The 143136-nt window shown below is 34.6% G+C and overlaps 12 protein-coding genes and 1 long non-coding RNA gene across 15 annotated transcripts; 8 read left to right on the forward strand and 5 right to left on the reverse strand.

Annotated features, from left to right (window-relative positions):
• Nucleotides 1–6895: 6895 nt before the first annotated feature.
• On the forward strand, nt 6896–24528 carry LOC132055781 (agamous-like MADS-box protein AGL8 homolog). The gene is made up of 8 exons (XM_059447765.1): nt 6896–7215; nt 22279–22357; nt 22449–22513; nt 22593–22692; nt 22829–22870; nt 23319–23360; nt 23454–23569; nt 24072–24528. Exons 1-8 carry the CDS (start codon nt 7031–7033, stop codon nt 24181–24183), a joined length of 741 nt encoding a protein of 246 aa, XP_059303748.1. The 5' UTR covers nt 6896–7030; the 3' UTR covers nt 24184–24528.
• A 4767-nt stretch (nt 24529–29295) lies between these two features.
• On the forward strand, nt 29296–31058 carry LOC132055783 (uncharacterized). Its single transcript, XM_059447769.1, has 3 exons — nt 29296–29694; nt 29915–30000; nt 30615–31058. Exons 1-3 carry the CDS (start codon nt 29358–29360, stop codon nt 30894–30896), a joined length of 705 nt encoding a protein of 234 aa, XP_059303752.1. The 5' UTR covers nt 29296–29357; the 3' UTR covers nt 30897–31058.
• A 6832-nt stretch (nt 31059–37890) lies between these two features.
• LOC132055784 (hexosyltransferase GAUT11-like) lies at nt 37891–41768 on the forward strand. Its single transcript, XM_059447770.1, has 2 exons — nt 37891–38072; nt 39872–41768. Exons 1-2 carry the CDS (start codon nt 37914–37916, stop codon nt 41327–41329), a joined length of 1617 nt encoding a protein of 538 aa, XP_059303753.1. The 5' UTR covers nt 37891–37913; the 3' UTR covers nt 41330–41768.
• Nucleotides 41769–42512: 744 nt separating this feature from the next.
• LOC132055785 (flavonol 3-sulfotransferase-like) lies at nt 42513–43987 on the forward strand. The gene has a single exon (XM_059447771.1). The coding sequence runs from the start codon at nt 42783–42785 to the stop codon at nt 43845–43847; it is 1065 nt and encodes a 354-aa protein (XP_059303754.1). The 5' UTR covers nt 42513–42782; the 3' UTR covers nt 43848–43987.
• A 3854-nt stretch (nt 43988–47841) lies between these two features.
• LOC132055786 (isoaspartyl peptidase/L-asparaginase-like) lies at nt 47842–55421 on the reverse strand. The gene is made up of 4 exons (XM_059447772.1): nt 55236–55421; nt 49463–49696; nt 48862–48948; nt 47842–48470 (listed from the first exon to the last, which is right to left on the reverse strand). The coding sequence occupies exons 1-4, from the start codon at nt 55395–55397 to the stop codon at nt 48006–48008; spliced, it is 948 nt and encodes a 315-aa protein (XP_059303755.1). The 5' UTR covers nt 55398–55421; the 3' UTR covers nt 47842–48005.
• A 1020-nt stretch (nt 55422–56441) lies between these two features.
• LOC132055787 (uncharacterized) lies at nt 56442–71545 on the reverse strand. Its single transcript, XM_059447773.1, has 27 exons — nt 71358–71545; nt 70040–70780; nt 69110–69206; nt 68923–69020; nt 67659–67790; nt 66944–67012; nt 66558–66680; nt 66328–66477; nt 66006–66137; nt 65796–65875; nt 65538–65632; nt 65362–65429; nt 64067–64168; nt 63912–63982; nt 62611–62718; nt 62443–62518; nt 61020–61156; nt 60778–60937; nt 60482–60661; nt 60274–60390; nt 59880–60035; nt 58471–58638; nt 58246–58358; nt 58036–58159; nt 57031–57126; nt 56882–56944; nt 56442–56796 (listed from the first exon to the last, which is right to left on the reverse strand). Exons 1-27 carry the CDS (start codon nt 71514–71516, stop codon nt 56743–56745), a joined length of 3669 nt encoding a protein of 1222 aa, XP_059303756.1. The 5' UTR covers nt 71517–71545; the 3' UTR covers nt 56442–56742.
• Nucleotides 71546–75041: 3496 nt separating this feature from the next.
• LOC132055790 (protein BREAKING OF ASYMMETRY IN THE STOMATAL LINEAGE) lies at nt 75042–76973 on the forward strand. Its single transcript, XM_059447775.1, has 5 exons — nt 75042–75424; nt 75656–75984; nt 76181–76300; nt 76528–76691; nt 76822–76973. The coding sequence occupies exons 1-5, from the start codon at nt 75337–75339 to the stop codon at nt 76940–76942; spliced, it is 822 nt and encodes a 273-aa protein (XP_059303758.1). The 5' UTR covers nt 75042–75336; the 3' UTR covers nt 76943–76973.
• Nucleotides 76974–77087: 114 nt separating this feature from the next.
• LOC132055789 (protein MICROTUBULE BINDING PROTEIN 2C-like) lies at nt 77088–81695 on the reverse strand. The gene is made up of 5 exons (XM_059447774.1): nt 81392–81695; nt 81208–81291; nt 78212–78559; nt 77646–77864; nt 77088–77525 (listed from the first exon to the last, which is right to left on the reverse strand). Exons 1-5 carry the CDS (start codon nt 81566–81568, stop codon nt 77370–77372), a joined length of 984 nt encoding a protein of 327 aa, XP_059303757.1. The 5' UTR covers nt 81569–81695; the 3' UTR covers nt 77088–77369.
• A 3412-nt stretch (nt 81696–85107) lies between these two features.
• Nucleotides 85108–88287, forward strand: LOC132055791 (uncharacterized). 2 transcript variants are annotated; one of them, XM_059447778.1, is made up of 5 exons: nt 85108–85278; nt 85393–86011; nt 86692–87076; nt 87741–88051; nt 88130–88287. In XM_059447778.1, exons 3-5 carry the CDS (start codon nt 86966–86968, stop codon nt 88236–88238), a joined length of 531 nt encoding a protein of 176 aa, XP_059303761.1. In that variant the 5' UTR covers nt 85108–85278; nt 85393–86011; nt 86692–86965; the 3' UTR covers nt 88239–88287. The 2 variants fall into 2 exon arrangements, with proteins under 2 accessions (XP_059303761.1, XP_059303759.1); XM_059447776.1 differs by lacking the exon at nt 85393–86011.
• LOC132055792 (uncharacterized) lies at nt 86919–90238 on the reverse strand. The gene is made up of 3 exons (XR_009414650.1): nt 89117–90238; nt 87729–88924; nt 86919–87052 (listed from the first exon to the last, which is right to left on the reverse strand). It is a non-coding gene; the product is annotated as an uncharacterized LOC132055792 (long non-coding RNA).
• A 3875-nt stretch (nt 90239–94113) lies between these two features.
• On the forward strand, nt 94114–100942 carry LOC132055793 (uncharacterized). Its single transcript, XM_059447779.1, has 5 exons — nt 94114–94548; nt 97161–97261; nt 97948–98045; nt 99220–99425; nt 100609–100942. The coding sequence occupies exons 1-5, from the start codon at nt 94152–94154 to the stop codon at nt 100650–100652; spliced, it is 846 nt and encodes a 281-aa protein (XP_059303762.1). The 5' UTR covers nt 94114–94151; the 3' UTR covers nt 100653–100942.
• Nucleotides 100943–111852: 10910 nt separating this feature from the next.
• LOC132055794 (rhamnogalacturonan I rhamnosyltransferase 1-like) lies at nt 111853–115832 on the forward strand. The gene is made up of 8 exons (XM_059447780.1): nt 111853–112736; nt 113347–113414; nt 113541–113629; nt 113735–113900; nt 113993–114282; nt 114361–114565; nt 114653–114810; nt 115064–115832. Exons 1-8 carry the CDS (start codon nt 112439–112441, stop codon nt 115317–115319), a joined length of 1530 nt encoding a protein of 509 aa, XP_059303763.1. The 5' UTR covers nt 111853–112438; the 3' UTR covers nt 115320–115832.
• Nucleotides 115833–124083: 8251 nt separating this feature from the next.
• Nucleotides 124084–130854, reverse strand: LOC132055795 (transcription factor BIM1). Of its 2 annotated transcripts, none has more exons than XM_059447782.1 (12): nt 130537–130854; nt 130092–130371; nt 129905–129973; nt 127649–128020; nt 127267–127381; nt 127040–127167; nt 126845–126953; nt 126447–126516; nt 126274–126366; nt 125374–125822; nt 124716–124845; nt 124084–124601 (listed from the first exon to the last, which is right to left on the reverse strand). In XM_059447782.1, the coding sequence occupies exons 2-12, from the start codon at nt 130126–130128 to the stop codon at nt 124500–124502; spliced, it is 1674 nt and encodes a 557-aa protein (XP_059303765.1). In that variant the 5' UTR covers nt 130129–130371; nt 130537–130854; the 3' UTR covers nt 124084–124499. The 2 variants fall into 2 exon arrangements, with proteins under 2 accessions (XP_059303765.1, XP_059303764.1); XM_059447781.1 differs by having other exon boundaries at nt 127649–128023.
• Between the last annotated feature and the right edge of the window lie 12282 nt (nt 130855–143136).

Here is a 143136-nt window from a genome sequence, read left to right on the forward strand (position 1 = left end):
ATATGGAGATTAGTTTGCAGATGACAGTATCAAGGTTGTCAATGGATGCTTCGGGCTATTGTTACTCATGATAGTATGTGGATTATCACAAAATTCCACCCACGTCACACTTGTGATATGGAAGAGAATCGAATAAATCATTTTAATTTAGATACACATATGATTGCTCAAGCGTTACTTGTTGACGTTGCCGAAACCCTAAGGTAACCTATTCGACCAAGTTCATTATAATTTTGACATCAATTAAATTATCATTGCTAAATGTTGTCTGTTTAAACTTGTCCAGGATCCCTATCAAAGATTGCATTAGAAACGTTGAGAGAGTATATCATAAACGATAAGCAAGAGAAAGGGATAGTGGGCGCACTTTTGAAATGATTTATGGTACATGGGAGGGCTCTTTCCAGCAGTTGCCGAGGTATATGGCAGCTTTACAAAAATTCAATCCTGGTACTATTATAGAGGGAAAGCTCGACACCCAACCTTGTGTGGCCAGTAATATTTTTAATTTTGTCTTTTGGACATTCAGAGCATGCGTTGATGGTTTCGCTCATTGCCGGCTAGTCATATCCATAAATGGCATGCATGTGTAGGGGATATACGACATCAAGCTACTGATTGCCGTAGGAATGGATGTCAATGGGTCGATATTCCCTCTTGCTTTCGCTAGTGCCGCTAACGAGAGTAACTAGACATGGGAGATGTTTTTGACACATTTGAGGCGATATGTTATTATGGATCGTATAGGCATATGCGTGCTATCTGATCGAGATCACGACATATTGAACAATATGTTTCATTTGGCGGGGTGGCAGGCCCCTTTGCTTACCATCGCTTTTGTTTAAGGCACATAAAAGCAAATTTTCAAACGGCCTTTAAAAACAGCACACTAAACAAATTGATGTGGGCGGCTACAATAGAGCCCAAAGAAAAAAGGTTTCTTGTGCGGATGGAGATGATCAAGGCAGTGAAGCCAAAAGCATATGATTGGTTGCACAATATAAGTGTCTCATATAAAGCGGTCAAAAGCGAGCATAGTGTTGTCAAATCAAGGATGCCATTCCGAAAACTCATATTTTGCGCATTTAAATGTTGCGCAATATAAGTGCGTCATACAAAGCGGTCAAAAGCGAGCATATTGTTGTCAAATCAAGGAGTAGTATATAATATGAATGACGAACAACTAGCATTCACATTAAAACGAGTTACTATGTCAATTTGGAATCAATTTTCTGATCTTAGTTCTATTACATGTTTTACCCCAGCAAACATATTCAAAGCAATGGGTAGGATATGAGAACTACATGAGGATGATTTTAAATACTCAAATAATCCTAACTATAGATGCAATCAAGAATATAATAATACAATGAGAGCTGAGTGGAATTGGCGTGTTAGAGAGGCTGAAATGCTAGAACAAAACTTAAGGGCACTCGGACTCCAAAGTCCAAAAAGTCGTGCTACGTCAATGCCTTGTGGTACACCACAAGAGTTCAATTTTGCTCTTAACCGTTTTCGCGAAGAGAACAATCGGATGAAAATATGATGCCTCAGGGTAGAATTTGGTCAACATGGTTACATCAAATTCAGATCCAAGTGGGATTCGAACTGTGATATGTTCGATGAAGATGAATCCCCGTGATCCTATTAATATTTTTTTATAATAAAGTAAATGGGTAGGGTCATAATGACGACCCTAAGGGTACTTGGGGGTTTGCAACTATATAAGTAGCCTTTCATTTGTTATTAAACTACAACATATTCAATGTCGAGCAGTAGAAATGTAGATTGGTCGGTATTCCTTCCAAATTATTCGAATAATTCGAATAACAGTGGTGATGAAAGCTCAAATCATAGCAGCTATTCCGGTGAATAGAGTTATCTTGATAAAAATGAATCCAAGATAGACAATTTTACACCCCACATTCTTATAGAGTGTAATGATGATTTTTGCAATGTGAAATATTCAGATCCGCGAGAATATTATTGCGGGTTACGCTGAGAATGGGCATATCGGCATGCCGAATCAGAACATCTTGTTCGTAACTTGGAAAATCTTAACGCTCAAATCCCAACAAGGTTCTCAATGACCATGCCTCAATCTGATCCACATTCTTGCGAGGTTGCCGTACAAAGGATTAGAAAAGAACACAACAGAATGCTAGCAAGAAGTTGTAGATTTTACATGCTAAAGTTGACCGAAGAACAAGCATCATCAACGGGTAGAGAACTAACATCTACAAAAAGAAGATATGTCTTAAGAAACTCAAAATATTATTCTGATGACGATATTGAGGACTTCTATTCTAAAGATGATTAGGGGTTACTTTGGTTCACTTGCTTAGTTTTTGGGTCATTTAAGTTTCGGACTCATGATTTAGTTTGTATTTTTAATTTATGATGAAGTCATCAATTTGAAGAAAATTAGTATGATTTTAATTTGTCTTTGATTGTTATAGTCTATTATTAATTTATATAAGCTTCTTGGAGTTAATAATACATAAAAAGTTCAACAATTCATAATTTTTAACAAAAACACAAATAAATTAGTACATAAAAGGTGCCGATTACATAATACATGAAAACGCACAACTAGTAAAAACAAATTACATAAAAATAACAAAAAATAATAAACTTAAAAAAAAAATACATAGAAATAATAAACAACAGGAAGATAGCACAAATAATCTTCCAAAATTTCAGTTTTTCTTTCAAAGCATTTTTCTCGTGTTGAGTGTCTTTAAGGTTAGCCTTGAAAAAACTTTATTTTTCTTTGGATTCTTTTAGAGAGACCTCTAAAATGTCGATTTTTTCTTGAGCTTCCATAAGCTTAAACTGTGAGTCAAACTTCGCGGTATATCTAGTGATACGTGAAGTCGCGGTATGTCTATCAACAGGAGGATTTTTAAACATCGTTGCCATCGTTTTGTCCACGGGATTGCTATCTTCCCATAAAAAATGTTTGCAATCATTCATATCCTATGAACATTACAAGAAAATCAGTTTTTGAAAGTAAATTATGTGAAAAAAAATCTAAACCCTAAAAATTTGTAAAAACACTTACTTCGGGCACTTTACAGCGCCAAAAACGACGAACCGGATTATCTTGGGTCCTTGATGTTCTTAGCTTACAATAATAACCACATTCATAAACTTCGGGTTTTATAACAAAGTTTGACGTTTCAGAGCTTTGAGACATGATTTTCTGGGGGCTAAAATATGTTGAAAGAGTAAAAATGGAGGAGGTGAAGAGTGACTTGAAAATTGGTCAAATGTTAGGGTTTATATTAACCCCTATTCCGCAGGAATTTCCTGCACAAAAGGACTTAACAACGCCGTTAACTGTTAAGTCCTTTTGTGCAGGAAACTCATGCGCAAAAGGTAGTATTGTAACTTCTTTTTTTTTTAGTGGGTATTTATGTTCAAATCCCACAAAGTGGGTTATTTAAGTTGCGGACTCGTGATAGTACATGTAACGTAAAAACAAATGGACAGATCATAATTAGATCACGCCAATATCTTACGCATACATAATTACATATCAGATTTATGTAATATACTAATATCCCGGCCAAAATTCCAGTTCAATTTTTCCATTCCGTATTTCAATATAATATATGATGATTAAAAGGCATGTTTATAAAGTGTACTTCGGAGATTACAAAAAGTATTTGAGATAAAAAAGTGAAAAGTTTGATCAAAACAAAAGTGTTTATAAGTTGTATACTCATAAGAGGTGACAGACTTTTAACTTTAATGTTTACCAAACATATAGATAAACTAAAAATACTTATAAACTCCGTCAAATACTCTTTAAGGCCATTGATTAGTGAAGCGGTATGGAGTATGTGCTCTCTGTACGACTGTACCTAAGTGAAAAATGCCTTTAGTCCACTATCGCTTTAAATTGTGTATGTAAAATTATAGCGTTTTAGTGGAGGAAATAAGATCTCTTCGCCTTTTGTAATTTGAGTAGAAGATTTTTTTTTTTTCATATCTCTTATGTGTAAAAAATGAAGATCTTTTGTAAAAAAGTTATAAAACTAAAAAAAAATTTGTAAAGGATCAAAAATCCATTTATCCCGTTCTAGTGTGAGCAGAAAGAAAATTAAAAATTAAGATTTAAAAGTTGGTCTGCAATGAAGCTAGCCATATGAAAGTTCAACTTTTGAATAGTTTAATCGATTTAATTAGGTGAAGCTGTGAACTAGTACCATAAGAATTGGAATGGAAGGAGTACAAAAATTCCTCTTATGAGTTTAACTAGTTGCATGAGGGTCCGTGCTAAGTTTGGGTTCAAACTCATGCTAGAAAGATATTAATTTCTTTTTGTTTTAATTATAACTTATATTACATTTTTCTATTGCATAATTAGTTTAATTTCTTGGCAAGTGTATCATTATTTTGTTGGTAAGTCTTTATAATTATTAAAGTTTTTCACTCACATAATTGAATAATTTATAAAGAAGAAATTATTTATGAGGAAGGAAGTGTGGAAGGAGACTTAGCAAATACAAAGGAACACAAGATTCGTTATTCACTAAAGAAGCAAAACTTTAGAGGTTTAAAACAAATAGTGAGTTCGGTATGGCGGAAAACATTTTCAGAAAACGTTTTCTCAACTTTTCCATTATTGACTGGTCAAAATTTTTGATAAATAATATTTTGTAGGAAAATCATTTTCTTAAAAATGAAGAAAATAGCTTCCCTAATGAAAATAAAAAAACCGGCAATTTGAACATTTTACGCACGAACGGGTCAACCTTTGCTTTTGATGAAAAGGACATAGGAAGAAGTACATGTATGTCTTACTTTCCTTTTTAGTCTGTTTAAAAAAGAATGTATCTTTTCTTTTTTAGCAACTCTTTAATTTCAACTTTCCACATGGTATGTTTAAGACCATAAAATTAAATGGCATTTTGGTACATTTTACATATGTTTAGCTAACAACCACAAGATTAAAAAGTCTTATTTACTTTCTTAAACTCCGTGCCAAGTAAAAACCAGACAAACACTTTAAAACGAAGAAATAATTCTCTTAGTCTAATACACGTGTTTATTTAGAAGCTAATGGTGATATAGAAAATAAGACCAAGTACAAGGTACCATTTACATAGCTCGTTGTACAAATCTTCACCGCCAAAGCTATCCTTTTTAAGATAAGATCAATAAGCATGGGAGATACATAAAACGGCAAGCTTTGGGATAAGTTCGGAATATCACCAAGGAAGCCCCACCCCAAAGCTTATGAGGACGACAAAAAGCAAGAGATTCCCTCTTATATTAAGGCCCCGTTTGGACATGGTTTGAAACCATGGTTTGAAAAGTGTTTGGACATACAATTTGAATATTTTAAATTGTATTTTCTCTTATAGATATAAAAACCCCACAAATTGTGAAAACTATCAAAACATTCTCAATTCTTATACAATCTTACCAAATGAGCAAATCGTAGTTTATAACAAAATTAGTACACTACTAGAAGGCTTTTCTAAAAAATGCAACATCAATTAATCAAATTTTACTTCAATAAAATCGAAAATTTAACATGAATAGTAATGTAACTACTATTTAATATAATTTTCCCACATAAATTAAAGATTGGTAGACATAAATAAAGGTTGGTGGAAGTTAATGAGATTGGTAAATGATTGATGGGGGTAATTATTAAAAATATTTACCAACTTATGGATTTTTTTAATAAAATATTAACTTATGGGTTAAATTTTGTATTTAAAAAAGTTGAAACCAGGGTTTCAAATCCAAACCATGCTTTTTTGGATGATTTGGATTCAAACCATGGTTTCAAACCACGACTTATTATAAAAATTGATGGTCAAACGCTGGTTTGAAACCATGGTTTCAAAATTGCTGGCCAAACGCCTACTAAGTACTAGTATTTAAGAAAGAATAAACATAGAAAAAAGCTATTTGTTCTTAACTTTTAACAAAAAACAAATGAAGACATTGCATCTTAGGGTGAAATTGAGGAGTGAAAGAAAATCCCGTCTTAACATGTCATAGTGCGTTAATTACTAGTATTTCTATGAAGATATTAATTGATATTTATCAAGAGAATTATATCAACTACCTAATAACTAATTTAACTCTACTTAAATTCTAATTAAAATAAACATGATAGACATATCACTCCTTATGTCCCAATTTTTGTGTCGCAACTCAGATTCAAGAGTCAAACTTCTTAATTTTGACAGTAAATTTGGACATAAAATTTTTAAATTTTTTCAAACAAATTTATATATTTGAAAACTACGTAAAAAACATTACAAGTTACTAACAATTAACAATTCATAACATTTAAAAGTCATTTGAAAAAATTGCGATACACGAAGCTCGTTTAACTCTTGGAATTTGAACAATGAACACACCACATAAATTGGGAGATAGGGAGTATTTCGGCTTGTTCCACAAACTCATTTAGTCTTAACAAATCCGTCCGATTTATGTAATAACTTTTTTAATCAATTTAAAAAAGAGTGACATATTTCCATATTATTTAGTAACAATTTTATTTTAAACTATCCATTTATCTTAATGAGCTGATTTATATATTCACATAATTATAACAATTTTTAAACTGCAAGCTTAAAAAAACTCTATTTAGTTCTTAAATTTATTATTTAGTCAAACACGACTGGGGGAATAATACTTAAGCTTTATTAAACCAGCCTTAGCATCATCGGAATATGATCTGATGTTAGATCCCTTTGGTCCGTACAGTTACTCACAACCCCACACGCACGGTATTAACTTGTGGTCTCAGACACACTTAACAACTAAACAGTACCCTCAACCAATCAAAACACGACAGATCTTTTGACGAAACCACTCTGGTATTTACCAAAACCAGCTCCATCCACTCTCTGTCTATCTGGGGGATCCTTCCACTTCCCAATACGATATAATTTTCTTTACATCTGGCACAACCATTTCACTTCCAAACAGAGAAATATATTATACTCATGCTATAAAAAAACACCCTTAGCATTTTTCTGTCTCCAATTAAAAAATGGGGAGAGGAAAAGTGCAACTGAAGAGGATTGAGAATAAAATAAATCGGCAAGTGACGTTCTCTAAGAGGCGATCTGGGTTGCTTAAGAAAGCTCAGGAGATCTCTGTGCTTTGTGATGCTGAAGTTGGGTTGATTGTTTTTTCAACTAAAGGCAAACTCTTTGAGTATTCCACTGATTCTTGGTAAGTACACTAACTTGTTCATTTTTTTTTTTGTTACGTTACGTTCTAGTATATATCCACATCTTCAAATCCCACAATTAATATCTTTTGTATGCTTTATATTCAGTTTTCAGTTCTTCATCTCTACTTGTTTACCCTTTTTTTTCCTTGACATTGGAATAGTTTTCTCGTTTATTGTTTTTCTTGTCTGTTTTTTTTTTCCTGCACCCTGTTCTATTGTCTGTTTTATTTTTTCCAGCACCCTGTTCTATTGAATTTTCAGGTCTTCGCTTCTTGATTTTCCTCCAATTCTCTTTATTTGAATGGTTAAAGTTTATGTTTTATAATTAAACCTGCTACACTGCTCAAGACCAAAGTTATACATACTTTCTTATTATCCCTTTTCTACTATTTTCTTCTCTTTTTTTGTTTTTGTTTTTGCCTTGTTAAGATCATGGTATTAAAATGCCATTTTGTTTACATAACTTCATGCAAATAAGCCTATTAAAGGTTTCGAGGGTTCAATCTTCATAGAACGTACAACCTGTTCATCTTTCCTCGTTTTGTTTATGAAAATAGCCTAGCCATAAAATCAAATAGATCTTCATGAAAACAAGAGAAGTTCAGCATAATAAGCTGAATGTTTGTGCTTTTTAACCCTTTTTTGCGGATTAATTTCTGTAGGATCTAAAGAAAACTTGCTTTGACCAGACTTACCTTACAGCAGCAAATCTCCTACTCAAAAAAATGTTTAAAAAGTAACTTAAACAATTAATTGGCCAAAGAGTAGAACAAAAATGGACGTACGTAGAACTAGAAAAAGGTCAGTTCAGTTACAGAAGGCAACCATGATTATAATGCAAGACTAATCAGTGTTTTGTTTCTCTTTTAAATTAAAACCCAGTACTACAATCTTGTCATTGCAACCATTTTTTCAAAAAGCCTCTAAATTAAAGTCTCTAATAATATACTGACCAAACTTTAGCGGACTTATGGTCCACATCAATGGTTCAGCCTTTTATCCTCAATGGCGTTTTTGTATGTTGGGTAACATCACTAACATGTGCCAAGCTAAAAGCCTACAAGGGTGGACGTAGATGAACTAAAAGTACTTTAGCAAGTTAATTTCATGGAGAGTATTTAAGAAGCGGAGTAGAGTTTACTAAGTAATTTATAAGGTAAATCAATCGAAGTTGTATACTAGTTGAGTACAAGTAAAAGTTTAGAAGTTCTACAATCTACTTATGCCAACAAACTCTGATCTACTAGTAATTGATAAAATGCGATAAGATGATTGGAAGTAAACTTTTTATCAAGAAAATTTGACAGTCTTTTCTTTTAATTTTTTTTTATATATTTAACAATTTAACTGTTAATCTCTCCTTCTCAAATTATCTGTCGTGGTTATTAAAAATAGTCGCCTCATGTCATTTGTCATTTTAGAAGTTTAAGGCACAATTAATTATTTTTTCCCATTTTTCCCTTAGTAGAATTTTGTCATAATTAACGGACATGACACACAAGTAGAGTAAACATTTAATGGAGATGGATGGATTGACGTGGCAAATTCAAGGTGAGGTGTCATGGTGTATGTTATTTGCGGATGACATAGTCCTAATTGACGAGTCTCGCAGTGGAGTTAACGCTAAGCTGGAGGTTTGGAGACAAACTCTGGAGTCTAAAGGGTTCAAGTTGAGTAGGACCGAGACGAGTGCTTGGGGTGCAAGTTCGGTGATATAGTGCATGAGGCGGACGTGGAAATGAAGCTTGGCACCCGGGTCATACGAGGGAAGAAAGATAGTTTCAAGTATCTTGGGTCTATTATACAAGAAATGGGGAGATTGATGATGACATCACATGGCCGTATTGGTGCGGGGTGGATGAAATGGAGGCTTGCCTCGAGTGTTGTGTGAAGGTGCCACGGAACTTAAAGGCAAGTTCTACAAAGTGGTGGTTAGACTGACTATGTTGTATGAGGCGGAGTGTTGGCCAATCGAGAAATCTCGTATTCGAGAAGATGAAAGTGGCGGAAATGAGAATGCTGCGATGGATGTGTAGGCGCACTAGGAGCGATAGGATTAGGAATGAAGTCATCCGAGACAAAGTTGGGGTAGCCTTAGTGGAAGACAAGATGCGGGAAGCGAGGTTGAGATGGTTTGGGCATGTGATGCGGAGAGATGCAAATGCCCGGGTGCGGAGGTGCGAGAGGCTGGCTAGCGACGGTTTCAGAAGAGGTAGAGGTAGGCCGAAGAAGTATTGGGGAGAGGTGATTAGACAGGACATGGCGCATTTATTGCTTACCGAGGACATGACCTTAGATAGGAGGGTTTGGAGGACTTATATTAGGGTAGAAGGCTAGTAGGTAGCCGCGTTTATCCTTTCTTACGAATAGTTATATTGCTACATAGTTTTTTGTCTCTTGATTTGCGAGTATCGTTGGTTTATAATGGCTTATTTACTTTCATTGTTTTCATTTTCATAATTACTTTTTGATTTGTTTGCCCGCATCGACCTTTCATATGCCTTTTCTTGGCTACCGAGGTCTTCAAAGCTTGACCTCCCACCTAAGGTAGGGGTAAGGTCTCTTGTCATTCCTACCCTCCCGGACCCCACGTTGTGGGATTCACTGGGTATGTTGTTGTTGTTGTTGTAAAGTATAAATTTAACTGTTACTCTATCCGTCTCACATTTGTGGATTGTGGGGGATAGAAATATACATAAGCAAGTTTTAAGAAGGGTCTGAACATTAACTTAGGAATGCATACTAGATGTATTATTTTGTTTGAGCATGATTTATATCATAATACTATCGAATTTATTGTTCATACAGTTACATGATGAACAACTGATTGAGGAAATAAAATCTCTTGCCCTCTTACAATTTGAATAAATGAAAATTACCTTTTCAAAACTCTTATGTGTAAAAAAATGAAGATCTATTGTAAAAAGGTCATAAAACTATTTTTTTATTTTATTTTATTTTATAAAGAACTAAAAATCTATTTCTCCCGAACTGACTGCAAAGTGTAAATAATGTTACAACCTTTTTTTTGGAGAATTTAGATCATAAAAGGGGTCCCCTCATAACACTTTAATTTTAATAATTAAATGTTTTAAAAAAAAATGAATTGTGTATGAAATAGTAGCAACTTTTGGATTTTTCCAAAAAGAAAGATAACACGCTTCAGTCGACTATAGTACATACTATAGCACTAACATGGCAACATGCTTCAGTCGACCTTTTTGTATGTCTATATTGAATCTTGTTAGTATGATGCCTGAATTATGTATTTATTTCCTAGTTTACTATTCCCTCCGGATTAAAAAAAAGAGTTTTTCTTGGGTCAAAAAAAGTGTCCACTTATCAAATCAAGAAAGAATTAACATTGTTTTTCCAGATTTGCCCCTATTGAGTATTATATGATCAAATCTCAATGCCTATTTAATTAGGGGTAGTTTAGTTAAATTACCTATTTTTGTCTAGGAGTTAGTATTTTTTTAAGAAGTGTGCAAATGGCTAAGTGAACACTTTTTTTTAATCCGGAGGGAGTAATAACTATACGTACTTTAAATTTATTCGCTTGTTTCTCTTTCATCATCTCTCTTCATTTTTTTTTCTCCTCTTTCCTTGAAACCCTAGGCACGTGCTGTAATGATGCATGAGGTTATTGTTAAACGGGAATAAACGAAACTGAATAGATTTGAATGACTAGTGTGGGATTGAAATGGAGTAGAATGATTGTGTGCGTCAATGATTGAAGTCATTGACTTTGGAACTAAGGAGGAGGAAGAGGCTAGGCGTTTTTCTCACTTTAGATATACCATGTTGTAATTTGAGCTTGATAATATCCCTACGCAAATTGATTTTTTTTTTTTTAATTCTGTTGGTGAATATACTGATAAATTACAGTTCAAAATTACAATAAAATGAACCAAAAAAAAAAAATCTTCTAGATGAGGCGCAGATATCATCTTCTAGATGAGGCGCAGATATCTTACTGTCTTTAAAGAGATTCAAGCCCACTGCTGCGTAATCTTTATCGGTTCAGCAGTAAAACTCTGACTTGTCCCCTCCAGGATGCAACAACCCATCAACGTCGTGTGACTCAACCAACTTCGAACTAATTGAAGAGTCCAAGCTCCACCATAAGAACACATTCCTTCAACATAAAAGTACTCTCTTTTGTAGTGAATTAGTTGGAGACTTAGAATATTTTTCTTTGTCTCAACTCTCTCTTTCTCTACTCTAACCTCAAAATATAAATACAACATAATATTTTCTTCCACTCCTCATCTACTTTTTTTTTTCTTTTCCCATACAACACAAGAATGAAAGCATCATGTATATAGGTTTAAGATTTCTTCCACAAGTAAATGTCAAGAAAGTGCGTAGTAAATTAAGGTTTCGTGGGGTAATTAGTAGGAGATAATGTTTTTGTGGTTACAAGAGTTACAAAAATAATGACCCCACTTTCTCTACTAACATGTCATGATATAATGCACTTTAATATTTTAATTTTAATATTAAAATGCATATATTACCCCAACATATTCAAATGAAATTGCAAATAGATTTAAGCTTTTAAACAATTTATATACTTGTTAGGGTAAAGAGGGTCTCACAAAAACCTTTTTATTAACGGACTATTCAGAAGCATATACTGTATATGAAATAAGCTTGCCGTGACTATCGAGTTTGAGTAGTTAATCTCCACCATTCCCGTAGTACGTGTACATTCATGGGTACTTGACAAGATATTTATACTTTTGTCTCATTTTATATTACTATTTTTTTAAAATTTATTTTAAAAATAATGAGATATATTTTTATATTCTAAACTTTAAACCTATTCATCTCTAATGAGAAGACTTATAATTATACAAATGTCTATTGTTTATTTTAGATTACAAGTTTCAAAAATTCTATATATTTTTTAAAACTTCATATCCAGCCAAACATTATCACATAAAAGGGGATAGCCAGAGTACTTCAATTGGTGTTTTTTATCATATTTTCCTTAGACCTTCATCCTATATAGTTTCTCTACCATTTTATCTTCTACAACTACAAACTTCTGTCGATCAAATTGGGTAACTAATGGCTATTTTGCCAAAATCTATTTGTCGCCTAAAATTAGAATAATATAGATTCATTCAATAACTTTTACAACTATCAGAATTTGACTTCCCGTTCCTATGAATTAAAGGAAGGAGGTCTTCATAAATCATGAACTCCCATTAAATAAGGTAGAAATGTTATTTACCTTAAGTAGCGAACCTCATTTCTGCGCAATTTTAAAATCTCTCTGAACTCCCGCTTAACATATAAAAATTAGTTGATGGAAGTGATTTTTGTTACGTTTCTAACTAGTGGTGACTAAAACGAAGCTAAATAGAGTAAAGGACACACAACCTGCCCTATAAGATTTAGCCTCAACTCCACCAAAGACAAAAGAGCAAAATTTAAACTATGGACTATGGTTCGGGACCTAAGAGATTAACTCTAATTCAATCACTCGATTATTGGGAATAAGCATTCAGTTGGTATCTTTGTACGTTCCTTCCTCTTACTCTCGGGACTGATCGCTCACAATTGCTCTCATCAACATGCTCCGAACAATCTCTAGAAGTGCGTTCCCTGCCTACAACTGAAATACATCAAGTATTTACAGGTAGGTTACGTAGCAGTCAAACAACAATAATATACCTAGTGAGATCTCGAAAAGTGGAGTCTGGAGAGGGTAGAGTGTACGCAGACCTTACCCTTAATTATCTTGGGAGGTAGAGAGACTGTTTTCGGTAGACTCTTGGCACCAGGACAAGCAGTTCAAATCAGTATAAAAGACATGACAAAATACTGTAAAAAGCAAGATAAAACTGGAAAAAAGAAGTCATAACTACCACAAAATAATACTTTTTTTTTTTTATATAATAAGACATCCCCTTTAGGTAGAGCCTAAGATGTGGGGGTTTTTGTTGATACTTAGTTTCGTTCATATAGTTTGGCTCGGTTTATACTTAAGTCCATCTAGTTTACTCTTTGTACTCATGTACACATACGTGTGTGTGTATATATATATATATATATATATATATATATATATATATATATATATATATATATAGTGAAGTGTAATTGTAAAGACTTGGTTGGTTTATTCTTACACAAAGGAAATAAAAGATTTTCTCTCTCTACTTTTCCCTAATTTCTCCAACCCCGTTTTATGAACATTGATTTGATTCATATTTTCCTTCAATGAATTTAACGCAATGTAACATGGTATCAAAGCTTAACTCGTACAGATTTGGAATGAACTTCATCGTCTCTACTGATTGATGCTGGTTTCGTTAGCGTTTTCTTTACAAATCAAATTCGCGAAGTTAGGGTTTTTAGTTTCCATTGTTGTGGCGATTTCGAGCAAGGACTGGTAAATTTCAACTCGATTACTGTCACACCCATACGAGGAGTATGACGGGCTCTGACCCGTCGGCCGGGAACCACCTGACTTATCTGTCACTTTGAACATTATAAACCATAACCCAAAGAACACCTGCACGCAGAAAAGACCCAACATAGAAATATCCGATTATTCAGCACATATGTTCATATGCGGACCGACAAGGTCGCCATAACATAACGTATATCATAAAGCCGGCAAGGCTAACAGTAAAGTATCAAGAGCTCAAAATAAGGCCGACAAGGCCACCCATATATTATACAACAATATGAACCGGTGGAGCTATAAAACATCTAACTGTACACACACGTCTACGAGCCTCTACATAGAATACAAATGATCATAAGGACAATACCAAATAGGCTAACGACTCCGAAGTAAGTGGAGTGCTTCCGAGAATCTGGCCGATAGAACACCCACGGAACGATCCGTCTCCCCGCCACTGCGGGCATGAGCGCGAGCGTCCACGGAAGGAACGTCGGTACGAAAAATGTCCGAGTATGTAAGGCATGAATAACAACGTAATATAGATATGGAAGGTAACATGGAATAAGAGAGATAACTCGTAATACGGTGGATGCCTCGTCGCGGATGTCATGCGTGCTCACTTTTAAAAAAAACTTTTTCTTACATACATATATATAATATCATCATCATAACGTACCCGGCCTTTTCGGGACTCGGTGTGTAACGTACCGACCTTTCGGGACTCGATGTGTAACGTACCCGACCTTTCGGGACTCGTGTGTGTAACCAACCGATCGATGGTTGCACTGTGTGTGTCGTACCCAGCCGGCTATAGCGCGGCTCGATGTAGTAATATATATATATATATATATATATATATATATATATATATATATTGTATATATATGTATACATATATATATGCACATATATATACATATATATATGCACATATATATATATATATAAAGCATGCATGAGAGCCAAATAAAAGCTATAACTACTTCGGATCGACGTAAGGTCGGTAACCTCCGATTTTCATTATGGAATTATCATCATCGCTATATCTCACCTTGAAGGAACAATTATTATAAGGTGAGATCAACAACAATGAATAAAATCGAGAAAATCATGAAATAATCTCAATAATCTCATAATAGTATTAACATCATAAGCTTTGGAATTTCTAGAATTAAAATCATCATCATCATAATCATCATAGAAACATTCTCATCTTTAACATCATTATTCATATTGTAAAAACATGTCCGTTGTTGTTGTCATAAAAGCTTATAGAATCATAAATCTTTGACTCAGAAAATAGGGACATTTTGGAAAATATTTATGGATTATCAAGAAAGAAGTCATGCCTTTGAATCATGAACTCTATGAATTATGAATTTCTAGCTTTTGAGAATAAGAATATTCTTGGAATACATTTATGGATTCACATAAAGGGATCATGGGACATTTGAAAAACACCTATTGGATTCATAAGAAAGAAATCATGCCTTTAGAAGAAAGGGACTAGCCTTAACATACCTGTTCAGCCTCCAATTATCTACACTTATTCGTCCGAGCTCGCAAGTCTACATTTAAGAGGATTCACACAATCGTTAGACTCATCGTAGTATATTTGTGCTAAGCTTTCAAGTCAAACTATTCTATATCCTGCCGAAAATCGGGCAACATTTCCCCTGTTTATATGCCTAGCCCGAAATCTCAATTCAGCAACCAACAACAACAACAACAATACCAACATTAATAACATCATCTCCAACACCAATATGTACCATAAAACAGCCCACACGCTGTTTTTCCAACTTCCATAACTAACCAACTTAATTACTATACAATTATTTAACGACTTTGTCTCCGTACATAAGCCTTAAATAATACCAAAAGAGAAAGATTCATACCTTTTTTCTTGTTAAGACGGCAATATCCTCAATATCCACGCTAAAATCCACCGCAAAACAATACTAGAATCACAACCATGAGTTACCCGGACATAAACCACTACCCCGCGACTTAAAAATTGCTCACTTTTGATTCCTCCACTTTCTCTCTTCCAATTTCTGGAATTTTCCAGGAAAATCTGATGAAAAAAGGGGGTTATTACCCTTTTTATAGGGGTCAAATTCGGGTCGGGTTCATCGTAGCGCATCGTAGCAAGGCGGTTACACGTAGCAGATCTTGTAGCACGTTTCTGCTCTGTCAGCTGAACTTGTAACGTCCATAATTCTCTACTCCGATGTCCTATTGACGAGCAGTTTATTGTGTTGGAAACTAGACTCGACGAACTTCATTTTAGGATTTTAAAACACCTTAAAACTCCTCATATACCTGGAGATATACTCCTCCAAAGTTGACCCAAAATTTTGTCCTTAATTCTTCCAACTTGTTCCAAATTTTCGACAAACTTATTTTCGTTGATTTGCTTGGTCCTGGAATCTTCCACAACTCCCCCTGCATGATATTTATCATTTATTATACTTGATAATGGCCATGTTCTTGTGTTTCGAAATAGTCTTTTCCGATTACGATTTACGAGATCGTAATTCATTCTTTACTTTATTGTTACATACTTCCCATGGCTTGTACCTTCCAAAACATCATGGACGTCCCCGACACTCCATTACTACGGTGATGTACATGGCATACTCATGCTCTGAAAGTGCGGGGTGTAACAATTACTCCTGTTGATTGGTATTTTCTCCTCTTCGTGCACTCGATTTGATTGTTTGTGCCTTAATTTCGATTCATTTTTTACATCGACATATGCGATTTGCATTTGGTTGTTGTGTTAAGTTATTGTATACAAAATGGTTACTCCAGTAGTTAATACACCTATTAGTGCTGCTAATAATGCAACAAATGCAAATAATTCCACATCCTATGCGAATGATGGAACATCTAGTGACGGTTTTACCCCTTTCACAGTTGAATCATCTCATCCATATTATTTGCAACCATCTGATAGTCCAGGAACTGTTCTAGTCACCTCTAAGTTCAATGGAAATGGTTATGGAGGTTGGAGAAGGAGTATGTTGATAGGTTTGTCATGTAAGAACAAACTAGGACTAGTCAATGGAACCTTAAGGCACCAGAAGAAAATTCCCCCTATTTCGAGCCTTGGTGTAGAGCAAATAACATAGTGCTTGCTTGGATATTGAATGGGCTGGAACTTGAGATTAGGGAGAGTGTAATGTACACAGAAATTGCAGAAAAACTGTGAAAGGATATTGAGAGGAGGTATGGGCAAGCTAATGGTACTAAAGTACATCAAATCAGAAAAGAAATTGCATCTATTTCTCAAGGGTCCTCAAGTATTGCCTCCTACTTCTCCAAAATAAAGAAGTTGTGGGATGAACTTGCATGCTCTATTACATATCCTGATTGCTCTTGTTGTTATAAAGAGGGTTTTCAGAATAGAAGAAGAACAAAGGTTGCATCAATTTTTGATGGGGTTCAATGAAGCCTATTCAGGAGTTAGGAGGAATATTTTGATGAGTAAACCACTTCCTGATGTTGACACAGCATACTCCATGCTGATAAATGATGAGATTCAACTAGAGGCACACACTTCTAGTCCTTCATTTCATTCAGATGCTGCATCCTTCTCTACAGGGGTGCAAAGGCCCTATTCAAGCCAATATCCTCCAAAGCAACAAAATAATTACTCACAGAAGGTGAATTTTGATAATAGGAGACCAAATCAAAATTCAAACAACTCAAACAGCTTGTTTTGTAGATATTGTAAGAAGCATGGTCACGTGATTGCAAATTGTAGAAAGCGTCAGTGCATCAATAGTTTGAACTACAACAATGACAATAATACCAACACTCATCACTCTCCTACAAACACATCCTCAAACCAATATAGGAGGACTGCTGCTTGTGTTCAAGGTCTAGACACTCAAGTTGAAATGAGATCTGAGGTTTTAATCAAATTTGTTCAAATTGATGGGAAAGCAACACAGTTCTCACCTGAACAATTGACTCAAATGATAAGTATGTTGCAACACCTCAAGAGTGCATGTCCTGATCAAGCTTCATCTGACACAATTTATGCAGGTCTAGTAAGCACTTCTAATTTTAGTAATTGTAGCTCTTTTGCATGTCATATGTCTAGAGTAGTTGATAATCCTTGGATCATAGACTCAGGTGCCAACAATCACATGACCCCTATTAAATCTTTCCTTACACCTATCACTCCTCTTCCTGTCCCATATCTTATTACTTTACCTAATGGATATATGGTTAAAGTTACCTGCACTGATACACTTACACTATCTTCAGAGTTGATTCTACAAGATGTCCTGTTTGTACCTCCTTTAGATATAATTTGATTTCTTAAATAAACTACTATGCCAGTTTAAATGTGGAGCTTATTTTACTGCCTTTAACTGTGTTCTACAATGCCTTTCTCTGAAGAGGCCACTGGAGCTTGGTAAGGTGTCAAAAGGGCTCTACACACTTGATCCTATGTCTCTTACTCCTACTTTCACTCCCTCTGTAAAATGCCATTGCAGCTACTGATTGCTATTCCAATACTAATAAAGCTGCTTTACACTCTGTTGTTTCTCAAGTTGATTCAAAATCTGTTTCTCTTGTTTGTTATTCTGCTACCACTAATGTAGATTTACTTTGGCATTTAAGACTAGGCCACATGCCTTACCATAGAATGAAATTCATCAATGCTTTACATGATAAATTGTCCAAGAAACAAGATTTTATATGCAAAATTTGCCCCATGGCAAGAGAACAGAGATTAGCTTTCCAGGCTAGTTCTATTAAATCTACAACACCTTTTCAACTCATTCACATAGATTTATGGGATCCTTATCACACCCAAACATATAATGGATATAAACACTTTTTAACCATAGTAGATGACTATTCTAGGGCCACTTGGACTCATTTACTTTCTACTAAGTCAAATGTTTTTCCTCTCATTAAATCCTTCATTTACATGGTCCAAAATCAATTTCATACTTCAGTCAAGGTCATAAGATCTGACAATACTTTTGAATTGGGTTCTAGTTCAGTAGCAACTAGTTTATTTTCCTCCCAAGGCATAGTCCATCAAACATCCACCCCTCACACTCCACAAAAAAATGGGGTTGTGGAGAGGAAGCTAAACACCTTTTGGAGGCAGCTAGATCTCTTTTATTCCAGTCCAATCTCCCTGTCAAATATTGGGGTGAGTGTGTACTCACTGCAACATACCTTATAAATAGGTACCCTTCTCCTCTTTTGAATAATTTTATTGCTTACACTCTTCTTTACAAAACTGATCCTTTTTGTTCCCACTTCAAACCATTTGGTTGTGTTGCATTTGCTACAATTCCTAAACCATATAGAGATAAGTTTAAGTCCAGGTCCCAGACTTGTGTCTTTCTTGGTTATAGCATAACCAAGAAAGCATACAAATTACTTGATTTGGACAAACATGTTGTTTTCTTCTCCAGAGATGTACAATTTAGGAAACCATTTTTCTTCCTCCATCACTTGATGTTACTGAACCTCCTCCTTCCCAATCTAATACTCCTACTCCTCCTCACTCCAATGCTCATGTTCCTACTTCTCCTGATTTTTCCATCCATGGTACACCTGCTTCTGCCTCATCTACCACTCTCTTGCCTCTTAGTCCTGCTTCCTCCCATAGTCTTACATCTGGTTCTTCTTCAACTACCCCATCACCTCCTATTGCTTTGAGGAAACCCTCCAAAGCCCATGTACAACCATCTTACTTAAGTCAATATGTTTGTTATAAAGCTTCTGCATCCAAGGATACAATTGCTTTTACTGACTATGCTTTAATTGAGCCTCAGTTCTATCATCAAGCTGCTTCTAACCCTGCTTGGTAGGAAGCTATGCTTAAAGAATTTCAGGCCTTGGAAGCTAATAACACATGGACCCTTGTTCCACTTCCCTCTAGAAGGAAAGTCATTTCCTCCAAGTGGGTGTACAAAATAAAACTAAAAGCTGATGGCACAATTGTGAGATACAAGACCAGGTTAGTTATCGGTGGTGATTCACAACATGAAGGAATTGACTTTACTGTAACTTTTTCCCCAGTAGTTAAACTCACCATCATAAAGTGTTTGTTGTCTGTGGCTGTTAAAAATGGTTGGGACATTCATCAATTAGATGTTAATAATGCATTCTTGCATGGTGATCTAGATGAAGAGGTGTACATGAAAGTTCCCCTTGGGCTGCAAGTTCAGAATTCTTTTTCTTCTATTGTTCCTTCCTCTTCTCCCCTAGTTTGTAAGCTCAATAAGTCACTATGGACTTAGACAAGCCTCAAGGAAATGGTATGCTAAACTTTCATCTGCCTTACTGTCTAGGGATTACTATTCCAGTAAAAATGACTATTCTTTGTTCCTTAAGTCAGTAGGTTCTTCCTTCACTATTGTGGTTGTATATGTAGATGACATTCTGTTAACTGGGAACGATATACAGGAGATAAAGTCCCTCAAGTCTTACTTAGATGCTCAGTTCAAAATAAAAGATTTGGGACTAACTCACTATTTTTTGGGTTTACAGATACTTAGATTCCCTCAAGGTTTTCTTGTGAGTTAGCAAAAGTTTCTTACAGAACTTTTGCATGAGTTCCATTATTCTGTTGTGTCCTCAGTAGTTTCCCCTTTGGACATTCACATCAAACTTGCTGCTGACCCAGGGAATTTCCTCCTTGACCCTTCTCTGTATAGGAAATTGATTGGAAAATTGAATTTTCTTCAGCACACTAGGCCTGATATTTCTTTTAGTGTTCAACAATTGAGTCAATTTATGTCCCAACCTAGAGTTCCACATTTTGAAGTTGCTTTACATTTTCTCAATTACTTATCTGGCACTACTGATTTGGGCTTGTTCTTTAATAATTCACCTGGTTTCTCTCTAGTTGGTTATTGTGATTTAAATTGGGCCAGTTGCTCTACTAGTAAAAGGTCTGTTAGTGGTTATGTGCTTTTTCTTGGTGGTTGTCCTGTTTCTTGGAAATCAAAGAAACAAGCTACTATAGCTCTTTCTTCAGCAGAGGCTGAGTATAGAACACTCGGGCAGTTGGTTGCTGAAATTGTTTGGCTTGTGAGATTATTAGATGAGTTGACTGTTTCCTCAGTTGCACCTGTCTCTGACAATACCTCTGCTGCTCACATTGCTAAGAACCCTGTTTCCATGAACGTACCAAACATATTGAGGTGGATTGTCACTTTGTTAGAGATGTTCTTCAATCTGGTCTCATTGCTCTTCATAGTATGCCTACTGCTTCTCAAACTGCTGATGTCTTGACCAAGGCTCTTCCAGGTGTTCATCATGGTGTTTTTCTCTCCAAACTTGGCCTGGTGTCCCATCCTAGCTTCCTGGGGGGGGGGAGGGGACGGGGGGACGTTGATACTTAGTTTCGTTCATATAGTTTAGCTCAGTTTATACTTAAGTCTATCTAGTTTACTCTTTGTACTCATATACACATGTATATATATAGTGAAGTGTAATTGTAAAGACTTGGTTGGTTTATTTTTACACAAAGGAAATAAAAGATTTTCTCTCTCTACTTTTTCCCAATTTCTCCAACCCCGTTTTATGAACATTGATTTGATTCATATTTTCCTTCAATGAATTCCGCAATGTAACAGTTTTGGCTTGACCCCTACCGTGTTAATTAAGTAATAAGATTACAATGATTAGAGGGGGACATGGAACCTTGCCTCTAATCTTCAAAAGGAGATTCATAAAACAATCTTAAATGGAAAGAGGTAGCCTATACAATACTCTTTCCACATTACTAAAGCAAATTAGCTAACAAAGAAATTGCATTTCTCAAATCTTCTCCTGAAAGTAGGAAGTTGCTACTTATCAAGTTGAATTAGTCCCTTTACTTCTCTAATACGATAATCGAAGTACAAGAAACAACATGTAGAAATTGAAGAACAAGAAAATAAGAGGGTAATATTACGATTACTAGTATGAAAGGATAATAAGTAGGACAAAGCTTAACTACCTACTAACCTTCTACCCTAATCCGTGTCCTCCATAACTTTCTATCTAATTAAGGTCATGTCCTCGTAAGCTGGACCTGTGCTATCCTGTCTAATCACTTCTCTCCAATACTTCTTCGGTCTGCCTCTGCCTCCTAAAACCGTCCATAGCCAACCTCTCACACTTCGGTACTGAAGCATCCGTGCATTTCGTTGCACATTCTCACCTCGGTAGCGGTCAAAGACTGTCAAACAATACCAAAAATACCACGCGGCTTTTCCAATTTTAATTTTGGTTAAGTCAATCACTTTCTCCAGATGGAAAATAAATTAATAGTCCTTTTTTTATTATACTTAGATTTCTACGAGGACATTATAAAACCAATTAAGACGTGTAAACACAAACTTTAAACTGATTAGGAGTTCACAGTAAACTACCAAATTTTCCATGACAGACACACATAGTACACCTGGTTCTCCGCTTGTTCCTCTCATTACCTCAAAAATACGTTTATTTGTTAATTATCAAAACTCAAAATACATATAGCTCTACAGTACAGCTAATCATCCTATTTTTAAAATGAGACCGGTAGTTTACTCTCCATTACGCTTTGATATGTGAAAATCCGTTAAATATTTTACTGATAACCTCTCTTGTAATATGGGATCAGCATGGAAAGGATTCTTGAAAGGTATGAAAGGTACTCATATGCTGAGAGGCAGCATAATCCTACTGATCAGGAAACCCCGGTATGCCAAATTAACGTATTGTTAAATCTAATTATAATTTGCTCCCCAGTGGACTTAGTTATCAAATTTTGGGAACTTAATATATATGCAGGGGAGCTGGACTCTGGAATATGCTAAGCTTAAGGCCAGACTTGAAGTTTTGCAAAGAAACCAAAGGTATACCTATACTCACAGTAGTCAAGTAGTACTTATATCTAATTTCAATTTTCCATACTCCCATTTGATTATAATACAGGCATTATGTGGGAGAAGACTTGGAGTCGTTAAGTATGAAGGAGCTTCAGAATCTGGAGCACCAGCTTGATTCGGCTCTGAAGCACATCCGATCAAGAAAGGTATAGAGGAGTTCAAGAATCATATAGCTCTATCTATATCTAGAGTTTCTTAGAAATTTATGCATCATATAGATCTATATATATATATTGGGGTTTATGTCAGAAACATTTTGAACTGATGAGTTTTTTCATGTAGAACCAATTGATGCATGAATCCATTTCTGAGCTGCAAAAGAAGGTGAGAATAAGCTTATCCTTCACTGATTGCAAGTGACACCAGCCTAGCCCTCATATTGACTTTTTAAATACTCCCTCCGCTCACTTTTACTTTTCCACAATTGACTTTGCACTTCCCTCGAGAAAATAATAAATGAGATTTATATTTTACTATAATGACTATTATAATTTCAAAGAATCTTGGGAAATAATTTGGAAATTAGTAGTTAATGCTAAGGGTATAAACACAAAAAACGGTTGTCTTTCTTTTGATATGTTAAAGTGAATAAGTAAAAGTGAAAATCTATTTTTAATATGTTGGACAAGTCAAAGTGAACAAAGAGAATAATTTCCCCTTTGGTCTCAAACTTAGTGTTGTGATCAATAATCCAATTTCAATAAAAGAAAAATAGGGAAAATTTGTTGCATGATCAAGTTGGTTTTTATAACTTTCTTTTTGCATGGCACAGGACAAGGCATTGCAAGAGCAAAACAACAATCTCTCAAAGCAGGTAATACTTAATTTTCTTTAAAATGTCTACATCTCACTCCAAAATTCAGGCGTAAGAACAACATTTATAAGTTTTGAGATGTTGGTTGAACAGGTGAAGGAAAGGGAGAAAGAGATAGCCCAGCAGAGTCAGTGGGAGCAACAGAGCCATGATCATCTCAACTCATCTTCATTCGTTTTTTCACACCCCTTGAACAACCTTCACCTAGGGTAATCTCTTCATTCCTCTCTATTCAACTTTTGCCTTTTTTTTAAACCCCTCTATTATAAAATATTTTACTCAATATTACTCTCTGTTATTGTTTGATTTCATTCGTACCCTTATCATTAGCAAGTTCTCTCATTATTCTCGACCCTACTGAGTGCAACCTGAAGTATACAATTTCCCAAGTATTTTGACGTGCGGAATCCATATAATCCATGTGGCAGCTTAGTTAAAGTCAAAGATAAATACGGGACAATTTACTAATGATAAAAGTATGACTGATCCCAAAGTATAACAAAGGATTAAATTAGGATTGTGTGGTATAATGAATTTGACCTTTTCCCTAATAAGAATGCAAGTGCCCGAAAATCACATATCCCTAGCCATTACATCAATTTTGTCAAATATCAAAAACCCTTACTGTATGATCTTTCTATTTCTAATGTTGAGAAATGCTTTGATGGAGAGATCACTAAGGCATTTGATTGGATGTGAAAAAAAATGCAGGGAAGCATACCCGGATGCAGGAAACCATGGAGAAGTTGAAGGATCATCGCGGCACCAACCACAAAACACTTCTGTCATGCCGCCATGGATGCTTCGCCATCTCAACGGCTAAAACTAATTACTAAGTATAAGCAAGCAGACAACATTATGCTATGTTTTGTTATCTACTACTAGTTAAATCGAATATGTACATACATATTACGTGTCAGGCAAACACAACTTTTATATCTAATTAATCGTGAATATATATGGCTGCTGTATAACAATATGCATGCAAAATATAATGTAGTAGTACTACTGTATAATCCTCACCTTGGATATTTAGTCTTTAACTTTTTACTGCTAGCTACTTGTATTTATTGCTTATATTTGTTCCATGCATTACCGAGACGAGAATGTGATAGCAGGTCAATTAGATTCTTACGTATATATTGAATAGTACTGATTATTTGATTTCCTTGCCATCGTTAAAGGTATACATAGCAGTTCTTGTCAGATTGATTCTTAATAATTGAAGTATAGATTTTCGACAGCAATGTCCACAAAGCGAGTACTGATTTTGTTTTTAAATATAGACTATCAAAGGTTCATCAAACATCGAAGGAATAAAGATATTAATTGAGCATATGTGCGTGCACGTCGATAGTAAGCACAAATTAAAAAAAGGCTTTGATAGATTCCACAAAATGGCCACATGGCTACATCAGATGTTGGACAGGTGGACCTTAATTTAAGAAGATTTTTTTGTTGTACCAGGAACATGAATTAGAAATTGCTTTCCGGATGAGAAAGTAGTTGTCATATTACTACTATATATATATATATATATATATATATATATATATATATATATATATATGGGAGAATAATAATTTTTTGCAGTCCTCACATGAATTTTTTGTCTCTTTTTACCCCTAATTAAATTTTTTATTACTTTGTGAACTCTTACAAATTTTGATAAATTTTGAGAACCTTAAGGGCTTTTTTTATGCTACTAAAGATGATGATGTCATGAAAAAGATTAGTGGTCCCCACAAAACATTCTTATATACATATTTGAGTCTTTGCTAAGAAATAAATTAAATTTGTTTAAAGCTATATATTTCCTTAAGAATTTATTATCGACACTTAAAGAATATAATCATCATGTCAATCAAATTCTATAATATAGGCTTAATTATTGAATTAAAATATTATTTATTATTTGTTGATGTTAATTACCAATTATCATTTGCTATTTAAAAATTTCTTCGTCCGATTATAGATAAAGTTTTTTAATTTCTCCTGTAATTTTGTGTCGTACATGCTGGCAAAAATAAGTAATTAACAAAGATTTCACTTAAGGTAAGATTAGGTTTAAAATCAAAAGAAGAAATACAAATAGACTATCATTGTTAAATATCCTTAAAAATGAATCGAAATTGTAAATTATAGTCCGAAGTAAGTTAGTTAATTATGAAAATTTTATGTATGCACGCTTTCAACATAAAATTTATCTAATAAATTACTATATTAAAAGAAGAGCTATAAAGATACTATAGTTATAAAAACACTGTAGTTAAAGAAACCAAGCAACAATTATACAAAACAATTGCAAAAAGTGGAGTATATTTTTTACCTTTTTAATATTAAAATATTTTACAAAATATCGTATAATCAAAGACAAAATAGTTAAATTCAACATGAAAATGTTATTACAATGTGAATTTCATAAAATGATTTACTAAATTAAGAAAAAGATGTTATTTTTTAACATGCGTTTTTTGGAAGGAAAATGAAAGCTTAAAGTAAGAACAATTTAATTTTATGGACTTTTCAATATTTTTTTCGCGTGTTTAATTTGCGAAAACATCTACAAAATTTCTTGTAATATCAAGGGTCTTAATTATTTATATTTATTTATAAGTTAACTTTATTGATTTCATCATATAATAATATTTTTTTGCAAGAATATTTTTGACATTATTTTTTGGTAAAAAATAAGTAAGTTTAATTCAAAAAACAAATGAAATTAATTTAACATATGAAAAGTCGAATCTGGATCATCGGAGATTTTAGTTTAAAAATAGTTATGTAAAATAGCAATTAGAAAAGCCAATGTTTGATTTGTTTTTTAACAAAAAAAAATTAATATATAAACTAAAAAAATGTTTTTCCTTAACTTTCATATAGAAGTCTATTGAAAGTATCAAATTGATGTTAGAAAAACAAAGGAACAATAGCAGAAAAAATTTACAAAATATCTACAAATTGAATTTTGTAAGATCGGTAATGACACTAGTATAAAATGCTCTAATTTTCTATTTTATCATATAAGCCCGGACAAATTTTTTCAAGAAAGAAAATGGCCCTTATTTGTCCGACGTGGTAGCAGAGCGTGAATACACCGCCCGTGGCGCGGCGCGTGCTCTTTAAAAATCACGTATCCGACCGTTTTGGACGCCAACTAAGCTGCCACATATGATGCCAAGTAGATAAAATTTGAACTCCCTCCATTTTTAAGCTACTTCATCTTCATCTTCATCTTCATCTTCACCCTATTTAATATCCATCCCCATTTTTTGTTGTCAAAATAATATCCATTATAAACGAAAATCTCAACGAAGAAAATCCACATATGATTCCGAACAACTTGTTAAAGAACAACTTTCCACCATAAACGAAAATCAAGAAAAAAATGAAAAAATCAAGAAAGAAAAAAGGAAAAATCTGAAAAAAAATAAGGATGAAAAATCTAATCTTGTTAAAGAAAATCGATTGGAAGTTGCTTGTTTGGAGTTGCTACTTGTTGCTTGGTTGGAGTTATTTAAGCACTAATTCTTTGAGTTGATTTGGGGAGAAAATTAAACTCCATGCTAAGAATTTGGAGAAAGCTATGAAGAACACCAAATGGGTTTCTCTAAATTCTTGATTGTTTAATCAAATTAATGGATGAACTTTGTTCTATTTGGTGTTAGGAAGCTTCCTTTCACATTTGGGTTTGTTTGGATTAGATTTGAGCAAGTTGGTGTGATTTTTTTTTTTCAACTCCTAGTGAAGATGATGATGATAATGTTGATGAAGATGAAGGAGAATTGGGTATGGGTTTTCAGATCCTTAATAAAAATGGAGTATGGAAAATTGAGAGATTTTTTTTTTTGAAGAAGAAGAGTAGATGGATGGAGGAAGGGGGGAAATTAATAAAAAAAAGGCAAAATTAAACACGTGGCACGTGGGCCGGCGCGCGTGTGGACAACCGCCATTTAATATTTGGGGGTTGGCAGATTGATCGCCACATCGAAAGCGGCCATTTTGCTATTGAAAAAATTTGTCCAGGGGGGTAATAGGACCCCCGCAAAGGTTCGGTGTGTAGTTGGCATTTTGGTCAAACGTTGGGGGGTGTTTTGACTATTATCTCGCCATTGACTCCTACGCAGTATTTTGTGGAAATGGTCAGGGGCAAGTCACGTCTCCTTTTTAGTCCTAAATCCACTTAGGCTTGAATCTCCCCTTTGGTTCCCATATGAAAAATTGACTCCAGCAATGGAGAAAAAAGTTAATTACATCTTTGTCCAATTTATCACATCTTTGTTGGGACAAAATCATTCTTTTAGCATAGTTTACCAGGTTATTCAAATGATATCTACACGTAAGTCTCTTTAAATGTGTGATTTGAAATCATAAAAATAGCATATGTTACATGTTATAATGGGTAAAGATGACTTGATGATGTTAAATTTATTTACAGGGTCGGACCGACGGTGCATATTACTTTAACTCATCATTTGCATATAGCATTCCCAACAGCTATTCTCTTTCAGTATATTGCATTTCAACTTTGATATCAGAACATTCCACTAGCCAAATGGAGAGTCTAATTTTACAATTGTCTACAATGATTGGTGGGTGGGGGTTGGGGCATTTAGGTATTGGACACAAACAAGACAATGAGAAATGCTTGCAAGTCATCATTGAAACAGTAGATGATGGAATTTTGCCGAACTACAAGCACTACATTTCCTAATCCAAAGAAAGAACACGATCAATTTAGGCTTATGTGGTCCGGTAGACGTGAGAGTTAAAGGTTGACATTGTTGGAATTAAGACTCCAATTTCTTGGAAAATGAGAATGAACACTATTTAATACTCCTTAACTACAGCTTGCAAATAAAGTTGACTTTCTTCTGCCTCCTCTTGGTTTTTCTTTTCTTTTCTTTGTGATAATTTCAACAGATTGATAAAGTATCTTACATAGGGTGGGGGCTCTACAAAATCTAATAGGATTATGTGGCATTACAATTAAGCTCAAAATAGTTCAGTATAATTATGGAGGAAGGGAAAATGAACAGAATTGTCGTAATGCTCCTTCATCGACACCTTTAATTATGTTCTTAAATTAAATCAGCATCCACAGATTTGTACCAATAAAGAATAGAGAAAAAACAATGAATTGTAATCTTGTGATTCCAACCACAACATCTTGCCCACGTTTAGATCTTAAGGTAAACATCCCTCACGCCTTTGCCAGATAACCCAATAATAAGATAATCCGTACCTTCCTACACCTAACGCTACAAAAGATTCATCAAAATTCGAACACCATTAAATTTAATAATTTGAAAAAGACATTAAGTTTTCATTTTAATTAAATATGAAAAAGTTATTCCCTGTGTCAAACGAACATTACAATTGTTTACAATTTCATCATTCCAATAATTTGCTTTGTGATAGTGACATTTTTACCCCATAAATTGTCCTACCCACTAAGCATCATATGTCATATCAGTATAACCTTCTCTATGCTTCATAAAAAGGAAGAATTCTTTTCCCATTTGAAGATCATTTTGTTTAAGTGACATTATGTCCACCTATGAATGGATCTCTATTTCTGGAATAGGTGGTTAACAAAGATGTTAAGTCTTCACTTTCATAATTTTGGAGTAAATGGTTAACAAAAATGCTAGGTCTTCACTAACAAAAATGCTAGGTCTTCACTTTCATATTTTTGGAATAAATGGCTAACAAAAATGTTAGTCAGTATGGGTCTACAAAAACATCATGCTAAGCACGTCAAAAGACCAAGAGCCCCACATCCACGGCTTTAGAAAATCCTACATAAAAACAAATTCAAGAAAATGTTTGGAATGACCTTTAAGCCACTTTCTCACTACACTCACAACATATAGTATAAATTTAGAGCCTTCCCTCCCACGGACCCTTCAACATATTGCAAAACTAGACACCTTCCACAAACACCACAAATTTACCCTGTTTCTTGGCCAATTTTGGAACAAAGTACTATCAAAGATGGTGCGTGTCCGTGTAAAATTACCAGGATTCTGCATGAATCGAACTGTAGTCCATGTTCGAGCCCGTAATTCGCCTTCTCAAATATATAAGAAGACACTTAATTTGATCAAATCTGATGACAACAAGTCTGAATTTTCCAGCAAAAACAGCATTGAGATGAACTACAACACCGATGAATCTAGGACGGATTCTGAAAATGGGATTAACAATAGAGTCATGGTTGTGGTTGATCCTAGTCAAGAAGCCAAAAATGCTCTGCAATGGGCACTTACACATACTGTTCAAAACCATGATACCATTGTTCTTCTCTCTGTGACCAAGCCCTCTCAACATGGTAGGATTATTTTTGGTACTCTTTCTTTTAGTCATAAGCACAAGGCTCGTTTGGCCAAACTCAACAATTTTTCTTCAAACTCTATATTTGTCTTAAAATATTTATTGAATATGTACAAACTAAAATTCTGAACTCATAAGTTTCAAATCCTGACTCTGCCTCTGCATAAAGAACACATTTCTTGAAGTACTAATATCCAAGTTTTTCCTTCCTTGTGTAGGTGAAAATACCAATGGTGAATTCAATCAGAGGGCCTATGAACTTCTTTACTCCATGAAAAATATGTGCCAAACAAAGAGACCAGGGGTAAGTTCTGAAATTGCTTTGCATCTGAATTTGATTGATTGGTCAATGAAGCTACTATTATTTTCACCTAAGAATGCTCTAGAAAGTCCAAATTGCCAAGTTAGATAATCGAATTGAATGGGAGAAAAAGTTAAATGCAGAGTGTAGTGTCGGTCCAAATATTGTCCGTACCAAATCACATGGAAAGTTACAAAAAGACCTAACTAAAGAGTGCTGTAAAGTATTTCTGGTTGGCCTAATTAAACCAACTGGCCAAGGCTTAGTAGGAAAAGCAATCTTCTTCTCTAGTCAACACTTCAACACGACAAGTAAATTAACACTCCTACTTTCTTGGCTTCATGCTAGCATGTGCTTACTTGCAGCTAAGCAATTTGTCTCATTATTTAGTCATTCAATTCTTTTTTTGTGTGTGTGTGTGAGAAAGAGATGTCATGAACAAGATGCATGTTATTTTAATTGTAATGTTAATTAGAGGCGAATTCATAATCTAAAGTCTTTTTTTTTTTTTTGGGTCTGTATAGCTAATTCAGAGTCAAAAGCAACGAGTTTAGTTTAACTCACAAAACCAACTTCTCCCTGTCTTTTAATTTTGATGATTTGTACGTTATTAACAGGTGCAAGTAGAGATAGCAGTGCAAGAAGGGAAAGAAAAAGGTCCTGTAATTGTGGAAGCAGCTAAGCAGAGAGAAGTGTCATTACTGGTGTTGGGACAAAGAAAAAGATCCATAATGTGGCGACTACGCAAGATATGGTCAGAGAAAAAATCGAAAAACAGAGTAGTGGAACACTGTATTCAGAATGCCAAGTGCTTGACAATTGCTGTGAGAAGGAAGAGGAAGTTTGGAGGATATCTCATTACTACTAAGCGTCACAAGAATTTTTGGCTTTTAGCTTAATCCAATTGTTTTTACTGTGATTTGATTCACTTTGGAATTATGGGTAACAAAATCTATGTACCTTGGATTGGGTGAATCTTTCGGTTTTCATTCTGTTGTGCTGTGCAGAAGGCAAATTGTTGCCTTTTACATTAGGAATCAATTGTACAAAACATAAAATGAGATGAACTTTCTAATACTTTCTCTAACTTTTGTAAAATGTATGTGGTGCAAACGCGTTAGAAAAGCATTTGTAGTGTTTGATCACTTTTACAGAAAAACAAGGGAAAAGGGTAAAAATACGCCCTCTGCTTTGGGAGCGGGGTTAAAATAATCCTCTATTATAAATTGGGGTCAAAAATACTCCTCACGTCATTAAAGTAGTCAAATATACGACTGTCTTAACGGAAATCCTCAAAATAACCTGATTTCATTTTTAAACCCACTTCATTTAAACTCGACCCAACTAAATAAAAAAAACATATGGGTTACCCACTCCTGTGCCTAGTGGCTCCAACTATAGGACTCGGGAATAAGTTGGTCGCATATGGGTTTTTTATGTAGTTGAGTCAGGTTTAAATGAAGCGGGTTTATAAATGAAATCGGGTTATTTTGGGAGATTTGGGATTTTCATTAAGATAGGGATATATTTGAAAACTTTAATGGTGGGAGGGTATTTTTTATCCAAATTTGCAACGGAAGATATTTTTAGCCCTTTTCTCAAAGTAGAGGGGCATTTTTGACCCACTTCCCGAAAAACAATGAGTCTATGATATAATAGAAGTATCAAGAATCTAGAAAAAGGAACTTATAATGCTTTAATTTAAATCCAAAGAGAATAGTTTTAGCATGATTATCAGTAATTTGATAAGAAAATCAGGTAGACAATTTGGGTTTAGTTTTATCGAAGGTGAGATCTGATAAGCAGATAAGGAAGAAAGTTGTATTAGGTTGACAAGTAGCATAGAAATAGTCAAATTGTAACGACCCTAGATTATGATGTGATTTGTACCGGAATATGAATCCTTTTTCTTAATGATTGAATGATTCAAACCCCAGCGGAATGATAACAGAGGATTCATAATTAACCAATCTCTAGTACTGGTTTGGAAGTAATAATTAGGTACATGTCCAAGTTAAGTTGCTATTTGCTATCAAAATTCAAAACAACAAAATGAATGTGCATGTATCAATATAAAAAAAGAGGACACTCTTATCTCATTTGTTCTGCCTTGTTACTCTTAGAATTGGAGCTTTACATATCCATCCTTCTCTTTTGAACATCCAAATATGCTTTTGAATTAACCTTTGAATGCAATGTTGGAAGCCTATGAATGAAACGATTATGAAAACTCAGCAATAAGTGGCATGAGACTTGAGATATTGAAGAACAGAATTATTTAGCAGAAACATTTTTAAGGGAATTGCTTTCAGAATTTTCTAAATTAAGATTTAAGTAGACACATTGAGATCATTCATTTGAAACTAATCTTCCTATGAGTCCGAAACCAAAATGCCCCCCAAAAAAAATCACTTTCAACCAAAATATCCCAACAAAAAAAAAGTTACAAAACTACCTTTATTACTACGCTAAAGCAGTTCACGGAGACGGAGCCGTTAATTGCTTTAGCGCAGTATTTTATTGCGTTATAGAAGCAGTTAAAAAAAAAAAATCTATAACGCAGTAAAATACTGCGTTATAGAAACAGTACCAAAAAAAAAAAAAAATTGGCCAACTTTAATTTTTGCAACACTTAGTGTTTTTTTCCATACTTTGACCGAAACGTCAATATTTTATATAGAACCTAATATTTTTTTCTGTGTACAATAATGTAGGCTCAATACATCAAGGATACGTAAACGTTCGGATCGTCATTTTAGGGTTGAAAAGGTTCGAAGTAAGTTTTATTTGTAAACTTTAGGTTTAAGTGTTCTATATACATAGACGTCCATTTTTGTTTGAAGACTTGTTGTCATTAGCTTAAAGTTTTTTATTTTTAAGGTTTAGATTTAAGTGTGTTATTTTTTAAAGCGTAACTTTATTTCGAATATACGCAGTTTTTTGCGCTCGGACGTCCGATTTACGCGATTTTTTTTTTTTTGCAACATATTCGAAAGAAAATTACGCATTAAAAAATAACGCACTTAAGGAACTTAGTGTTTTTTTCCATAAAAAGATCGAAAATCTTATTTTAATAAATCTTTTCTTTACAGCGCTTAGTGTTTTTTCCATACTTTGACCAACGATTAGGCGTGTGTCAAGACTCCGAAACGTCAATTTTTATATAGAACCTGATATTTTTTCTGTGTACTATAATGTAGGCTCAATACATCAAGGATACGTGAACGTTCGGATCGTCGTTTTAGGGGTTGAAAAGGTACCCGAAGTAAGTTTTGTTTAAGGTTTAAGTGTTTTATTTTTTAAGGTTTTGATTTAAGCGTGTCATTTTTTAATCAAGACATAACTTTATTTTGAATATAAATATAATTCTAAAAAATATAGAGAGAAAAACTAGTTGTAAAGTGGTCAAACTTTAGATGGTCATAACTTTGCGCTCGGACGTCCGTTTTACGCGTTTATTTTTTTGAACTTGTGTATTTTTTCGAGATCTATGCGGACAAACCGCCACATAGCAGTATGGCCGAGCCGATTTTTAAAAAAACACCTTTTATCCCATTCAATTTGAATTTTTCCCAAATTGGCCTGAAATTTTCAGTTTTATTTATTTATAAGATGATGATACGCAATAGATTTCAACGTAAAAATCCCGAGGTAATGTAGCTGTGAATGTCAATTTCACTTCTGCGGTTTCAATTTTTGAAAATAAAGTTGACTAATTTTCTCGACATATAAAGTTGACTAAAATAACCTTACACTCAAACACTAAGTTTTTCCAAACAAAACTTACTTCGGGCACCTTTTCAACCGCTAAAATGACGATCCGAACGTATACGTATCCTTGATGTATTGAGCCTACATTATTGTACGCAGAAAAAATATCGTGTTCTATATAAAATATTGACGTTTTCGGAGTCTTGACACACGACTAATCGTTGGTCAAAGTATGAAAAAACACACTAAGTGTTGCAAAAAAAAAAAAATTGCCAAATTTTTTTTTTTAGTGCTCGCTATTTTACTGCGCTATACAAACAAAAAAATATATTCTTTAGCGCAGTAAATACTGCGCTAAAGCAGTTAAAAACCTTTTGGCAACGGCTTTATTTTCAATAAATCTAAACCCTAAAAATAAAAAAACCTTAAGCTAATGACAACAAGTCTTCAAACAAAAATAGACGTCTATGTATATAGAACACTTAAACCTAAAGTTTACAAATAAAACTTACTTCGGGCACTTTTTCAACCCCTAAAATGACGATCCGAACGTTTACGTATCCTTGATGTATTGAGCTTACATTATTGTACGAGAAAAAATATCGTGTTCTATGTAAAATATTGACGTTTCGGAGTCTTGACACACGACTAATCATTGGTCAAAGTATGGAAAAAAAACACTAAGTATTGCAAAAAATAAAGTTGGCCAATTTCTTTTTTTTTTTTGGCAATCAAGTTTTCTATAACGCAAAGATTTTTTCGCTTTATAGATTTTTTTTTAACTGCTTCTATAACACAGTAAAATACTGCGCTAAAGCAGTTAACGGCTCCGTCTCCGTGAACTGCTTTAACGCAGTAAATTACTGCGCTAAAGGTGTAACATCTTTTTTTGTTGGGATATTTTGGTTCAAAGTGGTTTTTTGAGGGCATTTTGGTTCCGGACTCTCATCCTATCGTGCACTTGGCCGTAAAATGTGATTAAAGAGTACTTGCTGCCATGCCAGGCACTGCTGGCAGGTGAAACAAACCATAGAAAACAAGTTTGTTTAGTCTGCCTCCTGAATCTTTTGAACTGCTCCCTCTATATTAGAAATTTAGCCAGTCCATGCTTGTTCAGGTTTGCATCAGTGATGGTGCCAACACTGAACAACAACAATACAAAGAGCTCTATGCATAATTCACAATAGAATCACGAACCTTATAATATGGAATTGCAGAGAAGCTTGTATAGGCGTAATCGTGGAGCTATATTTGAAGTTGAATAAGCATGTGCCCGTGGACTGTGCTAGATCATAGTGGCATGCTAGAGGATTTTTGGTTTCACTAAAGCTTAATACATTAGTTTATTTCTCAGCTTGTAGTCAGATTTCTTTTATACATCCCTACTTTGCGTGGAACATCTCAAATCATTTTCATTTTCTTATTATTTTAGCATATCTAGGTGTATCACAATGTCATGGAACACAACAGAGATCCATCTTGACAAACCTAGAATCAACATAATTACCGCACATGAAGACCGAAGTTAAGGCAATGCTTGAATTCTCTAATGCATAAATATGAGATGGAACCTAACGGAAGGGCCAACTGGAATAGCAAACTCTACTAGCTAAGGATGAAGACAGCTTATAGTATTTTGGGAAAATTATTGGTACGTACAATTTTTATCATACTCATACCTTCTTATGTGTTCTATTTTATAATGTTTTGTTTACAATGTTTATGTTGTAATGTTTGTTTTGTTATGAGCGTATGAGGATGGGCACCTTTGTACCAACACACATTCAATTGCGGAAGTGAATTTTCATCGGGCGGTTCAATATCTACTATTTCTTTCGTCTCAATTTATTTGACGATGTTTGAATTTCGAGAGTCAAACAGATTATTTTATTGCAATTTTTCGTATGCCTTTTAAATATTGTGAATGATCAATTATTGTATTATAATACTGTACTTTTTACGTAGTTTCTGAAATTAAATTTTATTTCAAAAAATTAAAAGAATCCGGTCAAAATTAAAATCTTGAATCTTCAAAAGCTAAAAGTATCACGTAAATTGGGACAAAGTATATACATAAAGAGAATTTTAACCTTATACATATCTTGACTTTTCAGCAAAGGAGGTTCGAATGATCTTTTTCATCTCGTTGGGATCTAGTAGCTCAGTTGGCGGGTTACCTGAACTTTCATCTTATTTATGAGGGTTCGAATGCCCACGTTGTAATCCCCTTCCCCTGACCCCTATGTAATTAAAAAGAAAAAGATCTCTTTCATCTCGAGTATTATATACTATCCTTATTACCAAAAAAAAAAAGGAGAGACCAACAACCAATATATATAGTAATTCCTCTGTCTCAATTTATGTAATGGTATTTGATTGGACATGTAATTTAAAAATAAAATGAAGATTTTTGAAATTTGTGATCTAAAATAAGTCGTAGGCATTTATGTGACTATAAATCATCTTATTAAGAGCCCCTTTGGCTTAGCTGATTTAAAATAGCTGATAAGCATTTTTAGGTACTTATGCTGATTTAATATAAACAGTTACGTGTTTGGATAAAAGTGCTGAAACTTATAATAAGCAGCTGAAGTGTTTGATAGAAAAAGTCAGCATAAGCAGGATTTCTGTTAAAATAACTTAATTGTCCTTAAAGTTGTTTACACTAATAAAAAGGTGATTTTCACGTGATTTTCAATGTCATGTTGATTCAAATATAAAATTATTTATGTCTCATTATCTTTAATATAAAATTTAGGTTATCTTTTATATATATATATCATTTTTATGATAATTTAAAAGATAATCAAAATCTATGATATACCAAATAATAATTTGAATCGTGCTAAACACACTTAAAACTTACAAAAATATTTGTATAGAATGAACAAATGCCTAATCAAATTTTGGTTGTTGCTAATTTATTAAAACATTCAACTATAATAAACACTCTCAGCAATCAAATCACGAAACTGTTTAGGGGTTTTATTTCAGCAAGGATGTTTGAGAGATTGCAAAATAATATTAGGAATAGAATACTAAAAAAATTTGTCAAACTAAAGTGCTTATAAGCTGAAAAACATTAAGTTAGGGATGACCAACTTATGACTTATTGCTGATTTTGGCTTATAAGCATTTTTATTTTTTACCAAATGCGTAGATGAGCTGAAAAGTGCTTATAAGCTGGTCAAAAACTTAGCCCAACACCCCTCTAAGAGTAATAAAAAATTTAAAGTTAAATTGTCACTAACAAAGGATTGACTAATAAGAAAAGAGCGTTGGAAAGAGGGAATGACAATATTTTCATTTGGGTGTTGGAAGTTTCAAAATATTTGATGTTATTCTATTTTTATACTTCATGCATACATTTTTACTTATCCAATATTTTAAAAATAGATTTTCATTTTTATTTATCACTTTTAGCTTATCAAGATAAGATAATTTATTTTTCCTGTTTTATCCATAGTATTAATTATTCACTTCAAATTATTTTTGAATTCCAATAAAAATATGCACTAATTAATATGAATATATTGGTAAATTATGCACAACGTGAAAAGTCTAAAGTGGACAAATAATAGTGAACGGAGGGACTAGTACAATTTTCACATATTCCAAGAATCTTAAAGTCCTTAAACAATTCTCATTTTCAACTTTGATGTGATATTAGTACTTGTGATTTTAATTGTTATTTTAATATTTTGTTCCATCTGTTGACAAAAAGTCTCTAACTCTGAGCACAAGGATGATCGTGGAGATGTTGTTGAAAAGGTTTTCACTACAGGGGCACATGCTGTTTCATGTGGCTGGCCTTTATTAGATTTGTTCACTTGCCTCCTACGCGAACGAATATAGACCCTCCTAAAATAAACTTGTCCTCTTCAGATTCAACCCAATCTTCTATACTATATACTCTTTTAGTTGCTTCCACTTAGAATCCCCTTTACCCATTTGTATCAAGATTTACATTTTGAATCCCATTAAGGCTTCATTTTTACGCCTTGGCCAAGGCCATTTTGCCACCTGTCATTGTTTAAGCTCATTCTACATTCCATCGCCTTGATTGATTGAATCTGACCAATAGAGTTTGCTGCAATATTCGTGATTCTCGATTGAATTCTTGATTTAGGGGGTCTGAGATTTGGGTTTTATTGTTGTATTGAATTCTCGGTTTCTTGATTTGGCGGTGAAGATAAAGGTATAAGATGCGGCGGCGGGCTGCCGATTATCGGCGCCCGGTTAGAAGGAGGGTATCATGTTGGATCTGGTCACTTCTTGCTTTATTCTCAATTGCAGGTTTCGTTTTGTTTGTATTTCATCATCACCATAATGACCACCTGGATCATGTTGAACAACCTATTCTGGTAAGCCTACAAAACACGACCCACCCACATCATTCAATAATCTTAATGAGCTTGCTTTTTGATAAAGTAGAAATCCTTGTTTTTCTGATCTGAGCATGTTTGACATTACTCGTTGATAGTTTTTTCTAGGATGGTAAATCTGCTCTTTCATTTTTAAATGTATTAACAAGAATTAGTTCATGTTTAGATTCTTCTGAAAGTTTTATGTTGCAGTGATTTTCTCTTAACTTGAGCTCCTAATAATGAACTTTTGTGGGGTTCCATTTTGCTTTTCGGTTTGTATCTCATGTACCCTAAGCCAGAACATGTGGATCACTTCTATATTGTCGATTTTGACTCAGATTGCGTAGGAGGGAATAAATAGAGGTGTTCAACCTATGCTTGTTGAGTTTTGTAGTTATCATGAGCTAAATTTAACATCTTCTAGGATTGGGTAATCAATCAAATTTTATGAGCAGTCTGTACTTTCCTTAAATACTCAGAACTGTGTCCTATCGAACGCTATATATTTTGTATTTAGATGTGCCTGTAGGGGACTGAAAGTTATGTTTCTCAATCTTGTTTGTCAATAATTTACTTGTTGTCTCTTCTGATCTTTTTGGCTGGAGGTGTGCTTGTGGCCATGGTAACTTTGATCTTTTTGACTGTGCTTAATTATTTTGAGGAAATGGTAAGTGTATATATGGTTGACATGCTTGCTATGACAGTCTATCTGATAAAACCAACACAGAAATTTGACGGTAGATGTGTTCTAGATTTATAGTTCAATGAAGATTTTTTGGTGTGACTTGTTTATATTACTCTACCTAAATTATAGTCCAATTTTTCACTTGGTGCACTTTATTGAGGAAAAGGTTCAACACAGGAAACTATATCTTGGCTTTTCCATTTTTGAGGAATAAACATGGGAAAAATGTGTATACAGAAAAGTAAATGGGTTCCACGAGAAGCATGTACAATGCATTAATATTATTTTCTGAGTAAATCGTCACCATTTCATAATTAACTAAGGGTGAAAATATGACCTGTTTTGGTCAGAGGAAGTAAATAAAGTGTCAACCCCGTTCAGTAATTTTGATGGTCTCTCATTACTACCTCTACCTTTGTCATACATCATTCATGAAATTTAGCCCATGTTCCTATTACTATCTTCTGTAAATGATAAAGCTAAACTGATCTTTCCACTTCACTCCACTTGCTACTTTCTAGCCATAGCCATTTTCAGCCATTGCTATTTTTAATTCTTTTCGATAATTTCTAAGGCAAATGTTTATTGTCCGCTTGTTAGCAGTTGCTGAAAGAATAAACAATTAAGTTCTTTTAATGTTTTTTTTTTTTTTTTTAACATGTTAAGTTCTTTTAATGTTAAAATACGCACAAGCATAGAATGTGCCATGAGTCCTTGTAGGTGGCACATCTGATTGAGTTAACAGGTTCTTCTAAGTCCTGTACCGAGAATCTTTTCAAGCACAGTAATTTCCATCTAATTCATTACATGGTTTAAGAGCAAGGGCTTAACATATGCAAAAGTAACTCAAACTATTTTAACATCTTTTTGAAGTTGCATTCTGTAAATTAAAAGGAATTGCAATTATGGATTAGTATGTTAACTGTGTAATTGTTGACTGACACCATTTTTTAGTGATCTGACTTAGTGAGAATTGCTATCTCATATTTATTTTTACTTTTGTAAGGTTGGTTGTACTATACAGATAAATTGGCTGAGTTCCATCTTAATTTATTTTACATCTAAAGTACTTTGATAATCACAACTGGCTTAATTTTTTTGGTTGTTCCAGGAAAGAGAGTCTAGGGGTGAGCAGGTTGTTCATGAGCAGCGTATGAATCTCACACAAGAGATGTTAAGTGTTAATTCATATGCCAGACAATTAGCAGAGCAAACGACACTAGCCAAAGCTTACATCATTATAGCAAAAGAGCACAACAACCTTCATCTTGCGTGGGAGCTAAGTACAAAGATAAGAAGTTGTCAACTTTTACTCTCAAAGGCTGCAATGAGAGATGAGCCGATTTCTCTAGATGAAGCTGAGCCAATCATAAGAAGTCTATCTTCTCTCATCCTTAAGGCACAGGATGCCCATTATGATATTGCTACCACTATGATGACAATGAAATCACATATTCAAGCTCTTGAAGAGCGTGCCAGTGCTGCATCTGTTCAAAGTATGATGTTCGGACAGTTAACAGCTGAGTCTCTGCCAAAGAACCTGCACTGCCTAGAAATCAAGCTCATGGCTGATTGGCTTACAAAAAAGTCGCTGCAGGATTTTGCTGATGAGAGGAGAAACTCACCTCGTCTAGTAGACAATAACTTGTATCACTTCTGTATATTTTCAGATAATCTGTTGGCAGTTTCAGTAGTTATCAACTCAACCGTGGCCAATGCTGATCACCCTAAGCAGCTAGTTTTCCATATCGTAACGGATTCAATACACTATGGAGTGATGCTGGCTTGGTTCCTGAACAATGACTTTAAAGGTTCTACAGTAGAAGTACAGAATATTGACAACTTCACTTGGTTGAATTCGTCTTATTCTCCTGCTGTAAAGCAGCTAATGGCGACAGACTCCAGAAAGTATTATTTTGACGGATCTCAAGATACAGCTGTCGAGCCAAAGTTCCGGAATCCTAAGTATATATATTTGTTGAATCACCTTCGCTTTTACATCCCTGAGATTTATCCCCAGTTGGAGAAGATTGTCTTCCTTGATGATGATGTTGTAGTTCAGAAGGATCTGACACCTCTCTTTTCACTGGATTTGCATGGAAATGTGAATGGAGCAGTGGAAACTTGTCTTGAAGCTTTTCATCGTTATTACAAGTATCTCAATTTTTCAAATCCACTCATCAGCTCTAAGTTTGATCCCCAGGCGTGTGGATGGGCATTTGGTATGAATGTTTTCGATTTGATTGCCTGGAGGAAAGCAAATGTTACTGCCCGATATCATTATTGGATTGAACAAAATGCTGATAGGACGATTTGGAAGCTAGGAACCCTTCCACCTGGACTATTAGCTTTTTATGGAATGACAGAGCCACTTGATCGGAGGTGGCATGTGTTGGGATTAGGTTATGACGTGAATGTTGACAATCGCCTGATAGAGAGTGCAGCAGTGATTCACTTCAATGGAAATATGAAGCCATGGCTTAAGTTGCGCATTAACAGGTATAGGCCTTTGTGGGAACGATATGTAAATCAGACTCACCCACACCTTCACGATTGCGCTACACATTGAAACGCTATACTTTTCAAGTACGATTACATACTCGATCCTCATTCTTAAAGTTTTAGGAATGTATTTTACATCATTGTAGAGTTAGAAATAGACAATTTTGCCCTTGTAAGGATTCTTCCCTAGTCTGCTTATCAGTTTAGTAGTGTGAAAAGGAAAATGATATTACACACTAGAGCAAGCATGCATTAAGATATAGGGTTTAGGGGAATCACTTTTGGTTGAGAGGTTTTCTCTGTCTCTACAAATGATAGAACAAATTTTTCTAGCAATTTTTGTAATAATCTTGTTCGTTTGATCACATCTAGGTAGATTTTATCTTCATATTTTTGTTGTTCTGTACGCAGATCCAATTATTTTGGTTGCTGTAACATATAAATATTGCAACATATGTAAGTGATTTTAATTGATGATATGATGCATCAGGGCGACTAGACTACTATGTTTTTCTTGACGTTAATTTTTTTCTCCTTTCGTAACCAGTGTCAACTAATTTCGTATTTTTGTTACTTCATTACTTCAATTTTAGCATAGAAGCTAAAACGTTCACTGGCAAGACTTTGCAGGAAATTTCATTGATGCTTCTGTAGTCCATATGTTTCAGACAGTTTCAGCATTAGGTGATTATAGTTTCATACATTGAGGCGTTTGAACAGTATGTAACAATCCCTGATTTGAGATGTATGTCAATTCATGCCAACATTAGAGCACAAAGTGAAAGCTATGAAATTGAAAACGAAGCCTCGCTTTTCTAGTAGGAAATATTCAGATCTAGGTCCACTCATGTCAATGATTAGATTGTATCCTTGTTTGTCTACTTGTTAAGAAAATTAGCAGGAAATTGTAGGATAGTACCAGATCTGATCATATCCATTCCAATAATGTTGAAATAAGAATATGATAGACATTGATTAAATATATTAAAATGGACAATCAATCTGAATCTAATGTCTGAAAATATTTGATATACCATATAGACTAGTACTGTAGTTCACATGTTAAAGGGAGCAGAGACAATCCACTTGCCACTCAGAGGGACAGACTGACAGTCTCAGTACCATCAACCGCGATAGAGAAGAGACAGAAGTTGAAAAAGACTACAATAAAAAAATCCACTATACACCAAGTATCATGCTCAAAGTCCCTCATTTTCCACGAATATGCTACAATGGTTATAACCACTAACCATTCCATAGGTAAAGAAACCTTTATGTCTACTTCAGTGGGGATCACCGTATATGTATAATATACGTATATATGTGTGCAGCCGTGTATAATTAGCGACGCTTGGGGTTGTTAAATTTTTTGGTTCAGTGTGCAAGTGTATAACTTCCGCACTTTACTTTGTATACCGGGTCCTGGCCAAGATCAACAATTAATTGCTGTTGTATTCTTGTTCTTTAATAAGGCTTATAAATGTAGCAAGAGTTTCTACTCCCTTTGCTCCATTAACTCAATGACAAGCTTCATCTCTACCCAAAACTCCCCCTTACCCACAAATGGTGCCACTAAAGAAGAACAAAGCCACAAAAATCACCAAGAATTTCCTGATATAATACTCTCTGAGCTTCCAAAAGAAAGAGGCTGGCTGAGTGATCAGCATGTACACCAATGTAATGGCTTTTGGTATCCCACTGGAATTCTCCAAGGTCTTATAGCACTTCAGCAACACCACTATAAACCAAAACCAAATGATGTCTTACTAGCCAGTTACCCAAAATCTGGCACCACATGGCTCAAGGCCCTTCTTTTTTCCATTACAAACAGAGCAAAATACACTTTTAACACACATCCTTTGCTCTCTTCAAACCCACATGTGTTAGTACCTCAATTAGAGGCCTATGCATTTAAGCACCCAACAAATCCAACACCAAACTCTTCTCTAATGCATTCTCATCTTGCTTTCAATTCTTTACCAGAGTCCAACTGCAAAATAGTGTACGTTTTTCGCGACCCGAAAGATGTGTTAGCTTCTTGCTGGCATTTTGTGCAGAAATTAAGACCCAAAGACCTGCCACCAATTTCTCTACGAGAAGCATTTGACCAGTTTACTAAAGGGTGCTCCCCTTTTGGTCCATTTTGGGATCATGTAATGGGATATTATAAGGCCAGCTTAGAATTTCCAAAGAGGGTCTTTTTCTTGAAATATGAGGATTTGAAGAAAGATCCAATCTTTCATGCAAAGAGATTAGCAGAGTTCTTGGGGCAGCCTTTTTCCTTGGAGGAAGAAAGTGAAGGTATTGCTGAGAGAATAACACAGCTTTGCAGCTTTGAAAAACTGAGCAATTTGGAGGTGAATAAAGGTGGTACACACACTGGCTTTTTTATTCCTACTATTGCAAACAACACATTTTTCAGGCAAGGCAAAGTGGGTGATTCCAAGAACCTTCTTTCAAAGGAAATGATTGAGGTTCTTGATGAAATCACAAAGCAAAAGTTAGGTTTTGATTTGATGACCACCTCCATCGCAGTGCAGCAAAATGGGAAAAGGATTGAGTCAGACAAGAATCATAGCAACTAGCATGATTTTCTTCCTGAGGAAATTGTCCAATAAATTGAATTTTCCTTTAATCTCCTCTTTTCTTCAATTGTTTTGGTTACCACGTGTAGTTCATGTCGCACCTCTGGTTCTTGATTACAATAAATGTGTGTTTTTGTCAATTTCTGATGCCTTGCAATCCTTTATTTCCTTTGATACAATCTGAGTGGCATCAAGGCCTTTTACAAGGAGCCAAGCGAGGGAACTTCAAATTATGCAAGCATTGTTCATGAGGAGGGGCATACTTGAATACATTCTAGAGCCTTCCTGGAGATTCCAAGTATTCATGATAGCATGGGAGGACGGTTCGGAGAAGAGTGTTGAAAATGGCCATGCTTGCAATGTGGCTATTACTTGAAGATTTGCAATTTCAAGTTCCAATTCTAAGTATTCATGATAGCATGGGAGGACGGTTTGGAGAAGGGTAGAAGTGTAATAACTTAGTTGTCTTCTTTATATTTCTAGTATAAATACGAGTTTATTTCATTTTGGAAGACTTAACTATTTTGAGTATTGATATCAATATTGTAAGACTGTTGAGAGTGAGAGCTTGATTTGGCTATTGACTGTGAACATTGTGAGAGGATTGGTTATTTGACTAATCAAACCCCTTGGCCATTCTAAATAGTTTGGTATTTTTGGCTCTAAATTTAAGTCTTAGTTATTTAAAAAACTTTGGTTGCTAATTTGGGTCTTTAGTTGTGTCAAATTAACTATCCTTTACTTTCTTGTCATTTTCTCTTCTTTTCGTTTTGAATATTGCATCATCCTTCGCAGTGAATCATTTTGGTCTAAGTAGTTTAGCTCGTATATAGTCTTAAGCAGAAAGTAGAGTGTGACTACCATTTATCTATTTGAACTCAGAAAATTACTAAATTTTGTATTTATTTTAAAAATTAATTGAATATGTATAAATTATTGATTTAGAACTCAATAACTTAAAAGTTTAGAATTCAAAATTCATAAACTTCAAATCTCGGCTTGCCTCTGTATAAATAATGTTTGAGGTTGAGGAATGTGATTTAGCTCAAAATTGTAAAAATATGTTTTAGTACTTTCCTGTCACCGGTTGTATTTTAACGAACATGTTTTAGAAACCTTGAACAGTAAATACAACGGACGAGAATTGAATATACTATCACCGACGAGAACACGACTCAAGTTGAATGATTGCTCCTCGTGAATATTGGGGATGTTACTTTAAACGAAAACACTTAAAAAGTATTAAAGATAAAGGAATTTATAAAAACATTTTCTGTCACACCATATGTAAAGTTAACTTCTTGTCCTGAAATGTGTGCCCACATAATGAGGGCGTTACCCTTGAAGAAGTCTACAAATCATTTACAAAATCAAAGATTTAATAAAATTGCAAAGCACATATGTCCAATAAACTTTGCAAAAGACGACTTTGAGCTTTCTAATGTGAATTGATGTGTGAGTGGCTACACCTTGCACCACAGGAAATTTTGTAATAAATGTTAGTACTAGTTCTTTCTGCTGTTACAGCTAGAACGATTGAGACCCCTCCCTCTCCACCAACTCCCACTTAAAAAAAGAATTGAAAATAATGAACATCGATAATTAGTCAATTGTAGATCTCGTGGGCACTATTCAGAGGCATCAACTGGTGCCTAGTCCGTCGATATTTCTGTTTTAATAATTCTCATCGTCCTTGTGGCCATTTTTGCCAACCAACTATTTTCACTGTGGATATCACAACACACAAAAAGTTCGCTGGATAGATTAATTGTTCTTTATTCAATTATTACTCCATGGTCTTGTGCAACGTACTAAGTCTTCTTCGACACGTGTGTACGAATACATTCAAATTGGCAAGCATTTAAAAGGAATTGTACATCTTCAATAATTTGAAAGAAATTTAAAACAGAATTTAATGTCCACATTTGCTTACATTTATTCTACTTAGCTTAAAATACAAAATACAATGGAATTCAAATTGGTCGAGAAAAAGAACTGCGTAAGTCAGAATTTGGGGAGAGATAGAGAGCTCTCTAGGTTCACCTGATCAAATTGAGAGTTCGTTCCTGTTTTATAGCAATTATTGCTCCGGTCCCAAAGGTATAGCTCTCGCTTCAGTTTATTTAAAAAAAAAAAAAAAAAAAAAAAAATGGAGATTGTTCCAAATTCATATTGAGATAGACAAGTGGAGGGAGAACTAGATGTTCATACTGAGATAGACAAGTGGAGGCAGAACTAGATGTATTTTGCTAGGCAAAAACTGACTAGAGTAGATAGATTATATATATATATATATATATATATATATAGACTAATATGCGTAAGTACATAACTGATGGCCCTATTATTAAAGCAATAGGGTACTACAGTTGCACATGATTCTGAACTCACTTTATCACGGGTCACATTTTTTTTGCAGGGGAATCAAAATGACTCAATAAAAAATCAAGTGAATCAAAATATCCTAATAAAAAAAAAAAGTTACAAAACTACCTTTACAAGATGAAAATCTTGCGCTTAAAGCGATTCACTTGAGACAGTAGCCATTAATCGCTTTAGCACGGATTTTCTTGCGCTAAAGATTTTTTTTTTTTGTATAGCGCAGTAAAATACTGCGCTATAGCGAGCACTAAAAAAAAATTTGGTAAACTTTTTTTTTTTTTTGGCAACACTTAGTGTGTTTTTTCATACTTTGACCAACGATTAATAGTGTGTTAAGACTTCGAAACGTCAATATTTTATATAGAACTTGATATTTTTTTATTTACAATAATATAGCTCAATAAACAAGGATACGTAGACGTTCGGATCGTCATTTTAGGGGTTGAAAAGGTGCCGAAGTAAGTTTCTTGAAAAACTTGTTGTTTATTTGTAAGGTTATTTTTAGTCAACTTTATATGTCGAGAAAATTAGTCAGCTTTATTTTCAAAAATTGAAATCACAGAAGTGAAATTGACATTCACAGCTACATTACCCCGGGATTTTTTCGTTGAAATCTATTACGTATCATCATATTATAAGTAAATAAAACTGAAAATTTCACGCCAATTTGGGGGAAAACTGAAATTAAATGGGATAAAAGGTGTTTTTTTTAAAATCCGCTCGGCCAAACAGGCTTGTGGCTATTTGTCCGCATAGATCTCAAAAAAATACGCAAGTTCAAAAAAAATGCGTAAAACGAACGTCGAAGTAAGCAAAGTTATGACCATCTAAAGTTTATTTTTACAACTAGTTTTTCTCCCTATATTTTTTAAATACTTTTTTATCAAATTGAATTAGATTTATATTCAAAATTAAGTTATGTCTTGATTAAAAAATAACACGCTTAAATCAAAATCTTAAAAAATAAAACACCCTGAAGTTTCCAAACAAAACTTAATTCGAGTACCATTCCAACTCCTAAAACGACGATCCGAACGCTTATGTATCCTTGATGTATTGAGCCTACATTATTGTACGCGAGAAAAAAATATCGTGTTCTATATAAAATATTGACCTTTTGAGTCTTGACACACGACTAATCATTGGTTAAAGTATGAAAAAACACTAAGCTTTTTTTTCAAATAAAACTTACTTGGCACCTTTTCAACCCCCTAAAATGACGATCCGAACGTCTACGTATTCTTTATGTATTGAGCCTCACATTATTGTACACAAAAAAAATATCGTGCTCTATATAAAATATTGACGTTTCGAAGTCTTGACACACGACTAATCATTGGTCAAAGTATGAAAAAAAGTTAACCAAATTTTTTTTTTTTTTTTTAGTGCTTGCTATAGCGCAGTAAAAAAAAAAAAAAAAAATCTTTAGCGCATGATAAAATATTGCGCTAAAGCGATTCGCAACTCCGTCTCCCGTGGCTCGCTTTTAGCGCAGTATTTTACTACCCTAAAGGTAGTTTTATAACTTTTTTTTTGTTGGGGTATTTTAGTTCACTTGGTTTTTTATTGAGTCATTTTGATTCCGGACTCGTATTTCTCCCATCCCATAAGGTGAAGTGTAAACATCATATCCCTGAAATATGAAGTACAACATAGCATAATTTGTCCTATACAAATGAAAGAGATCAAATTTCCTCTTATTGAACAATAAATTCTGTCACATTTCCTTGGTATGGCTAGAATACACAACAAAGACTAATCTATTCTAATGAAAAGTTACCAAATTGCTAATTCTCTGTGACCATCTTCAGTTGCACAAGCTCTAAACATGCCAGTTGTATTAAATGGCATGGTAACTTCCCCAGTGGCCGATACAGCAATCAGGCCAGTGGTTCCTTTTGGGGCACATTCCTCTACAGCGTAATCTGCGGCCTCCTTGAGAGAAAGCCCTTTATACTCCATTAGAGCAGCCACATCTCTTGCTACAGTTGCACGGATAATAGCATCTCCTTGGCCTGTAGCAGAGACTGCACATAGTTTATTCGCATATGTACCTGCACCAATAACGGGAGTATCTCCTATCCTTCCAACCATCTTGTTTACTAGTCCTCCAGTAGAAGTAGCAGTAGCTAAATGTCCATAGATATCAACAGCAACACATCCAACTGTTCCTAGCTGGCTATCCCCACTAGGAACTGGTGGTTTGTTATCTTTTGGTATAGGCCGTGTATTATAATCTACCTGTAAAATGGTAGCAGCGATATTAGCCAATAACACGGAAGCAGAAAGCGCCTCAACGTTACAATGACAGAAGAATTGAGTCTTAAATCACAAGACTGAGTTTCCAAGAAGGGAACGAAAACTCTGTTAGATGCATAGCCACATAACTACATTTAAGCTATTGAGGCTGATACCATAATCAAACTCACTTGGAGGCCACAAGAAGAGGACCTAGATCATATTTTTATTGACATTTTCTAAAAATGAACACTAAAGCTCTTAAAAGTTCTCAATCAAAAGGTTAGATAAAAACATATACGTATAAGAAAACAGTGGACTTCAATCAATGTCAAGGCCGGAAGCATAATGTCTTGCAGCAAAGATATAATAATGAAGAGATAGGGTTGCGTACCTGGACTCTGTTTGCTTCTTTTGCTTGCTTTAATCTCTCAATATTTCTTGGAGTGATAAAATGGCTTGGGTCCATGGTTTCAACCCCCTTGACAACAGAATCATCAGTCATCAAATAGAGTCGATGTCAAAAAGGCTCAAAAAGTTAAACGTAATACAACCATACGACCAGGGTTATTATCAGGGAAAAAGTTATTAATAGGAATTGTTAACTAAACTAGTCACTCAAGCCTGAATCCTGATAATCACATAAATGTAAAGCCTTTGCTTCATCATAATATAACTTTTCAAATGGAGCTTTCAGTTAAAAGAACCCCTCCAAATGTTGGTGTATGCAACTACCAAAGATAGGCAAATAGGTATGACTATCATTCATCAGCAGTAAGTGGCTCAAGAACTTCTGCATGACTTTCTGCAAGGATGTCTTAATTTAGGTGTCAATTATTACCCAATAACTTGAACAAAAATAACAAGCCAATTTCACAAACTCACAACCAACTATAAAGCAAAAAACTGCTAAAGAATCAACTATGCTACTGGACCTGTCTCAGTTTCTCCTGGATGTCCATAAGAGAGAAGACCATTAGAAAGTATTTACAGACCTGCTCCCTTGCAAATGCTTCCGCTCCCTCAAATGCAAGATATATATGTGGAGTTTTTTCCATGACCAGCCTAGCCAAAGCTATAGCATTGACAACAGTGGTTAGGCCAGAAACAGCTCCACAGTTTTTCGTATTCCCATCCATGATACATGCTTCCATTTCTACTGTACCATTGCTAGTTAGAACAGATCCTCTACCAGCATTGAAGTATTCGTTGTTTTCCAGTTCCCGCACCTGCTTAATTCGATCCAGTTAAAAGCTATCATAACATCAGTAAAAGGTAGATTACTCAGACTTTTAAAGGTTCCCAGACGACCCAAGTTTTACAAGTTTATCTACAGCGTCCCCAAGCGCATATATAAAAATGACACTTTTCCCTTGCGCGAATTGAAGTAGTGAGAGTATGTTTTATAAGAAAAACTGAGCAGGGGGTAAGAGCACTTTTTAGAACATTAACAAAAATTATGAGGATCAAATAGAGATTATGAATAATGTTGAAAGATCTTTGCGTCAGTAACACCAACGTGCAGTTGCATTTAAAGTTGATATCATGTAGAACCATGATATCACTAGTCATCTTCATATTGGAATCCATTAAGATAGCGGGGATGCGAGTAGTATGTGGACTACGACGGCTGCTAACATCAGGGAAGCAGCAAGAGAGGTGCTAGGGGTCTCAAAGGGTTACTCTGGCAGACACAAAGGGGACTGGTGGTGGAACGGAGAGGTACAAGGTAAAGTGGAAGCTAAGAAAGCAGCGTATCTAAAGCTAGTAGAGAGCACAGACGAGGAAGAGAAGAGGACTAACAGGGAGCAGTATAAGAAGGCGAGGAAGGAGGCGAAGTTAGCGGTTACAGCGGCTAAGACTGCTGCTTTTGGACGCTTGTATGAAGAATTGGGGGAAAAAGGCGGGGATAAGAAGTTGTACAGGCTAGCCAAAGCAAGGGAGAGGAAGGCTCGGGACCTGGATCAAGTGAAGTGTATCAAAGACGAGGGAGGGAAATTTTGGTGGAGGATGCCCTTATTAGACGAAGATGGCAGACCTACTTTCATAAACTCTTAAACGAAAAGGGGGACCGGAACATCGTATTAGGCGAATTGGAGCTCTCAGAGAGCCGCCACGATTTTGGGTACTGCAAGCGGGTCAAGGTTGAAGAGGTCGAGGGGGTTATGTGGAAGATGAGCAGGGGGAGAGCGACCTGGCCAGATGAAATGCCGGTAGAATTTTGGAAGGATGCGAGTAGGGGAGGCTTGGAGTGGCTTACGCGGTTGTTGAATGTTATTTTTAGGACGACGAAGATGCCTGAAGAGTGGAGATGGAGCACCATGATCCCGTTGTATAAAAACAAGGGGGATATCCAGAACTGCAACAACTATAGGGGTATCAAGCTGTTGAGCCACACGATGAAAGTTTGGGAAAGAGTGGTGGAAGCGAGGATGAGGAAGATAGTATCTATTTCAGAGAACCAGTTCGGATTCATGCCGGGGCTTTTGACTACAGAAGCCATTCACCTTGTGAGGAGGTTGGTGGAGCAGTATAGGTATAAGAAGACTGACTTGCACATGGTGTTTGTTGACCTTGAGAAGGCTTATGACAAAGTCCCAAGAGTTTGTTGTGGAGACGTCTGGAAGCTAGAGGTGTTCCTGTAGCATACATTAGAGCGATTAAGGACATGTATGATGGAGCCAAGAGCCGGGTGAGGACGGTTAGAGGTGACTCGAGACAACTTCCCGATCACGATGGAGCTGCGCCGGGGTCCGTACTTAGCCGTTTTTGTTTGCTTTGGCAATGGACGCACTGACAAGCCACATTCAAGGAGAGGTGTCGTGGTGCATGTTATTTGCAGATGACATTGTGCATCGTGGAGGTTTGGCGACAGACTCTGGAGTCGAAGAGTTTCAAGTTGAGCAGGACTAAGACAGAGTACTTAGAGTGCAAGTTCAGTGATGTGAGTAAGGTAGAGGACGAGGACGTGCAGCTGGATACTCGGTCGTTAGAAGAAAGAAAGTTTCAAGTACACAGGGTCGATCGTCAAGGGCCAGCGAGATTGACGACAATGTCACATCGTATTGGAGCGGGATGGATGAAATGGAAGCTCACATCGGGAGTGTTGTGCAATAAGAAGATCTTTTGCCTATACTAAAGGGAAAGTTTTACAAAGCAGTGGTTAGACCTACTATGTTGTATGGGATGGAATGCTGACCAGTTAAGAAAGCACATGTCCAGAAGATGAAGGTAGCAGAGATGCGGATGCTGAGATGGATGTGCGGGCATACCAGGAGAGATAGAATTCGGAATGAAGTGATTCGGGACAAGGTGGGTGTAGCCCCTGTGGTGGATAAGATGCGGGAAAGGAGGTTGAGATGGTTCGGCCATGTGCAGCGGAGATGTGTTGATGCACCAGTGAGGAGGTGTGAGAGGATGGCAATGGTGGGCCCGAAGAGAGGGAGGGGTAGGCCAAAGAAGGCTTGAGGAGAGGTGATTCAACAGGATATGGAGCTACTTCAGCTTACCGAGGACATGACCGGTGATAGGAGGAGATGGAGGTCGAGTATCAGGGTAGAGGGCTAGTGGGGGGCCGCGAGGATTTCTTTCCCCTATTAGGAGTATTATTATCCTGCTTCTATGTGTTGGATCTTGTCTATCTTTGTTGTTTTATCATGGCTTCCTTGCTCTTGTTATTTCTCATTTTTGCATTGCTTTGATTTGCTTGTCCGTATCTGACTCTTTTCCCTTGTTTTCTTTTGGGCCGAGGCCCGAAGGTCTTTCGGAAACAGCATCCCTACCTTCCAAGGTGAGGGTAAGGTCAGCGTACACTTTACCCTCCCCAGACCCCAAATTGTGGGATTCAACTGGGTATGTTGTTGTTGTAAGTTAAGTCTTTAATAAGCCTGAGAGAAATAGCTATTCAACGCCTAAGTATCAAACATAGTCTCATCCTAAAACAAGAAAGAAAAAGAAAACAAAGATCACAGAAAGAGATGGAAAATGAACAAATGCATATCTTTTCATCTAATTATCCATCTTACATGGGATTAAAATAAAAAACTAAAAGGCAAAAGCGCTTGGGACCCCCCTGAACTTGCAACTTTTTATACAGTGCATAGCTAAACTATGCGGAGGATTAAAAACCCCCCGAACTTGCAACTTTATGCGTCGCGTCCCCTTAAAGTGTCCGCGTAAGAAGGTGACTTCAAATGTTCATTGGCGCGTGAGGGGGTCATTTTTTGTCCACATCAGACCCCCCAACGGTTAAAAACTTAAAATAACCATTTTCCTTTAATATTTTCCTTCCCCAACGTCTCTCTCTCTATTCTCTTCCTATTTATACACCACAACCCCTTCTCCTCCACCATATATTAGAAATTTCAAGAATTCCTCCATTAAATTTCTTCTCTTTTGCCATCAATTTTCTTCCTTTCCATTAATCTTTGAACCAATGATTTATAATACTAGACTAATTATGGGTTGCATTGTATAGCAGTATGTTAATTGTTAAACACCACAGAGGCACGAACCCATTGTCATTAACGTGAGATACTAACTACTATTCGCTTAATTCGAACAATTTATTGTTAGGTTTTGAAGTATATATACGAGGATCCACACGAATCGCAGAATATTGATTTGTTAATTTCTTTGGGATATAACTTAATTACCACAAACTTTTGTCATGGACGCAAAGTTTTATGGTTACTTTAAATTTAATAGCTCGATTCGAAAAAATCTAGTACTCTATATTCCGTTAAGTTGGACATATCGCTTGGGTTGCTTGTCTCAAGCTGAATTCATACTTATGTTAATTGTTGTTAATTTGTAAACTGAGATTAAGCATGTGAGTTGGAACAATATCTGCATAAGAAGATTAAAATGCAAGCTCGATCTGAGGCATACTTTCTTAGAAATGCAAGCTGAATATGCTTTGGATGGCGACTTTTAGTTATATTTAGTTATGCCGGATCCGCAAACTTTTAGTTGTGTTTAACTAAAAGTCTCACTCTTTGGGAAGAAACGACTTTAGTTATGTTTAGTTATGCCGGTCCGACGGACTTTTAGTTGTGTTTAACTAAAAGTACGAGGAGACTTTAGTTATGAGGGCGCTCTCATACTTTTAGTTATGTTTAGTTATGCCGGTCCGCGTGGTGATTTTTAGTTGTGTTTAACTAAAAGTACTGACAGAGGAGGGGGGCTTATTACTTTTAGTTATGTTTAGTTATGCTACCGTTCGTTCTCATATCGTTTCTTATATTCTCGTATTGTACCGTTATTAGTATTAGGAAAACTTAATACCTTGATACGTGGTGATTTTCTGAGGAGAGAGAGAGAGAGAGAGAGAGAGAGAGAGAGAGAGAGAGAGAGAGAGAGAGAGAGAGAGGAGTTGAGTATTTTGGAAAGGAGAAGCATCAACGATAGAGAGAAATAACAAAAGAAAATATGAAAATGCGAGAGGAGTTAGAGAGAGATATCCTTGAATGCTTATTGTTTGGGCTCTTCTACCGAAAGTTAATTATTTATTAGATTAGCTCATTGGTGGAGGAAATGAATCTACTCAGAGAGAGAGAGAGAGAGAAAGAACAAATGTAAGAGAGAGAGAGAGAGAGTACAATGAAACGTGCTTTGGCGAGAGGAGAGAGAGAGAGAGACAGAGAGAGAGAGAGAGAGAGAGAGAGAGAGAGAGAGAGAGAGAGAGAGAGAGAGAGAGAGAGAGAGAGAGAGAGAGAGAGAGAGAGAGAGAGAGAGAGAGAGAGAGAGAGAGAGAGAGAGAGAGAGAGAGAGAGAGAGAGAGAGAGAGAGAGAGAAGAGAGAGAGAGAGAGAGAGAGAGAGAGAGAGAGAGAGAGAGAGAGAGAGAGAGAGAGAGAGAGAGAGAGAGAGAGAGAGAGAGAGAGAGAGAGAGAGAGAGAGAGAGAGAGAGAGACAAACCATCGGTGAGGGTTGAAATTTTGACGAGATAAAAGAGGTTTAAATATATATATGTTTAGTTTAAAGTTAAAATAAATGGGTAACGAAGAGAAAGAAAGAGGGAGAGAGAGAGAGAGAGAGAGAAAGAAAGAAAGAAGAGAGAGAGAGAGAGAGAGAGAGAGAGAGAGAGAGAGAGAGAGAGAGAGAGAGAGAGAGAGAGAGAGAGAGAGAGAGAGAGAGAGAGAGAGAGAGAGAGAGAGAGAGAGAGAGAGAGAGAGAGAGAGAGAGAGAGAGAGAGAGAGAAAAGAGAGAGAGAGAGAGAGAGAGAGAGAGAGAGAGAGAGAGAGAGAGAGAGAGAGAGAGAGAGAGAGAGAGAGAGAGAGAGAGAGAGAGAGAGAGAGAGAGAGAGAGAGAGAGAGAGAGAGAGAGAGAGAGAGAGAGAGAGAGAGAGAGAGAGAGAGAGAGAGAGAGAGAGAGAGAGAGAGAGAGAGGTTGTAATTATCTATATGGATATCTACGTGGACAACCACATCAGCATTTTTTACCGTGTATTATTATTACGCGTGTTTACACGGCTAAGGGGTGTGGACACTTGCGGGGTGTGGGCACTTAAAGTTGCAAGTTCAGGGGGGTTTTTAATCCTCCGCATAGTTTAGGTGTGCACTATATAAAAAGTTGCAAGTTCAGGGGGGGTCCCAAGCGCTTTTGCCAAACTAAAAAGAGAAAAGAAGCTATAAGTAGTCACAATTGAGTAGGAGGATCCATTGCTAAATAGAGTAGATGAGAAATTGAACAGTTGCATAATCCTTAGAAAGATAGTAGTGACAAGCATAATTACAATTGATAGAGATATGGGTAGGTGAAATATATACCACGAGTTCAACAACATCTAAAGGGGATTTGTGGGCCTTGAGAGCATCGATGCCCATCTGTAAGCAATGACGAAGACAGGCTTCTCTGGGCTCACGAACATCCGAGGGCACATCCTTAGGTATGTCACCTGCTCCACCGTGCAACGCTATTGCCCAACCCATATTTACCCCTAACAACCAATTCTCTCTCTCGCTTACACCGTCTTTACGCTGTTCCCCGTTGTACTTGTTTTAATTGGAGCACCCCCCACAAATGACTTAACAGTTTATTTTTGACTGAATTTGATGAAATCTTTTAAGTTTTTCAAATAAAAATTGCATTTTTGAAAAGTAAATAAATATACTACAAGTAACAATTATTTCGACTATTTAAATGGAAAAAAATTACTTATTTGAATTTTGAAATTTGAAAAATGCAATATAAATTGAAACGGATGGATTAATTTTTTGGCTCGCAGTATATACCGCTGATTGGCGGGACCCTACGCCCTACGACGACTCTAGCATGAATCAGTTGTTAAAATCTCTTCTTTCTTTCCGGCGAAAAGGACCAATTTAAATTGTTCATCTCGTTAGTTAAGTAGCATACAGTTTAGTCGAATATCACTGTAGCTAATAAAGCAACATGAAAGTATAATTAATTTCCCGCACTTAGATGAACTTAAACTATCACAAAATATATTTGTAAAATATTTTCTCTCATTTGATAATATTTATCTGCCCTCCAGGTTTAAGAACTTCTTGATGATTTTTCCTTAATTTTTTTTTTAATTATTATTTTCCTGTCTTAAGCATGTTATTGTTAAGATTGGCATTGCTATTTACATTATGTCCGAGTTTTAAGATAACATAGTTTTTTATCAACTTGTCCTTCCCTTTTTCGATTAGCCTTGAAAGCCCTATAGGTACCAACTCATATTAATAAAATTTTATCACATTTATAGTAAAATGGGAAAAGGACAAATTTTGCCCGTGAATTGCAGGGGATTGAGGACAAAATTATCTCATTTCAAATAGTTCGGCGGCAAAGTTGATCATTTTCCTATTTCACTTAATAAGGCTTTAAGCTCATCAGGTGTCCCGGCTTACATGAGGTGCAGATTGAAGCTGAATGTTATATGAGTAGCAGAGAGATTAATTGCTCCAACGCTTCTCTCTTTGGAATATTCTAAAACAGGTTTGAAATGTCGAACACACTGCATGCAATAGCGTTGAGGTCCACTTGCTTTTTAATTTTTCAAACAAGTATAACAAGAATATTCTATATTTACATCGAAAGAATAACTTCTAGCCTAGTACTCAGTACTTACGGATGACACAAACGAATCTTGAAAGCTACTTCCCAGAAGATCAGTTTTGCAAGGCAGTCTCAATAACACATCATCTGCTAGAGTTCAACAAATGTCAACGTTTTTAGTCGGGATGTACAAACGATCTCAAATATCAACACGCTGTAGATTGTAAGCAGAGAACAGGGAGAGCAAGGGAGTGGGACCAAGCCAAACACCTAAGCCAACTCTGATATACTCCTGAAGTAGGATTCTTCTTCCTCTATTACACCCTGCATGAGCAACAAAGCTCCGTATTAGGAGGTGTAAAGAATGCTCCCATGCTTCTATAACAAAAAAATTATTCTATTGTCAAACCTTGATTGTCATTATGGCGGCATCCTTGTGCAAAACCTCATTGTACTCGTGACAAGAAATATTCTGCAATACTTAAAAGTATGACTTTTCGATCTCTTCGTAAGCAGGAAAGAACGATAACATTAAATAATTGGCAATGAAGTACTAACTTGTACACAGTTAGGGCAGCCGGTATCACCAGAGCAATGACATGATGTAAGAAGTTCTAAAGCAGCAGTTAGCAGCTCACTGAATATATGCTGCACCTACCCAAATCAACAAAAGAGGTTGAGACAATATTATTTCCTAATTCATGTGGTAAAGAATTGGATAACTTTTCTCCATGGGTTAAGCTAAATCACAGACAAAGTGGCTTAGCATTTCCATAATGATAACAACCATTGGTTTTGCCTTTCAATACCACATCCACTATACCAAGTAGCTATCCTACTATTTACTCTGTTCATTCGCTAATCATGTTCGACCACACCAGTAGAAAATTTCAGTTGTTCTTTTCTTCAGGTATTGTGATCATTTTAGCTTTATTCTAATTAAAGTCGCTGAAGAGACAACAGAGGAGATGAATTAAACATTCTTAAGGCAGTTTGGAAATTACTATGTTTTTGAAAGTTTCCAAATGATAAAATAAATGACCAGCCCTTTTTCTATTCTAGCCAAAGATGCCTTTGAGCAGATCATGTATATGTAGGACAATTTTGGGTTCTTTATAAATATTTGTCGATATCCAAAATCCACCTCTTACACTTATAAACAAAAGCTATTTTCCAAACGCTTTACATTTGCTAGGCAGTAAAAGTTGTTTCCCAACTACAAGTTCCAACCACATTATCTTATACAAGTCATTCTGCAGCTTACGTCGTGCATGCTCTTCAAAGGAGTTCTAACTAACTTAATGATTAAATTCAATAAAATTCATTCCATCTTATTATTATAAATTTCCTTCCTTAATTCATCACTTCAGTAAATAACGTCCTAATGAACTTCTCAATCTATTTCGAAACCTAACCGATTAAATTTCAGGCCCTTTTTTGTAAATTCCTGGTTTTCCTTGGAGTCTTGATAAAATGGCACAATCATACAATTAGCTGTTAAAATAACATAATATGATTAAAATCAAATCATGATAGCAAAGGAATCAAATGCAGACAGTTCACCTGTGCTGAGATGCCAGTCCCTCCAGGATGTGGGTCATAAAGCAGAATTCTTTCTGGAACATTGCGGGCATCATAAGGGTTTACACACTCTGAAGCTAAATCAGATGAATTGCAGACTATGTACCTTCAGCACAAGTTTCAAGAGGCAATGAGAGAACAATTCAAATGAATATTGAGCCAGATCTATAAACTCGTGTGGTAGAAACTTACATAGGAACAACATTAAGAAGAGCATGACCAGCAGCATGTAAGCCTCCTCGGAATGAATAATTTAAGGTCTCTACGGCTGTCTTTATGGTATGAGGAACTTGAATCCAGACAGCCTGCATGTGCATTAAAGCTACAAATTACAAAGAAGAAAGAGTACTAAAACAGTGATGAACAAACATCACACATGGAGCAACTTCAGAAAACACATTTTGAACTGGTATTCACCTGGGTTTCATATGTGTAATTAGGAAGTGAAAGTTCAACAGTGTCAAAGACTTGGTTGCTCTTTTTCCATATTTTGCGGAAACCGAACCATGTGGTTGTCACTTTGCAACTTTGTGCTTGGGCAGTTGTTCTTGGCAGTCGCAGACTAGTAGTCCTTGCTGGGTAAGCCTGCATAGTGGTAAAATATGTATCATGTCAATCCAACGTTAACTGGAATGTAACAGCTGAATTTTATAAATGACATGGTATACAAAGAGTAATTTCACAAGTAGCATGCAATAAGCAATATGAGAATTTCCTTTTTCTTAAATAAGATGAATAAAGCATTTGCATTTCAAGACTAGCCAGTTAATCAAGGATCTCTCTATGATTGCAAATGCATTCTAGGAGTTCTTCAAATGAAAGCAGGAATATCTACCTATCGCAGTAAACGTGATATGAAGAGGCCATGCTTCTTTAAATATCCACCATACTTTTCATGGCTTGATGTGCAGGGTTTTCCTTGACTAAAGGAGCCATTAGCTCAGCGTAATGTGAGAAGGTGTCTCAACACACCTTATTTTTTGAGGATGAAACAATGGTAGCATAAAGATTCCTCTTTAGAGGACAGAAACTAAGCTTCTTTTCTCTCACTAATTTTGGGATAATGTACATCATACCCTTAACTATCTCCATACCAGATTCCTGGAGGGACTTGACAGTAGAGCTCTAACAGGTGGTAGAGATTACACAAACTGCAAGGGGTTGTTTGGTTCAGAACAAGTTATACCAGGATTATAATGTGGCAATTATAATACGGGGATTAGATAACAACAGGATTATTTATGGGATATACATCTTTTGGTAGATGTTTGGTTCCATTGTATTAAAAATCGGATTAAGAAAGTATGATATAAAACTTGTGTCTTGTTTTACTATATATAAACTTGGTTAAACTTTTATTTCCAATTTTAATCTTGTCCTTAAAGTATCTTGGGAGAAGAGCTTTGGAGAAGGACATTTTGGTCATTTGATTGTTTTATCCTGGGATAGCTAATCCAGGGATTATTATCCCACGGGGAATGTGGTATAAAATAGTACCAAATTGTGGTATAACTAATTCTGGGATTTTTCCTATACAAAAAACAAAAATCCAACCAAACATGAGATTGAATAATCCCAAATTCTATCCCGGGACTGTTATCCTATATTCCAGGGAACAAACGACATCTAAATAGATAGAGACCAAAAAATACCCATCATGAATTCTAGAGATTAACAGCTCTAAAAAAGCAAGCAATTTTTTTAGTTATTTACTCGAGCAAATATCTCTACACTAAGATTAAGAAAAAAAGGGCCACCGCTTAAAGAAGACTGACGCAATCATTGAAAAACATGTAGGAAAATGGAAAGGAATACTTGAGACATACAAAGTTGGCACCAGTGACATGGACATCAGTATAGTCACGAGTTTTGGTATAATATTTCAAGTCCGCTCGTTGGCACCAAGCAATTCTGTTTGCCACATCAAGCTCCTTCACAAGATACGTCTTCCCTTGATTCATATAATTGGCCCCTTCATAAACCTGGAAAATTATTTGGGCTTGAACTGATTAACTTGACAAGGTAACGTCTAAAGAAGCCCAAAGAAAACCTCAAAAATAAAGTGTTCTGCTGCACCACATGTATAACACACATGAATATAAGCATCAGAATGATGATCTCTCTCTCCCTCTCTTTTTCCTATTAATGTTTTTGTTCTTCCGCCTTCTGCCAATAGGAATAATCACAAGAACTTGCCAAATATAGTTGCTAATATTTTACCTGAAAGAAAGCCTTGCTTTCTTCAATTTCTTCCAGGACTTCATTCTTTTGAATGTCAATCACTTTGTACCGCTCAGTTTCTATGGCTCGAATACTAATGGAACTTGAAGGCATCTTCTGGTAACAGCACAAAATGGTTTAGAAAGACAACCAAAGCCAACTCGCAAGCACAGTATCAGTGATTAACACTAAACTCAAAGGATCATACCTCCAACCCGATGTAACTCCATATTCTGGCTGCAGCACTACGTGATATATCTGTACTCAGAATTCCCTTATGTTTAAGTGCCATTATGATGCTCTCTAAGCCAGGGCCAAAGTATTTCTCATCATCAGACAAGCTCAGTGGATGTTCAAAAGCAGCAGCAGCCAGATGCTGTTCAAGAACCTGCCAGACACATGCTTTTCAAATGTTAAGTGAATTCCCTACTAAACACACGGTTCAACCACTAAAATTGAAAATGAGGACAAGGTCAAGAAAACCCATTTAGAAATCAAATCAACCTGGCGGTTTCTTGCATCTATATGACAACATTCAATTGGACCCCTGAAAAGTTTCTGCGGGAATTTCATGAAATATTGATCCAAAGGGCCTTCAAAGGCAACATAAATAGCAAGTGATGCATTTCCCCGTCTGCCTGACCTTCCTGCTTGTTGCCACAGACTTGATGAAAAAATATTTGAACTACATCAGTAGGAGAATAAAAGTGTAAATCTTCGGAGGGTCACAAACAAACAGTTAATACCTAGCTATACTGCCTGGAAAACCTAGATGTAGGGTTGCATCAATATGTCCTACATCTATACCCAATTCAAGAGCATTTGTAGCAGCAATACCGCATATACTGCCATTAAAAAAGTCATGCTCAATTCTTCTTCGGTCCTGCTCCATGAAGAACTAAGGTCAAACTATCTTTTTGCCAATATGCAAATTACGCCATACTGTTATCTGTGTTAAAACAATAAGCACAAGTGCCAAATAGAAACTATGGAAGCAAGAATTAGCTATTATAATGAGTATTGAATTCCCATATACGGTAAAGAACATAAGGTGACAGAAGATTAGATTGAGCTAACAAGATTGATATTAGGGTAGTAACATGACTTAGCTTGGAATCAGCCTATCCAAGGCTCTGAATACCTAGTAGAGATAAATTTTTCTTTTTCCCCTTTTCTGATAGGTAACATACTTTAAACCTTTGCTTACAATAAAGTTATCGTAACAAATACAGTTTGTCTGCATAGGTTAGAATCAGCCTATCCAAGGCTCTGAATACCTAGTAGAGATAACTTTTTCTTTTTCCCCTTTTCTGATAGGTAACATACTTTAAACCTTTGCTTACAATAAAGTTATCCTAACAAATACAGTTTGTCTGCATAGGTTAGACAGTCTTGTGTTTTTTTTTTTGATTGTATCCTGAGAAGATCAGCTCTTCATTGGTCTCTTATGTTTAACAAGAACTCACTCTTGTGAGGGTAGTAACATGACATAACCTGGAGTAGCTATGAACAATTTAGTAGTGATGCATCTTTTATTTTGATAGGTGAGAGTACTTTAAACCTATGTTGCTCGGACTCTCGGAAGATGCAGCCGGGTGCGTGTCGGATCCTCCAAAAGTTGAGTGTATTTTTGGAGGACCCGACATGGGTGCGGAAACATTTTTGGAGAGACCGAGCAACTTAGCTTTAAACCCTCACTTACAACAAAGTATTCCTTACAAATAAAGTTTGTCTACATATGGAACTAGTGTAGTGCTTTCATTTGGTTGTATCCTGAGAACGTTATCTCTATTTGAAGTCTTTTGTCCAACAAGAAAAAAGTAATCTCTTTGAACTCATTCATTTTCGAAGAATCTAGGGCAGAATTTATTTGGCAAATTTGCACACTAGCTTGAAGTATACCATCACCGACAAATTATTCTATTTATGAAGAGCATCAGCCACAAGTATAAGGTAAGAATCATGCTATTTTGCAAGTGAATAAGTTACTGAACAAGTGGATACGGATACTTTAAAACGGTTCAAAATGAAACAAAGTTGAATTCATTTTACAAGCCAATAATGTAAGCAAGTTTAGAGCAACATGAAACTTGTTTAAGTAAGTTTCCTTCGGAAAGATCAACTAAAGAGGATGAATAAACTGTCCTTAACCAAGTTATAGATTCTAACCTCAGCAACATAACCAGCTCGGTAAGCGCATATAGTATCAACTAAATGAGGTGCTGTTTCCTGAAGAATCTCACGCCTTCGGACAACAAAATATTCCAGCATACTAAACTGTTAATAGAAGATAAAATGAGAACGAACAATTTAATTATGTAATGGAATTTCACTTACGTGTAACATAAGACAAGCTCACAAAGTTTGCGTGTTTTACAAAATGCAATACAACGAAGACCATGCTGCATCATTTCTGCAAAAAGGCAAGAAACCTCCAAAATGGGACTGCAACAGAGACAGAGAACTAATGTTGTTAGATATTAGGACACTTCTCTAAGATCATGAGATAACAGGAAAAAAAACAAAGAGAAAAAGAAGAAAGAAAATTCCTGTTAGGGCTATCTTCCAAGAATCTAACATATTCTCAAGCATCCAACTTATAGAGTGATGAAGTGGATCACATGCATAATAAGGACAAAAGAGGGAGATACAAGGAACATGTGAAAAAGTCAAGGTGCAAGGTTATGGTGAGGTACGTGGCACTAACTAATAATCTAACACAAACCTCTTAGCTGCAGAGTGAAGTTTCTTAATGCTAATTTGAATACTTATATCTTACCTGTTTAGCAGCATAAAAGCTCCTAAAAACTATTTCAAAATATGTCAGTAAATCAAATGTCATTACTAATTAAATGCAGTAGTCCTATCCATTTTAATCTAGTTTCATAGGTTTGAATGTTCATTTATTCCAAAGTAGTTATGGAGTCAGATTCTTCATCACAATTTCTTTTGATACATAAAATCTCTACCAGAAACTATGGAAAGTATTCCTTCTATTACCCTGTTTCAAATGCATGGTGACAATACACAATACGACCAGTGTCTGCCAACAAGTTATCAAGGTCTCCTATATGTGTATATAACCAAAGAAATTTGCTGACATGGGGAATGGGGGATATAACCTGTCTCATGTTGGATAAATGCATATAGTGTATGCCTTGATTTTAGTTATCCTCGTTGTGGTGCGTTCATTACAAAGTGAGTTTCTGTGTTTCAGAGGAGAACTGATGTCCTAAGCTCTACCCTAATATCTTCAGAATTCTTACAAGATCATTGCTAAATGTTGTATCAGATGTATTCTCCCCACATAACCTACTTGACTCGTAATTTACTCCGCCAATATCTTCTCATTCAACCTTATTTAAAGATACAGTGTTATCTTCCTTGTAAATAACTATTCATTCAATTCCATCAAGATAGGCATGTTGGTAGTATCATGTTATATGTTGTCTCCTAAGCCTACATTTTTTTTTTTCAATTCCTCAACAAAATGGTCACGCTTTGAAGAATAAATCCTGGTATATATTCTTGTTTGTCGAGAAATGAAACAGCAGGGCTTTTATAATATGCATTTAGAAAACAAAAGGTGAGATCTATATCAAATTCTCAATGGACACATAGCAGGAAATGATTTTCACCTTGATCTTCTAGCAATCAGATGCTTGTCAACAGAGTCATCCTCAACGCCGCTCTTAATTCTCTTTGAGATCTGCAAGATAAAAGTACCACAAATGAAGGGAAACAGCTTCCAATTGAATACACGCAAGCTAAAGGACTTTATCAGAGAACCTACCATTTTCAGGCGCAAAGGAGGATTCCATAACACAAAAAGCTTTGAGCCAGATGGGCTGCCATCATTCTGAATCAACTCTATTGTTGGTAGATTTGAGAGCTCCTACATAACCCCAAGGTGACGAGATGAGATTTTTATAATAAACAAATACTAACTAGTCTGAAATGATAGAGCATATACATGAGTACCCTCTATTTGTAATCTATAACATGCAAGCATTTAAGGAGTTCATCCTAGACTTCAGCTTTAGATGAATTCCACAGATAAAGGTGGAAGCCTCTGCTAATGCAGAAGATAAGAATGGTGCAAATTTTGAGAGTTCAGGGTTGCTACGTGAATGACAAAGAAACTAAAGAGGTGTGATAATCAAAATTACCACGGAAAAAAGTAGTAGGCAACAGATATCATGTTATTATCACATTATTTTAAAAAAACAAGTAGGATAATATCAGGAAATATGAATGCAAAACACAACAAAGCTACCAAAAACACAGAAAGGAGGCAGAATAAGAGTCAACATCAACATATTATCTGTGTATAAGAAAATTTCTGATAAAAATTCTCTTTATAAGAAGAAAGAATTAAATCATGATAGCTAGTGGATTTCTCTATTCTCCAACTGATTAAATGAACTGTAATTCGGAGTATCCTACCCTGGGATGTGGTCAATCTCTTTGAGGCATGTCAAGCTGATGGGAAACGAATGGTTGGCAATTTCACCATGAACACTTCAGATTTTACAACAACAACAATAACGCCTCAGTCCCAAACAAGTTGGGTCAGCTACCTGAATCCTGACCATGTTTCTTCAAATCTGGTCAAGATATTTCCGTTTTAAGTGTTTTCAAACTGAATTTAGGTTGGTTTTCAAAGATTTTATTCTGATTCTCTGTCTGCTTTATCCAGTAGAGTAGATTTAGATTTTGTAGTTGAACGTAATATGCTGGTAGACTTAGTGGGTGAGCTTTGTTTGAAATTCTTAGCCTAGAGATGAAGGGTTGATCTGTCAACCCCCTCCCCCCGTCCTGGCATGTAGAAGATAGTTTATAAGTGAGTCTTAGCTATTTAGAAGAAGGGTTTCTTCTAGTTTTAACTCTCAACTCTTTTGGTATATCCCTTAAGGTGGTGAGAGTTTGTCCTTTCCTTGAGCATATTCTGGTGATGCCTCATCTCTCTTTCACTTATCTTCTTCATTTCTCATGTCATACAGTAAATCATACAGATATAACTATAAGCACTACCTAAAAAGTTAAGGATTATATATAGTAAAACTAACTATCCATGTTATTGGATACCTTTGAGTGCTCCACGGGATTTCCAGAAGTCGCAGAAGAAAATATAAATGAAGGATTACTGCCATACACTGCATGAGAAATCAATTAAAAGCCAACTTCCCATAGGAGGCACAAACAAAACATAGAAAAGGATAAAAAGGTCTCGTGGTAGCAGTAGACAGCAAGGAAAAAAGTACCATGAGAACAAAGTCGGCGAAGTCTCCTCAAAATAAGAGCAGTATGACATCCAAATGCCCCCTTATATGAATGAGCTTCATCAACAATGACAAACCTGAGACATGTAAATTAAATTAAGGTGTCAACATTTTAATTTAAAAAAGTAAAAAAGATTACTTCCGGGGACACTCAACCGAAGTAAAAGAACGAACCAGGAAACGTTCAAGCACATTAGTAATGTGAAACAAAATTAGGACTAAATAATCAGGAAAATTTACCTAAGATTTGATAAAATTCGACTGAATTGTCTATGACATGGCAAGATTGAGACATGCAACATATCAGGATTTGTTATCAACTGAAAAAAAACAGATGAAATTTCAGTACTTGCATAAGAAAAGGAAAAGGAGAGGTAGGAAATAGACCAACATAGGAAAGGACAAGAACAGAAATCTCTACCTATCTATACATCAAAACTTACTGTATACCAGTCTAGCATTGTCACGCAGCCACTTCCTATCCATCTGAGGAGTGTCCCCATCATATACACCAACGTTAAGGCCAGCCCTAAACTCATTTGTCATGTTTAATAAAGACCTTAGTTGATCCTGTGCTAAAGCCTGCATTGACAACTCAAACAATGTAGAAACTGCCACAAAGGTGCTACGAAGGAATCATTAGACTATAATGGAATTGAGGCAAATCTTAACAAAGGCAAAGCCTATTCAACAAACATAAGCAGAAAATATAAAGGCAAAAGACTTCTCTGACACTAGCATTCTCAAAGACTGAAAGTATAAAGCAAGCGACCTTCGTAGGAAAGAGGTATAGAGCACATGCTGACAAATTCTGGGATAGTATTTCCAGAACTGGCACATTGTAGCAAAGAGATTTCCCACTGGATGTCAAGGTAGCTACAACAACATTTTCCCCCGCAAGAGAAGCCTGAATAGACTCAGCCTGTCCATTTAAAATGCTTAGATAGTTTTGGATAAAAGTTTGTTAAAAGGGAAACCACATTAGATAGACCAGCATATTACCTGATGGCTATATAATCTCGTAATTCCAATATTTTTCAATGCCAATATTGTGGTTTCTGAAAGTGTACTTGGGATCTCAACATAGTTGGCATTGCGGGCACTGATATTTTCTATATGAACAACCTACACGAGGAACAGAATTAATGGTGGACAACCGTGGCTTAGCTCTAACAGTAATAATTGGCCATATAGCAGTAAAATTGAAGTCATTCACAATTGAGCACATGTCCATTGATGTAAGTGAGGGTTCTCCTTTCTCCGACAGCATAGCAATGAAATGCTTTCTTGGAGCAACTCACCCAAAAGAAAAGGAAATGGAAAATATGTAGTTGCCAAGAGGGGGATAAGAATAATGTCAAAGTGTAAAAAGGCAACAAGGTAGAAACCTGTCCATCAGATCCAATCCCCTTTCTCAGATGTTCCACCATTTCCAAAGGTGTCAAAGGATTTGTATCCTGCATGTCAAAAGCTTATCAAAATTGCAGAACTATTTTTCTGGTCTTAAACTTAAATCATTTACAATTCTTTGTCATCTATCAGAAAAGGACCACAATAACCAAGGGAACCTTGCACTGATAAAAGGTCATTCAAGACACTGCTATTAGCTGTACCACTGAAACAGGCCACTAATAGTGCGTCTTTGTATTTCCTTCATCTACCCACTTCAATAAAAATGCCCCTTTCTACAGATGACAGTCATTAAAATATCCAATTGGTATTTGTTCTAGCAAGAGAAGATACTTATCACTGTCATCTTAAAGGGTGACAGAAGTTTAGAACAAAAAGAACGGATGCATTCTGCTAAGTTCCCATCATTTCTGTGCCTATGTTAACAATGAATAGTTCCTTCATAAGCTTGAGAGACATCTAAAAAAACAAATATCTAAAGTTATCTGTAGTACTCAGGCAAGCACTTCTAATGAAAAAGAATTACAACATAAAAATCAAATGCAGAGAAAGTCGTGAACTGGAGACTCTCACAACTGCAAATGTACAGTTAAGATACAAAAATTGTGGAAAGATTTGCATAGATGCAGCATGTTATAATGGATTAAGAGAGCATCAATTACAAAAGGCTTAGTGCAGGGTTGTACGACTTACACAACATTTTGCTTCAAAGGAATGAGAACTTGCTTGTTTAGTGTCAATGCCTGTTGCACCAATACCACCTTGCTTCACGAAGGTAATGAAATCTTCCAGGGAAATGTTAGAGAACTCAATTCCATTTTGACGCTGCATTACAACATTAGTAATTTCATAATTTAAATCTTACAACAACTGTCAGAATGAGTCAGTCAATATCAATCAACTCTGCTTATGTGAAAGAACAGCTGGTTCAATGCCCGGAAAAAAAAAAAAAAAAGGGCTAAAACAGTCAAACTATAAAGGACCTCATAACATTGAACAATCAAAATAAACGCTTGATATAAAAGGATCAACAACTTAACAGAAAATAAATACAAATAAACACTTGGTTGAAACCATCAGCTCTAACGATAAACACTTGCCTGACCCCACACGCTCTAGCGTTGCTGAGGGGGATTACCTAACTTGTGCTTGTGGGCCAGACATGCTACCTGCTTGATTAAGATGCTAGACACCACCAAATTGTTTTTGCAAAAGACACTAAGATTTGCAGTATTATAAAGAGATGCTTATGTTTGTGACAATAATTCATCTACCTTCCAGACGATAACATAAAGCTAAACCCAGAATACTGCCCACCATATTTTTTTTTTCTTTCTTCTTTTTTAATCAGAGAACTTTGAAGGCTATACTGCCCACCATATAGTACGTAAGTAATCTCCAATAGGAAGAATCCTGAGATCACAAGTGTCAAACAATTTTAATTGTGAGATACTATAATTTTTCAAAAAAATCTTCTTTTTTTTTTTTTTTTTTTTTTTTTTGACAACAGATTTTTCAAAAAAAATCTTTCCTTTAATGGTAGTTGCAACTTAATATATTAGTGAAGGGAATAATGAAATGAAGTTAAGCCAAAAATCAGCTGGAGTAGACATTTGCATACTTGTTAGAAAGAAAGGGATGAAAAAACATAGTCAGACAAGAGTTCTCTAGTCTGAACTACCAAGTTAGATATACCAACACATCCACAAACAGGAATGTGTAGTTGAACTTACAAGATAAAAATTCAACAGAGCATAAAATATGCATGTCATACCAACACATAGGCGTGAATAAAAAAAATTCATGACTACTACTATGCATCTTAACTGCTTGAAATTTCCAAACATCTGGATATTGCATAACACCAAAGTCAACTTTAAAACTAAAAAAATTGAGGATGCCAAGACATGTTTTATTGGATTAATAAGTATATCATTCAAGGTGAGAAGTGGCATACCTTTAACAACTTGACCAACTTCAAAAGACTTGTTCTGAATGCATACTCCCTTTTCTTCATTGAGCGGAGAACATTTGATATGGTTACACCTTTTTTAGCAACTCGGCAGAAAAGGAGAAAACAGATTTATTCAATGCTCAAGCAGCCATTTTTCTCTATCAAAGAGTTAAATATGAACTAAACATACTTGCACTCTGGTCTCCCTTTGTTGTTAAGTTTCTGAAAATGACAATACCATCCTTGAAATTTTTACCCACTGTATCATCATCAACAATGTGTACAACCTAAAAGAAAATAAGGCGTAAGTGATTGAAGAAGAAAGTACATAGTCCTGATCAGTGGTCTAGCCAGACCTTAAGGTTGAAATGCAATAGCGAGAAGGGGGAGGACAAAGCCATTTCTATCTGATATATTAACATATTTAGCAAATTTATAAGGGAAAGAATATAACTTCAAAAGATTGTGGAAGCAACGACCGCTTGACACCCCTCAAAATCCTTCTGGTTATGGTGATACATGAAAAGAACTGAATGGGATAAATGATTAGAAGTATAAGCGAAATTAAGAATGTAAAAGCTTGTTTCCTATAAATTCCAAGAACGGATACTGACATCATATCATACATTCACTGAAACCAAGTACGCAAGTACGGTAAGTAAGGAGGAAATACAACCAAAAAACAAAAAAAACAAAAAAAGGTCATACAAAGTTATACACAAACTACTACCCTTTTTTTGAATAAGTGAGATATCAGTTGGCACCACTCATGTTCTCCACAAAGAGAAATCCCTACTCTGGAAAGGGTAAACAAAACTCTGTAGATCAGCAGACTATAGTGGTCCTCCTAAGTTCATAAGTTCAACTTGAGAAACTGTTCAGACTTTATTATTATTACAGTACTTCCTTTCCAGTTGTAGGCTCCCTGTGACAAACTTGTGATCATCCAGAGGCACTTCTGCAAGGCCCTCCAACAATTATCCATTGTCAAAAATGAATGAGTGAGGCCAAAAGTCAGGGTGTGACAGAAGTATGTGAAACTAATGGATAAAGAAGTCGAAATATATCAAAGTAAGTAGGGGATAAAACTGTTAAGCTATCCAGAGGTCCAACAAAGTACCTTAGGACAAAGTAGGGCAAGTTTCTCAATGTCTGTGACACCGGCTTGAAATCCAAACAGACAGAGATGATCAAGTGCTCCCTTCAGACTGGAGTAGGTAACTTGTCCCTGCTGAAGTTGCAGGGAAGCTGAATATATGTTTAAAAAAGAAAATATTTTGCTTATACTCCTTAACCACGTCGGACACCCGCACGAATCACTACCACTCGAACATGGATCAGATACATTGTCCTTTCTGTTGGCTTCCTTACAAATGCAGTTGCCTGAATCCGGGTCGGTAAAACAATTTATAGACGCTAAAATCTGAATAAAGATATTAGCTTTCTCGTCATCCATGTCGTTAGAAGATGATTTTAGTATGCTTAAAACTAGCTCATCTGCATGTCCTTCCATCTTGTCATTCTTGATGCTTCTCTTGCGCTTAACCTGTGAAGAAGATTTCAACGGAACACTGCCATTGAATCCATTTGAATCTCTAGATCGTGTTTCATCCAAAGGAAATTCAGTCTGGTTGTCGTTCCTAGAGATGCTGCTCAAGTAAGACAAGTCTTGCATCATGTCAGACCATGCTGTCTCAGCTTGCTTCAAAGTTGAGCCACCAACTGGGATAGATGAGCTTGCCTGTGTCTCAGTTTTCTTGTTCTGTTGTCTGTCTTTCTTAGTATAGGGAACAAGTACCAGAAATTCCCCGCTGCCAACTGAATGGTCACTTACCTTACTCTCTAAACCCAATTTGACACCCTGGTTTAAAAAAAACACCACAAAGATGAATATACTTAATAATACTGCAAAATCCTAAAAAATACATTGAGCAGTGAGACCCTGATATCCCAACCCACAAAAAGTTCAAAAGAGAGAAGGTTCCAAGAACTATGTCTCTTGGGGGGTGGGGGGCGTTTAGGCTGACTATCAAGCACACAAAAATACCAAATATGAAAATAAAACCTACTCCCTCTGTCCCATAATACTTGTCACATTTCCTTCTCGAGAATTAAACTACTTGATCTTTGACAACATTTTAACAACTTACTTACTTAATACGAGAGAAATTGCAACTTATAGTACTTTTCGTGTAGTGTTTGAATATCTAAATCCCAATTTTAAAATATGAAATTAATCTAATCAAATTTAGCTTTAAAAAAAAAAAAAAAAAGTCAAATTGAGTCTCGGAAAGCAAAAGTGACAACAATTTTGGGACGAAGGTACTTGACATAAATCATCAAACGGCAACAAAAGATTTGAAACAAAATATAAATTTTGGCATTTCAATAATTCAGGATTGTACTAAATGGAAAAGATGAGAGGAGGAAGAGATTGCCTTGAGAAAGAGATGGAAATTAGGGGAAGTTGAAGCGGGAGGGAAAGATTGGTTGAGGAGTTGCTTGAGTTGTTGAATGGTTTTGTCCCGCAAAATGGAGACAACTATAGATTCACCACTTAGGCTACGCACTTCCATACTTGTCTCTGATTCTTCCATTTGTTTCCACTCTAATTTCCTTGATTTATAGGCTGATTATTGGCGAATGAATAACGTTATGGCTCTTGAAATGGATTCTTGCAATTGGGTTTGGGCAAGGAACAAAAACCTAATATTGGCGGGGAATTGCTGCTCACGTGCAAATCCCCGCCCATGCACGTGATTGGAGGAATACAGAACGGTTCAAGGAAGAAGTATATCAAGGAAGGAATTTTATATAAAATGTAAAGGATAACTTACAATTAAAATTTTGAATTACACACTGCCGGTTTGGCTAAGCTTATTTTTTCCCAAAAGTTTTTATTTTTTTTAATAAGTGCTTATTTAAAAAAAAAATGAGGTGTTTGGCCAAACTTTTGAGAGAAAATAAGTGCTTCTGGGGAGTAGCACAAGCAGTTTTTGATAAGCTAAAAAAATAGTTTTTGCCCAAAAGCAATTTTTTTAAAAGCACTTTTGAGAAAAATACACTTCAAAGCATTTTTTTTAAATTTGGCAAAACACTAATTGATGCTCAAAAATACTTTTAAAATTAATTGGCCAAACACAAACTACTTTTCGCTAAAAGTACTTTTTTGCAAAAATACTTTTCGAAATAAGCTGATTTTAGAATCTTAGCCAAACAGGTTAAAAGTACAAAACGTCTTGAAAAATATTTTCCTCTTTCAATGTTTTTATAAAAAAATCAAACTTCTTTCAATTTTAGCCGATATAGGATATTCTCCTCTTTATATTTCAATTGAATTTTATAAATATCCATTGTGTTATAGATTATTAGAACATTTTTTTTGTATCAGAGCTCTTTACTTTGTTTTTAAATTAGATGGGATTCAGTACTTGCAAACAACTACGTTGTTTAGTCTCGTTACAAGAGAATTTAAATAAAAGATTAAAATATTAAACATAAAATCAAAATTGGGCGGTTAAATAGAGAACTGCTACAATGGGTGTTAGGTAACAAAAGCATGCTTACCAAAATGGAATGAATATTGAGTCGATAAAATTCAACACATCCACAAGATAGGAGAGATGCAAATACACTCAACGTCCAAATTAGGTTTCACTAACAAATATCGCAGAAATGTAAATGCACTAAGATGATGTATGATCATATAAGACTGACAACACTATTTGGAATGAATATTGGATCGATAAAGTTCAACAAATCCACAAGACAAATATCGCAGAGATGTAAATGCACTAAGATGATGTGTGATCATATAACACTAGCAACACTATATATGGAATGAATATTGGATCGATAAAGTTCAACAAATCCACAAGATAAATACCGAGGAGATGCAAATACACTAAGATGATGTATGATCATACAAGATTAGAAATGATTAAAGTTGGGAAAGGATTCAAGTAGCAATCGTTGTGAGGATAAAGTGAGAAAGGGTTGCTTGAGATTATTTAGTAATGTCTAGCGTCGACCTACAGATGCAGCGGTTTGTAAGTGTGAAACTATGGTGAGTGAAGGTGTTAAAAATTGACAGGGTGAACTTAAATCACAAGAAAGAAAGTTGTCTTGAATGATATGAAGTTTATGGGAATCCACGAAGACTTAGCAAAAAAAATTTTTTTAAATGTTAGCATTCTTAATGTAGGTTTTGTGATTTTAAAGAGTACTGGTTTAGTTTATCAAATATTTATAGTTTAGAAAATATACATACACTAATATCTTCTTTTTGTATTGGAATAACATTGGCATACGATGGATTCAAATAAAGTAATGCAAGCAGCAAAGATTCATATAGATGATTTCAACTTATTTTGGATTGAGTCGTACTTGTCGTTGTATAAAAAGCAAGTTTTGTATTTGGACAAGGAAAAATCAAATAAACAACAATCAGACATTTATAAATATGAATGATGATAATGTTTTGAGAAATAAAATAAAAAGATAAAAAATTAAATTGCTTGTATTAATAATTCATTAGTGACTGTCAAAATTTAAAAACTTATCTACTAGTTTTAAAATAAAAGAGAGGGAATAACCTAAATACTGAACGCACATAATATTAAAATTCCAACTATTAAAAACAGATGTCTTTTTAAATAAATAAAACTTTTATATTCATACTTTAGAAGAATTCAAAATCAAAGTTCAGAATAAGAGGTTAAGCGCTAATGGAAAAAAGACTTTAAATAAACGCAAAAAAGTATACGGAGAAGAGGATTGATAATGTAATAGGCATAGTAGATATTAACCTAAAAGAGAGGGAATAACCTAAATACTGAACGCACATAATATTAAAATTCCAACTATTAAAAACAGATGTCTTTTTAAATAAATAAAACTTTTATATTCATACTTTAGAAGAATTCAAAATCAAAGTTCAGAATAAGAGGTTAAGCGCTAATGGAAAAAAGATTTTAAATAAACGCAAAAAGGTATACGGAGAAGAGGATTGATAATGTAATAGGCATAGTAGATATTAACCTAAAAGAGAGGGAATAACCTAAATACTGAACGCACATAATATTAAAATTCCAACTATTAAAAACAGATGTCTTTTTAAATAAATAAAACTTTTATATTCATACTTTAGAAGAATTCAAAATCAAAGTTCAGAATAAGAGGTTAAGCGCTAATGGAAAAAAGATTTTAAATAAACGCAAAAGAGTATATGGAGAAGAGGATTGATAATGTAATAGGCATAGTAGATATTAACCTAATTTGAGCCGAAGAAATTTATTCAAATATAACCGTTAATTCGTTTTGGTCTCAAATTTATGGAGTTGTTTTTTTCAAATAAACGTTAGGTCACAATTCTTTATGTTATGTCTACCATATTGCCAGTAACCACTTTCAGTATAAATGCTGTTGGAGTAGTTGGTCAAGTCTTCTATCTAGAATTCTAGATTGATACTTTATTTGTAGATTTTTTGTTTTATACGTTTCTTAAGAAATACGAGTATTAATTAAGAGGATATTTGACTACTTTACCCTTATTTATGTCTAAGTTATAATTTCTCTTTACTAAAGTTTTACCCTATTTATGTGTCATCTCTATTAATGATAAAATTCTACTAAGGGTAAAATGGTGAAACATAATTAAATGCGTGTTGAATTTCTAAAACGATAATTATTTTTAGTAACCACGCAAAGAATTTGAAACGGGAGAGTAATAAGAAGGAAAATGGCCAGTAGAAGCTAGAGTTGGAGCAACAATTTGTTTTCACCCATTCAATACTATAATAAATAGTGTGATACACTTTCATAAATCTTAAATCAGAATGAAATTTTAATGTTAGCAATTTTAAGCTATATACGTACAGTGTATTTAAAAATTACGGACCAAAAGAAAATTTTACAAATTTAGTAATGGACATTTTCAAAAACAGTATCGTTTGAACATTTGAAAGAGCTCAAAACTCAAACCCTTCGAGAAGTATATACTTCACGAGAATATGGTGATCCAAACAACGACCACACGTGTAGCATTAAAAGCACTACATTTTCTTTTCTTTTCTATTTTCCCTTTGGGCTGACAAAGTAAGTTTAGTACTAAAACAGAAAAAAAAAAAAAATGTGTAGGAATAAAAGTGAGTTGCCATATATATCTCCACGTTTTACTCCCATTATGGCATGTTAAGGAATTATAACCGACTCATTAATCATTATGGGATGGGATAGTAGTATATACAACTGTAATTCTTTCCCCCTCTTCATGCTTCCATGTCTTCCTCCTTTAATTCCTTTTTCAAATTCAAAAAAGTCCCATAATTCCCTCTCCTTAACATTCTCCCCTTAGCTCTCTTCAAGGAAAAAAAATCAAACTACCCCTTGTCTTGCTCTTTTGATACTTGCATCAGAATGAGCAGTCCATACACAGTAACCAGGCTTGTGAGATGGCGCATTAGAGATTGGGTATCTTGTTTCTATGCTTGCAGGTTCCCCTTAGGTAATCTTTTTCCTATGCTCTTCTTTTTTTGGGTTGATTCTCGGATGGTCACTCAACTAACAGTTATTATCTCAGAAAGTCAACCTTCTTCTTGATTTAAGTTTCCTTCAACAAAAAAAGTGACTTTATGAGATAATAATAACTATTAGTTGAGTAGCGATAGGAGAAATCAACTCTTCGTTTTTTACTATACTTTTTTCTTTTCACTTTAATGATCTAATACATTTGTAGAGGAAGAAAAAGATAAATTTTGCTCAATGACGCCTGAAAAACCGAGTAGGAAAATGATTTTTGACCCAATGGGTGATAGCAGAAAGAACAGAAAGAAGAAGTTGAACAAGAAAATGGAACACAGAAAAAAAGAAACAGTGAAAGTTTCGGCAGAGAAGGCTGAAGAAGGAGAAAAGGACTCGAATTGGCCTCGGTTCTCAGAAGAGGATTATATTGTGTTTTGCTTCGAAGAAGATGGAGGAATACATATAGTGGAAGATAGAAAGTCGGAAGCATTTCACCAGAAAATTGATCATGCTAACTTAACTTCAAAGCCTGTGTGTAGGAAGGTAATGAATCTTCTCCAGTTCTCCTTTTTGCTTAATTTCCTGTGTGAAAAGGTTACTACTCTTAACTGTAACCAAAATAGTAGTAGTACGAAATAATTCTATTGAGACTAGTAATCTCAAAGCATGCTAGAATAAGTATTATTAATACGACACTTTTTTTAAAATGTTTTCTTTGTTGACTTGTTGGGAAGAACAGCTTAAGTATGTAGAGAATGTACCAGAGGTACTTCCTCAAAGTAAACACGACATGGTCAGTGTAGATGGAGAAAACAGCTATGAGTCAGCTGAAGAACAGATTCCTGTTTCAGAAGATAAGGTAAGTCCGATCTGAAGACATATTTTGGAACATACATTAGGTGTCTAGTAGGCAACAGCTTCTGTTGAAGCGTTTAAATGAAAATTGAGGACAACTTTAAGGGGTTATTTATGAATTTGGTTCGCTATTTTCTTTCGGTCCACACTTCATTTTAAGATAATCAACAATGTTCTCACTTATTCTCAACTCGCGTTTAGAATTCAGAAATTGCTTCATGTTGTTGGCAGAGTGAGGGAAAAGGGAGCGACGATATGGAAGACGAATGGCCACCGGCTGTGATTAAAGAGATTAGTCACATAGGTGAGGTTAGTGAAAGCAAAACAACTCCATCTGCGGAATCAAGTGACTCTAATTACTCCAATGGTAGCACTGGTTCCTTTGCCTTCCCTGTGTAAGTAGTATCGCCATTTCTTCAAATTACGAAACTCTCCTATTTAACAATTAGTTGTAAGAAAATTTACATTGTGATGTAACTTAAATGGTATTAGCAGAATAAGTAACCATATTGCTAAAATTTGCAGGTTGGGCTGGGAATGGATGGGCAGTCCAGCTCAAATGCCAAAACCTGAAGAAGAAGAAGGCCCACGTTTTGGGAAGCATAAGGCTTGGAGCAGCGTTCGTCATCACTGTTGCAAATTTTGATACATTCTCCTCCCACTTGTTTCCCCTAGGACATTTTCCTACTGGATCCATCAAACTCTTTAAGAATATATAGATCGTTCTTTCATTGATCAACATTTTTTCCTTGTTAGCATGTTTTGCTAATTTACAAGCAACAAAAACTGAGTAAGGAGAAATCGAACTGAATTACATACAAACACCAATATGTAAATGGGAAGGTCAAGTCAAAGAAACAAAAAAAGTAACATCCAACAACACGATTCAGAATTCCAGCACATTACTCACTAATTACACCCAAAAGTAGCAACAGAGAGCTTCTGTATATCGGTAATCAATCGTGGACATGTTCTTGTACAATTGTTTGAGAAATTTACTGTCAACATAAATTATTTAAACAACATAATTTGCAGAGTAATACAAGCTATAGATGTCCAACTAGAATCCATGTTTATGTTCTCAGAACAAGTGACTGCAGATATAATCTTGCTTTGGCAGCTGCGGAAAAAGATGCTTCATCTTGATTTTCTTTAGCAGCGGCAATTGCTGCAATATAAGCTTCTCTTGCCAAATCTACTTCCTGCTTTCCTGTTTCATTTGGTTGACCCTGTACAAAACGAATTTGGGAATTACAATCCAACATAAACTAGAAGCTGAAAAGATAACTTATCAACAGTGTTAGTATAACATTCAAGAAAGCAGGTGTAGAAGGTAATCATTAGCTTACCGTTTCGATGTTCTTGTCGCATAAGTAAGGGATAACATCATAATCTTCATCTAAAGCCCTGGAACCATTCTTTGTCAACTTTTGAACAAACTGCATGAAAAATGCTATTTCTCGCTGCACCACCTCTAGATCTTCCTGCAGTTTCTCCACTTTCTTTCTTGAAGTCGTCGCTTCCCATTCTAACTTCTCCACTGCTGCTTGCTTGTCGGCTAGCTTAACCTAAGGAGAGCAAAAAGGAAGACATTAAGTGGGGTTAAACCCATCAAATTAAGGAGACCATAGACTACATCACTGGAAATGTTAGCACAAGCTAGTAGCAGTCGGTCTAAAAGTGCAGTAATGTGAAAGAGAACTCCTAATTAATCTCTCTTTTCACAGTCTGCCTAACACAGGACCAAAGTTGAGCTAATTGTAATAAGACTAATTGAGTAACATTTAACTGAAACCACACAACGATTTTGTAGAATAATTTGCATCATTCTTGATTTTCTAGAATAACTTGCATCTTTCTCCTTTTCTATTCGGGGCTGGGGTGGAGAGGGTGTAAGATGACATTAATTATTTACCTTTGCATCAGAGAGTTTCGCTTGAGTCGATTTGAGTAAAGAGTCCTTTTCTTCATATTCCTTTTTCATTTCATCTAGTTTAGCATAAATAGAAGCCATTTCATTCTTTGACACCTCTACTTCCTTCAAAAGTTCATCTTTCTCCAATAACTTTTTTTGCATATCCTCCACTTGCTCCCTCAAAGCCTTTAATTCTTCTCTATCTTTTTCTGACAAATATGACCTTGAGGAAAGCATTGAAACGTTCTCAGCACATCCATCTTGGTCACTGCCAACATTTTTATTTTGGTCCCTATGCTTTTTCGTTGCATTTGATTGAGCTGCATTCTTTCCTTTTGCTTCAGAAGTCTGCATCAGTTGTTAATGTTAGTATCTGTAATGCACCAAAACAAACCAATGCTAGTTTGCATGCAATCAGGAAATAAGCAAACAAACTTGCTTTGCATAACAACCTTACAAAGAAGTATATGCAAGCGTTTAGAAGTTAATTTCGCATGCACAACAAATCCAACTGCAATGCCGATACGAGTATCATATTTGGTCAATTCTCAGCTGAAACAAAGTTGACTTCTCATTTATAGTAGCTAGTTGATGGAGATAGCTAGACCTACTAACCTTAGACAAGAAATGGAGCGAGAGGAGGGAAATGGTACATTAAAGGCATTGTTATAGAGTAAGATATTAAATCCTTTTGATGCAAACTAAGATATTAAATCCTTTTGATGCAAACTCTAATTTAGTTTGTTAACATGAAACCTCAAATTTGATTCGTGCTCGCCTGTCATGAATCTGAAGGATTTCTTGCATTATTGTTCCATAAAAATAGTAATTATCCACAAATCAATGTGAGTGAAATTCCAAGAAGGTTTATGTTCTTTATTTTCCAGGCTCTGGCAACATTCACATTGCCAACAGAGTTGGTAACTAGCATTTTGAAACTTGTTTTCCAGCCTCTAATTTATACCTTAGTTGCAAATCCCAAAAATGGATGACCCCACAACAATATAAGCATTCGTTGTAGTAGTCAAGACAAGCTGAAAACCCGGCATAAATATAACAAGCAAGATTTAATATTCAAAAAGAATGCTAACATACTTGATCTGTAAAATAAGCACCCTACACAGAGTATAATAATTTAATTTCTTAGCCTTAGTATACATAATTTAATTTCTTAGTCTTATGAAGAAATTACTCGCTAGAAGGAAGCAGCTTTTTACTTGCTACAGTTGCATGAATATATAATGTAAAACTGAGAAATGCGATTTTCAAAGGGATTGTAAGGAGTTGCATAAGTATCATCCCATTTGTGGTTACATTATTGACTTTCTATGTTTTGCTGGATTGAGAAGTCTACTGTCTCCAAACAGATTTCTCCGTCCAGATATGGCAAAGAAGATTTCAGATGAACTCAAATCGTTTGTCGAAATACTAATCTTATGACTTCTAAGAACTGTATCGGATATATGTTTCGCTGACTAGATTGTTTGCAATTTCCTGTGAGGTACTCGGAAGAGATTCTTTGGTGCCTCTTCTATCTACATTACTTTCCCAAACCCACCAGAAAAAAGAAAAAGTGTGAATTTATCTTATACCCGTGCAATTCCTCCATGTCTGCATTATCATTATTCGTCATAATTAGTCTGGGGTGGCAGGAACATAGGGTGGTGAATGTAGTAGAAAAGCACAAGTACTTGCAGTTTTCACGTGCCATTCTACTGCTATCTTGTCTAACCCAATTTATATTCTTGAAAATCTCTTTCTAAAGACTTGACTGACTTTCTCAAGCCAATTCTCTGGTAAACTCATGTTTGTTATTTGTTTTTCTCTGCCTTGAAGAAACATTGAACTCATATTGCTAAATTCAATAGAATCCAACAGAAGATGCTCTGAAGTTTGATTTCTGGAGCAGGTCTGAACCTGCCAGAAGCACTGATTGCAAAGGCAACATTGCAACATTTCCAACATCTCTAGTACTCCATCTCTAGCTTTCTTTCTGTTTGAGGGACCTCCCAGTAAAAAAGCTTAGTTCTCATCAAGTGGGAAGAACCAAGCACAGGATTAGCCTTCAGTAACTCAGGACAAAACCAAAATTGGGATGGGTTAAGGATCCAATAATAACCCATTGCCTGGCAAGTCTAGAAGTTGTGGTACCTCACTTGCTCACACGGGAGACATATTGAAAGGGTAAAGATTGGACCAAATAAAAGTTAGTATCTTGTTAAATGCAGAGACTTTGACTTTCAAGGAGTCTGTCACCGTGAGAAAACAGCACAGTACCATTATACAAAAAGTGCCATGTGATCGAGAATAAATCTGGATCTCTATTGCTGTCAAGTTGGAAAATAATTTTGGCGAAAGTACTTTTAACAATATTTAAATAGAAATTCAATCACTAGTTCATAGAGAATTAAGTGAAAACTGGGAGTGAGACTTAAACCAAACTGAAATTTTGGTTTAGGCAGCTTATTCGATTTAAAGCAAACTGCATCCTGCTTTAAACTTTGAAGCTACTGAAACGATTTAAGTAAAGACACTTCACAAAATGTGTTCAGTACAGAATTTGAGGCAGTCATTGGAAAAATGGATAAAGTACTTGGTATTATTTCCTTTTCTGGTATGATGCTATTATCATACTACAACATTTGACTTAGAACCCCTATAAGCCATAATTTTTTTTGGTTAGCATCTCTTTGCAATTACAGTCCAAGGTAAGTCAAAATTCAGTCTGCCAGGACTTTACTCAGGAAGGTAAAGCATTAATTAACTTTCATCAACTCGAGCATCATAACGTTGTAGTAAATGGAGAAGGAAAATCTTCTCCAAGAAAGGAAGAGTTTTCAGGCAACTGGGGTTTATTAATCATTGCTTCTATTTACATACAAACATTAAAAATAGGAAATTTACACACGAAAGACTGTTCTTACCAAGCAAGTTAAACTTGATCTAGCCAATAATTAAGACAAATCACAGTAGAATTCAGACTGAAAATATCATACCTTGTTGTATAGAGACTCTCTTGAAGGCGTTTTGGTGTAGGTCATTGATCCCCTTCTCGTAAATGAAGACTTCGCCTTTCGATCCTGTCAAAAAAAAAAAACACATCAAAATTTACTTTGCTTGTTCGGTAATTTTTAAATAGAAATTCAACAAAAAAGGTTTAAGCGAGAAAATAATAATTACAATGAGGGATTGAACAAGAGGGACGATCTCAACGAGGTCATTGAAGAGCATACGGTCAACTGTTCGGTCAACAGTTGAATTAGAGAGAGATGAATCAGTTCGCCGGAGAGTAGGTGACACGTCAGCTCCGGCACCGAAACCGTCATTGTTGTCCGACAACTGTTGTGGCTCATACATTGTTGAAGATGACTGTGAAAATGTCGGTATAAACAGATTTGTCGATTTTTGAGACTATTGATTGAAATTTGAAATGCCTTTGATTATGCTAAGACTTTAAAAAGAAAGAAATATTCACTTCTTTTTCAAAAATATTTCCATTTCAACCTGCTTTAAGGGACGTTACAACTAAAAAGAAAGGTTAATTACGAAAGTACCCATGGATTTCTAACTAATTACGGTTTAATCTCTCTAACAGATGCCGGCCGGCCTCCTTTTAAATGCTAATTTTGCCCTTAACAAATCATTTAAATGATTTTAAAAGGATAGAAAATTGATGGATCAGCATTTGCAAATAGGTAAATGCAAAACATGTTGTTATTAATACCGCTAAAAGGGTACTTAATTAGGCTAAACTTTTCGAGGGTACTTAATTAAGCTAACTTTTTAATTTATTCTCGACGGCTTCTTAATGTAGGCTCTACTTGTACCTATCTTAGCTGCTAATTTTCAGCTTTAATAAATTTACTTGGAAGTCTAGAATTTAGGAGAATAAAGTTGCTAGATATAGGATGCAGTGTTGGTTAAAAAAATAAATGAAACCGAGTTAAACTTCCGTGTGTAATAAAAGATGCATATTCATAGGCCATAGCAACTCTAATTCCCTATCTCAAAAAAATGAAAGGATATGGAGTATTAGTAGTGCAAAAATCTTTTATTACCAATGTGTATAGCATAAATCTAAGACCATCACTCACTTCTTCCAAATTTATTTCATATCTTTTTTCAATTTGAGACATCTCAATATGTAATACAATTTCATTATTCGTATTATGTGACTTTAATCCTTCTTAGATAAAAAGGTGATTTTTCCTAAAAAAAAAAATTGAACCCTCGAGCATTCAAATCTTCATTTTCCAGTTTTTCACCTAATTTACTAGCGTTGTACAGTTTATGTAGTTTATGTCAGCGACTTCTTGCTTTCTAGTCGGAGTTTATCGGGCATGAAGTGGTCCTTGAAGATTAAAGGGATAAGGCATCATTACCCCCCTCATCTAGTAGCGTTTTTGCTACGACACACCTTACCTAATGTTTGGTCCTATCACCCCCTTAAACTATTTAAAACCGTAATATTTTACCCCTAAACGCCGACGCCACTCGTATGGAAGAGCCGACATACACTCTGCTTACGCTATGCGCATTTATTTTTATTTTTTTAATATTCACTTACGTGTCAATTTTTAAGAATAAAAAAATAAAAAACTCGATTTTTCTTTTACAAAATTTATTTTTAAAACCCGTTTTAAAAAAAAAAAAAAAGTGAATTAAAAAACTGATTTTTCTTTTAAAAAATTTATTTTTAAAACCCGTTTTTTAAAAAAAAAAAAAAAAAACTGAAAACGCGAATTAAAAAACTGATTTTTCTTTTAAAAAATTTATTTTTAAACCCGTTTTAAAAAAAAAAAAAACTGAAAAGTCGAATTAAAAACTGATTTTTCTTTTTAAAAATTCATTTTTAAACCCGTTTAAAAAAAAAACTGAAAATGCGAATTAAAAACTGATTTTTCTTTAAAATATGGAAAAATGGATTTGTTAATAATATGGAAAGCTTGATTATTTTTTTTAAAATGTCTTAAAAGATCTTGATTTTCATGATTTCATTTTCTTAGGACACTTTTATTTTTCAAATAAAATTCGGAAAAAGTGTTTTTCTTGTCAAAATTTGAAAAAAAACTGATTTTTTATAAAATTTTGAAAAAAATTAATTATTTTTTTAAAATGTGAAAAACTATATTTATATTCATATTTTAAGAAAATACAAATTTTTAAGAAAAAATTAAGTTTTTCCGCTTTTTTATGTTTCTCACTCTCTCAAAGAGTGAAACACACTCTCCTGCACATCAAGATTTAGGGGTAAAATATTACGGTTTTAAATAGTTTTGTGGGGTGATAGGACCAAACATTGTAGAAAGGTGTGTGTAAAAAAACGCTACTACCCAGGTGAGGGGTAATGATGCCTTATCCCAAGATTAAAATAAGACTAAGCAAAATCTAACAAGCTATCAACAAGATAGAAAATAGGACATAAGGTGAAACTCTTGAGGAGATATATATATCTCAATCTCCTTTTTTTAGGCTAATGCTCAACCAAATATGTCCTGACCGTCGACTTTACAAACTTGAATAGTTTTAACGAGATGACTCTATGTTAATATTATTTTACTTATTTCTCTTCCACAACCAATAATATATATCATATAAGTCAAATTAACTGACATCAATAATATGTTCAATCAAACACAGTATCATAGAAATTGTTAAATTTATTAAAAAAAGATACATGTATGAACAACCTTATTGTTGTCAAAATAATCTGTATAAGTATAAACAGAGTTTGAACAGAATCTGTACAATTAACCAGTAAACTACAGAAAGTACAGAAACTGGAAAATGAACAGAAACAATGTTGGGAAAAAAAAAATTCAGAATATAATCGAGCCCACTTAGTTCAAAGTGTGTCCCTGGGCGAAATTATTCCCCCACAAGCACTCGAGGTTGATGGAATATTCCCTAAAAAGATAGAACGATTATCTTACCGAATAGTAGTACTCAAATTACCTGTAATGGCGAACCACTCAACAAGTAGTGTATCACGCAGAATAAACAAGAGAGAGTTTTGGAGAGAAAGATTTGTAAGTTAAAAATTCGATCGAATTCGAAAAAATGAAGGAATTTATAGCATTGAGTAATACCGATTCTAATGATTGCAACCATTCAGATCGGTCACAATGTTTTTTGGAGGGAAATTTGAAAAAATCCGGAAGAGAAAAACGGATCGCCTGTCATGTCGCGGGTAAGGGTGGATTTTCTATTTAATTAATTAATTAAATAAATAATTAAAGAAAAGTTTGTCCAAAAAGATAATCAATCAATCGTTTGACAAATCCAAATCCAAATCTAAGGCCGAAAGACGAAGCGACGACGACGGTTAGGGTCCTGCCCTCAACCCTTTTAAAGAACAACTAGATAAGGTGTAATGTAATATATACACCTCTCCTTTCCCTCTTTTTCCCATGACGAAGCTTTAACCAAAGCAAAAAGGACCTTTTACATTCCCTTCACTTTTCATCCCATCATTTCCCATTCACCAATATCAAACCCAACACTTATATCACGTCATTTGATCACATATTATTTGCCGTTTGCTTATTTAGTACTACACAATTTACTTAATAAAATTTGATTTCTTGACATTACTATTTATATTGAATTAATCTCGCCACTTAGTTGTCCCTTGAGACATAATAGTGTTGCTAATTGATGTGAACATGACCAAACATCTGGTCCCTAGTACGCCAAACCAAAGACTCCTACGACAATAATACGAGTACTATATTTGAGAGTCAAATATTAATTCTATGATAAAAAGGTTGCAGTTCTAACTAACAAAAACTGCTTTCGTCGGCTATTAATTTAAGCATTCCCCACGCAAAGACTTGTCCAAAGCTGAAAGTGAGGGATTTCCTACTAACACAAAATTAAGGAAAATTAAAAGTAACCTTTAATTTGATTATAGTAACAAAGTGCATCAATAGCACCAAATAAGGAAGTGACAAATACAGCTGATGGATTTGCCTTGAGAATTCCCTATAAATGCACCTTCTTTCTTCCTAATATGTGTATATTAAGAATTGGAATATCTTGTCTATGCAGACCAAGAAAATTAACAAGTGAGTTTTAGCTTTGCTTCTTACACAGAATTACATTTTTTATTCACTCTTCTTTGTGATATCTTCTCCACCAACTCATGACTTTCTCTATATGTTAATTATGGCTGTTTGCAGGTTAGAATCAGTAGTTGATTAAAAGAAGATACTTTACTTCATTATTCAAATGTTCATTTTCCTTGTTTAAATAAATTATCTTAGTAGTAGTTACACTTGTTCGATGAGGGGGGGACTCTAGTTTTTGTTTATTTCTGGCCATTTGAATAATTTGTTGTCATGAAAAAATATGTATTGAGAGATGTAGTTGTGAAAGTATAGTTTTTGTTGAACAATCATTTCTGGAAATGCCGACAAGCTTGTGTTTATTAAATATCTGCAAATGCTGCATGAATATTTTGATCATTGTGAGGTCTTCAATCCAATCGTCTGCCTTTACCTAAATGGCATAAAATAAGAAACAGTTGAGACCTTGTGATCTGAGGTCATCTACTCTTCCTCATTAGTTGGCTCTCCACTTTCACTGGTTTGGTTAGATGCTTGGCTTGTTTATTGTTATATCATTTTTTTCTTCTCTTTGCAATTCAATACTTCTCCATGCTATTCTTTTGTAATCTTTAATCTTTGTTGCTTCCATTCTTGGCTTCTTGGTGGTAGGACATGTTTGAATTTAGTGAATTTATTTATGTGCAAATTGGTGAAGCTCTATTTCTTGGATATAATATTTTTCCGTGAAAATGTATGTCACTTTCTGGTTATGCAGATATGGCATAAGCCCTCATGTATGTCACCTGCGATCTATGTAGTAACATGGAATTTATTTGTTAACTGCTGAGTAGTCACTGATTTTGAAATCTGCCTTCTGGTCTTCACAAGTCCGTCTCACTAGTGTTCTCCTTTCGATCAACTCCTTGCTTCTTGTTAGCTTCTTTTCTTTTTAGCTTTTGGTCTACAAGATGGAGTCTAGGATGCGTGTAAGACTCTGATCTTCCTGTAAACATATGCTGATGTTCTGTGACCCTGATTTTCGTTTCCCTTCCTAAGGCATAACTGGAAAGACGTTGCTCGTCATTATCATGTCCATCTCAGAAAAAAATATGTCCTGTGAAGCAATAAAATTTGAACCTTTATGCCTAAAGTTATCTTGAAATACCACAAAAGAGTTGGTGAGTTTCGCGTAATAATAGGTGCCATATGATGAGCTCTTTTCTGTAATATTCCCTCAAAGTGTCCACCACTTATGGACCTCAGTCTTTCTTCAACTTTTATTCGATTGTAAGGAAAGAATGTGGACAGTATGTTAGAGATCTAAAATCACATTCAATATAATTCAAGCTTTTTCTATGTATGATACTGTAGTTCTTTCATGTAAATGCTGTTATATATGCTAGAACATGACAGTTCTTTTATCCACTGCAGAGAAAGATGTAATGTAAAATCTGAATTATATGGAGTGCAAACCACCCGAATTAGTTGTTTTTCTTCGAGACAGCAATCATCAAGTTTTCAAGGACATTTGTATGGATGGGGAAGAATGTTCTGTGCAAAATTGTGAGTTGAACCACCGTAATATTTATTACATGCTCAAGTATGAACTGGACATAGTGCAGAAGTAGAGTACAACGTTTCTGATTCCAAGCCTGAATCGTATGAGGGCATTGTTAAGCAGTTTGACGACTCTAAGAAGCTATTGATGGAATCTAAAGCTTCAGTAACTGAGATTGCTGATGCCATTTCCTTTAGCCATGATTTTCCAAAACGGCCGAGTTTGGACAGAGAGCTGGTTGATCAAAAAGAGAATCAGGTATATTCTCTATGCTTAGCAGTTGTTGACTTGTTCTATTTCAGTTTTTTTCTTTTTGGGTTTGATAGACTCTACCTCATAAATTCTTGAGGTCACTTCCTAACCAAACAAATGGAAAGAGGAAGTAGGGACTCAAAATGCACAAAGCTAGGCCTTATAAAACGTGTAAAACTGAGAATTATTAGAAAGTGGGAATCATGCAATCTGCCAGATGTTTCTCAAAATGGTACTAATAATGCTACTCTTTGTTGTTCTTATTTTAGCTTTTTATGTTTCTTTCTTCTTCTTTCAGTTTATCCCTTTGCTTCCGAACTATTCAGATAAAATTCTACGAGTTATAGGTATCTTTACTGTGCATTGTAAATACCAAAAAATTCTTATTATAGCACAATTACCGTTGACAAAATTTACTCACTCTTTAACCTCTTTTAGTTTGTTGGAACTCGAAAGGCCAACTAGTTCATCTAATTTAATTCTTAAGTTTCCTTCAAGGAACCCTTGAACGGATTATAAAACATTCTCATCTTTGCAGTTAAGTAAATAGCATGAATTATTTAATGTACCAACGAACCCTTTGAAAGTCTATTTTTATGATTTATGCGTTAGTAAAGAGTGTAAAGAAAGAAACGACGGATCAGACACATTTTCTTACCTCTTTTTATAGGATAAAGAGATGAAACCAGTCTCAATGGCCTCTAAGTTAGTCTCCAAGGAAGCATGTTGTGACAAAAATAGTGTAGCAGATTCAATTTCTAGAGAAGGATCAGTACCAAATACAAAGGCAGAAAACAGCACAAGCATTGAATATGGAACACCAAGAAGTTTAGCATCATTGTTTGCGAGTCAGAACACTGAAAAGCTTCCAGATCATGAAGACTCGAATCTTGTAGCGGTCTCAGCAACGAAGCAATGTCATGATAACATCTCTGTTCGGTCGAGTAGCACCAACAGCACAAAATCTTTTGCATTTCCTGTGTAAGTTTCTGCTAAACTATTTCTCACAATTGATCCTCAATCTCATATATTTACTGAGGTTAAATTCTTATCAAACAGACTAACCACAGAGTGGGCCGGCAGCCCTGCCATGATGGTGGAGGCTGATAAGAGAGATTTTAAAAGGCGAAATTGTCACTGGAGAATGTGCTTTGATTTCTGCAAATAATAAATTTCAGAGTTGAGCTGTATAGCGGTTTCTGCAACTTGTTTTTGTCATCACTCTTCATGGTATATAGACCATAGATAACATTTTGAAATTTTGTTCTGGGCAATACATGCTTTCCCATCTTCCGGTCAAATCTTTTTTACACATCACACATACCTAGCACACATTTATCAATCGTCCTGAAAAACACATTGACCTTGACGCCTTTCTTCCATCAAATTTGGCCATAGTACTTCTTTCGTTTTACCTGTCTCAAGTTCACGGGTTTAAACTTTTAGAACACTTAATCAAGTTATTACGCAGATAGACCTCCATGGTAGATAAATCACAATATTGAAGATCCAGAAAAGAATAAACTCAAAAGTTTGTTGGGAGTGTTCTCTTACAAGTTACTTTGATAGGTGTTTTAGCTCATACATCAACGCTGCAACCATAGTTGCATTGCAGATATCTAATAACTTGGACATCATATTGCAATCACCACGTGTAAGGTGAATTAAATCATGGATTGAATACAACTCTTCTCAAATTCAAAAAATCCATCCCCAGGAACAAAATAGATGGACCATATCAGATCCAACTTCCTTAGGAAAAACAAAATCTGAAGTCTATAGGGAGGGCGATAAAAGTAAAACTCCATCATGATTCATCACTCGTTTCCATCACCTCAATGCAGTAACAAATTCCTGTCACAAAGGCAGCAGATGATTTTAAAAAAACCAGCAAATAAACATGCACGATAATCCAGTAGAAACAAAAACACGAGCATTGTGTAATTTACTTACATATTTTGTTGAAAGCCCACAATATCGCAGCTCTGGACGTACTGGTTAATTGATTCTACTGTCAGATAATTCTCAACGAGATCATTGACTTACATATTTTGTTGAAAGCCCACAATATCGCAGCTCTGGACGTACTGGTTAATTGGTTCTACTGTCAGATAATTCTCAACGAGATCATTGACAGACACCAAGTCATCCACAATGGTAAGCATGATTTGCAGTTTCTTTATACCATATCCAACTGGGACAAGTTTTGCTGCAATGAAATGCCACAGTCGGCAGCAAGAGGAGTTGAAACTGCCTCGGTGATAGGAGGAGAACCCTCTACCTAAACACCAGAGCCTTCTCCAGATAACACCACTGCAAGACACGGTATTCAGTACGACATGACCAGCTAATTACCAAATTTTAATGTATCACAAAATTGAAAAGAGAATATATTACCCCAGAGATTGCAAGAAACAAAATAATACGCAGAGCTGTGGAACTTACGAGATTCTCAAAAGCACATCAATGTGAGGTGAGTAATGGCTCGAAGTGAGGCTGATAGGCTGGTGTAGTGACCATATCCTTAGCTGGGTAATATGGAACCTCGCCGCATGGGCACATTAGGCAGTGGCTGGTACTGTGCCGGTGGTGTATAGTCTGGATCAAATGTCAACCTTGTCCCCTGGGCGGCAGCATTCATAGACTCCACCGAAATGTTGCTCATCTGCTCTGCCAATAACTGCACCGCTGGATACTCGGACTCTCTTGATTCGGGCCCTCATTACTACACTTCTTGAGAGATGGCGCCCAGTGACACATACATTCATGCGTACAGGCGAGGACACCATCACATTGCACATGTATCTGGATGCAATCTCTAAAGAATTGCAAGATTGGACCAGTTTGGGTGAAATTTTTCTTCCACTCACAAAACTTCAAATTTTTCCAAGTAAAATGCACGTCCAAACACAACTTCAAGTTCCAAAAACTATCTTTCAACACAACTTCATAAACTCTTTTTATCAAGTTTCACAAAATCTATTGACCAAAAATGCTAAGTCTTTCTACGATTATATAAGACAAGAATGGTACTTTACAATTACGGGAGGTAAGAATTCTTTCTTCTTATTATTATTACCTGTAAGTTCACATCCCAAATCATCCATCATATGAAACAGAGAAACAGAAACAATAATGTAAAAGTTTTGAAAGAGAGCGAGAGAACACTAACCACGCAGGGCTTTTAAAATGTTTTTAAAGTGTCGTGAGGGGCTTCATGTTATGCTATTTGTGGGCGAGTTTACCACACAAATACCGACTTTTTAGGATAGGTGTTGCACTTATTAGCCGATTTTACACAAATAGCGACCTGACCACATCGTTTGGTTCGCTTGGGAGATCTCAGCATTAAGTTTGACATTTATTTTATACGTTGTTTGGTTGTAGGTATAAATATATCCGGAAAAAATTTAAACCTTCAACCAAATTCAAATTTAGTCTCAAACTTAATTATGTATATCTCATCAAGCTTGGGATACCTCTAAGGTGGGATAAATTAATCCAAAAATTATAATCCCGAAATAATTTAGTCCGCAAACCAAACTACCCGTTAAGTTATATTCAACTTTTCTAAAGTATTTAATTTGTAGCTAATGTTGATAAAATTTAGTTTTCAGTTGGGCTCAAGCAATTTCAAATATACTCTTAATGTGACATGATAATATCAGTTTTAGATCAAACCTCCGCGGTTTTACTCTAAAGAACTCACACCAACCATTAAGAATATCCTTACACCCTATATGTAGCTTCCCGATCATTTTAACTAGGGATAATTTCAGAGACCTTACTCCACGTTTATCTCTATAACACTCACCTCCCTTCTGGTTTGGCATATTACACTTACCTCGCTTATTTTAAACTTTTTATAACCAAACTAATTTAAGTGATATATTTTCTCTAATATTCCAAAACTACCCTCATGTGGCACCTTTTATTAAATTTTAGATTTTAGATATAAACGTACTCTCAAAAATTTCCCAAATTTTGTCGAAGAATTCAATCAAGTGTTGTTATGTTTTGCAATGGTTGATAACCTTATAATAAACACAACTTTTTAATTTAGATCATCTTGGCCATGTTAACCAAGAATTGCAAAAAAAATTGCTGATAAATATCCTTTCTGATGGAGTTACCGTACCTTTTATTTATATTTACTCGTTAGTTTCTACAAAAAATATTATGTGTTTTTTAAGTTCTACATCAGTCTAAAGTTTTATAATTTGTTTAGTGAATAAAAAACGCTTGGTGCTTTTGCATCTAATATGATGTAACTAATAACCAAGGCTAGGCACAATAGCAATCAACTTTGGACAATTATTTACAGGATAATCTTCGTATGTATCTCTCTTCTCTAGAAGTTAAGATTCAAATTAGTCGAATGTGTGACCATAAATAAGATACAACTTAAAATTGCATAAACTGAAATAGTCAATATGGTTGAAATAAATAGAATATCAAAAGAAGCACATCGCAAACGATAATACTTATAAAAACCTCAAGTGTCGCCAAAATATTTTTTCTTTATTGTAACCAATATCAATGTCAGTAATTTTATTTTGAATTCAAATATGGGAAAGATATCATACGTTCTAAATGTTTCTTCTTAGTTAAAGAATTGTTAGCTACTTTCAAACAAATTATAAAGTATAAAGAGTTTTTAAGGAAACTTTCATTTTGATAATTAAGGTCACAAAAGGGTAATTTTGGAAGGTTACACAAATGTAGTCATTAAAATTAGTTTGGTTATAAAAAGTTTAAAACAAGGGAGGTAAGTGTAATATGTCAAACCAGAAAGGAGGTGAGCATTACAGAGGTAAAGGTGGAGGTAGGTCTCTGAAATTATCCCTTTTAACTATTAATGTGTGCATTATTCACACGCTCAGTAATCTTTTGAACTATGTCCCATATGGTACATCGCTACAATTCACATATTGTTTCTTCAAACTAAGTTCCACGTGACTCATTATCACGATCTATAGATTTTCCAGATTCATTAATTGTGCCACCCATATGATATTTGTTTTGGGTCAAGCCTATACGATTTTTTCAAAAAACAACCTACATTATTAAGAACATCGCTGCACCTCATATGTAGATTTTCAATCATCTCAACTACTAATGTGGGATCATGAATAAAGTCCACATTGGTACGTAGTTGAAAAGATGTGAAAGACAGATATAAGATGTAAGAATACTCTTAAGGGTCATTTGGTTGGAAACAAGTTATCCCAAGATAACTTATCATGGGATTAGTTACTTCCGGATTAGTTATTTCACCCTCCCACAGGGTTAAAATAACACTACAATTCCGAAATAACTAATCTCGGGATTAGTTATACCGCCATTTTATCCCAACCAAACGTGGGATAAATTCATCTCAAATATAATCCCGGGATTATTTAACCCTATCCCTTGTACCAAACAAGCCCTTAGCGTATGAGATATTTTTGTGAAAATCATTTGAATATGATCCAAAGTAGATAATATCACATCGTGCTAAAAATGTATTTGGGTTGGATTAGTCATTATAATTTATAAATTACCTGTTAAGTAGGATTAAAGTTAGAGACAAAAAGAAAAGACAATGTCAAAGTACCTTTTAAAAGGGCAATTTGCAAGATTTCCCTTATTCGGGGGTGGTCTTTAATTTTTGCCGCTCAAAATGCTAGTCTTTAATTTTTGCCTTTCGCCTAATATCCCGAGGTTCCTTAAATTGCTAGTCTTTAAGTTTTCGCCTTTCGCCTAATACCCCGAGGTTCTGGGTTCGAATCCCGGTTCAGTAAAAAAAATAAATCACAAAGCAGAGTTTCCTAGCAAAATTAGGCCTATTCGAGCAAACTTTTGCCTTAAGACTAACTTTTGCCCAAAATTAGGTCTATTCAGGCAAAAGTTAGGCCTTAAGGCCTAATTTTGGGCAAAAAGTTTGCCTTGAGGCCTAATATTTGCCCGAATAGGCCTAATTTTGAGCAAAAGTTAGGCGTTAAGGCAGAGATTTCACGAAAGCCTTGCCTTGCGAAATTCTTCTCTCTCTCTTTTTTTTTTTTTTTTACTGAGCAAGGATTCGAACCCTCAACCTCGGGATATTTTGTAACCACTTTTAAGCGAAGGACAAAAATTAAAGACCAACAATTTGAGGGGCAAAAATTAAAGTAGAGGGGCATATATGATCCTTTTCCCTATAAAATTTGTATATTAGATCGGATATGATGGAAAATAGTTCTATTCAATTAAAATGTAGTTATTGTTAACATTTGATGAATTGATTATAAATTCAAATATATTAATGGTCTATGATTAACATGTTAGCTTTGTTTAATACTTCTAAAGTAATTATAGTCATGATATTACACATGCCAATTAGATAATGATCACTGATCAAAATTAGAGTTGGAGTCCCATTTTTTAAAATAAGTCCGCTTATGAACACAAAATTGAAAGTTTTTAAAAAAGATTTTCAGATTTGGTTTTTAAATTTAAATCCTAATCGTAATATCTTATCATTAATGATAAACACATCCTTTGGCTCCTTCCTCTCTCTATTATGATAGTTTACAATTCCAAAAAGTTACTACAAACGCTAACATAGCCAAACACTGAAAAGTGAAAAAAATTTCCGAAATAAAGTGAATAATTCTTATGGCCAAACGCCTACTTAGATTTTTTACAGTCAATATAATCTGATGTGATTAAGCAAGCAAAATCACAGTTATAACTAATCTACGAGTTATAATTCCGAAACCGTAATTTCGAAATAATTTAGTTCACTTAGCAAACGACCGTTACAACGGAGGATTTGTGATTCCAAACGTGATATGCACTATGCAGGATTGCGAGCCGTTTTTCCCCGGTCAAGACTGGGTCTAAGTCAACTCTTTTTCGTAGCTGCACCTCGTTAGACGCTTCCACCGTCAATAGCGTAGACTTGACTCCACCCTATCATTTCGTAGGAGTATATGTATATGGGTACACTAAATCCAGTAAATAAACCAAAATTAGAATAACTAGATTCGATTGGCTCATTCTCTACTATTCGTATACTTTCAATTAGGCATTCATTCTCTAAGCTTGGAAGGGGAGTTTAATGGATTTATGGCAGAAAGCGCGGAGCTTCGCGGAGGAAGCTGCAAAGCGATCACATGAGTTCACTATAGAAGCCGCTAAGCGTACACAAGAGCTCAACATTGGCTCCTCCAAGTTATCCGACGTCGTTTCCGAAGCTTCCAAGCGTTCAATGGAGATTGCAGCCGAAGCTTCTAAGCGCTCTAAGGAGATCGTTGCGGAAGCTTCCAAACGCGCCGACCAGATCAAGTTTCAAATTCCAACCGCCGCTAGCTTTGTGGACACGTCATCATCTTCCAATGAAACTGCTTCGGCTGGTCCTACGCAGGCTGATCTCGACAAGTTTGGAGTAACTGATGACTTGAGAGAGTTCGTTAAGGGCATCACTATTAACACTTTCCAGAATTTTCCACTCCAAGGTACTACTTCCTCCTTCTAATGCATGCCTTATATTGTTACCACCATCTCTGAAAAGAGACTACAGAAAAATGTACTAGTACATTTTCGTATTACCACATTGTTATTGTTTAATTTGGATGTTTATTCATTTTGTTGTGCTTAATCTGCAAATTGGAAGAAATCAAATCGAAGTTGTTCTTTCTAGTTCGTTTTTAGTCCCCTCATTAATCTTTCTCGGTCTCTCTACTGTTATAATTCTGCACACATTGAGGACCCGTTTGGCCATGAGAATTATTCACTTTTTCCCAGATTTATTTTTCACTCTTTTTTTCTTCACTTTCAGTTTTGGACCATTCCATTTTTATTTTTATAAAAATGACCCCATTTGTATTAGCAACCAAACTGTTGCATGCTCTGCTACCCATTACCTAATACTCTAAACTTCTTAGGAAAAAACTTGACAAAGAGTTGATCAGTTTGAAAAAAATAATAAGCATTAGAGTTAACAAATGTGGTTTGGATAGAGGAAGAAAACAATAAGGATGACAAATTCGGATAAATTAGTCGAGTTGGGTGCTTTTGCTAGTTTTTAGAGATTGGGGGTATAAATCATATTTCATGTTTTTAGGAAAAGTACATTCAAACAACCAAATATTATTTGCAAAAACTATAACCAAACACAACTCCATCTTCAACTCCAACTTCAAAAATTTCCAAATAAAGTGAAAATATATTTGGTTTCTATGGCCAAACGCCTACTAAGTATTTTATGAAGCTCGGGGAAACTTTCCATGAACTGCGATTTTTGAAACAATCAGAATAGAATGAAGATGTTACTGATTTTTCATTTTGATAGAGAAACTACTTGCTGCCTTTGGTTTTACATAGTCTTCTTGTGATAACAAACAAAAAGTTCAAACTACATTTTAGTGACATATACTTCTCTATCATCAATTCATTTGATATTACTGCATTTGTGTCTTCTATTGGTTACCGGGTCTACCAAGCTTGTAAATACAATGAATGAATATCACCTCTCAATGATCAGGAATTGGATCTATATATTGAATAACAATAGCTGAACTATCCAATCAATTGGTCATCGAGAATTGAATAGTATAGCATGGAAGTTATTTATCCATTCTGCTCCAAACTTGGATTCCTGACCCAATCCAAAAAAACTTTATTTATTTATCATTATCATTTTTTTTCCATTCTATGAACCGAGCATCTCGCGGAAACAGCCTCTCTACCTTCCCAAGGTGAAGGTAAGGTCTGCGTACATACTACCCTCCCAGACCCCACTTGTGGGATTACACTGGGTATGTTGTTTATATCATTTTTTTCCATCTATTCTTTTTCCCCTTTCTACTCTATCTAGTTCCTTCTTGTACAATCATCTGATGAAGTCTCATCAAATAGCTCTTCCACTTCGTGGTTAAGATTGAGTTGACAAATGATTTCTCCAATAATTCCCTTTTAATTGCTTATGATCAAATAAGCGAGCTAACATTTGAAGCAGTACAGGAGAACACCCTTAGTCTCTTTTTCTCGGTAGGTGTTAGTACCTTAAGCATTAGCATCAATTCCTGTTAGATTGTTTTATGATAAGGCATCGATTCCCGCTAGATTGTTTCATGTATAGCCTACTCTTGCTTTGTGCTACTTCCTTCAGAATCACTTGTTAATAAGAGTTCTTAGACTTTTTACCTTTCAGATGGATCAGTCAAGAAATATGCCCAGTGAAACTCATCTATCTCACTGCTTGGTCTGTATTGATCCCATAAAAGGCTACAGCTCAAAAATGGTTTCCACGAATTGAGCCTTCGCAAAGCCATATACTCTCAGGATATACCCATACCATATTACTGTATATAAATGTAATTGTGTTTCTTTTTACATGACGAATAAATGGAAACAAGAGATACATATAGGAGATAATAACAAGTTGGAATCAAGGCTTAGCTGTTCTTACACTTATATTAGGTCCAGCTTTCAAGAGCCTGAATAGAGCCAAATGGATATACAGGATTCATATAGTTGACCCCAACTAATTTGGAACCGAGGCTTAGTTGATTGATTGATTGGTTTGTTTCTACAGGGCACCTTGCTGAAACTAATTATGCAAGATGCAAAGTCTATAAATAAGTAATTTCTCCTTTAGTCTACAAAAAGATCCCTTATGGGTAGTTAGGCACCTCATATTGAAATTAAGATGCCATAGTAGAAAGGATAAGGCTGCGTATAATAGACCCTTGTGGTCCGTCCCTTCCCCGGACCCCGCGCATAGCGGGAGCTTAGTGCACCGGGCTGCTCTTTTTTATAGTAGAAAGGAAAAGTAATGCATTTAAAAACTGCAATTTCCTTCAGAGTTCTAGTAGCGAATTGAACAGCAAACCTTCTATGAATAATCTAAATGGGATTCTTATTGAGACTCCTTGTTACAACCATCCCGTACATTTCTTTAGAGGACTTCATATTTAGTTCTTGGAAACATGTTTGCTAACAGTGGCATTTCCCCTAGATTTCTTAAGTCACTTCCATGTTTATATCAAGTGTACCTTCTTTCAATTGCTTGAGTCACCTATCGTGAGAAGAGGCAGGCTTAAATCAAATTTCTCTTGGTATGCAGATGAGTCACAGATGTCTGATATTCCTACAGTCTCAAACGTTCGGCAGGATCTCACAGAATTTCAGGAAAAACACGCAAAACTTGTTCTTTCATCTGTCAAGGTATGACTTATCACTGTCATTGCCTGGTCAAACTTAGTATAGACACATTTCTAGTCATTGATATCACTCAATCCCTGCTGAATTGAGCCTAAATCTCAAGGCATCTTGACTGCCGCTTATCTTATGGTCTATTGAGTTTAAAACTCACCTAGTGCTGGTCATGTTTTTGTGATCCTTAGTGGCTAGTGCTCAAACAGATTTCTTACGTCAATGTAGATCATAATTGTGTTGAGGGCTACGCCCTTTTCCAAAAGAAAAAATCTGTTTTGAAAAATTGTGTTTAGGGCTGCTATGTTTCAGTGTACCTTCATGGTGGAAGAGTTTATATGGTGGTGTGAATAGTTTATAGCTCTCTTTCTGTTGTTTCCGATACAACCTTTTTTATTCGAGGAATAGTTGACAGGGGTCAAGTTGTTGAGAATTGTGGTGTCTCCGATAAATATAAGTTTTGCAAAACCCCTACATGCTTTCTCGGTCGAGCTCGTCGCACGGGGCTTGCCTAGTGCGGTTTACCTCTCCTGTGTGGTTTGCGGTCTATTACAATGGAGGGGTTTTTACCCTGTGCGCACCCGAAGGGTAGCGGCTGCGGGTTCTCTTGTCATCAGAAAAGATAAGATAAATTTGCAGTTAGTAGAACTGAGAGCATTTACATGTGCGTTCCCTTTTTTTTATGTGTATCCATGCAGGAAATCTCAAAGTTGAGGTATGAGATATGCCCCCGCATAATGAGAGAGAGAAAGTTCTGGAAAATCTACTTCATTCTAGTTAACAGTCATGTGGCACCGTAAGTACCTTTCAGGAAATAATAATCTCTTCTTCCTTACACCAAGCTGAATGTGTGCTTATTCTGTATTGTTGGAATATATTGCAATAACATGCACGATATCTTAATATCTTATTTTCTGTGTTCATCTGTAGTTTGGGTAAGGACTACTGTGTAATAAAGCTTTAATCATTTAGTCAGGATTATAAGATGAGGCTTTTGGCAATGTATTAAGAGAATATAGCCATTATTAGACCTTTAATCTTTGAAATGGAGATATGAACTGGGCTGGTCATTTCAAGATTACAGGTTTCTGGTCACTCATTCCTTTGGAACAGTCAATTATGTGTGCTGAGCTAATACAGCTTTCTTCTCAGTTTCACAAAATTGATCAGTATGTACATGTGCTGATCTTTCCCGTTACTTCAGTGATGAAATAGGTAGTTCGTAAAAAGATAGCGGTATTATAGCAGACAAGCTATTCTCGGTGAAATTAAATTCTGTGATAATTTCAAACAAAAGCTTCCTATTGGCAAATCTGAAGAAGCAATTTCAGTAAAAAACAAACTCCTTTACACCATTGAAAGTCATATATATATTCCGCACACTATTGAGTCATTGATGATGAGTCTATTCGCTTTATGAACACTCATTACCTTGAGCTTAAGCTTCACATTTTAAAGTTATTGCTACGTAATGTGATCTTCCACATTCTCTGGTTAAATTTCAAAATTGGAAAGGAATTATCATCAATGTATTTGGAAGAAAAGGACCTTCCAACTGAGACAATTTTTCAACAATAACAAAGGTTAGTGCAAGTGCTATGAAAAGGAAATCCACTTTTCTTCCAAAATTAATCCAGTCGATGAAACCTTATCTCCTTCACTGCTGTGGTGGACTGCTTGTTCTAATCCATCATGAAGATCTTGTTGATGCTTTAAATTTTGAGGAACTATAGTATCTTAAAAATGGTCGACAGAAAACAAGGCACTTAAATAAGTTACTAATGGAGGGGTGTGGCAAATCCTCAGGGTTGTTGGGTACATAGTCTACTGGTTGTAAGCATTTGATTCACTGTTCCTAATTTAAGCCAACCCTGCATTCACGGGTACAAATACAAATAGTTGGAATGTGCATTTCTTGGATTTTGCTTGGGTAGTTAGCTTCATTATTTAATGAACTACCTTTGGTGTAGGTATGAAAAGAAATACATGGACGCAGTGAAAATAAAATCTGCTGAAAAGGAAAAAAGCGAGGAGGCAAAGAATATTTCATCAGCCGGAACAACCTCTAAACGAGTGATTGGGGAAACAATCCAGACAAACAAGAAGGAAGCCTCATCAACAGCTGACCAGGATTTGGATGTTTACCTTCTAGGAGAGGAAAGCGATGGAGGGCCAGGTACTCTATTTACCATCTCACATTTTTGCCAGGATTAATAGTATTCAACTTAGTTGTGAAGCTGAGGAAAACACTTTATCATCCTGCCTTCCTTTGATCTCTGCCCTTCCCCACGAAAGAAAGGAAAAAAGAAATGAATAAGAAACACAATTATTCTGTACATGCCAGCTTCATTCCTTTGTAATACTATTTGCTGTTAAGATCGTTGACTTACTAAAAAATGTATTTACAATCTGAGTAGTCCATATTACTGTTAGTCGCAGTCCATTTGCCCAATCCTGTCAAGTATTGTCACCACAATCAGTTGCTAACCGTTGCTAAAATACAATATTTGGTACAAAGCTAGAGGACAACTATATTATGTGCTGAAATTCAAATTATCATCTTCCCTAGCTATCATCTAGTTTGTGGTCTTCACGTAGCATTTGAGGATAAATTGTACTGTATGGAAAGATGTATGTACACAGAGAGATATGTGAAACACAAATGAGAAACCTAATCCAAATATCATATATGGTAAAAAGACACGATCAAAATATAAGACATGGTTGCTTGTTTTCATCCACAATTGGTCTCGTGTATTTTCCCTTTCAGTCGTTTCGCTTTTCTTCTCCGAGCAGCATCACCTAATAGCTACAAAGTAGCCAACAGGTCTGCATATTACAAGTGATCACATGACACGTCGTCTCTATTGTATTTCTCAGAAGCTAATTATTTCTGATAACCACCAATAAGAAGCCTCAGTATTTGGTCTTGAAAAATAATGAGACGGTCAAAGTTTAGTGGTCCTCGTTCGCCAAGCCAATGGTTCTTCAAGTTATAAGTTGTCTAAACTGGCTAATTCACCAGCTTTTTGTTTTTATGTTTTACTTTTTCTTTTCGTTTCAAAAGTACCTTGTCTTTGTTTTTTCTTCAAAATAGGAAGTACAGGGTCGTTTCTAGATATACCCTTTGTGGTGTTGTTATTGAATTCCTCTTGAGCCGAGGGTCTTTCGGAAACAGCCTCCCTATCTTCCGAGATAGGGGTATGGTCCTTGTACACTTTACCCTACCTGCACCGCATTGTTGGGATTTCACTGGGTATGTTGTTGTTGGTGTTGTTATTGAATTTAATTTGTATTATCTTCAGATTCAAGTTGAATAATCCAGCTGCTGTGCACTGACTATCTATTTCGTTTTTCAGATGATGGGGAGAATGCTTTTGACGATGATTTTGACAAGATATAGATAGGTGAGCATGATTTTGTTGTTCGCTATAAATCTGTATTTTACTATTTGGTTATCTGTATATCTCCACTCTCATGAAATGCTGAGACCATAGCTAAGTCAGAAGTTCCATTCTCTTCATGCGTTTTTCTTTCCTTTTCAACTTTCTTTTCTATGCTGGAGTTGCAGAAGATAAGGTAGGTGGCTGAGGAGGACAGTCGGTATATAATGATGTTCATTTCCGAGGTGTAAATTAAACGTTCGTTTCTGGCCTTATTATTTAGCTGTTGTACTGTCTACTTTTCGTTCTACATCAGCTTCTCTACATATTAAACGTAGTTGTGAGTTCAGGCTGCATGTTGTGTTTCAAAAGGTTCACTATCTTTCCTTTCTCAATTTGCTGGTATGTACTCTGAATTGAGTTTTTTTTTTTTTTTTTTTCATCGGTTGCTTCTTCACGGAGTAGACGACAGTATTGTTGCCGCGAAAAGGGGCAGAATATTAAAATTAGTATTGGGTGTAAAATGTAAGATGGCTTGAAGGATCATATGCACAACGCGAAATGCTTAGAAGCCTTATAGTTGAAAACATTCATTAGGCAAATTTAGCCGTTAGGCAGTCCTCTTATCCCAGGTAACATAGCAAATTTTAAGGTATCGTCTAGGTGCCTTGGTGATACACCGTCGCTATTATGGATAATGTATTAGCTCTCAAGCTCTAATTTCTTTTTCACCTGAGAACTAATAAAGAGTTACTGGATTCTGCTGCTCGCGAAAATGTATCTACCCTTCACAGAATTTACGTTACACTTCATCCTAGCATGAACTTAGGAAGAGAGAGAGTTGTATATCAGAAATAGCACACTCTGTATTCTTTAAACAAATTCGTGTGCATTCACTGCACGTATAAGTTGCTTCAAGTTTACAGTAGGCTGTATTTCATTTTTTCTTTATTTAAAAGACAAGTCCTTCCAAGCAAAAAATGGGATATATGAAAATAGAGAAAGATGAGTAAGAATTGGAAGAGTGATATTCAATGCTAAGATAACGATACCATATAAATCTAGCTCAGCTTCTTAGGATTAGAAGATTAAACTCCGTATGACGGGATAGTTTATTTGACAACATCTTTTACCATGTCATGATGTCAATAGACTTTTATACTTCATGCATGTGTTTGAACTTTGAATTTACGACACTTTTCCCAAAAGATGTTATGCGAAAGAAAAACATACAAACGTAACGTTCTTGTAGTTCTTTCACACACAGAGACGCATATACACATGGTGGTATCCAGGCTTAGCTTACACTCACTTCATAAACTATTCCACGGGTAACTCTACATCCTACCAGCACATCACATATACCGAATAACTCTATCTATCAAAGCTTAAGTAGATGGGAAGAAATCATCTACTTGTTTTTGAATACTTATGAGCAGTTTATATGTGTAAGAATGATTCTCAACGAAAAATTAAAGTACTTTATACGTCATTCTGCATAAAAAAAAAATTAAGAAAATTAAGACAAACAAGATATTTTAAAGAAAATTTGCAATTTTTCCTGTACTCAATAATCACATATTTGCCGTTCAGATAGGGCGACGGACCTAGTTCTCTTCGAATTTTGGTTTTTATTTGAAATGCAGACGTGAATTTAGTGGAGTCGAATGACATGTTAGTGTAGAATTTTGAAGCAAAGGGGATTTTGTCATTACATATGCAAGTTGCTTGGGACTAGTCAGCAAACATTTCGTCTCAACTATGAGACATATTGTTGTTTGTTTGGATTATTAGCAGAGCCGTCGGATGAATTGTCACTATTTCTGGCATTACATGATGTGTTTCCTCCAAAGCAACTTTTCTTCCGTCCTATTATGAGTAATTATTTGATATATTATTGATACTGCTTCTTCTTTCAATAATATATAACAGGCCTTACAGCATATACTCGTTTAAAATCTATCATGAGATTCCAAACGTACATGTGTAATAATTAAATGATTAAACAGATTATACCGTCCTAATTTTGGCTTCAGTTAATTGTTGTTCGTGTTTGATGAATTTTGTACATAACCTATGTACTTTTATTTCTTTGGCTTAATGCGTATGCCCCCCTTGAATTTGCCCCATTTTTCCATTTAGTAACTTCAATTTAAGTGTTGTTTGCTCTTATGAGCAACTCCCCGAAGCTTGCCCAGTGTGTCTATCAAACACAATCCGACTTACGTTTCATTTTTGTTAGCTTTGCGCTTGAATGTCAATAGCATCCTACATGGAAAATTCAACCAATTAAAACACCTCACCCACTTTAATTATACACATCAGATATTGAATTTTGATTTTGGTTTTTTAGTTTTTAGTTTTGGTTTCTTATTTTTCAATTTTTGATTTTCCAGTTTTAGTTTCTAGTGTTGATTTTCCAGTTTTTGTTTTCAGTTTTTATTCAGTTTTAGTTTACAATTTTGATTTCTTATTTTTCAGTTTTGTTATTTGATTGGTTTGAGTGGTGGTTCTTCACTTGTATAACATAGTAACACACTTCTTCTTATTTGATATATATAATTAAAATGGATGAGGTGTTTTAATTGGTTGAATTTTTCACGTAGGATGCGATTGACATTCACGCGCAAGGCTAAAAAAAATGAAACTCACCATATGTTATATAAGTCGGATTGTGTTTGATAGAAACACTTGAGGCTAAGTTCAGGGGTTCAATAGGAACAACACTTAGTTGAGGTGTCAAAATGGAAAAAAGGGACAAGTTTAGGGGGTGCATATGCATTAAGCCTATTTCTTTATTTTCCAATTAAGGATATGTATGGGTCAAAATACGGATTTGACAGTTGAACGTATCAAAAGATAACACATGGCAATTAGAGTCTAATTAGATCAAATTCAATTGTGATTATGAATGAGTACTTCGTCGGTCGCCCATGCAGCATTGGTTCCTTTCTCAATCATCAATTCCTTTCAGTGATCAATACAAGGAATAGTACTGTAGTAAAAAAGAATATGATTGCAACAAATTGAGATTGTAAATAAAATAAAACAAAAGTAAGATTTGGACCTAGCTAGTTTGGTCTGGAACATCTTTTACCATGTCAACCACTACTAAGTTATTTTGTCCAAAAAAGTATATATTACTTCTTACTTCTTATGATCCAATTATATGACAACCTTAGTTATTACGAGTAATAAAGTAAGAAAGTCTTTGTTTGCAAAAAGAAAACCCCTTCTCAAGGTATTGTTTGGACAACTTTTGGAAAAGAATTGAAATTTCTTTTCAAAGTAAAGAGTTAGAAGTGCAAAGAAAAAAGGTTCTAACAATTGTGAATATTTAATGATTGAAAGAATAATTAATAGAAAGGTATCTTATTGTCATCTCTTCATTCTAAAAATATCTCTCCCGTCGGGACATAAACACATCGACGTCGTTTCTCTTAAAATTTGGCCTCTATTTGAACCATAGGATTTTAGTAGTATGTTAGAATAGTATTTCGAAGCAAAAAACATCTGTCATTACATATGCTAGTTGCTTAAAAGATCCTATTATTCAAGATTTCTTCTCAACCATGTATGTCATATGTTTCATTTTGTTTTGGTATTATTAGCAGATTGAGTTGTCGAATTGTCTCTATTCTGGCTTTATATTATGTGTTTCCTCCCACGCCACTAATTAATATTTTCCTTCTTTATATTTTAATAATTTTAATTTTTTGATGATTGATATTTAATTCTTCGTTCCATAGTTCCAGGCTATACAGCATCTATAATGATTAAATGATTAAACGGATATTTCTTGCTGATTTTGGCTCCATTTAGTAGTTGTTCATGTTTAGTGATCTGTACATTCTCTCCATAACCCACGCACTCCTTTTAATATTTCTTTATTCTTTTTTTTTTTCCATAAGAAACTGCATGTTGCATTAGTAAGTTGGACCAAGTACTTATTAGCTAGTATTAAAATCTACCGCAATAACAGTTTCGCTAAGGTAAGTACAATTATTCAAGTTGTCAGAAATGATAGTTGAGACCAGGGGCGGATGCAGGTGTTGTCGTGTGTTCGCGAACACCCGCAAAAAAATTGGAGAGTGTATATATAGGGTAAATTTTTTCTGTTTTTATGTGCATATATTAACTTTTGAACACCCTCGGCAAAAAATTATAGTGTATATTTAGCTTCTTCTTTTTTCCGAACACCCTGAATAAAAATTCTGGATCCACCACTAGTTGAAACAATAAAGAATGTATGTTATGCTAGGAATTAGCATAGAGGGTACATTCTTTTTTCCAGTGTGAAAGGGTTACTGATTACAGTTAAGAGTTACTGACTCTTCACGTGGTGGAATTTACCTTCAATTTTCCTCCTTTCAGAATGGAATGAGTTTAGGGATGAAGCAGTAACTTCATGTCAATCACGAAAAAGGAAAGCAATAAATTAGAAAGACAATGGAGATTGCTTTAATTTCGTTACTCTACATATTTCTAGAGTGAACTTGAAGTATAAAAAATGTCTAGATACTGCATTCTTGATATTTACGTAGTGATCTTTCTGTCTTGACAACCATAAAATGACTTTCTATCTTCTTCTTCTTCTTCTTTTTTTTTTTTTGGTGGTTCTGGCTGACCTAATGAGTTAAAAAGGGAACATACTAGACAAGTGTAGTTGAAAGCCCCACTACAACTTTTCTATTAATTTGGCTTTTAATTCTGCTTGGTTCACAGTTGAGAGGGTAAACAGATGGTAATAGTTTTATCTGTATTCGAAGTTAATTTACACCAAATCATTCTGCATGAATCACGATGTGAAGTATAGACAAATCATTGTCTAAATTAAATTGTACAGCAATGGATCTGTATAACAAGTATTATATTTATTGCTATAACGACAACAGATGATATATAGGGTAATGACCCATATATAGTAAAACCTTCCAAAGTATTGATATAAGACAGAAAATTGCGCACCATCTTTATGGACTTTATTTGTGGTCCTAATTCAGTTTAATGATGACAATTGGCATGATTATAGATGGGGATGTTAGTAATGAAGTGATATGTGTGTCAACTCTCACATGGTGGCTATGCCAAAGGGGAAAAACAGTAGACTATTATATACTAGATAGTAACAAACTAACAATAGATTAGAATATATTTTACCACGTTTCATTCATGGAGTCCCAAATTGTCAATTTTTTCTTTGGTGAGTCTGCCACACATCTGCTCTAAATTCATTGATTTAAACTACTTATTCACTTTTACTATAAAGTTTATAAAATTACACAATTCCTTAATGTATACTCTCTCCGTCCTAATTTATGTGGCACCCTTTCCTTTTATTTTATCTTAAGAAGAACATCACATTTCTATAATTAAAAAAAATTAACTTTAAAATTCCTCTTTTACATTAAATAAAAGATTTATATCTAGCCACACAAATATCTAAAATTTATTTTAAGTTTTTCATTTTTTCTTAATCTTTATGTCAAGTCAAAAGATGAGCTGGATAAAAAAAAATGTATTTTATTGCAGTAGTTTAGCATATGTGAGACACATGACCAGAAGAAAATTCCTAAATAATTTATGACAAAATGCTTATAGATACTCTATAAGCATGATATATACTTTGAGTTTTACCAATATGATGATGATTAATTAATATACATGTTTACTCCAAATTATCACTTAGCTTTAATAAATTACAAGTATAATTTAATGCATTCACCATATTTGGATAGCTCATTTCCGTATTTATGTCATTTGCCTTTCTCCTTTTATGAAACTAAACATAATGTAGTGGTAGTTCAAAGGCTTAATGCATATGCGGCCTCCTAAATTTATCTCTTTTTTTTTTTTTTTTTTTTTCATTTTGACATCTCAATTGAGTGTTGTTCCTATTGAACCTCTGAACTCGTCCTCAAGTGTGTCTATCAAACACAATCCGACTTACATAATATTCCATCTTCAATGTAGCAACATGCTAATATATATTCTAATTTAATTATGTCATCTTTTAGCTAAGATTAGCAGTAATTGAGAGGGAAAAAAAAGAGTAGCTCTTAATTAATTTGTCGGCATGGAAAAGCGAAACCAAGAAACATCATCCATAATTTCCAAAAGTAGCTTACCACATGTATAGAATATTCTTCAACTTCATTTCCCTAATTTAATTTTTGCTTCTACTAAAAATCAGATTTAGGGGTTTGATAGACACACTTGAGGACAAGTTCAGGGATCAATAGAAACAACACTTAGTTAATTTGCCAAAATGAAAAAAAAGGACAAATTTAGAGGGTTGCATATGCATTAAGCCTAGTTTAAATTAAAATTTACTTCCACAAGTGCTGCCAAATTAATAGGGCCTTAGGTTTCTCCTTTGTTAGGCTAATCAGAGGTACGAAATTGCAAACTTCGTTTGCTTATTTTAGCAGAAAGAGAAAAGTGAAAATGAAATTTACTAAAATTGGAAAAAAAAATTAAAGATGTAATCCAGCCCATCTACTCATCTAAGGTTCATGGAAACCGGGGTCCAAGCAGCTAAATGAGATACTGCCAACAATTGAAGAAGCCAGCGAATCAAAATAAATATATTTGACAAACACAGCTGTTATTTCTTTTTCGCGTGATTGGTGCATCAATTGATCTTTCAACACATGCCATAGAATTGGTAAATTTATATCATTGGAAAATTTAAAATATATTTACTTCAGTTTCATAATAAAGAATATTATTTCTAGGATACATTAGTAGTATCATTGGGGTTCAAAATTATGTCATTGGAGAATGTAAAATATATTCTATCAATCGTAATCTGAGAGGAATTAGAGTAGTTGATTAGGAATTATCATTTAATCGTGGACCTCTTAGTAGTAGAATATCTTTTGCGCTAATAATTTTTTGTTTTCTATAATTTTATCTCAACTAGTCACGACTTCACTCATTTTTTTAAAATTTTCAGTTTGACATTCCATAATATTTAAAATTATAATAACAAGAAGACTGAACTAAAAAATCATACATTCGCTGGCAATACAATCAAAAGTTGCCACCTCCTGTTTGAGGTTAATATTTACATTTGTATAAATTGCTCTTATTATTAAACTTTTAAGCGTCACCATTTTGATTGGTGGTTTATACTATTTCGGTCGTTTTATAATTGGGAGATCAATAGAAAGAATAAAGATCATAGCCAAATTTTCCGTTGAATTACATTTTGAATATTGAAAGACGTATTTAATATTTTTTATCCAAAGTCAAAAAAAATTTACTTGTTAATCCCTCTGTCCCTGTAAAATAATTATTTTATTTTTAATAAGATGACTTAATCCCAAGGTTGGCTTAGTTTGTTGAGCAGGTGATCTCCCAAATTAGGGGTCTCAAGTTCGAAATTCCATGCATGTTTTCTCAGCCGAGCTTGTCGAACGTGACTTATCTATTACGGTTTACCTCCCTTGTGCTATTATATTGTGGGGAGGTTTACCTGTACGCGTTAAAGAAAATCTTTGGTTGCCGTTTATTTATCAACAAAAAAAATAATAATTTATAACCATACAAATATATATAACTTATTTTAAATACTCTTAAATTTTTTTTTTTAAAATAACATGACCAATCAAACACGATCGCATGAGAAAATACTCTACTAGTAAAATTTTACTTCAAAGTGAAATATAAAAAGTGAGGCGTGGTGTGACATCTAATTGGTAAAAATGATGAATGTGACATGTACAGAAGTGGTCCATAGAATCTGTCAAGACCCACATTGACAATAATACTTTGCCCCACAAAGAGAAACAACCCAAATATGAATCGGGTTGTGGGCCACACCAATAGCAGTAGGTTCAGCCCAAAGAGGCCTTAATTGTTTCATTTAACCCGTGACCCCCCAATCGACCGTTCTGACACGTACTCTCTCACCTACTCAAACTCCTCTTAAAGTTAACTTGCCGTTATAACGGTGGTACCGACACTCTAACGGTACGGCCGCATCAATGAAAGATCCAGTTGTCATTTCCTGTCCCTTTTCAATTTATCGCTTAGCGTACTTCTCGCCTACGATACTATATATTCTTCCGAAAATGGAGTTTCACCATCTATACAATCTGCATATCTGTTGAATAATTTTGAGGCGATTTTGTCTTTGCTTTAATAAAGGGTTTACTACAGCTTTCTTATGTCTCGAATATTTTCCACCATTTTAAGAAATCACCAATAGATCTTATCATAAATGGATTCATAATTTTAAATTTAATGGATTCGATTTTTAAATTTTTGACATTGAATATTATATTTTAAAACCATGAATTCTAATATGATACATGTTGGATTTTAATATGTGTTTACATTTTTTTTATCGAATATATTGGACTCGGACAATAACGTCCACCTCTGGACGATTGCACCCCATGGGTTTTAAAAAACATGTAAAGAAGGTTCAATCCTATGAGCTTAGGCCTCTTTAATTGAATTTTCAAATGTATTTTGGGAGCATTAGGCTAAACTTTATGTAAAATTTGTTTTTGTTTGCCTTAAATTTTATATCGTGTCTAACAGGTAGGTAAAAAGAGGCTGAAAATTTTGTAGTGCTTTTCATCAGTTTGTGTTTTGTCGTTTGATGCTCTATTATAACATAGATAAAAGAAAATTTTAAACAGAGTATTTGAGAAATATTCCGAGGATAAGTTAAGTTCTATGCTATTTATTACTCGTAAAGTCTCAACCCTCAGATCTTATCTTCTTGGTCTCTTAAATGATTAGTACATTATAAGTTTTCCCTGGCTCTTAGCTGCTTCCATAGGATGGAGTTAAATTGGTCAGTGCTGCAATTTAATTCTCCTATTCAGACGCCCATGATTTCCTATTTTCTTTATTTTGCCTAAAAATATCTAGATGTTATTTTTAATCAACTACTAACAGCCACATTTAAGATGTGTACTATTCTAATTATTGTTAAACAAGGAAAAGTAAACAATTAGTGACATCAGTTACACAATTTAAACTAATCATTATTGTACCGCAACCAGAATATTTATTTGCTTTTTCATTTGCTTTCTCTTGTTCATTTGATATTGTAAATTTTAAATTGGCTTTGTATTATTTATTTGTATATAGTGTGTTGGTCAAATTACAAATCAGATACGTGGATAATTCAAAAAGATATCGCGTGGAAGATCGAGTGTAGTCAGAACCAGCTTAGCAAGGCCAACGTCAGCCAGAGCCCAAGACAATTAATGACCGGACATCACTCTCCGGCTTAAACCAAGTACGGTTTGAACTTGTTAGGCTGGTAACAAATGGTTTCGATCCGGGGTCGAATGGCCGAAAAGTCATCAAATGCCTGGTTATGATAAGCCTCACGAGTGAACTGATTCCTAATCCACTTCGACGGTTACGTATCCACTTGTGTAACATACTCAACGTGCAGATAATGATCATTATGAGCAGCCGAATATACAAGATACGTTACTTAGGGTTAGACTATAAATACATCCCTCTCCCTCATTTGCATCCCATCTGATTTTCATCACATCAACTGTATAAGCTCTCAATCTCTAACAAGCAATACTTTCCCAGGGACAGACAACTCAATAAGATTTTTTTCCTACTTTTCCTTTATTGTTTTACAGTTTGTTTTTGTTTATTTGTCTTATTATGGTTATTAGCATCGAAAAGTTAATATTTGATCATTATAATCTGCGTGTCCTTGACCTCTAAATCAAATTAATTAAATTACCAATTTAGAGTTAAGCTGATGGAAATAGAAAGTAGGGATCAATTCACTCTGGTGTTGGCACTTCCATGACACAGTAATATAGTAAATAAAGAGGGACAAAAAGTAAAACTAAAACAGCAACTAAAAAAGTAAATCGTGATATGTCAAAAGAATGTGGATAAAAAAGGTAACATAAGGTGGTGAAAAGCCAAAAATAAAGGTTTTTCTTACTCCAACCACAGAAGTATCGCGAGATATTGTCGGTGTCTCTATATGCCATTAAAATACGGCGATACAGAGGTTGTTGTACAGTCATCTCATGGAGCCACGTGTAAATTCAATGTGGCTCGATCTTTGACACGTCTGACTGGATTTATAGTAGTGGGGCCCTAACCGATAGCATACAGCTGGCTCTCATTTATTGGTTAGTATTTTCCAAATTTGCCTTGGTTTATAATTCATCATCACTGTTCAATGCGTGGAGGAATCTGGTGTGCCCGGCTTCATACTCCAAAGTTTGCTGCCCTTTTATCTTTCCTCTCATTGTTCTGTTTTTGTTTTTTTATTGCTTATTTAGTTGTTGAATGGATGTTCTATTTTTTTCCACCTGTCCCCACTTTGAGAAAAGATTGACAGCCAATTAACAGTCAAATGCCCAACTTTAGCTCACGAATCACGATCAAGTTTCAATTTCCTAAATTATTTTCCAATAAACTCGTTTGATTCATGTGAAGAGAAAAAAAGAAAGACACGTAGCAGAAAATGAAAATTACAATATATATTTTAAGTAAAAGAAAAATGTATATATGTATATTAAGGACAAGCACACCCAAGTAAGATAAAATAAAGACGAACTGCTTATTTAATGTCAAGTTTACCAATAGTTATCGAAGGTTATAAACCTTTGATAAAAGTGAACAAAGTCACTACTCTTATAGATGGGGAGGGACGCAAATATTTTTGGCGAACGAGAGCCACAAACATAAAAAAGATTTGTAACTCGACTACAAATAGATTTTATATGATTAGTTTTTTTTTTAGGGAAGTCCTTTCTTAATTCCATTCATCAAATTTATGGGCTTATGGCTTATTTTCACTAAGTACGAATTGACCTAAACATATTATTACAATATATTAATCACATTACAGTAACATACTTTATAAGGTTATACCATTTGTTCATTTGTATGGTAGGAATTGATAATGACATAATCAAACAAAGATTACCTTGATCTAATTTAAAACCAAATAAGGAAAAAAAAATATTCAAAGAGACAACTTAGTTTAAAAAATAACCAAAAGAGAAAAAAAAATATTTAGATAACAACTATTACCTTATTGAGACTACAAATACTTGCAGTTGGCTGGACCAAATTTGAAAAAAAGAAAAACGAAAGAGGAAACAAATAAAATAAAAATAACAGGAAGGGAAGTGTGGAAGTTGCCGCATTTGATAACGAACCTCTATAACCACACCCACAATAAGCAGTCCCCCTAAACCCACCACGCGGTGCGTGTTCTTATCTCTCTCTCTCTTCTTTTTTTCTATTTCTCGTCTCTCATTTTCTCTCTCCTCTTCACATTTCACAATTCTCTTTTTTTCCCTCTCATCGTCGCTTCACCAGCGGCGGCACCAGATTCCGGCGACACGTCACCCGTCTCGCCGGAAAACTCCACCCCAAAATCTCTGCCCACATTTCTCATTTATTTATTGATCTCTCTCATCCCTAAGAAAAAAACTGTTTTAATCAATCAGTTAGGGTTTGTTTCCGTTATTACTCAAAAAGTCGATTTTGTCCTTAATGTGCTAGAGATTTAGGGTTTATGGTGCTGCTTTTGGAATGAACAGTCTCTGGAAGATCTAACAATACAAGTTTTGTTCACCTTACTGAAGGATCAGATTTGAGCAGTTTGATCCACTCACTTGTTGCCTTCAAATTATGAGTGTAGGATTTATTAATTCCTTTAATTTTTGACCCGTTTTGGATACTACATTATCAACAAGGCGTGAGTTTTTTTGGAGTAAATTCATTACTGCACTGAGGGAAAAACTACAAACAAGAAAGGTAAGATATTTCGTTGTATGGGTGGGATATGTGCAGAATAGAGGGACAAAAGAGTAAATTGGGCGTAATGGGGTTCAAAACAGGGGGTTTAGGTGATAGTCGTGTGGAGAAATTGAAGAGTTCAATGATGTCGAGGTCTAGAATGAAGTTATGGATGATAAGGGCAACAACTTCGATTTTATTGTGGACTTGTGTGGTTCAATTGATGACTTTAGGGGAGACATGGGGTCCTAGAGTTTTGAAAGGCTGGCCTTCTTGTTTCTCACAGGAGTCTGCTGCTTCATTTGTTGTGCCTGAGGTCCCTGCCAGAGTTCTTCCACCTAAAAGTGAGTATTCTTTTTAACTTACAGGTGTGGCTTTGTTTACTTATATTGTGTGTCGTAGTTGGTCAGCTTTCGGAAACAGCCTCTCTACCTCGCAAAGGTAGGGGTAAGGTATGCGTACATCCTACTCTCCCCAGACCCCACTCGTAGGATTATACTGGGTATGTTGTTGTTGTAGTTGGTCAGGTTTGGTGGGAAGCAAAGAGATCGTTGTACATATTCTGTTTTAGTAGAGCATAGATGGGCTATTTTTAGTGAAATTGTGAAATAGCCGTTGGGTATTACATCATCTCAAGTAATGGCTTGTGTAATGGATGTTTTGCTGATCGCCTTTTTTGGTGGCCTGATGCTAACTATAATTGAGATACTTGTGAAATATATGTGGTTGAATTGTTTGAATATATTGCTTGGGAATCTTAGTTGAAATCACCAAAAGGTTCATGGCCTTATTCAGGTTATTTAGCTTCTTGTGCAACGATAATTGAACAAAGTTGAGAATTTGCTTCCTTGGATATTTGTTTCCTCCCTTGTTGTGTTACGAATTTCTATTTCAGAACGTATCTTTTCATAAATTCCCGAGTCCTGACAGTTGGCATAATTATTTCAAATCCAGGGGTTTACAAGAATAATGGTTACCTTATGGTTTCATGCAATGGAGGGCTGAATCAAATGAGGTCTGCGGTGAGTGGCTTACTTAAGATAAATATCAGTTTAGTGTCGCGTAATGAAGTATTTCAATTAGGGTGACCATTTTGAGCTTTATAGCTGATGAGTCTCTCCTCTCCGTCCTCGGTTTTATCGTTGCAGATATGTGATATGGTTGCCATTGCAAGATATTTAAATGTGACTCTTATAGTTCCTGAGCTGGATAAAACCTCGTTTTGGGCTGATCCAAGGTGTGTCTCCTTGAGTATCTTGATTTTTGTCTTCTAATTACGGACTGCTTCCTTAAAATATAAGGGTGATGATGTGGTATGCTTAACAATACTTTTGACTTGCAGTGAATTTCAAGATATTTTTGATGTTGATCATTTTATAAAATCCTTGAGAGATGAAGTCCGAATATTGAGAGAGCTACCCCCAAGACTGAAGAGGAGAGTAGAGCTAGGAATGATTTACACCATGCCGCCTGTCAGTTGGTCTGATATTTCTTACTACCATAACCAGGTTTGTAGGTTTAGGCCACACTTCTTTGATGACGTGGGTTGGTAACTCAACATTCTTCTGTGAGTACTGATGGTCACATTTGCTGATTACAGATTCTTCCCTTAATCCGGAAGTACAAAGTTGTTCACTTAAACAGAACCGATGCTCGGCTTGCCAATAATGGTCAACCCATGGAAATTCAAAAACTGCGTTGTCGAGTAAATTTTGGCGCCTTGAAATTCACCCCTCAGATAGAAGAGTTGGGCAGAAAGGTCATTCGACTTCTCAGGCAAAAGGGTCCCTTCATGGTGCTCCACCTGAGATACGAAATGGATATGTTAGCCTTTTCTGGCTGTAGTCAGGGATGTAACAAGGATGAGGTTGACGAGTTGACAAGAATGAGGTAAATTTATATCCTTGTATCAAGTGGAGGCGGTCTTTAGTGGTCTTTCAGTGCTGGGCTGATATAATCCTTTTGCAGATATGCTTATCCATGGTGGAAAGAAAAAATCATAAATTCAGATTTGAAAAGGAGAGATGGTCTCTGTCCCTTGACACCCGAAGAAACTGCCCTGACTTTAAGGGCGTTGGACATTGATTCCAGCATACAAGTTTACATTGCCGCTGGAGAAATATATGGTGGACGAAGGCGAATGGCTAGTCTTTCAGCAGCTTATCCTAATCTGGTAATTAGAACGTGCAAGCTAGTTTTTTAGCTGCTTATGTTGCCTCAATTTGTGGACTCACAGTTTGCACTATTTTATGTTGGGCAGGTGAGGAAGGAGACACTACTAGAACCTTCCGACCTTATGTTCTTTCAGAATCACTCTTCTCAAATGGCTGCATTGGACTATCTTGTTTCTTTGGAGAGTAATATCTTTGTTCCTACATATGATGGAAACATGGCCAAAGTTGTTGAAGGACATCGCAGGTATATCCATCTGATGAAACTTTTTATTTTGTGTTGGGTTACCATGTACCTGGTTTGCTTTCGATTGGAAGTCATTACCAATTAGTAATGCCCATTACATAGGAGGTTTTCTTGTTGGTTTGCTGGTTTCAGTATGACTTTAGCTACATATGGTGTTTTCTTATTGGTTTGCTGATTTTCAGCACTAGTTTAACTTCAGGTTTGAAGATTTCTTTATGTTGTGTTAAAAATCTCGAACATCTTATGTATGTAGATATCTTGGGTACAAGAAAACTATCTTGTTGGACAGAAAGCTTCTAGTGGATTTGATAGACCAACATACAGCTGGATCATTGACATGGGATGAGTTTTCTAATGCTGTTAAGGAAGCTCATGCTGAACGTATGGGCAACCCTAAAAAGAGGTTGGTTATTCTTGACCGACCCAAAGAAGAGGATTATTTCTACTCAAACCCTTGGGAGTGTCTAGAACCATCTAATGAGGATGAAACACTAAGTAGCAGCATTTAAATCATGTTGGCGGTGGTAACACTTGTTCAGAAGAAAAAGAAAAAAACACTGCCATGCAGTTTCTGTGAATGATTTAGAGAAGATAGTTCTCAACACCGTGAGACAGTGAGAAAGCAGGATTTTGCTTCGAGGAGACTCTTGAAGTTCTGTGGGAGGTGAACTTCGATGGGCTGAGAAGACTTGAGAGCATGCTGGAGAGTACATTAAAACGTTTTTACATAAATTAATAATCGATTTCCTGTATAGAAGCTTCCCCTGCCATTGCAGGGTTACATCAACTCCACGGCAGTGTACACAGAAGGGTGAAATATAGAATTTGTTTTACTGCAACTACGGACCCAGCAATTTTTAGATTCCATCCCATACCTAGTTGTTGAGGCTTCATTCTATTATGCCTCAACACCCCCTTTTACAATCTTTCTTCTTTTGTTTGTATTTCCACTATCTTTTGCCATTAGTCTTCTTTGCCAACTGCTGTTCTGCAATTACATTGTGACGTCATCACGATTGTTACTTACGCTGTTTATAGAGAATACAAAATTCATTTGCTCCAGCAAAGGCATGACCTTAAGAATGATATTTGGCAAGAGGTACAGAGAAAATGGTCTTGAGTTGTAATATGCGGTTGGTAAGATGAGACTGTAACGAGGGAAGCGAGGCCAATTTTCTAGTCAACGTTAGGTATATGTCATATAAAATTTAGGCTTACATCTATTCATTCTTGGAAAATAATATTTATATGATGAGAAGTATATGAAAGTGATTTGCTTTCTGCACATTCCCCTGATGACTACTTCATAATATTCCAAACTATTTTGTTTAATTAATAAAGCTATGTACCATCTGCCAACGAACTCACTTTAGGATCCTCCACCAGCTTAGAGGTGCAATGTTTATCTAATGCAGCTTATTGAATCGTAACGGCAAATTAATGCTGAAATGTGTTTAAATTCAATTAACAATTGCTTTTAGACCATCCAACTGTTTAGACATATAAGCTATAAACAAATATATATGCAAAAAATAAAGGGGCAAGGTTAGCTGTAAAGGTGCTTACGGGTCTTTCTTTTCTTTTTTTTGCTTTTAAAGTATTGACGTCAAATAGACTTTTATAAACACAACTCATAGCGTGAAAATATTGCATACATTGATTTCGTTGGCGATTATAAGCAGACAGGGAGATTAAATTTATGATATACGGTAGTGGGAGAGCAGGCGTGCATTAATATTATGATCAATAATTCACGTGTAGGTCGGCTAATACCTGAATTTTATGGAAAATAAATTTTGTAATATTATATTTCATGTTTACTTACATTATAGTAAGTGGAGACGACTAAAATAGGTAAAAGGCCAATGATAAAGCCACTATCAGCACCTAAATTAATCTCCAATAAGATAATCGTAGTACTCATTCTTCCAATCACTAATGCTTTAGTGCGTCCATTCTAGTTCTAGTTGGAATTATCAATTATTCAGCTAGCTTTCAATTATCAGCCACTGTATCGCCTTACATTATTCACTGGCAGTGGCCTTATTCAACCAAGTTTAAAATGATCATAGAACAACCCAATTTACTCGCCTCTCAATCCTCCCTTCTTTTCAAACAACTCACTTTAATTTCCACTGATGAAACCAAGAAAATAAAATATTAACATAACAATAAAAGAAAGAAAACTGATAAAGAAAAAAAAAAATCATAAATGGGCTAATTCATTGCTTTGACTTTTTTGGACTTGGGATGTGGTAAATGAGGCAATCCCAAGAAACTATAGTATGTACATGCTGTAGTTAATTACTATATTATTTGTATTTGGTATATAGTTAATTACTATATTATTTGTATTTGGTATATACATTATTCTATCTACTTTGAATGATCCAAGAAAGGCCAATTCTCGAGGGAAGAATTAGAGGTGTCAATATATTCATTTTCAGATTCAAGTGCATTTCTCTCTTTATGGCTTTATATATGCAACTGTCACTCCAAATTCCTACTTCGCCATTGTACAATTAATGGCACTATAATAGTAAAGAGTAAGTCTTTTACTACATGCAGAATTCTAACGACCGTTGCTTTGGTTACACATCACATCTGGCTAAATGGTGTACATAGTGTAAGTCAGCATTCAACAGCCTTTGCTGCTCTCGTGGAATATATATGAGTAACACGTGCGGAGCTAGAGTTATAGTTACGAGTTCGGCAAAATCAGTAGCTTTGCCTAAAACTCTGTATTTTTGTTAAGGAATCTTAAATTAATTTTTAGAAAAATGATACTCCCCCGGTCTCGATTATGCGGCATTATTTGATTGGGATTGCAGTTTTTTTTTTTTTTTTTTTAAAAGGAGATTTTTGAAACTCGTGATCTAGAAACAAGCCTGAAACAATTGTGTGACTATAAATCATCTCATAATTAAGGGGTAAATAATAATTTTAAAGTTAAAGTTATTTGAGATATAGAAATATGGCATTCTTTTGGGACAAATTAAAAAAAAAAGTGTGCCACATGTAGGGTATAGAGAGTAATATATACGCTGATTAGTGTCATTTCTTTAGTTCTAAGGAATTGTAGTCACCAACTCCCTACACTTTTCGTATATCTAATATTAAGGTAGCATGATTTATGGATAGTGATGTTTGGTGAGGGTAGCCGGTAGAGCTTCGCTTAACTTTGCAAAACAGATAGACTGCGGCCCTATTAGTATATCTTAAACAGTAGGAGTATTAATTTTTAATTAATATAATTTACGAAATTAATAGAATATCTACAGTAGTGATTGGTAGATGATTATGGGAACAAACCTTGACGAAAATAAGGTAGAATTGACGGCGATTCCTCGTCCGATTTTCTGTTTGTAATATTACGTTTGAGTGTAACAAGCAATTATCATGAATGAATATATGCATGCATGCATGCATTAAGTAGGGAGACAGTGTACCAAAAAAATGAAGTAGGGAGACTAGTTAGTGTGTCTACACTTCTTTTCGATAATTCTTAATTTCTATTAATGTTATTGTTATTAGTTGTAGACTGTATCAAAGTAAACTTTGACGCTCATTAAATCCCCAAAGAAGAAGTGTTTACCAAGCTTGTCAATAAAGGCAAATAAGTAATGAGAAATCATCAAGGATGGCTTCTTTATTGGCGGAACAAAGGGACCATGCCAAGCACCTTTTAATGCCCCAGAAGGTGAGAATTTTGTTTAATTGTCCAAGTAGGATATAACCAAATGATAACAAGGCTTATAATTGTGTACAAACTTCTCTTAATTGACGGGCTTTCGAGAATATCTAAATGGACTGGATCATGTGAATATATGTCGAAATATCGGTAAAAATATGGTCCACTAGCCACTTTTTGATTATATTTTTAAGAATTAAGTAGTTATTGTTATTGAAGTTCAATTTTTACATGTAAAACCCCAAAATAGTATCTTGAAAATTTTCACTATGGAAGTTGAAACTCCACGATAATGACTATTTTTCAACTATAATTGCTGAAGTATTATTTATGATTTATTCCTGGAATAATAAGTAATGATGGTTATAAGCCGATTAGAAATTTTTTAGTGGGCCACATTGCTTTTCTCCTTTTTCTTCTCTTAAGAAGCCGTTCGTCTATAGAATTTTTTTCCCTTTTTTTTTTTCAAAAAAAAGAATGTAATTAATTTTTTGAAAAATATTTAAAAATGCCTTTTTCAAATTTGAATAAAAAATATTTTTCCATTCACAAAGAATCAATTTTTTTAAACTAAATGCCTATCCAAATATCTCTTTAATTATTAAATAATTTTTTTCAGTTTAACTTCAAATATTACTTCTTTTTTTCCCGCAAATATCACAGGTTTTATATCGAAACGCCTACTAAATTGTTTTGCTCTAGTCAATAAAGGCTGCAAATTCAAACCTTTGTCTCGCGCATTGCAAAACTATACCTTGAGTAAACCTGCCTGCTGGCAAGAATTCGAACCTTGTCGAATGTCATGGCACAACAGAGATCTGAAATAAAAGCCCAAAATATAGCAGAGCTCTTGAGATAAAAGCCCAATATCAGTTCGACTAGCCAGCTCAATGAGGCATGAGCGATCAAGAATTTGCATTGATTGTCCCGTGGCTGCTATCTTATTCATGTTTTATTTTATGATAGATCGAATACTCCCCTCTACTCCAGTTTACATAGATTTTTATTTAAAGGGTTGTGAGGGATTCTTTGGGATCTAAATTTCTTTTTATCAAACAGGACAAACAAAAAGTAGGAAATGTTGGTTCTTTCTTAGTAGGCGTTTGGCCATCAAAATTGAAACCATGGTCTCAAACCAACGTTTGGCCATCAATTTTCAGTCGCGGTTTGAAACCTGATTTGAAATCATGGTTTGAACCCAAATCATCCAAAAAAATATGGTTTGGGTTTGAAACCATGGTTTTAACTTTTTTAAATACAAAATTTAACCCATAAGTTAATATTTTGTAAAAAAAAACTATAAGTTGGTAAATATTTTTAACAATTGCCCCCATCAATCATTTACCAATCTCATTAACTTCCACCAACCTTTATTTATGTCTACCAATCTTTAATTTATGTGGGAAGATTATATTAAATAGTAGTTACATTACTATTCATGTTAAATTTTCGATTTTATTGAAGTAAAGTTTGATTAATTGATGTTACATTTTTTAGAAAAGTCTTCTAGTAGTGTACTAATTTTGTTATAAACTATGATTTGCTCATTTGGTAAGATTGTATAAGAATTGAGAATGTTTTGATAGTTTTCACAATTTGTGGGATTTTTATGTCAATAAGAGAAAATACAACTTAAAATATTCAAATTATATGTCCAAACATGATTTCAAACCATGTCCAAACGGGGCCTTAGTAAATACTTCCCATACCGGGTGTTACAAGGGAGCAAACTGGAAAAGTTTGATTGAGGATCAGAGAGGTGAGGCTAGAGCTGTATGCTATGAGAGTATGACCACGAGAGATGATCGCGTCTATACCTTGTAGTGTGCGTCTATACCTTGTAGTGTGGTGCTTAAGCTTAACCACCCCATTTATTCCATGATCTATGGGTCCACTAATGAGTCCGGAGCCAAAATGGCTTCTTTTTACGGCCATTACACCAAAATGGCATGTCTTTTTTTTTTTAAACCCAAATGGGTATTTCGTGCAATGTTGCACTTAAATGCAACAATTTTTTTTTTTATTTCGTTTTTATATTAAAAACGAAATTAAAAAAAAAAAAAAAATTTGTTGCATTTCGTGCAATGTTGCACGAAATGCAACAAAATTTCTTTTTTTTTTTTTATTTCGTTTTTAATATAAAAAACGAAATTAAAAAATCCAGATTGCATTATATATAGTGGTACATTTAGTGTTTCTAATAAAGCTCAACTTTCGGTTCCTAATTTCATTTTTCAAAATTTGGGTAATGGTGGGTATAAGAATCTTTGTTTGATCTCTTATTTCTTGAAGTAGAGCAATATAATATTGCAATTCACGTACTCGTAACAAAGCAATAAATCCACAAACATCACGGCTATTAGACATCGAAGCACGGCATAGACAACGTACAAGTATGATAATGCTTGTTACTCCCAAGCTTTACCGCCTATTGTATCAAGGTTACATATGTCAACAAAAAGTGTAAACTAAGCCTTGAACCGAATTATCGGGGAATATCACCACTAATCAACCAAAGCGAGTATAACCCGACCTCTTTTTGTACTTGACCCTCATCGGTGTGTTCATCAATAATATCATTCGGCAATCAAGGTTTCCAAATGATTAGATAATTGTGTTATTACCAACAAGCTATTACCTATAATTGCTTCTTCTCCGGCAACCAACAAGAAGGTTGTACATCAATTCCCGCCACGCGATTTAGTTATATTTTTAACATTATTACCGCACCAATGGTTGGCCATCCACGGGAATGCCATATAACACCTCGACATCTGAGTGTGATGGTACATTCGCACGATCCGCATATGAAATGTATGCGTCTCGGACGCCATCTTCAATAAGTGCGTGATGATTCCTTCATCATACGCACATTACCTATCGCTAAAACTCCCCAAATCCACACCTCTCAAAGTAATTGAGGATGCGATTATGTAAAGCGGGTATTGCCTTACGTGATTCCGAATTCATGATCCGCACGACGTATAAATAAACACGCGTTCTGTCCAAATCAATGTTCCATCCCACTGACCTCGGGATCGATGTTGTTCTTTGGAGTGTTAATAAATCATAGTTTTACGGACTGGATGTACAAGTGACTCTGGGGCGATCCATATCTATAACATTGCAACACCAAGCCACTGCTGTTAGAATAATTGACAACACCTTACACAATTGTTTACTATATTTTCAATAGGAAAGTCAACAAAGGTCAAACTATAAGATATATTATCACGTGAGAAAAGAAAAAAAATTTAATAAGAGTACAAGCTTGTCAAAAAATAATTGAGTTCACTATATGCGGGTCAACGAAATGTAATTAAACTTTTGGTTAAGCTCATAATTAATTGCCATAATAGTATTCATCTTACATATAACTACTTCTTTTCTATTTAAAACAAACCATATGACCGGAGAGGGATGCAAGGTCAACCAATTTTTTTTACGGATCGTAAAGATTTCGTTAGTTGTCCAACGAAATACCCATTTTGATTTTTAAAAAAAAAGGTCATGCTATTTTTCTCTATTATCTTCATAAACAAGTCCAACTTCCTCACAGTTTCTTGATCTTATACTTTTAATTTGAAAAGTAAAAATTCTTCATGCTTATCAACGACAAATAATCTCCAACGACTAGTCACAATTTGAACATAGAAAATGACCCAACAAATGATACAAATATCTTTATGTTATGTTTAACAATCTTACTTTCCTCACAATTTCTTCATCTTTTTTTTAAATGTTGTTCTATGAAAATGACTAACTAAAAGAACATTTTATAATATAAATTTATACCTTTTTAATCAGAGAACTTCGACGATCTTTTTAGTATTTTAATTGTAGTTCGTTGACCAATAAACTCTACTAACATTTTTTAAAGCTTTTTTTTAATTGAAGCAACGACTGAAATTACCAATTATTGATTAACTAAACTTGTAACTTTTGTTTTCTTTATTATAGTCTACTACACTAAGTACTAAATCAATAAATATATGTAAAAACTTATAAAATTAAGAAATTACCTCAGATTTGAAGAAGATTATAGAGCAAAAGTTGAGGAATCCTTGTGATAGGATTAGTAGAAAAAGAAGAAAAGAATGAAGAACGGAAGAAGAGGAAGAATGGAGGTAGAGGAAGAAAGGAGAATGGAGAATGGAGAATGGAGAATGGAGAAGGTCAGCAACAAAATATAAAAAACCTTAGCTTCCGTATGCAATGTATACAAAAGTGCAAAGTATGCAACGAAATATATGCAACGAAATATATAAGAAAAAATCAATTTTTTAGCTTTGCATTTCGAAAAAGTATGCAACGAAATATTAAAGTGCAACAATGCTTCTTCCAAGTCAAAAAAATTGAAAGCTATTCACTAGCTTCTTTTTTAGCTTCTCGACTTGGAAGCAATTCTTCGACAAGATTCTTAAAAATAATTGAAAGCTATTGTCCCTATAAAAACAAAGGAACAATGGAATCCGTTTCCACCAATTTTTTAACTTTGCATTTCGCAAAGTATGCAGCGAAATATCAAAGTACAACAATGCTTCTTCTAAGTTAAAAAAAAATTGAAAGTTAGTTAGTTTGAGATTTAGATAATCGAATACGATGAATATAAACGAAATGCAAAAAAAAAAAAAAATTATTTTCCTATTTCCTTTTTATATAAACGAAATACAAAAAAATAATAATTATATTTTCCTATTTCATAATAAAAAATTTAATGCTATTCCGTTAGTAGTATCACGAAATACAAAAAAAAAAAAAAAAAAATATTATTATATTTTCCTATTTCGTTTTTGTGTCAACGAAATAAAAAAAAAAGAATTTTTCGTTTTTTATATTAAAAACGAAATTTAAAAAAAAAACAAAATTTGTTGCATTTCGTGCACTGTCCAACGAAATGCAACAAATTTTTTTTTTTTTTTAATTTCGTTTTTAATATAAAAATTAAATTAAAAAAAGAAATGCAAAAAATTTTTTTTTTTTTTTTTAATTTCGTTTTTAATATAAAAAACGAAATTAAAAAAAAAAAGAAATTTGTTGCATTTCGTTAAAAACGAAATTAAAAAAAAAAAAAAGAAATTTGTTGCATTTCGTTAAAAACGAAATTAAAAAAAAAAAAAAAAAATTGTTGCATTTCGTGCAACATTGCACGAAATACCCATTTGGGTTTAAAAAAAAAAGGCATGCCATTTTGGTGTAATGGCGGTAAAAAGAAGCCATTTTGGCTCCGGACTCGTCCACTAATCAAGTATTACCTCAGTTCCTATTAGTTCGACCTACTCATTGATTGTTCATCTAATATTAGATGTATAACGTTCTCATATTCATCCATTAGAATGTCCTCCTTCAAGAGCTTCGCTAGGATACCAACCTAAAACCTATAAAATTGCTTAAGAAATATATGCTGAGATGGATGTATGGGGATTCAAATCAGGCTTCGTAAGCTTGTTTAGCAGGATCATCAAAATTGTTAAGGAGCAAGATATTGTAACGTAGAAGGGAATTTAATCCCATAAAGACGATAACTCTATGACCCATAAAATTCAATGAATGACACAATGTCAAGCCAAATTCCTTCTCAGGAACCTACCAAGTTTTCTTTTTCTTTTGGAAATTCATCATGTCTTTAAATAAATAGAGTAGAACAATGTCCTTTAGCCTTCCCGTGCAAATGAATGGAAGCCTAAACTTGAAAAAGGCAGCTTCTCATCATCAGCACGGAAAGCCTTAATAATGATACAATAGTTCACTCTAAGTAATAAATATCACACTCTAATCAGGTAAATCTGTGCAGCCCAAAATTCAAAGAGGAAAATGAAGGGCAGAAAAATAGTAGTAGTACATTACATATACAGTGGCTTGTGATCTCTCATATCGGAGATTTCTGTACCAGGTGCGGAAGTCAATATTGCTTGAGAAGAGGAAGGGTAAGGGGAAAAGAAAAACAATTAAATTTAACCAATTGAAAAAAAAGAACGCTTAGTGTTTTAAATTAGCATTAGCTTGTTTTCCGCCTTTTGAAGGCACGATCAGACTCCTCCCTTGTGCTTGTAACTATGGATTTTGGAATCGGTTGATTGCTTGTGGAAACATTGTCACCCTGTCGGAATTTTGTGAAAGTTAATTACTTGAGGCTTCAACTCATGTGTTAGTTTTGAGAATAATAACATCTACAACTGTATGAAGTTTCTGGAATTAAGAAGCGCTCATGTACCTTAATCGTTGACGCTGAAGAATTTACTCTCCCGTTTGCTCTCTTCCCAAGATCAATTTGCACAGAGATATTGGCTTGGGACAAATCTACTCCAGAAGTTTGCAGTGCTTGTGTCAAGGTGTTCAACAACCTGGCAAGTACCAGTATAGAATGAAATCAAGCCATATATTAAGCAGAAGAAAGCATACAGAATAATCTACTTCGCAGACGGAGATTTGATCAGAGTGCAAAACCATGTATAGCATAGGAATGCAACTAACAATTCAATTCTCTACAATATATTTTCTCAACAGACAACGACAAAAGATTGATGCAGAACTTCATTCACTTTGTAAGCCTCGGACATATACCATGCAATTTACTCACCAACAGGTTCATGAATGACTAATTTGTTGCAATTGCATGTAGTTCCAGATATTTAGGACACATTTGGTTGAGTTTATATACTAATATTTACGGAAGCGTGTGTGGAAGTAGTACATGAACGTTGCTTTTAAAAAGATAAATTTCCAAAATCTTCCGAGGGTCTTTCGGAAACAGCCTCCCTACCTTCTGAGGTAGGGGTAAGGTCTGCGAACACTTTACCCTCCCCAGACCCCACATTGTGGGATTTCACTGGGTATGTTGTAGTTGTTTCAAGCAATAATAGGATTCTCACCCTTGAGAATAGGCACTAGAGATGCTGATGGTACCACTTTCTACAGACAGCTCCTGCCTTTTTGGATTAGCATTTGGAATAGCATAATCAGTCATATGTGATCTGCTAAGCGAAAATTGAGAATGAGACTTTGACTCCAACTTATCAGTATCAGCTGTCAGCTTTGGTGAATATAGCGCTGCTGTGCTACTTGTCCCACAAAATGAAAATGTGTTTGGGTGCATAGAAAGTGTTGTCGGCTTATTTGTTAAACCAGGTTGCTGACCGTTTTCGTTTAAACTTGTGATGCTTATGTTTGGTTCCAGTTTTTTCACATTGATAGGATTAGTAGAAGAAATCCCCATGATGGTCTCATCAAACTTCCCCGCATACGTCAGTGCAGCACCAGATGCATTAATAGTGCTTTGAGGATGATTGCTGACACCTTGAGTCGTCCTATGGCACTTGCTCTGTTACAGAATGAAGGTCAGTTAAAAACTTGTGTTAATGAATGTACTAAGAATATAAGTATCTATATTTAGGCTAATATACAGATTAAAAAGGAAATATGTTTTCGCCTTTTAAGGTTGAACGTTGCAGTATAAACAGCATCTAAATCAAAACCTACTGTTTCAATCTACTACAATTCGGAGCAAAAACCGTTCATATCCTGATATACTAGGAAGAGATGGTCATGGAAATACACAAGCATGTCAAGACTTCAATTCGTTTCACCAACTTGGCCTCTTAATTTTATATGTGGTATTGACCAACTCCTTCCCCATATACTACATTCTTAACATAAAATTCTAAGGCATCAGTTCTAAATACCATACGATGAGCCATTTATTGATAAACTTTGAGAACATAGCTAATGACCTAAAGGAGGCAAACGTTGAGAAAAGCCAAAGATGGATTTACCAATGGCAACTTCAAAGGCTCATTGTCCCAGCCTTGGTATGAATCCTCATACTTGTGCACTTTCTCTTGTAGGAAATGAATATATTCAATAACCTGCAAATGATATTTTAATATTTAATATAAATATCTCTATTTATAAAGAGAAAACTTAACAAAATATGCAATTCAAGTACCTCCAGTAAGAATGAGGCTTTATCTCTTTTCTGATCACTGTTAGGTATGATTCCTCTCAACATCTGAAATCTGAAAACAAAAGCTAAATGTTCAGCCAGATATCACTTTATTTTGACCAAAACTCAATCAAAGTTGTAGCAAATAGACAAAAGTCTGAAGAGATGGAAACATAAGAACCTAAATAGGGATCTGTAACGGAACAGAACACTCAAGCAAGCTCCTTTCTAATAGAGAAGGCTGCTTGATATATTTCAAAGAGGAGAGAATTATACTAAATTGAGAAATACACACGTCCGACTAACATTTACCATCCTGCCCTAGAGATAATGTTATAAGATAAGGATTCTATATCAAAAAGATTTCTATGTTTAAGCTATCAATTATGCCATAGACATGCCTGTCATTGATCTTGCTTCTTCTCCGTTGCTCTGTTGCCGAATGCTTTGAACGCGGGGTGTTTGGCTTTTGATCATTGCCATTTCCATCAACTTTTACAGATAAATTACCTGAAAAAGGTAGCTATCTGTATGTTACAAAACGACAACTGCGTGTGGACAATGAGTGGGAATCATCAGACTTACACAAGACAAACCTCTGGGGTGCGACTGTGGTTCTTTTTTAATCACAAAATCTTCATCATCATCATCGTCGTCATCTTGTGCATTCTTAGCTGCTGTTATCATATTTAAGAAACTCTGGCTCTTAAGAGGCGATGATTGTCTGCAAGGTGATCATATAGTTAGAAACTGTAAATAAAAGTACCGATATCAAGGGATAAAAGGGGACATTCATATGATTGGGAGCAAAAGAGTCACTGACTGAGCAGATGAGAGCGAACTTAAGGCCGTAGTGTTGTGCTTATGATTTGAAGATGATTGTGACTGCCATTCCAATGATGTCGTAGGTTGATCTCCTCCAGTGTTCAAACCTGCTTCTGCCAAGCAAATATCAAGTTTTAATAGGAGCTGAAAGAAGTTAACTATCCATAGATAACTTTAGAGCAGCAAACACTGTAGAGCGCGAATATCACAGAATGACATCTTTCTATATTTAGTGAATGATAATTTAACTTTAAAATATCCATTTTACCCTTAATGAGATGATCAAGTTTCACAAAAATTTAATTCTTTTACTCTATGCCAGTCAAACACCATCACGTAAATTGGGTCGGAGGGAGTAGAAAAGAGAATAAATTTCTTACCTCTTAGGATGTGTCTATCACCCCCAGAATTCTCCTTCCCTGTCTTTCCCTTCTTGACTGCAGATTCATCCCACAGCGTGAAACCACTCCCTGTGTGAGAACTGCAGTTTGAATTTTCATCATTCCTGTCGGTACTACTTGCCTGTGCTGCAGCAAACAAGCTTGCTTCTGGCTTTGGTACCCTTTGGTGCAAATAAGAAATGCTATAGGTGCCTATGCCACCAGGAAGAATATGCTCCACTGAAGGAGTAACAACTACTGGTGGTGGAGGCTTCTCTACAGCCGCTACCTCAACTTTAGGCTCTTCCTTCCGTATTCTGTTCTCTGCTTGCTCCAGCGGTTGCAAGAAGTCATGAGTTTTTATGTATCCACCTGCTTTAGTATGCACAAAAGCCATAAAAAAAGGATTAATTCAATACAAGGCAGGCAATTGAGAACAATCACAATAATGCAAATGAAAGATAGCATGAAAAGGTAAAATAATCTGGTAATATAACATGCTTCATACTTTCATCAGAACATCACATAGTACTTTATGGAAGATGTCAAAAACAATAAAATTACAAAAAAAGCTGGGTTACGATCCAATATTTCATACGTAAATATTTTTTGCAACATTATATTGTGTTTGTCCGACTTAGCATAAAGACCCATCTTACACGGTCTAAAAGCATGAAAAAAAATCTAACCACTAATAAGTTTGATTTTTCTTTTAGTACAATCAGATTGACATGTTGGTAAAGAAGGGAACCGGGTTTACTGTTCTGATTTTTTAAAACGAGGGGTGGGGGTAATTACTCCAAAATGCTACTTCCAAATATTATTTCGTTAGTAAAAATTAATCAGATGAGCTGCTAGATGAAGAGGGGCTTATGTTCTTTAAATATTATATAGTTTTAACATAGTTCATTAACTAATTCAACTTTGAAAATCCATTAACTTTTGATACAAATATATAAATTCCAAATCTCTTGATAATTATTCCAGAGAAACGTGCTAAAGTAAGGATCAGATACCAATATCTGGGTCCCTAACCGTACAAAGAGAATACTTCACGCCAAAAAATGGTACACGTCCAAATTACTCGATGTGAGTGGGGAGGCATTTAGTCTAAGGCCCAACCTTTTCCGGATCAAGTAATGTCAGCCTATTCTCCAAGTGATGGCCCACAGGAAGAAGATGAGGCAGATCCACATACAAATTCAGCAATCAACGTTGAGGGTCACGGGTGCATTAATTGCGACACTCGTGGGTATGACTATTTTTTTTACCTCTTCTATCTCAACCACAGTTTATATCACAACACATCTTCCTACTGTTTCCAGATCCCCATGATTTTTTTTAAAAAAACAAAACTAAAATCCCAGCAAATAATCTTATTTTATATAGTATTTTCTGTGTCCCAATTTATATAACACTCTTTACTTTTTATTCAGTCTAAAAAGGAATGACACATTTCTAAATTTAGTACTAACAATTTAAATTTAAACTTCTCATTTTACCCTTAATGAGATGATTCATAGTCACACAAGTATCACTCGCTTATTTTAGATCACAAATTTTAATAGTTTTCCTTTCATTCTTAAACTTCGTGTTCAGTTAAACATCTTCACATAAATTAAATTGAGACGGAGGGAGTAATAAAGAGAGAAGAGAGAAGCCAACCCCAGACTTTTGTCTTTCCATAACCTTCTCGGCGTCCCCCGCCCAAAAAAATGAAGATAATTAAGAGGATCCCTAGATCAAAATTTTAAAATATGAAAAGGAAAAAAAACCGGCTTGAGATCTTTGCATTGGTATTGAAAAATATATTCAGATACCCAGATCTCCTAAGTAACCAGCTATAACCAACTAAATCACAATGAATTAAAAGTAACAAATTCTTTACACTAACATGTAAAATAAATTAAATCTAATCTAATAACTCTCAATTTAAGTATATCTAAAATATTTCATTTAAGAATTACTCCATTAAAAACGAAAGAAACAATAAATGGTTGCATCTTTCCAAACAATGAAAACAGCACATGCGCACACCAAACACAACTTCCTCAAATTTATATTATTGGAAATAAATCCTCATATGTAAAACAGAATGACAAATATCAGCTAAAATTTGAAAATCTCCTAATAATTCAAATCGAAGCAATTGAATATCCAATTCCGGTCTACATAACATGACCGAAACAAAAAAGGAATTTTTATCCCAAAAAAAAAAAAAAAAAAAAAAACAATCCTGCATGCACGAAAATTTACCTTGTGGAGGTGTTGGATCTTGTTGAACAGGTGAATACAGTGAAAGAAAGTCATGCGTCGTCTTCCTCCCTGCAACAATTACGTACGTACATCAAAATCTAAAATTCAGACCAAAACTAAATTTTCTATTCATTTTATAATAGAGAATATTATCCCATTCAAAAAAGTGAACCTAAAGTACTGTTACCTTCTGTTCCAAAAGGTCTGGGCTGAGGCAGCTCCATCCACACTTTAATTATGTGTTCGCCAGATCAAGTAAATACACACAATTCAACCCAATTTCGCTAATTAAGTCGTTGCGTATCTCCAAAATTCTCTACTCAATTCTCTTTATAGTGCAGATCCGCCTCCAAGAAGTCGAAGGCGCATTAAGAGCAAGCAAATCTTCTGTAAAACTAACTTCAAAACTTGTTGATTATTTCCTGAGAAAATTCACTTCACTTCTCTTCTCTTCCTTGAAAATTCGGCTGCAAAAAGAAATTCCAGTAAGAAATTAAACAGGAGGTCAACTAAACTTCTTATTAATCATAATTCAACAGAATTATGCAGAATTCAACTGAAAATATACGTAAGAAAGCTGAGAATTAACGAATAGGAGAGATCCAGAAGGAAAGTAGAAAGAAGATGCGTACTTTAGATGAGAATTGGCGATGAATAATGCATAATTCAGATGTGATTCCTTCGAAAGAAATGAAAACAAGTTTCCAATTCCCTAAGCGTACTAAGGAAGTGATCCAAACAGTGACTTTTGAGATATATTGCTGGTAGGCCCTCGTCGTCTTGTCTTAACCAAAATTCAATTCAATAACACCCCATAGAAAAAATACATATATTGCTTGTCTCGATTGCTTATTTATACATCAATAACAAGAAAAATAAAAAAAGAAAATGGGTCTCTTAGATCAGAGAAAACTCTCTCTTTCTCTGTCTACTTTTCTCTGTGAGGGGCTTTAGTGAGATGAGTTTTAAAGGCAGCATTCTTCATTTTCGTTTTTTTCGTTTGTCTGAACGTGCTAACTCCGTTAAGTTAAAACGCCGTTTATGTAACGGCGTTTGGGTCATTTTGGTTTAAGGTTATTTAAGCAAAGGTTCAAGTGACCGTTTACACGACTGTGTCTGTCGGATCATCGTGTCATGGAATTTAGTTCACTGGTAGTGGTATAAAATTTGATAAATCTAGTAGATTGAATTTTTTTATACTTTTGGCGATCCCGAGTAATAATATTAATTTATTAGCTGCTAAATCTTTTAGTATAATACAAATTAAAATTAGGGAAACTACTCCATGTTCCTGTTAAACTAATAGTGATGCATTAATCTGTCTCATTTTCGAAAAGAAACGGCTCCTCCACATGACATCTTAAAGATAATTTATTAACTTCAAATGTGAGGCAGAGCGAATATCACATTCCACTTCATAACAGATCCAAAATATAGTTACATAATTTTTGTTTATTATGTCTCAGTCAGGTAAATCTCTGACAAATTTTCGGTAACATTTATGTTGTTTATCTTGGCCAATAACATTTGTTTTATATTATGGACCAAGAACAAAGGCATGCAACTTGGACAAAGGCTACTCAGCACCTCTTTTTTCTTCCTTAATTCTGTTCGATGTCCTTTTTGAAGTCTCAATTAATTTAACGCCTCATCGAGTGCAACTAGAATTTTTCTAACCCAAAATCTCAAAATCGGTCTCTAATTAAGAGTAGAATAATTATATCCATCACGCCATAACGCTCAGTGATACCACATGTCCTTTATAGCTCGAGATATGTTAACAAAATGTTAAATGGAGAGCCAAATATAGCTCCATGCTACTTAATGTTCCACTAACTAAATAGAATTGGAAGGTAAGAACAACATGAGTGACTCTAGCTAACCAACTATAACAACAAAAAGGTTTCCGGGGAAAACTTAAATTTGACGTTTTTCCCTCCTTTTATACATGTTTGACATACTTTCGAAAAGTTAATATTACGAAATATACACAAGACAGATCTTGAGATCGATCACTTCGATATTTTCTCATAAGTTAACTATACATCCTTTTATCTTGGCTTATCTTAAAATTAAGTTCACTGTTCTGAGAGAAAATACTTAAACATAGATTTTGATCCCACTTTCATAAATAGATTAATCTTTCGTTAAAGAGTACGATTTTATATATCTATTTTACATTTGAAATTAATATAACTTTTCCTCTTATTTTGATCACCATCTACTATACTCTGGCTAAAAGGTTTTTTCTATCACATAGTTAAAAACAAAAATTAGAAAATTTCTATCAAAGGATCAACAACTAAAAGATCCAGCTCCAGCATAACTAATGATGCAAATAAATGTAATAAACTCTTTTACTTATCAAAATGCAAATAAATAATGAATTCTTAATTAATGAGTATTTTCTTGTAGACAGCCAGTTACCTATTCACTTACTTTTTCTTTTTCTTATTAACTAATGTGCCGCGATGAGGGACAGGTTAAACACCTGATCTGATGCAGGTAAATTTTACCGGCTAAGTAGATCGAGAATTATATGGCAGCACTTTTATTAGAAAATTGTTCTGTTTTTACGCTATTTAGCTTTTGTTTTGATTTGATTCTAAAAGAATCGTTTTTATGTACTCTCTCTGTCTCATAATAAGTGTCCCTTGATCAAAAATACGCATATTAAGAAATAAATAATAAAGTATGAGATTTATTAAATTACCCTTATATAATAAAAATAAAATATTTTTACCTCTTGATTAGAGCATGCACAAGTAGTAATTCTTTTGACTTTGAGAATTCAATAATACCAAGTTACTATGTGGCTTTTTCAATCATTATTTAGATGTTAACTTGTCATTTTTTGTCTAATAGTAGAATTGGAATAAACTAATCAATTTTTGTCTTGATTTCTTAAAGTGACGCTTATTATGAGATAAAATTTTTTGGTTAATATGTTGAAATGTGCTACTATTTTATTTGTAAAAATAAAACAACAAAAGTAAAAAAGAGAGAAGTGAGGGATCTGAAGCGTTGAGGTGCGCGTCTAAAAGTTACTACTCTGTTGTAGTATCTCTGTTAACTTGAGTGGGGTAAGCAGTAAGCTCCTCGCTATCTCACAAGTGAAAAAGACGGGAATTTGGATTTTTAGATCTCAACAGTATAAACTGTACAGCGCAAAAAAGAAAAAAAAATATCACGTGACTCGAGTGGTCTCTCATAAACTCAAAACTAAACTCGCCAAAAAATACAATAAGTGAAATAAGTTGGGGGGTTGACCCCTTCACAGATTAAGTTGTTAAAGAATTAATAAGGATGATTAGTGCACAGGTCCCAACTCCCAAGTAAGTAAATTATCCTTGTGTAATTTGATTTTTAGTTAGCAGAGTGGAGTAGTACAAAAAGAGAGAGGATGGAGGAGAGGGGGGATGTTGGTAAGGGAGGAGGAAAAGTCACGTGATGGCACCACTTTTATAACAGTGAGTGGGGAGTGGCCCTTCAGCTATACCGGGGAACGCGGGACTCTCTCTCTTTCTCTTGGCATGTGCAACCCACATACTCTCTCTCTCTTCCTCTCGGCACGCACCCAAATGTGTTTTGTCCTGTCCCTCTCTCTGTATTGAAGGCGTACTATTTGACTAAGTTCTAATTTCTCTCTTCATTAAATATTTATTTTATTTTTATATTATTTAATGATAAATTTTACTAAAGATAAAATGTAAAAAATAATTAATTATGCTTTAAATTTCTAACAATAAATAATTTGAGATAATTATTTTTAGTAGTCATGACATATAATTTGAGACGGAAAGCGTAAGAATTAAAAAAAGTTTTTATTTTACTAATTCGTTCATTTTTACCTGTCCATTATACTAAAAATAGTTATTCACATTCGTTTGTCCAGTATAAAAATACAAGAGATAATTTACTTCCTCCGTTCATTTTTTACTTGTCATGTATACTAAAAATAGTGTCAATAATTACTTGTCCGGTTTGAAAAATCAGAGATAATTTACACATTAATTATTGAGTTGGCAAGTTCAAGAAATCCTTAGTGGTTGCACAACTTTTAAAGTATGTTCTATTGATTTCAATCATTAGATGACTAAGTACTCCCTCCGTTCACTTTTACTTGTCCACTTTGGACTTTTCACGTTGTTTAAGAAATAATAAATGAAGTGCATAATTTACCAATGTACCCATATTAATTGGGCATATTTTTATTGGATTTCGGAAATGATTTGAAGTAAGCAATTAATACTATGGGTAAAACAGGAAAAAATAAATTGTCTTATCTTGATATGCTAAAACTGACAAGTAAAAGTGAAAATCTATTTTTGGAATACTGAACAAGTATAAGTGAACGGAGGAAGTAACAATTAAAGTTAATATAAGAAATTATCATTCTATTTATGACTTCTCACGGTGTATCAAGTCAATGAAGGACAAGTAAAAATGGACGGAGAAAGTATCATTTATACCTATTTTATTCTTATTATTAATCGCTTAATTATTTCTAATTCATTTCCAACGTTAAACGATTTAAAATAATTACAGTGATATAATAGAATCACCATTTTATTCATTGCTTTTTAGGGGGTCCACCAATCAAACATGTAGAAGTAAACATAAATGGACGGAGTAATATTTTTTAGCCAACGTAGGACGTCTTGATCTCCAGCTTAAGATGAAAAGTTCACATCGAATTGTAATTTTGTGTCCGATTTATAACTCCATATTATTATCTATTATTATCATGTGTCACTAGTTGACTGCAAATATATCTACTAATAATTTCTTCTTTCATTTAATTTGACCGTCTTTTAATTTGTCTTGAAAAGAATAACACCTTCAAGTATTTCAAAAATTATTTTATTAGAATATTTACATTTTATTTTTACTGAAATAACATGTTAGAACGTTATATATATATACTTATTATCTTTTAATAAGAGGGAAAAAATACCTGTGAAACTTTACTATATCTCATTTAGGTTTTCCCAATAGAAGTCATTTAGATACTTTGTATACAATTAACTTATAGTTAAGTTAAAATTGCTCATTAGTATTTTCTCAATTTTGTACTATAGATCTATCACGAGTTAATTTGGCTAAACAAATAAAATTGCTTATTAAAATGTTTGACAATTACATAAAATTTCAACATTTTATAGGGTATATTAATGTGGAAGAGAGTACACCAACTAATCCATCAATTGAAAAGACGATGCTTGCTTGTATTTTTGAGATTGTGGATCGAATCTTTAATTTTTAAAAATAATTATAGATAGTTCAAAAATGGTTGTTTAACTCCGACAATCAAGGCAAGCATTCACATTAAGGTGCACTCCTACAACCGAACAGGTTGTCATTATCATACAACTAATTATATATATTAACTCATCCATTTAATTTAAGCTGTATCTCTTTTTGCATCTTAATTAAATTAACAATTCCTCTTTTCGGAAAAGTATCAGAACATGGCTCCTCCCTTCTTAAAAACTAAAACTACCTTTTAAGTAGCTTCCGTGCCCTCAGTTGTATAGTTGCACTATATTCTTCTCCAATTTGGACGTATGTAAACATTATTTCATTATTCATAATTTATATTATATAATCCATAACAACAATATTTGTGTCTGGCTTCCATAATCCATTATGTCATTCATTATATTTCATATCTTTCCTATAGTAATATGTATTATTTTCTCATTTCATGGAAGGAAACACCCTATTGATCTATAACTTAGGGTAACATGCAGTACCTTTAGGTACTTAAATTAAAGTGCAATCTCGCATATATTAAGAGAGAAAAATACTCTATATATAGTAGTCCTAATATAAGCCTATGTCACAACAAATCATGTGATCTCAACAGTAACTTATGCGCTGGAATTAGGACTAAGCTAGAATGTGTCACGTCCCAAAATACCCATGTACGTGATTGATTGACTCAAGAACACCACCGCGCTGCGCGAACCATATATATCTTAAGATTTACAAAAGCACTAAAAGAAAACAAGTGCGCAGTCCAACAACGTTATTAATGATAAAAATGCGAAATAATGCCAACCAAATCCATAATTGATTTATGAAAACCAACCAACGCTAAGATAAAAAGAATCTCTAGCCCACATCCCACGCTAAGACCATGGAGCATCTCAAGTACATAAGTTTGAGTGTCGTACGTAAACCCAAAATAAAAGAAATAACTAGAAATAAACTAGATAAAGTTGAAATGGTCGCCTCCACGAACAATGCGTGGCTCACCTCAAGAAAGTAATCCACTCACGAAGTCTTCAATTACCAAACCTCGTTCAACGACAAAGATTCTGCATTGCATGGACATGTAAGGAGTGAGTTATACATAAATATAACCCAAGAAGATCCTCGACCCGCCACTTCAAATACCCTCTGGAACAAGTGTTAGAAAATACAAACACACAACAAGCACAAAAATATTTCGCATACGAATATATCATTATATAATAGCAACCAAGGTCCAAACCACCGTTTATCAAATATATTATATATCTCAACACAATTTACACTAGGAACCATCATAAGTGTGCTTAAAGAATTAGTCAACACTATGAATCCACGACAACATACACAATGTGCCAAATATGTCAGAAACATACACAATGCCAGGAAGCATACACAATGCCCCAAGATTATCAAGCACACACAATGCTAAGGGAAGCATACACAATGACCCAATATAATCAAGAAGCATACACAATGCTAAGGGAAGCATACACAATGCCCCAATATCATGGCTCACAGTGCCTATATCACATCACAAAACAATTTATAAAGAGAGTTTTGGATTATTTGAAAATAAAGTATACGTTTGGCCTTAAGGACCACCGATTCGCTAAGCACACGCTCGCCCGAACACATGGACAAGTATAAAACATATTTTTAAAATGGGTTTGAAAAGCAAGTACCAAAGCTTAAAGTCTCACTTACCTCAAATTCACAATTCAAGCACACTTCCAATAAATCAAAATCGCGTTTCGAGTCCTCCGATTGCCTCAAACCACACAAAAACGATTTAGAATGGTCAAAACCCTTAGGGTAAACCAATTCTATATTTTTAGAGGCTTAAACTGTTAAAGTCAAATTTTAAAGGACGAAACGCCTCTCGGTCAATGTGTTCAAAACCCGACAAGACTTATGCTGGAAAGGCCTTAACGAGAGGATTCCAACGATATATAGAAGTCTAAAATCCGACGCTATTTGCCCTTTCAAATCAATGATTTTGGTTGAAGAACCCTACAACTAAACTTTCTCAATTCCTCAAAATATTCCAATGTTTTCACCATAAAGATTCACCCATAATTATGTAATAAACTTAAATAAAAGATTAGAGTCATTACCTTGATGATTTGGGATGAAAGTTCTTGTTTTTATCCTCTCTTTTCCTTTCTTTTTCTCCCTTTCTTTTCCTTTGTCCCACTGGTTTTTTTTCCTTCTGTTGGCACGTTTCCCCTTTTTTTTTTTTTCTTTCAGCAATTTAGTGATTCACGTCTGATGGCTTAGCCATCAGAATTTTAAACTCCCCCCCCCCCCCCCCTTTTCCTTTTCCTTTTTCTTTTTGGGCGTGGCCCACTAAATTGCTTCTTTTTTTATTTTCTCTTTAATTCTAATTACGAATTTCTTTTCTTTTAAATTCCTTTTAGCTAAAATTACCAACTAAACCCTTATTTAAAAATTGGGTTATTACATAATGGACCTTACCTTCTAATGTGTTTCATTTCTTTTTGATACATGCTTAGTCGCAATTGTACTGTGCGCCTCAGTGTTCACCTTACTTCTTTTGTTGCTATTTTTTGTTTTCCTTTTGTTGCTATAACTTCTTTACTAATTCTGTTAGAAGAAAATAATATAACAGAAAGTAAGAAAAAAGCCTTGAGATGTGAAAATCACTTTCCTTAAAGAGAAGTTAAATGTATGACATCGATGGGTTACAACTAATACTGGTGAAAGCCTGAAAGGTTGCTTCAATTAACTGTTATCTTTTTGGCGATCTTATTTTTTTCTTTAACAAGTTTCAACAACTTTCTTCTTCATCTGGTTATATATTCTTGGGAAAGTTTATTGTTATGGATAAGGAAAGGAGCAAAAAACAAACGAGTAGCCGAGTAGGTGAAGCAAAAGATTTATCTGTTAACTTTCTTCTTCATTCTCAAGTGCAGGCTCAAATTGTAACAAAAGTTTTCACCTCTCTCCTACTGTATTCTCCATTCACGGAATTAAATGGTGGAGTAGTACTAACACGAAAGTCCGCAGTTGTGATAGTCAAATACGTAAATATGGTCACGTATATTTTTTTTTTTATATATAAATAAAAAAGAAAGAAAGAGTACTGGGGCATGTAAGTTAAACACTGCAACTCACGTGCCATTGCACAACACAACAAAGCGACTTGATCAAATTGGTATTGGTACTGCCCCACTTCTACTGCTTGGGAGTTTGGGACATATATCGGACACACCACTTCTCTAACTACGCTCCCACAAGGACCTCATATAGTACACTTTTTTCTTTGGACCTTCCCTAAACTTGACTTGGCCAACAAATATTTCAAATATATCTATTTAGAGCAGATATATCTCTCGTTAAAAAAAAATATATATATATATATTTGTCGTTACATGAATGGTGCAAATATACCTTTTTTACTGATAGAATTATTTTTTAAAATCATTTAGTTTATTTTTTAATTAAAAAAATGTCATGTGGCTTTAAAAAGATAAGTCAACCTATGTTTTTTGTAGACTTATTTTTTAAAAGTCGCATGGTAATTTTTTTTCCTAGTGGGTCGGGTCTGGTTGATTTTAAAAAATGAGTCGACTTATTTTTTTAAGCCAATGAGATATTTTTTTAAAAACGAACGAGACAACCTACTGGAAAAAAAAAATAGCCTCGTGACTTTAAAAAATAATTCTACTAGAAAAAAAGGGGTGGCCTTATTTTTCTATAGCCACGTGACATTTTCTTCATTAAAGATAAGCTAAATGATTTTTTGTAAAAATATCTGGCAGCTAAAAGTGTATATTTGCGCCATTTATGTAACGGCAAGAGTATATTTGCACCACTTTTTTAACGAGATGTGTATCTGCTCTAAATCGCAAAGTTGAAGGGTATATTTACACCTTTAGCCTTTAATCTTTAACTCTGAATATTTTTTATGACCATCAAAGATTGTGGTAAAAAAAAAGTTAGATCGTTAAATTTTTAATATATCTTGAGTTTGAGCTGGGAGGGAGAACTTATTGATAGGAGCGCTTTATCCCCCTCATATATATATGCTTACCTGAGAATTTAAATTAGTCAAAGTCAATGAATTGACATTGAATGATTAAAAATAAATATATTTGTCTATTAGTCTCAAAAGTAATACTCCAACATATTCACATTCATAATATTACTTACTCTATATAATTTCATAACCACAAATTTAATTAATTCAAATTCAAGCTTTAACCGTGGCGAATCCAAAGTGGAATCCGCTAGCATTTATCCAAATACCGTGTATATATATGAATGAGTTATTATAACATATTAACACGAAATAGCTATAGAAACTCATAAATTTTAAATCTTAGAGTAAATTTTGATAATATTTTTAATATTTTCTACAACTACTACTAATTACTATAATACCCAAGTCTCAATGCGTGTGAAATTAGTTGTTGGTTCAAATAAAATTGTTTATTTTAATAATTAAAATATATAGATACGAAACTCTTCAACCTAAAAAAATTTGTTAGTAGCTGACTAAGTAATTTTTAAGGAACAGTTCAAGTGATGATCGATACGATTTGTCCAAATGTTTAATAAACCTACCATCCTAACAACAATTTGTGGCAGACAATGCACGTGTTGCTGGCTTTTAAATTTTAATTGAATATTATTTGGTAAAAAAATAATCTGAAACAATTCCTTGCTGGAAAGCTCGATAGAATTTAATCACTTATACAAACAATTAATATGGATATATACAAGGGCGCTATTGCAATTTAAGGTTGCAATAACATATGAATATTTTAGATTTTAAACTTCTTTCAGGATTAAAGTAGTTAGGAAAGGACAAGTTAATTAAACTAAGGGATTTATATTTTATTTTTTCTTATTTCAGAGGGTGGATGGTAACCGCTTCTTTGTTGAATTGAAATGTGCAATTTTTTCAATTTTCATTAGACTTTATTAGTACTTATATATTTGTAATGAATCATTTATCTTGACCTTAGGGAAGTTATCGATTAGCAGTATTATCTAAGGGAACCATATTGTTATGAAGGTTTAATAGTTTTTAGAAGCAAAATATAAAGAAAGACATAAAGTGGTAATTGTATATAATATACGTGCCAAAGGAGTTTTTATTTTAAATGGATCACTATTTGCCAGATCTATTTTTAGTGAGCAAGTTGGGATTGGGCTTTCGCTAAAATGAAAAAAATCTTGTAGTTCAGATTAATTGAATTATAAGTAATAATATTAGATTCTATTTCTAAAATAAGTTTGTTTGGCAAAGCTGAAAAACACTTTTTGTTTTTCGAAAAAGTAATTTTGATGAGTAGCAATTTGTGTTTGGGTAACCAATTTGATAAGCACTTTTACTAATAGTAAGAAGTATAATTTATACTTGGTTAAACCAAGGTTCTGTAAGTACTTCATGAAAAATTACGTTTCTCAGCTTTTGAAAAATTATTTATGTAAATATTCAAAATAATTTATTATTTTCTAAAAAAATTGCCAAACACTTCAACTTTTTTGAAAATACTTTAAAGATTTTTTTTTTTTTTGACTTCTTAGAAACTTTGCAAAGCAGACTTAATAAATTTGGAGCCCCTTGGTCACTGGACTAGAATAGACATCGATTAGCTAGAGAAAGATAAACCTGTCAAAAACTGTAAGATTAAAGAGTAAATCTGAACAAAACTAGTGGTTAAAAAAAAAACTACAGCAGTTAGGCTAATAGAAAGGAGGGTAAAAGTATTTGTCTCGTGGAAACAAGGCAAGTTAGGCTAACAGAGAGAGTTAAAATTTCTGTATATGATAACACCACCAAACTACTAGCACTCTTATAGAAAACTCAGTCATGCACAGCACAGTTAGATAATCACATAATATCTCGATTCATTTCCAATTGTCTTAGCTTGTTTATTTAAAACCACTGATTAAGACTTAGTTAGTCAATATAATGGAATACAATAAGCTAAGGTAACGTGATTTAATTAGTTAGTAAAGGTGAAGAATACATTTATTTAAAAGAAAAGTTAAGATTCCAATAATACGCGAAGACCGCATAGGTTCATGAACACAGCGTCAATTGCTTTTGTTAGTTATATGAAATTGGAATTGTTTCTCATGAAACAAATAGTACTATTCTTTAGTCTTTACGCAGGTCATATATATGTGTAACACATGCTTAACTCCTCTCACAAATCATTAAAAGTGTCGTTTGGATATTAAAAGAAGACACCCAACAAGACTAAAATGAATTATTTAACATAGTAAATCTTGCTTAATTAAGGATTTCAGCAAATAAACTTTTCAAACATCAAACTAAAAATGAAAAGAATAAAAGTTATTTGTTTTACAAAATGTCTTTCTAGTTAAAAAGTTATCTAGTTAATGCATATGTTTAAGAAAATGTGGATGCAAAGAAGGGGGAACACCGCTGTATGATTCAAACTTCAATCATTAGTTTTAGGATTAACTCTTCCAAAATAAAAGAGTAAAATGGAAATCAAATTAATAATTAAAGTAATTGTAAAGAAGAAGCTTCCCTGTAGCGTGGACATTCTCTACTTAAGGTATCATTATAGGGATCAGTTAAATATGATTTTATGGTGTCGGAGGATTAGGATAATGTTATATGTAACCCTCTGCTTTTTCTTTATTGCCGATTTGGTTTAATTATTTGTGAGATTATGAATAAAAAGTTGGCTCTGGGATAATTAAAACAACTAAAAGTTGGCTTTAGGGGACAGGTGTCCATCTGACCGTAAATTCCGGTAGAGTCACGTGATTAAAAAATGTCTGCTTGCCACATCGTCCGCCTCCCAAATCACGTGGCCAACTCACGAGGTGATGTGGTGGTCCCATACATTATACGCGAATCTAATTTTCTTTCATTGTTATTGTTAGTGTAGTAGAGTTTAATACAAGTTTTATCTATTACCCCTTCTTTCGATCTCAATTTAAGTGTTTTAATTTGACTGAGCATAAAATTTAAAAGCTAAAATAATATATTTTTGATCATGTGATTCTAAATAAAAATATGTATAATATATTAACATGACTTTTGAATTTCGTGGTTTTAAACTTACTTACAGAATATTTGAATTTTCAACTTATTAAATATATATAAAGAGCTTTTTATCGGACATACCAAAAAAGGAAAAACAAGACACTTAAATTGGAATCGAGGATCTTGGCTATTACTAATTCAACTTTCACTTTGTCTTTGAGGTTAATCCCCTAATGTTTTAATCCGCTTTCCATTTTCCCTTTCCCTATTTCTATGTAATAAAAAAAAAATTAAAAAACAAAAAAAAGGACGCACGGAGTAACTACTTTCTCTCCCCTTTTACAATGTATTGTTTGATTGGACATATTGTTTTTAAAATTTAAAATAAACTATTTATATTTGTGTGTTTATCAACTATTATTTTTAGAATAAAATTAATATTTTAAAGTTAGAATCTTTTTAAATAAAAAATATTATTCTTTTTATATAACTGACTAATTATCACATAAATTGGGAGAAATAATTATTTTGCTTCTCTCTTGTGAACCATTATTTTATAACAGATCTGCATAATATTATATTAAAAACTTTCATAGTTTTAGCGAAGTTAATTTACGTCTAATTTGCAGAGAGGAAATGCCTTTGACCGTTTATCTGATTTTTATTTGATGTTTCAACCTTTTTTCGTCATCCAACTTATTAACTTGTGATTCGCTTTCATTGTGTGGTAGTTTACTTATCAAAATATTAAAACAAAAAGTTTTATAAGAAAAGAAGGAAGACAAGTGCGCAAAAAAAGAAAAAAGACAAAAAAAAAAAAAAAAAAACTCGTGACAACAGATACAGTTTTTTCCTTTTGGCTGGCAAAATTAACAGAACATAAAACAAACGCATGACATCGACGGTCATGGAAAAATATGCTGTCACAACGAATGGCTTTAGCTTTTGTTCGAAAGAGCAAGAAAAATATGACCGA

The sequence above is a fragment of the Lycium ferocissimum genome, chromosome 5 (genome assembly GCF_029784015.1).
Source record: "Lycium ferocissimum isolate CSIRO_LF1 chromosome 5, AGI_CSIRO_Lferr_CH_V1, whole genome shotgun sequence".
Lineage (NCBI taxonomy): Eukaryota > Viridiplantae > Streptophyta > Magnoliopsida > Solanales > Solanaceae > Lycium > Lycium ferocissimum.

What these genes read in the sequence shown, in the direction of transcription:
- LOC132055787 (XM_059447773.1), bottom strand. Translation starts at nt 71,516, where the DNA reads ATGGAAGAATCAGAGACAAGTATGGAAGTGCGTAGCCTAAGTGGTGAA. An exon ending in TTGCCCTACTTTGTCCTAAG is followed by an intron (nt 69,207 to 70,039) that starts GTACTTTGTTGG and finishes ATTTTCTTTTAG; the next exon opens with GTTGTACACATTGTTGATGA. An exon ending in TAGATGCAAGAAACCGCCAG is followed by an intron (nt 60,662 to 60,777) that starts GTTGATTTGATT and finishes TGTGTCTGGCAG; the next exon opens with GTTCTTGAACAGCATCTGGC.
- LOC132055785 (XM_059447771.1), top strand. Translation starts at nt 42,783, where the DNA reads ATGACAAGCTTCATCTCTACCCAAAACTCCCCCTTACCCACAAATGGT.
- LOC132055781 (XM_059447765.1), top strand. Translation starts at nt 7,031, where the DNA reads ATGGGGAGAGGAAAAGTGCAACTGAAGAGGATTGAGAATAAAATAAAT. An exon ending in GAGTATTCCACTGATTCTTG is followed by an intron (nt 7,216 to 22,278) that starts GTAAGTACACTA and finishes ATATGGGATCAG; the next exon opens with CATGGAAAGGATTCTTGAAA. An exon ending in TTGAACAACCTTCACCTAGG is followed by an intron (nt 23,570 to 24,071) that starts GTAATCTCTTCA and finishes AAAAAAATGCAG; the next exon opens with GGAAGCATACCCGGATGCAG.
- LOC132055793 (XM_059447779.1), top strand. Translation starts at nt 94,152, where the DNA reads ATGGATTTATGGCAGAAAGCGCGGAGCTTCGCGGAGGAAGCTGCAAAG. An exon ending in TTGTTCTTTCATCTGTCAAG is followed by an intron (nt 97,262 to 97,947) that starts GTATGACTTATC and finishes GTATCCATGCAG; the next exon opens with GAAATCTCAAAGTTGAGGTA. An exon ending in GTTAACAGTCATGTGGCACC is followed by an intron (nt 98,046 to 99,219) that starts GTAAGTACCTTT and finishes CCTTTGGTGTAG; the next exon opens with GTATGAAAAGAAATACATGG.
- LOC132055784 (XM_059447770.1), top strand. Translation starts at nt 37,914, where the DNA reads ATGCGGCGGCGGGCTGCCGATTATCGGCGCCCGGTTAGAAGGAGGGTA. An exon ending in ATGTTGAACAACCTATTCTG is followed by an intron (nt 38,073 to 39,871) that starts GTAAGCCTACAA and finishes TGGTTGTTCCAG; the next exon opens with GAAAGAGAGTCTAGGGGTGA.
- LOC132055795 (XM_059447781.1), bottom strand. Translation starts at nt 130,128, where the DNA reads ATGGAGCTGCCTCAGCCCAGACCTTTTGGAACAGAAG. An exon ending in CAGACCTTTTGGAACAGAAG is followed by an intron (nt 129,974 to 130,091) that starts GTAACAGTACTT and finishes TAATTGTTGCAG; the next exon opens with GGAGGAAGACGACGCATGAC. An exon ending in AGCCTTTGAAGTTGCCATTG is followed by an intron (nt 125,823 to 126,273) that starts GTAAATCCATCT and finishes ATTCTGTAACAG; the next exon opens with AGCAAGTGCCATAGGACGAC.
- LOC132055791 (XM_059447778.1), top strand. Translation starts at nt 86,966, where the DNA reads ATGGAATCTAAAGCTTCAGTAACTGAGATTGCTGATGCCATTTCCTTT. An exon ending in TTGATCAAAAAGAGAATCAG is followed by an intron (nt 87,077 to 87,740) that starts GTATATTCTCTA and finishes CTCTTTTTATAG; the next exon opens with GATAAAGAGATGAAACCAGT. An exon ending in AAATCTTTTGCATTTCCTGT is followed by an intron (nt 88,052 to 88,129) that starts GTAAGTTTCTGC and finishes CTTATCAAACAG; the next exon opens with ACTAACCACAGAGTGGGCCG.
- LOC132055789 (XM_059447774.1), bottom strand. Translation starts at nt 81,568, where the DNA reads ATGTATGAGCCACAACAGTTGTCGGACAACAATGACGGTTTCGGTGCC. An exon ending in GAGAGTCTCTATACAACAAG is followed by an intron (nt 78,560 to 81,207) that starts GTATGATATTTT and finishes CAACTGATGCAG; the next exon opens with ACTTCTGAAGCAAAAGGAAA. An exon ending in CGAAACTCTCTGATGCAAAG is followed by an intron (nt 77,865 to 78,211) that starts GTAAATAATTAA and finishes TGCTCTCCTTAG; the next exon opens with GTTAAGCTAGCCGACAAGCA.
- LOC132055790 (XM_059447775.1), top strand. Translation starts at nt 75,337, where the DNA reads ATGAGCAGTCCATACACAGTAACCAGGCTTGTGAGATGGCGCATTAGA. An exon ending in TGCTTGCAGGTTCCCCTTAG is followed by an intron (nt 75,425 to 75,655) that starts GTAATCTTTTTC and finishes ATACATTTGTAG; the next exon opens with AGGAAGAAAAAGATAAATTT. An exon ending in TTCCTGTTTCAGAAGATAAG is followed by an intron (nt 76,301 to 76,527) that starts GTAAGTCCGATC and finishes TGTTGTTGGCAG; the next exon opens with AGTGAGGGAAAAGGGAGCGA.
- LOC132055786 (XM_059447772.1), bottom strand. Translation starts at nt 55,397, where the DNA reads ATGGGTTGGGCAATAGCGTTGCACGGTGGAGCAGGTGACATACCTAAG. An exon ending in TAGATGTTGTTGAACTCGTG is followed by an intron (nt 49,697 to 55,235) that starts GTATATATTTCA and finishes CGAATTAAGCAG; the next exon opens with GTGCGGGAACTGGAAAACAA. An exon ending in AAGCATTTGCAAGGGAGCAG is followed by an intron (nt 48,949 to 49,462) that starts GTCTGTAAATAC and finishes TCTGTTGTCAAG; the next exon opens with GGGGTTGAAACCATGGACCC.
- LOC132055794 (XM_059447780.1), top strand. Translation starts at nt 112,439, where the DNA reads ATGTGCAGAATAGAGGGACAAAAGAGTAAATTGGGCGTAATGGGGTTC. An exon ending in CAGAGTTCTTCCACCTAAAA is followed by an intron (nt 112,737 to 113,346) that starts GTGAGTATTCTT and finishes TTTCAAATCCAG; the next exon opens with GGGTTTACAAGAATAATGGT. An exon ending in CAGCAGCTTATCCTAATCTG is followed by an intron (nt 114,566 to 114,652) that starts GTAATTAGAACG and finishes TATGTTGGGCAG; the next exon opens with GTGAGGAAGGAGACACTACT.
- LOC132055783 (XM_059447769.1), top strand. Translation starts at nt 29,358, where the DNA reads ATGGTGCGTGTCCGTGTAAAATTACCAGGATTCTGCATGAATCGAACT. An exon ending in GACCAAGCCCTCTCAACATG is followed by an intron (nt 29,695 to 29,914) that starts GTAGGATTATTT and finishes TTCCTTGTGTAG; the next exon opens with GTGAAAATACCAATGGTGAA. An exon ending in GCCAAACAAAGAGACCAGGG is followed by an intron (nt 30,001 to 30,614) that starts GTAAGTTCTGAA and finishes CGTTATTAACAG; the next exon opens with GTGCAAGTAGAGATAGCAGT.